This window comes from Prionailurus viverrinus, chromosome C1 (assembly GCF_022837055.1).
Source record: "Prionailurus viverrinus isolate Anna chromosome C1, UM_Priviv_1.0, whole genome shotgun sequence".
Classification (NCBI taxonomy): Eukaryota; Metazoa; Chordata; class Mammalia; order Carnivora; family Felidae; genus Prionailurus; species Prionailurus viverrinus.
Window position 1 is genome coordinate 183,689,963 of NC_062568.1, and position 140,482 is coordinate 183,830,444.

The 140,482-nt window shown below is 50.8% G+C and overlaps 5 protein-coding genes across 7 annotated transcripts; 4 read left to right on the forward strand and 1 right to left on the reverse strand.

Moving 5' to 3' along the window:
- The first annotated feature begins 26,308 nt into the window (after positions 1 to 26,308).
- Positions 26,309 to 55,052, forward strand: BMP8B (bone morphogenetic protein 8b). 2 transcript variants are annotated; one of them, XM_047873623.1, is made up of 7 exons: positions 26,309 to 26,642; positions 42,702 to 42,891; positions 43,315 to 43,463; positions 49,855 to 50,049; positions 50,807 to 50,886; positions 51,448 to 51,558; positions 54,841 to 55,052. In XM_047873623.1, exons 1-7 carry the CDS (start codon positions 26,309 to 26,311, stop codon positions 54,988 to 54,990), a joined length of 1,209 nt encoding a protein of 402 aa, XP_047729579.1. In that variant the 3' UTR covers positions 54,991 to 55,052. The 2 variants fall into 2 exon arrangements, with proteins under 2 accessions (XP_047729579.1, XP_047729578.1); XM_047873622.1 differs by lacking the exon at positions 54,841 to 55,052 and having other exon boundaries at positions 51,448 to 51,750.
- OXCT2 (3-oxoacid CoA-transferase 2) lies at positions 45,948 to 47,547 on the forward strand. The gene is given in 4 exon segments (XM_047871559.1): positions 45,948 to 46,200; positions 46,203 to 46,229; positions 46,232 to 47,214; positions 47,216 to 47,547. Coding segments are annotated over 4 exon segments (1,557 nt in total). The 3' UTR covers positions 47,510 to 47,547.
- Positions 55,053 to 58,143: 3,091 nt separating the features above from the next.
- On the reverse strand, positions 58,144 to 74,659 carry PPIE (peptidylprolyl isomerase E). Of its 2 annotated transcripts, none has more exons than XM_047872280.1 (10): positions 74,611 to 74,659; positions 73,585 to 73,683; positions 72,065 to 72,108; positions 71,589 to 71,615; positions 70,354 to 70,435; positions 69,724 to 69,824; positions 67,038 to 67,161; positions 62,500 to 62,685; positions 61,409 to 61,551; positions 58,144 to 61,227 (listed from the first exon to the last, which is right to left on the reverse strand). In XM_047872280.1, exons 1-10 carry the CDS (start codon positions 74,639 to 74,641, stop codon positions 61,159 to 61,161), a joined length of 906 nt encoding a protein of 301 aa, XP_047728236.1. In that variant the 5' UTR covers positions 74,642 to 74,659; the 3' UTR covers positions 58,144 to 61,158. The 2 variants fall into 2 exon arrangements, with proteins under 2 accessions (XP_047728236.1, XP_047728237.1); XM_047872281.1 differs by having other exon boundaries at positions 74,619 to 74,657.
- A 25,538-nt stretch (positions 74,660 to 100,197) lies between these two features.
- Positions 100,198 to 109,260, forward strand: HPCAL4 (hippocalcin like 4). The gene is made up of 4 exons (XM_047871534.1): positions 100,198 to 100,323; positions 106,252 to 106,421; positions 106,687 to 106,902; positions 108,224 to 109,260. The coding sequence occupies exons 2-4, from the start codon at positions 106,260 to 106,262 to the stop codon at positions 108,419 to 108,421; spliced, it is 576 nt and encodes a 191-aa protein (XP_047727490.1). The 5' UTR covers positions 100,198 to 100,323; positions 106,252 to 106,259; the 3' UTR covers positions 108,422 to 109,260.
- A 7,919-nt stretch (positions 109,261 to 117,179) lies between these two features.
- NT5C1A (5'-nucleotidase, cytosolic IA) lies at positions 117,180 to 130,989 on the forward strand. The gene is made up of 6 exons (XM_047872216.1): positions 117,180 to 117,312; positions 124,003 to 124,170; positions 124,631 to 124,760; positions 125,956 to 126,078; positions 127,982 to 128,166; positions 129,700 to 130,989. Exons 1-6 carry the CDS (start codon positions 117,187 to 117,189, stop codon positions 130,063 to 130,065), a joined length of 1,098 nt encoding a protein of 365 aa, XP_047728172.1. The 5' UTR covers positions 117,180 to 117,186; the 3' UTR covers positions 130,066 to 130,989.
- The last annotated feature ends 9,493 nt before the right edge of the window (positions 130,990 to 140,482 follow it).

The following is a 140,482-nucleotide window of genomic DNA, read 5'->3' on the forward strand; positions in this document are numbered from 1 at the left end:
GGTCTCTGGGGCATAGACGAGCCTCTGGGAGGGCAGCAAACATTGTTGGATTTGTCTCTGTGTCCCTAACACGTGGCTGGTGCTTGGTAGATATCTATTACACCGAAAGAATGAATGAAAATCATAATCTAGTAAAAAGAGACAGATTCATAAACAAATAATCATAACACATCCTCAGTGCTGTGATGCAGGCCTGTAGGAAGCGCTCGGTGAACAGAAGAGAGAAAAGGTACAGAGATGTAGATGATTTTCTGAGGCAACGGCAGGCCTGGTGCACACGTGTTGTGACTCTCACACCCACTCCAGAGCGCCTTTGGAGTAGACAGATGCTCTGTCTGGCCCATGCTGCTGTCTCTGGGCACTGGAATGCCCATAGGACTGGGTCCCTGACATTGCCCTCAGCCATAGCTGATGGACTCTTGGTACATGACCCAAAGAGAGCAATGGGATCAGAGATGCCAGTCCCTTGCTGCTGATCACCTGACCTGGAGACTGACTCCTAGCCATGTTTGGCCATGTGTTTGGAGAAGTGGGCCATGGTGAAGCTAAGAGAGGCAGAGAAGCTTCTGGCTGCTCAATGACTTTTAAGATCGTTGGTTCTCATTGCCGTTGAGGCCTGGTTGCCCCCTACCGTTTGGTTCCAGGTGATGCCTCTGAAGACTCGTATTCAACTCTTTTCTTGCTTAAGCTTGCCTGAGTGGTTTCTGTTCTGTGCAGCCAAGAGCCTTGACTAACATTATGCTCATCGATGTCACTGCCGTGATCACAGCACATACGTGAACAGTGCCTACAATGGCCCGGACTCTATTCTGAGAGCCTAACGTGTAATCATTTGTTAAATCCTCGTAACATTCCTATGAGGTAGGTACAACCATCGTCCTTAGTTTTCGGATGAAGAAACAGGCACAGAGAGGTTCAGCAACTTAGTTCACAGAGCTAGTGAGTGACGGGGCTCTGGGATTCAAACCCAGACAGGGCCTATGTGCAGCCGTGCAGTTTTGTCTTAGTCTGTTGAGCGAAAGTTTGTATCTTTATGTTTTGAACGTGTTGTCCTGGAAGAACGTAGTTCTAAATTCCAAGCACACGAGGAGGCCTGGGCCAGTCCCTTCTCCTGGAGTGAGGCTGGGTGGGCCGAGAGGCCTCTCGCTTGCCGGGCCTGGCAGAGGAAGCGCGGGAAGGAGCCTCTGAGCCAGGTACAGGGCTTGGCGGCAAATCTGCCGGCGGGGCGGGAGGCCAGAGCCGCGCCCTGGCACCTGGCAGGCAGCCCAGCCCCACCGTTGAGAAAATGCCTGGAACAAAGGAGTCCTCCCGCCGCGACTGGCCGCCTCTCCTTGCGCCTGCAGCTCCTCAGCGAGGAATCTGACCTCCGGGCCAGGCCAGGCCAGGCCAGGTCAGGTCCTTACACGGCCTCAGGTGGCTGTGGAGAGGCCTCAGTGCCCAACCCTGGCTGCCCCGGCGTTGGGAAGTGGGCGTCCCAGAAGGTTCCAGTCTGATATCCACCCAGGGGCTCTGCTGGGCTGCCTGAACTTCTCCTTCCTGCCGCCTTCCCCCTTGGTGTCCAGGGCAGGTGACTTCACAGCACTAGGGCCTGGAATCACCCCCCCCACCCCCCACCTCCCCCCGCCGCCAGCCACAGGTCAGTCTCAGCAATGGCTTGCCAGGTGAGGACCGGCAGATGTGTGTCTGGTGAACCAATGGCCCTGAGAGGGAATTTGGGCATAATCGACAGCGGGCATCTGGGGGGATAAATCTGGACCTGGGAGAGGTCTGGGAGAATGAAAAGTGAAAACGGAGACCCCAGAGGGTAGTGGTGTGGTTCTCCCTGGATACTTCTTTTCTTTTTTTTTTTAATGTTTATTTATTTATTTTGAGAGAGAGTGTGAGAGGGAGACAGAGCATGAGTCGGGGGAGGGGCAAAGGGAGAGAAGGAGAAAGAGAATCCCAAGAAGGCTCTGCGCTATCAGCGAGGAGCCCTATGTGGGGTTCGAGCCCACGATCTGCAAGATCATGACCTGAGCCAAAACCAAGAGTCGGATGATCAACACCCTGAGCCACCCAGGCGCCCCTCTTTTTTTTCTTAGGTAAACTCTACACCCGACTTAGGGCTCAGACTCACAACCCTGAGATCGAGAGTCCCATGCTCTACCGACGGAACCAGCCGGGCGCCCTCCTCCCCAGCTCTGTTGACACCTCTTGAGCAAAGCACTAGATGCCCCTCAGAGTCGAGGGCCAGCCTCTCAAAGGGGTGGCCAGCCTATGACCAGCTCCGTCTTCTTCCTTCCCCGCTTCTTGTGGGCAAGACCAGAGGGGTGTGGCTCTGGACAAGAGACTACCTCACTTCAGCTCTTTTGTTCAAAGAGGGACAGGCCCCGGAGCCCCAGGCCTAACTCCCAGCCCCAGGCCAGCTTTAAACCTCCCCTGAAGCTTAGCCTTTCGTGACTGCTGTCATCAGGGCCACTGCCGGCCCATATGGTGCCCTATGATGTTTCAGAAAAAGAGTCTGTTTCCTGTAGGTGGACACCACCCTCCTCCAGGGCCCCTAGCAGTGCTAATTGGAGCTGGACTTCAGCCCCACTTGCCTGGCAATGCTATGAGCTGGTGTAGACCCAACCTGTGCTGTCATACGCAGGGGCAGTGCCTTTTAGGATAATCCCCAAACCATGACCCTGGGCCCCTGATTCCCGGGCTAAATCCTATCCCCCTGGCCTGGATCTTCCTTGGGCTGGACAACAGGAGGTCATTCCAGAGGTGGCTTCTCTTCACTGGCACAAACCAACTTCAGACAACAGGGCAAGGACTCAGGAGGGGTTTCCTAGAAGCAGCTCTCAACAACCATCGGCAGGAGCTGTCCTCCCAGGCACAGCCTCTAGCCTGGGAGTAGTCCCCGGATGAGGGAGCCGTGGGTATAGCCCTGAATGCTGTCCAGCTCATGGTCTGACCCCCAGTGTACGATTCTGGATGCACTCTGAGCCTGGCTTTCTGTCCCCAGGGCCCACACTCAGTGCCCAGACCTGGGGAGCCCAGGGCATGGCACCCCGGGCCCACTACAGGACCAGGCTCAGAGTGCATCCTACACAAATAGTCAGATGACTAAGTAAAAGAATAGTCCAAAGGAAGAGGCCCCCCTGAGGCAAGTGTGGGCGCCAGGCCTGGAGGCCCAGGATCCCCAGCTTCACCACTCATGGGCCGTGGGACTCTCTGAGCCTCACTTCCTCTTCTGGAGAACAGGCTTCAGAGACACCTGCTTCCCCCGGTTGCCCGGCAACTTGCTATTAATAATAAAAGAGCAACAACAGTAACAGAGCCACCACTCCTGGACAACTTCCTCTGTGCTGAGTGCTTGGCATGAATCCTCCCAACAGCCCTGGGAGGGAGGCGCTCTCCCCATTTTACAGGGACCTCAGGAATGACTTAGTGGTGATGGGTCTTGCTCAGGAAGCGGCAGCTGCGTCCTCTCTGTGCGCAGGGCAGCGTGGGCGGTGTGGGGCCACGGCGCGTGTGGAGTTCGCAGCTGGGGTCGGAGTCCAGAATCCATGCCCAACATGTCTCCCCCCAGGTGCTGAGGGTCACCTGAGTCTAGGGCAGGGCTCAGAGCTGCTGGGAGGCTGGAGTCTTGGGCTCTGTTGCCACTTCTGCCCCTGATCACGTCTGCCTCCGGGGTCGGTCCCTATCCGTCCACGGCCTCCGTTTATCCTACTGTCGAGTGAGAAATAGCGGTCGGGTCCTTTGATCCCCAGGGTCCCTGACCACAAAGAAAGGCAAAGGGAAGTTCGGGAAAGCAGGGAGCCTGTTGGCTGGATTCCTGGCTTGTCTCTGCCCCCTGGTGGACACCAGCAGCCTGGCACCCAGGGGAAAAACTGGCTTTGTGACCTCTGCCCAGGAGCCCACCTCTCCTAGCCCCGGTGCCCAGCTGTTAAACGGGGATAATAATAGCACCTACATCATCAGGATGTTGTAACGATTAAGTGTAACAGCAAGTATGAAACACTCGCTACTGAGCTGCATACCCAGAATGTACCCAATACATGTAATCATTATCTTCTCCCTCCTGCTCCACTTCCTCGTGCAATCAGTCACCAGGACTTGCTGATTCTTGCCTCTCTCGCTCCCTGTCACCCCCAGACCAGGCCTCACCATCTCTCTCCTAGATTCCTCCCCACCCACCCTCCAGGCCTCCAGTACCGTGTCGGCCCCCCCCTCAATGCCAGACCTGTGCCTGCCCCATCTAGGACAGCTGTCCGAGACCCTCAGACAAGCCCTCAGAGATCCCGGCCTCCTGTGCAGCCCCAATCACCCTGTGCCCTTCTCCCCGTATTGTGACCACCCAGCTCCCGGCGTCCCTCTGCTCATACCCAGAGGTCCTGCCTCCCAGGTGAGTTCCCTGAAAGGTTATTTCAGCTGTCTTTGCTTCCCCGTCCCCCACCTCTGCTGCAGCCCCAAGCCCTTTCTAGGTTTCAGCTTCCTTATCTCCAAATCGGACTGTTATGAGGATGAAAGAGAGAAAATAGCAAAGGATGTGGCCCGCAGTAGCCACTGGGCGGAAGTCAGGTATCTACAGTAGGGAAGGAGGCTTCTGTCACCAGTGCCAGGCAGTCACATCTGTTTAGAGGGGAGGCACTCCAAGGTCCCACCACACTTCCAAGATCCCATAGGGGCACAGGCTGAGCCGTGAGCGCAGACCTCTGGGTAGAGTAGAGCTTGGGTGGCCCCTCGGCTCGACCCTGCTTCCCCCCAGCCCGCTGCAGGGACCAGGTGCAGAACAGGCCCTCTGGCTCGGTGGCTCCAGCCAGCAGCATTGGGACTGAGGAAGAGGAGGGAGGCACCTGAGATGAGGCAGATCCGGCTGTCAGAGCTGGAGCGGGAGTGGTGGCCCAGGGTCCAGGAGTCTGTATGGAAAGCCAGGGAGCCCATGGGGGGCAGGTCCTCAGCAGTCCTCCAGGCCACTCGGGGAAACTGAGATTGGGATTAGGGAAAATTAATTCCTGAGGGTTCTACTGAGCATTCAAGAACTCAATACATTTTTTTTTTCCTTTTTGTTTTAAAGTAGCCTTCATGCCCAGCGTGGAGCCCAACCTGGGGCCTGAACTCACTACCCTGAGATCAAGCCCTGAGATGAGATCAAGAGTTGAATGCTTAACCGACTGAGCCACCCAGGTGCCCCGACACATTTCTATTCTATTTAATATTTTGGCTAAGTAATATAGTCACAACATCCAAGAAACCATATGTGGAATGATAAGTATTCAATTTGATTAGTTTCTTACTCTTTTCATGTGACTAAATATAACCAAACATGGATATGCATTCTTACTCATTCACACCCCCTTTTTACTCAAAGGAGGGCGTGCAGGGTTTCGCATCTTACCTTTTGTACTTAACAATGTGTTCTGCAGCTTAATCAATCCATCGAGAGCTTCCTTGTTCCTTTTTTCCCCAGCTGTGTAGTATTCCATAGTGGGGACGTATCATCGTTTACTTATTTAGCCAGTTCCTTCCTGGTTAAGGAGCACTTGGGTTGTTGCCAGACTTTTGCTATCACCAGCAATATGTAATGAATAATCTTGCCTTCTCCGAGCCAAGATTAGACAAGAGTATCAAGGCCAATGGCTGTATCAGTGGTTAAAATATTGAAATAGTACAATTACAACCGTAACAGTCAATAAACTTAATTAATGATATGAGTTCTATAAACTTTTGAGTCAAGCTGTAGCTTTGGGATATCAGGACTTGTTCAGTGGGCCTCCTGCCATACCTACACGCATCTGGACTGTTAGAAACATGAGGGCAGCTGGGACTTCAGCCTAAGCTAGATGAGCCATATGACCATGTGACCATACTGAGCATTCTTTACAGAACACTCTGTATCTTAGAAGAATCACTGGTTTATCATTGTCCTCTACTTATCTAATTACTGCTGCCCATAAATATTTTAGTTTCCACTGGGCTGTTTATTGGCTCATTTTCATTCTTGTTAAGTAGGATAAATGCAGTGCTTTCCTATTTGAAAATTTAAGATTTATAGTAAAATATTAGAAACAAACAGAGATGAGAACATTTTGGATGTTCTTAAGGTTTCTTTTAACTATCATTTAAATTTTTTTTAAAAATATTTTTATTTATTTTTGAGACAGAGAGAGACAGACCACAAGCAGGGGAGGGGCAGAGAGAGAGGGAGACACAGATCCGAAGCAGACTCCAGGCTCTGAGCTGTCAGCACAGAGCCCGACTCAGGGCTCAAACTCACAGACTGTGAGATCATGACCTGAGCTGAAGTTGGATGCTCAACTGACTGAGCCACCCAGGCGCCCCTCTTTTAACTATCTTAAACATGAATCTTCCTTTTCTGGAGGAAGAAGAAAGAAAAAACAACAATAATAATCACAGCCTTGAATATTCTTTTATTACTGAATGAAAGCCTGAAGACAGTAGAATATTTACTAGCATGCAAGAATGAGTAAAAATTAGACAAATAATTCATATTTCTAGAATAAAAAACAAATTTATAGACTTGTACTTCAGGTTATGATAAACTGGGTAATTTCATTTTATTTTAAATTTTTAAAAATAACGACTCTTTTTTTTTTAGAGAGAGAGAGAGAGAGAGACAGAGAGTGTGCAAGCTGGGGAGGGGGACAGAGGGAGAGAGAGAGAATCTTAAGCAGGCTCCACACTGACATGGGGCTCAGTCCCATGACCCTGACATCATGATCTGAGCCGAAATCAAGAGTCGGATGCTCGACCAACTGAGGCACAAAGGCACCCTGAACTGGGTAATTTTAATTAACCATATTCCCAAGGACAACTAGGAAACCAGAACAAAATCATTTAAAAATCCTATTTAACAGCTTTGACAGGTTTTTTTTTTTAATTTTTTTTTCAACGTTTATTTATTTTTGGGACAGAGAGAGATAGAGCATGAATGGGCGAGGGGCAGAGAGAGAGGGAGACACAGAATCGGAAACAGGCTCCAGGCTCTGAGCCATCAGCCCAGAGCCTGACGCGGGGCTCAAACTCACGGACCGCGAGATCGTGACCTGGCTGAAGTCGGACGCCTAACCGACTGCGCCACCCAGGCGCCCCAACTTTGACAGGTTTTGAATTTGTCCATTTATTCATCAATACTTTATTTATTTATTTATTTATTTATTTATGAGAGAGAGAGAGAGAGCATGAGTGAGCAAGAGGCAGAGAGAGAATGAGAGAGAAGGAGAGAGAGAAAATCCCACAAGGGGCAGAGAAAGAGGGAGAGAGAGAGGGAGAGACACAATCCCTCACTGTCAGCGTGGAGCCTCATGTGGGGCTCAAACTCGCCTGAAAGGGGCTGGAATTCATGAACTATGAGATCATGACCTGAGCGTAGTCAGATGCTTAACCAACTGAGCCACCCACATGCCTGTCAATACTCCTTTTCAAGAGGTAGAGCCCAATTCCCATTCCCTTGCGTGTGGATTGGACCTCATGACTCATTTCTGATGAACAGAACAAGGTGAAAATGAGAGGAAGGGGCTGGATCATTAAAGAGATCATGGTTTCCACCCTTGCTCTCTCTCTCCTGGATTATTCACTCTGGGAGAAGCCAACTGTCACATCATGAGGACACTCAAGCATCCATATGGACATGTCAACAAGGTGAAGAAGCTGAGGGCTTCTGCCAACAAGCAGCGCTATCTTGCCAGGTATGAGTGCACCATCTTGGAAGTGGGTCCTCCAGCCCCATTCAGGCTTTCAGATGAATGCAGTTCCAGCTGACAGCTTTACTGCAACCTTGTGAGAAACTCTGAGCCAGAACTACCCAGCGAAACCACTCCTGAATCCTGACTCTCAGAAACTGTGTAAGATAATGAATGGTTGTAGTATTTGTTATTCAGCAATAGATAACTAACATAAAGGCAGTGGAGTGCTCACAGGTTGGCGAAGAATTACCAAGTGGGCCAAGACCCTTGGGAGTGCAAAGGCTCTGGGTGGTGAGCCTTACGTTTGGGGTGAGAGCGGGCAGCTGAGAGGCTCAGTAGTACTTCCACACATTTGTGGCACAAGTGGGACAGGATTTAGAGTGAAGGACCATCAAGGAGGGTTCCTTGTGAACTCTCTTGGTTTTGAGTTAGGACCCTAAGAGGCTAAACTGTAGGAGCAAGTAAGGATGAATGGGGAGTAAATAGACCTTCACAAAGAATGCTCCTCAGCTCTGTACCAGTACAATCCTTGTAATTGTATCAAGGAGGTCCCAGACTCCAAGTCCCTCCGGTGCTGGGCAGAGGCTAAAGTGATCCCTCTCTGGACTTACTTTCTGGAGGAAGATAATACCACCCTCAGCCTGAAATTGTTTCTACAAGGAATTTTGCAAATACAGTGCCCAGCACCTTCATGAAACAAGCACATGAAGAGTTAACATGAACAAAACCAAGAGAATCAAGACACAAGAAAAATGGACCTTCAGAGGCTTTAGATACTGGAGTTATAGACACAGACCTTTAAATAACTTTCTACATTAAAAAATATAAAAGAAGGGGTGCCTGGGTGGCTCAGTTGATTAAGAGTCTGACTTCGGCCCAGGTCATGATCTCGCAGTTCGTGAGTTTGAGCCCCACGTCGGGCTCTGTGCTGACAACTCAGAGCCTGGAACCTGCTTCAGATTCTGTGTCTCCCTCTCTCTCTGCCATTCCCCCACTTGCGCTCTGTCTCTGTCGCTGTCTCTCTCTCTCAAAAATAAATAAACATTAAAATATATATATATAAGGCAAGCTTGAACTTCAGCGGAGAACTGAAAACTCTAAAAAGAATCAAAAGGAAAGTGGTATGGGTTGAGTTGTGTCCTCCAAAAAGATATGTTGAAGCCCTAAGCCCCCAGTACCCCAGAATGAGACCTTATTTGGAAATAGGGTCATTGTAGATATAATTAGTTAGTTAAGTTCAGGTGAGGTCATATCGGAGTAGCGTGTGCCCCTAATCCAGCATGACTGGCATCCTTAAAAAAGATGATGTGAGGGACACTGGGTGGCTCATTCAGTTAAACGTCTGACTCTCGGTTTTGGCTCAGGTCATGATCTCACGGTTTGTGAGATTGAGCCCCGCATCAGGCTCTGTGCTGGCAGTGTGGAGCTTGCTTAAGATTCTCTCTCTCTCCCTCTCTCTCTGCCCCTTTCCCACTCTCTCTTGGGCACATGCATTGTCTCTCAAAATACATAAACTAAAAATTTTTCAAAAAAAAAAAGATGATGTGAAACGAATGCCATGTGATGACAGAGGCAGAGATGGGGGGATGCATCCACAAGACAAGGCACACCAAGGTTTGCCCGCAACAACCAGAAGCGAGGCTCTCTCTCAGAGCCTCCAGAAGGAGCCAGCCTTGCTGACAACTTGATTTCGGATTCGAGCCTCCAGAACTGTGAGTACATTTCTGTTGTTTTAAGCCACCCACTTTGTGACACCCTGGGCCTGCAGCCCTGAGAAATGAATCCAGAGAGCACGGAGTTGAAAGATACAATAACCGGAAGCAACGACTCAGTGGATAAGAGTCAGTGATCTAGAAGATTGGCTGGAAAAAAGTACCCAGACTGAAGCCCGGAGAGACAAACGGATGGAGAACACAAAACAGAGGTCAGGGAAGAACTCTAACCTCACAGGAGATGGCAGGCCGTCAACCTTCGCCACTCCATAGATGCTGAACACAGACAACAGAGCCTGGTAGATGCGAGCAAGACGGGTTATTACTCACAGCACAGCCAATGGCAGGAATATCAGCACGGTGGTGTCTGTCCCCTTGCCTCCGAGTCCCATGGGTGTGACCCGATGGAAGCAGCACACGAAACAGGTTGTGCCCCAACCGCAGCTGAGGAACCCAGAGCCAAGGGCCTAGCGCTTTTTGTAGGAAGCGGCAAACCAGGCCCCTCACCTAGAGAGTGGACAGGTGCATGCTGTCACCTGCGGTCTCCTTAGCCACCTTTGTTGATAAGCCACAGAGACTGTTCAACATCGGGTAGTTCAGTTTAGCTCAGCGAGGATATAGCGGGCTCTCAGGGCCCATGGCAGCTTTGCCATGCCAACCATCCGCCTGCGTCCTACATGTTTTTAAATGCATTCAAATTTTCTCATGAACGTGCCATCCTATCAGAAACCCAGATTGGACACACTGACTGGGCCAGGGGAACATATCCCATGCAGTTTGCTTCCTGTAACACTTGATTAGGCTATTATGAATGGAATCCCAGCAGCAGCCTGAGGCAGTGTTGACTTCATTCTTGCCCCTCGGTCTCTGACTCAGCCAAGTGAATGAGGCCCAAGGGGCACTAGCAGGTATTATTACAGATAACCTTTCAGCTTCCTTTCTTGTCGTGTGGATGGACCCCTATGCTTGAACTCTGGTATTAGTCCAAATATAACAGGAGGTGTTGACACGCCCTCACATGCTCTTCCCTGTTTGTTCAGGATGGAGTATAAAGTCAGGCCCTTATCTGTTACAACCACACAAGAGAGTTTAGACTGACCTGCTAATCTGGGACTTGTACCACCTCTTTGGCTGTGGTAGCTAAAGTAAAAGGTTTCTGATTTTTGTGTCTGGAGCATAGTCTCTGTTGGCAAGATACCAAGACTTATGAGGCTATACGGAACCAGGAGTGAGTGTATGCTCCAGGCTGGACTACCCTCTCTACCTGGGGACCCAACAAGAAAAACATGACCCAAGGGGCAGTATAATTGTCAATAATTACCGAGGACGATAGTAAGCCAGAAAGGATCCCCCATCTCTAATGGAAATTCCATGGCCCGCCCTCCCCATCCCCACAAACATATGTCCCTTGAGGTGACACAGCGGGCCCCTCTAGAAGCTATACGGCCAGCAGTTGCACCATAACTCATCTACAGGACTAGCTACAGTAACTGCTCAATGTCAGGAAATACTGAACCTTGAAGTTTGATACCATTGGCAAGGACATCCAGATGCTGAGGGCCCATGGCAGACTGCCTTTCCAACAGAGAGAGATTCTATGAGAAGGTGTAGCCCACACATGCTTGTATCCCCCTGGGGTGGAGAGCAGGAATGGGGCAGATGCAATATTTTGGAGAGAACAGTCGATCATTTTCCAAAACTGCTAAAAACTATCAGGACGCAGTTAAACATCAAGCCACATTCAAGAAGCCTTACAAACTCTGTATTACTTTGCTGCCATAATAGCAATATCACAGACTGGGTGACTTAGACAACAGAAATTTATTTTCTCACAGTTCTGGAGGCTGAAAATCCAAGACCAAGGTGTTAGCAGGCTTCGTTTCTCCTGAGAGCTCTCGTCTTGGCCACCTTCTCACCATGTGCTCGCATCGCCTTTTCTGTCCACGTCTGAGCATCCCTGGTGACTCTCCTCTTATAAGGTCATCAGTCATATTGGATGGGAGCCCCACCCTTATGACCTCATTTAAACTTAATTGCCTCCTTAAAGGCCCTATCTTCAAATAGAGTCACATTGGGGGTTAGGGCTTTAACATAAGGATTTGTTGGAAGGATACAATTCATTCCATAACAAATTTCAAACACTATAAAAAGAAAAGGAAAGGCATACTTACGGACATCGGGGTAAAGCAGATGAAAACTAAAGACAAAATCTTGATTATCCATCTACCTAGTCCTTCCTACATCCTTGATCTTCCATCTGATAAATATATAAGAAGACAAACCAAAAAACAAAAGATATATATATGTATCTTCCAGAGAGAGAGAGAGAGAGAGAGACTGGGAATAAGGCAAATGGGTAATCTGGGTGAAAAGTATTACCCAGTTTCACAACTTTCCTGAGACTTTGAAATTATTTCAGACTAAAATGTTTATACAAAACAAAATGATGGGTGCCTGGGTGGCTCAAGTGGTTGAGTGTCCGACTTCTGCTCAGGTCATGATCTCACGGTTTGTGGGTTCGAGCCCTATGTTGGGCTATGTGCTGACAGCTCAGAGCCTGGAGCCTGCTTCCGATTCTGTGTCTCCCTCTTTCTCTGCCCCTTCCCCGCTCAGGTTCTGTATCTCTCTCTCTCAAAAATAAATAAACATTATTATTATTTTTTTTAATGACTGCTGCCTAGGGGGCTCAGTTGGTTGAGCATCTGACTCTTGATTTCGGCTCGGGTCATGATCTCTTGGTTTGTGAGATTGAACCCCACGTCAGGCGTGGAGCCTGCTTGGGATTCTCTCTCTTTCTCTCTCTCTTCATCTCCCGGCTTGTGCTCTCTCTCTCTCTTTTTCTCAAAATAAATAAATAAATATCAAAAAAATGAAAGGTTGAAGAAAGATCTATCGCTCAAATATCAACCAAAGAAAGCTGTTATGGCTAATTAATATCAGAAAAAGAATTTAAGGCAAAAAGCAGTAATAAAGAGGGACATTTCATAATAAAAAGTTCAATTCATCAGAAAGATAATTCTAAATTTATATTCTCTTATAACATAACTTCAAAATATTTATAGCAAAAACCGACAGAACACGAACAAGAAATAGACAAATTTAAAATTACAGTGGAAAAATTTGACATACTTCTCAGTAATGGATAGAATAAAGCAGACAACTGGGATGCCTGGGTGTCTCAGTGGGTTAAGTGTCTGACTCTGGCTCAGGTCATGATCTCGTGGTCTGTGAGTTCAAGCCCTGCGTTGGGCTCGGTGCTGACAGCTCAGAGCCTGGAGCCTGTTTCAGATTCTCTGTCTCCTTCTCTCTCTGACCCTCCCCTGCTCGTGCTCTATCTGTCTCTCTCTGAAAAATAAATAAACATTAAAAAAAGAGAGAAAAATTTTTAAGAAAAGAATAAAGCAGACAAAAAAATAAAAAATTCTGTATTGAGAGTACAAGTAATATACGGATAATCGATTTAATGGACATGGAATTGGAAGAGGTTAGTGTCAAATCATGACTCAGACAAGGTTAACATTTAGCTAATGATGACTGCACTATACAAATGATATGCCAATAATTTCTAAAAACCAATGTAGGATTTGGAAATCAATAGAATAACTTGGTGAGTAAATTAGCACCTACAATTTCCATCACTTGTTAGACAGTCATAGAAGATATAGCTTAGATAAATTAGAAAATAAAATGGAATATTTAAAATTATTGATATGCATAACTATACATTTTAGTATATGTGCTGCTGAAGCGAGCACTATAACTATACATTTTAACAATCATACTACTTGTTAAGTATTTTGATATATTTATTTTTAATGTTTATTTTCTAGAGAGAGAGAATATATAGGGGAGGGGCAGAGAGAGAGGGAGACAGAGGATCCGAAGCAAGCTCCACACTGACAGCAGAGAGCCTGATGGAGGGCTCCAACTCATGAACCACGAGATCATGACCTGAGCCAAAGTCAGACGCTCAATCAACTGAGCCACCCAGGTGCCCCACTTGTTAGGTATTTTGAATATCACTTTTGGACATATGTCATTTCTTAGTACAGAGATATATCAATACAATAAGTTCTCAGGGGGTGCCTGGGTCTCTCAGTCAGTTAAGCATCTGACTCTTGACTTTGGCTCAGGTCATGATCTCCCGGTTTGTGGGATCGAACCCCAAGTCAGGCTCTGCTTGGGATTCTCTCTCCGTCTCTGCCCCACTCCTCAAAAGAAATATATAAACATTAAAAAATATATACAAATTCTCAGAAGAGGGATTGCTGGATCAGAGTGCAAATGCATTTGAAATTTGGGTAGATATTGCCAAATTGCCCTCCATAGAGACTGTACTATGTTTGTGCTCCCATCAGGAATTTATGAGCACCTGTTTCCTCACACAGCCTCACCATCAGTCTGTGTTGTCACACTTTTTTATTATTTGCTCTTTTGATAGGTGAGAAAATTTAGCTCAGTGTAACTTAAATGTGTACTTTTATTTATTTAAATTTATTTTAGAGATTTTATTTTTAAGTAATCTCTACACCCACCGTGGGGTTCAAACGTACAACCTTGAGATCTAGAGTTGCATGCTCCACCCCCTGAGCCAGCCAGGTGCCCCGCAGATTTGCATTTTAAAACAAACACCTCTGCAACTGCCTTCTGATTTTTCTCCCTCCACCCTGTCTTACTTCCCTGCAGTGAATAGTGGAAGCTCCTGGGAAACCAACAGGGGTAGAATTCGGAGCACAGGAGTGTCCTTGGGTAGGAGGGGAAGACAGGACGATAAGGCAGCTGTGTGATAGTTTCTTTTCTCTCTGTCAGGGAGAACATAAGATCATTTGTTGAGAGTGAGGGGCTAAAAGGGAAGACAGAAGTCTGGGAACAGTGTATCTAAACAACCAAGCATAGAAATGTTTAGCAGCATCGCAGTGGGTGACCGGGAATTACTTATACCCCATAGTTTATGCTCTTCAGCGATGCTTGCTGCCTGGATGCAAACACAAAGAAGATGCATAGTCAAGCTAATCCAGAATTTGGGGTTTTGATAGGTAAGCGTTGAGGGGTAGTGGAAGGCAGTGGAGTTCAGGATGTTTGCAAGGAAGTCATCGAAATGATGGAACATGACATTGAAGTTGGTTGAAGAGCAAAATGAAGACAGACGAGAGTTGGTGGATAGGGAGAAATAGGAGGGTTCCGTGGACTGGAGGTCTTGAGGAGGTCCAAGAAGAGGAGGGGCTTGACGAGTGGAGGAAGCAAGTTGGAAAGACATGAGTCAGTGGACCTACAGTGACACTGGGCTTTGAAAGGGGACACAGGGTTGTCAGACATCAGGGGTGCAGTGAAGTGCAGAAGGAGGTCATTGGTGATGAGGAGATAAGGAACGAGAAGCCAGGGAGAACAGAGTCATGGACCATGATCCTGTCCCTTTCTCTGCAGGTGGGAACTACTCAGAGAGTCCTGGTGGCACCTGTGTGGGGAGTGTATAGAAGAACAGATTTTACATTGTGTTGATATTAGAATCTCTTACAGAAACTATTTGTTTCAAGCAGTTACCATGGAGCACAAATGGAGCATTTACAAAAAAATACAGTATGTAATTTAAGGTCATAAAGGAAGTCACAACAAATTCTAAAGGATTAGTATCATACATGTATCAACCACGGTTAGTATCAACCATGATTCAGTGAAATGACAAATTATAATAGGATTATAGGTTTGGAAACTATCGTATTGACAGCTTTTGGTAGAAAAGGAAATCATAAAGAAATGTGAGAAATATTTAGCGCTGAATAATAATGACAAAACCACATGGCAAAGCTTGTGAGACACAGCTAAATCATCACTTAGAAGTAAATTTATATCTTTAAACACATTTATTAGGAAACAGTACACATATAAAATTAAACAAGCTCCCAAGAAAGCTGAAAACATACATCCACACAAACACTTGTAAGCAAATGTTGGTAGCAACAACTGTTTAAAATAGCCCCCAGATGGAGGCTACACAAATGCTCATCAACATGTGAATGGATAAACAAAATGTGGTATGTCCATACAGGGGAATATTATTTGGCAATAAAAGAAAAGAACGGGGGTGCCTGGGTGGCTCAGTCAGGTAAGTGTCTGACTCTTGGTTTTGGCTCGGGTCATGATGTCACTTTTAAGGGATCGAGCCCTGCACTCCACTCTGTCAGCTCGGAGCCTGCTTGGGATTCTGACTCTCCCTCTCTCTCTGCCTCTCTCACTCCTCACTCTCTCTCAAAACAAACAAACAAATAAACAAACAAACACACACACACACACACACACAAACATTAAAAAAAAACCACAAAGCACTGCTACATGCTACAGCATAGGTGAGTCTCGAAGACATTATGTTAAGTGAGTGAGAAAACTAGACACCAAACACTACATTATATGATTGTATTTTTGCAAAGTGTCCAAGAAAGGCAAATCTATAAAGAAAGAAAGTAGATATTGCTTGCCTAGGGCTGGAATGGAATTTGGGATAAACTGCAAATAGGTATATTTCTTTCTTTTGGTGGTGATGGAAATATTCTAAAACTGTATTGTGGTGATGGCTGCACAACTCCGTAACTATATTCAAGATCATTCAAGTGTGTACTTAAAACAGGTGAATTCTATGGTGTGGAAATTATACCTCAATCAAGTGTTAAAAATAAACAAGGCAAGCATTCAATTTAAGACAGTGAAAAAAAGAGGGTGCTTGGGTGGCTCAGATGGTTGAGCCTCCGACTCTTGATTTGAGCTTAGGTCATGATCCCAGGGCGATGAGATTGAGCCCAGCATCGGGCTCCACACTGAGGGTGGAGCCTGCTTGGGATTCTCTCTCTCTCTCTCTCTCTCTCTCTCTCTCTCTGCCTCTGCCCCTCTCCCCCACTCTCTCTCTCAAATAGAAAATTAAAGATGGTGAAAAAAGAGCAATGAAACAAACCTCTAAAAAACAGGAAGGAAGGAAACAATAAAAAAAAACAGAAACCAAAGCAAGCAAACAAACAAAAGAAGGAAAAATAAAATTGGTATTTTGAAAAAAAATTAATACCGTATATAAGACCAGTGAGTTTATTTATCCAGAGATGGCTTAGTGATCACAGGAACTGTGAATTCACTTACAGATTAAGTAAACGACTTTGGTTTCCAATAATGAACAAGTGTTATAAGCTTGTAGTCATGTTCTTGATGACAGGACTTACCATCTCATTTGTAGGATGTGGCTTCTGTTGACTGACTAGGCTGTACTTGCCTCTGCCCAAGAACTTCTCATGTGCTATCTCTTTGCATCCTCACAGCAGTCCAAAGAGGTAGGTGCTATTATCCCCGTTTAACAGCTGGGCACCGGGGCTAGGAGAGGTGGGCTCCTGGGCAGAGGTCACAAAGCCAGTTTTTCCCCTGGGTGCCAGGCTGCTGGTGTCCACCAGGGGGCAGAGACAAGCCAGGAATCCAGCCAACAGGCTCCCTGCTTTCCCGAACTTCCCTTTGCCTTTCTTTGTGGTCAGGGACCCTGGGGATCAAAGGACCCGACCCCTATTTCTCACTGGACAGTAGGATAAACGGAGGCAGGCCGTGGACGGATAGGGACCGACCCCGGAGGCAGACGTGATCAGGGGCAGAAGTGGCAACAGAGCCCAAGACTCCAGCCTCCCAGCAGCTCTGAGCCCTGCCCTAGACTCAGGTGACCCTCAGCACCTGGGGGGAGACATGCTGGGCATGGATTCTGGACTCCGACCCCAGCTGCGAACTCCACACGCGCCGTGGCCCCACACCGCCCACGCTGCCCTGCGCACAGAGAGGACGCAGCTGCCGCTTCCTGAGCAAGACCCATCACCACTAAGTCATTCCTGAGGTCCCTGTAAAATGGGGAGAGCGCCTCCCTCCCAGGGCTGTTGGGAGGATTCATGCCAAGCACTCAGCACAGAGGAAGTTGTCCAGGAGTGGTGGCTCTGTTACTGTTGTTGCTCTTTTATTATTAATAGCAAGTTGCCGGGCAACCGGGGGAAGCAGGTGTCTCTGAAGCCTGTTCTCCAGAAGAGGAAGTGAGGCTCAGAGAGTCCCACGGCCGTGAGTCGCGGGCCCTCAGGTGGATGAGGGACAGCTGTCGTGCCATTACCACCGTGCTCTCGGTGGGTACATTAATGATCCCATCTTGCACACGAGAAGTCAGAGGTTAAGAGAGGTTGAGTGTCACGTGGCTGGTGCGGAGCTTTGATAGGAACTCCTGTGTGTCTGACTCCAGAGCCTGTGTTCTTAACTGCTACCTTGGCCTCAAGCACTGCCCTCTACTGTGGGAGAGTATAATCAGCACAGGCTTTTTCGTCACTGGGGCGTGTCTGGGCCCAGTCCTCCGACTATAAGATGCCAAAGTACTCTGTACCTGCCTCCTGCACTCTGCTTAATCCATAAAAATGTCTAGATATTTCTTTTCGTCACTTTTTAAATTGCGGTAAAACACATAGGACGTCAAAATTACCATTTTAGTTACTTTTAGGTGTACATACAGTGGCATCAAGTACATTGACATTGTTGTGTAACCATCACCACCGTCTGTCTCCAGAGCTTTCTCATCACCCCCAAATGGAGCTCTGTGCCTATTAAAAAATAACTCTTCAGGCCCCCCTCTCCCAGCCCCTCGCAGCCACGCTTCTACTTCCTGTCTCAGAATTTAACTATGTTAGGTATCTTATTTAAGGGGAGTCATACAATATTTGTCTTCTTGTGTCTGGCTTCTTTGACGTAGCAGAATGTCTTCAAGGTCCATCCATGTTGTAGCCTGTGTCAGACTTTCCTTCCTTTTTAGAGCTGAATAATATTCCATTGTATGTATATCCCACATTTTGTTTATCCATTCATCTGCTAATGGGTATTTGGATTGCTTCCATCTTTTGGCTATTGTGCATAACGCGGCTATGAGCATCGTACAAATATCTATTTAACTCCTTGCTGTCAGTTCTTTTGGATAAACACCCAGTGGTGGAACAGCTGGATCTTATGGTAATTCTGTGTTTCACTCTTTGGGGAGCCACCATACTGTTCCATATCAGCTGCACGAGTTTACATTCCCACGGGCAATGCACAAGGGCTCCGATTTCTCCACATTCTCACCACCGCTTATTATTTTCTGTTTTGTTTTGTTTGTTTCATAATAGCCATCTTTTGTTTTGTTTTTGCTTTCACACTAAACATCCTAATGGATGTAAAGTATCTCTTTATGGCGTTGATTTGCATTTCCCTAATGATTAGTAATATGGAACATCTTTTTTTTCAACGACCCATTTTATTTATTTATTTATTTATTTATCTTTAAGTAAGCTCTACACTGAATGTGGGGCTTGAACTCATAACCCCGAGATCAAGAGTCACACGCTCCATTGACTGAGCCTGCCAGGCACCTGTGAACATCTTTTCATGTGCTTCTTGGCCACCTTTACATCTTTTCTTTCTTAATGTTTATTTATTTATTTTTAAGAGAGAGAGAGCAAACACAAGTGGGGAGGGGCAGAGAGAGAGAAACACAGAATCTGAAGCAGGCTCCAGGCTCTGTGCTGTCAGCACAGAGCCCGACACGGGGCTTGAACCCACAAACTGCGAGATCATGACCTGAGCCAAAGTTGGACTCTTAACCGACTGAGCCACACAGGTGCCCCGATAGCTTTTTTTTTTTTTTAAGTTTTTATTTATTTATTTTGAGAGAGAGAGCGTGAGCAGGGGAGGGGCAGAGAGAGAGGAAGAGAGAGAAGCCACACAGGCTCTGTGCTCCCCAGATGCCCTGATCTTGATAACTTTTAACTGTATTTCGAACCAGCCCAGCATGGAGGGCCCTGTCTCTGTAGAGTGCAAGCAGTGTTCCCTTCAGCAGTCAGAACTGTGAGCCAGTCAAAGAAAAGGGATCCCCCAAAACTGTGAGGTTTGTGTGCTTCTCTCAGGCAGCACAAGTTGGAGGAGGCCCTGCTGTTTTCAGGTCAGTTCATGGATGCTCTGCAGCCAAGGATGCTGATCAAGGATGTACAGCCTTGGTCGACTGGCTGTACAAGGTGGAGCCGCAGCTGGCTGAGGACCAGCCCGTGCACGGGGACCTCGACCTGGTCATGAACCTCATGGACGCCCATAAGGTGAGGGGCGGGAGCTGCGCTGCGTGGAGGCAGAGCCCTGGGTTCCTCCGCCTAAGCAGGCCTCCTGCTCTGACTCACCATCCAGGGGAGAAAGGAAGTCTGGAAGAGCCTGTGTCTCTGCTTGTCAGAGAGACCACTCCTCGCTCCGTGTGTATCACTGGGATTCTGCATCAGTCACAAAGGATTCACCAACATTGCTTTGATTTGGATTTGGTGATGTGTACAATTCACCTCGAGAGGCTCCCCCCACACCCCTCCATCCTGACTCCTTTCATCCATTGGGTCACATCTCTCATTTGGGTCACAAAATGGATTTCATTTCAGGTGGAAATTTCAAACATACCCATTTCCCGTGACTCCCAAAATCCATGGGAGAACTTTTGAATGACTTTTGAACTGTCCGTGTCAGTATTTAGTGTAGCCTGAACCTGACAGGTTGAGCTGCATAAGGTCCTCCTGTTCCAGCAGAATGGATTCTGAGGAAGGCACAGTTTTATCACCATCTCTGTTAATATTCTTTAAATAATCTCTACACCTAACACGGGGCTCGAACTCACAACCCTGAGATCAAGAGTCACATGCTCCACCCTCTGAGCCAGCCAGTTGCCCCAAGATTCCTTATCTTGAGACTAGTTTTCCTGATATTAATAAGCCACTCCACCTTCTCTTTTATTTGCATGATATATTGTTTTTCCATCCATTTACTTTCAACCTGTATTGTTATATTTACAGCGCATCTCTTAGAGACAGCTTGTCCTTTGCTCTTGCTTTTTTTTTTTTTCTTCCTTAAGTCACCTGACAATCTCTGACTTATAATTGGAGCATTTAGTCCATTAATAGGAGGTGACCTGACCCATTGGCTGGAGATTCCCCATGAAGACAGGAACTGTGTCATTATGTTTGTTTCTTCTTGGCATGTAAGCATACCTTGGGAACATGACGAGCTGGATTTTCCCAGCCTCCTAGATGCAGCCAGCTACGAAGGCGAGTGAGACACCCTGTGGGCCCCTGAGCAGTCATTTAACGAGGCAGGATAGTGCACCTACCCCATGGCAGCCTCTGGGTCTGACACAATCATGACACAGGAGCTCTGGATAGGATCCTGTGACTGAATTACATAGGTCCTCAGATCACAAAAGGCAAAGGTTAAATATGTCAGTGGGAACATTGGATAATCTCCATTCCTATGGTATCTTTCTTACGGAAAACTGTTCTCTCTGCTCTTTTAAATTGCTGTTTCTTGTTCGTATTCCATATAGAGTAAGTCTTGCTATCATGAATTTGATCTTGTGGTTTCAGCAATGGAAACTCACGGATTTGCATTTGTGGCTGGTGTGCAAGCAAACCCCTCACACAACCAGAGAGTGAGCTTTGCTGGTCACCGACCCCCACACTCCAACACAGCTTTGTGCTTCTGTTCGTCGCCTCCCATGCAATGATGGACAATTCTGCATGGAAGGGTTTGTGAAGGCTGGAGGCCACTCCTTTCTTAGAGACTAGTAAACGCAGCAAATATTTACTGACACCCTACGCATGAGCCTGACACTGGGATGTGAAGGTAAATCGGGATGACAATCTCCGCTTCGAGAAGTTCACAGTGGAGAGGGAGGGAGTGGACAGCAAGTGTAGGAACAAATAGATGTCATTCAGTTTGATAAAATGAGCGAGCTGGGGGAGCAGAGGACCATCTGCCTATGAAGGTGGAGAAGACATTGGGAAGAGGTGATGTTTTTTTAGCTTTATCTTAAACAGGGGTAATACTTGACCAGACAGGCAAAGGGGATCTGGACATTCTTGGTAAAGGGAACCACATGTGCAGGTGAACAGAAATGTCAACAACAGAACAGGTGAGGGAACAACAGGTAGTCCAGTGTGACTGCAGCAAAGTATACACCATGGGTGGCTAGAGAAGACTGTAAAGAGGGGACAGCAGCAGGGACCAACTGAGTGCTGGGCACTTGCTCATGTGATCACATAGTGCCCTCCTGGTCCCCAAGGAGCCCCCTCACGAACCTCAGTTTGGAAAATTCTGCTTTGAGAAGTGAAAGTCCATGGAAAGATTTTGAGCCATTTACAGATATCAGATTTTCATTTAGAAATTCATTCTGGGGAATGAGGAGTGTGGGAGGGATAGGGAATGAGAATCAAGGACACCAGTTGGAAGGAAGCCTGTTACAGCCATCCAGGGTGGAGGAGATGCTCCATGAACCACACAGGAGGAGGGCGTGGAGAGATGGGGGATTCGAGAAACGTTGGAAGGTGGAATCAACAGACTGAGCTGCCTTTGGAGGGAGGAACACACATCAGTTCCCCGGCTTCTGGCTTCGACCATGTCTAATCACTCTTTAGATATGACTTCTGGTGTTCAGGAGAGGGTCCGTGCAGGGGATACCTTTGGTGTGAGGAATGACTGTATGAAGGCAATGACGTCTCAGGTGGGTGAGCTCATCATCACCAGGTTCAAAGTCTAAGAGGGAGAACAGGACTGCAGACAGAAGCAGGGAACATCATGTTTAAGAATGGGCGGGAAGGGGTAGTCGGGAGGAAGGAGTGAAACAGGAGAGCAGGTGTTCTGGGAGCCAAAAGGGGAGAGGGTTTCAAGACAGCAGTCAGTAATCCCTCTACATGCAAATTATGACAACAGAGAGGTGGTTTTACCTGTCAGATCAGCAGAGATTTATTTATTCATGTGTTTAACAATAATACCTAGTGTTGGCAAGGGTGAAACAAAATGGGCACCTTCACACTATTTGGTTAACAGATAATATGTAGCAAAAACCTTATAAACTGTGTATGCCCTGTGATCCAGGTACTCTACCTCCAGAAACTAATCCTAAAGAAATTACCAAGCAGGGCGCCTGGGTGGCTCAGTGGGTTAAGCGTCCGACTTCGGCTCAGGTCATGATCTCGAAGTTCGTGAGTTCAAGCCCCGCGTCGGGCTCTGTGCTGACAGCTCAGAGCCTGGAGCCTGTTTCAGATTCTGTGTCTCCCTCTCTCTCTCTGACCCTCCCCCATTCATGCTCTGTCTCTCTCTGTCTCAAAAATAAATAAACGTTAAAAAAAATTAAAAAAAAAATTACCAAGCATTGGATATAATATTAAAAATATTAATAAAATATTTTTAAAATTAACATATTTGGGGCACCTGGGTGGCTCAGTAAGTTAAGCGTCTGACTTTGGCCCAGGTCATGGTCTCACAGTTTGTGAGTTTGAGCCCCACATTGGGCTCTCAGCACAGAGCCGCTTTGGATTCCCTGTCCCCATCTCTCTCTACCCCTCCCCCGCTCACATTCTCTCCCTCTCTCTGTCTCTCTTTAGCTCTCTTTCTCTTCCCAAAATAAAAAAAAAACATTAAAAAATAATAAAATAAAAATTACATATTATTCAATTACATGGGCCTGGCTAAATACATTATGATAGTCATATGATGAAAAAAAATACCATGAAACCAGTAAAAAACTCTATGTGACATAAATAATGGCATGGTGAAATGCCATTTATGAAATCATTTAGGCCATTTGTGAAATCAATAAAGCAAGCAAGATCCTATTTTTTTGTACTAAAAATATACACATGTATATAAGAAAAAGAAATACCAAATATTGCCAGTGTTTACTTCTAGAATATGAGTTTGGGTGATTTTTGTTTTCTTTTTACTTTTCTATATTTTCAAAAGTTTCTGCAATTAAGCAAGTTATTTTAGTAATCAGGAAAAGGCATTTTTTAGTACTTTGAATAGTGTAATTATATTTTAATAATAACAATAGCTAATGTTTATTGACTGCTTGTGATAGGCTACTGTGCTAAGTGCTCTATGCACAAACCCAACATCGTGACCCCATTCACGGATGAGAAACAGCCTGAGAGGTTCAGTAATGTGCCCAAGGTCACAGCATTACCAGGCGGCTGGGAAAGCCCTTGACACTATCTCTCCAGAAATCTTCCCCCCCTCAGTTCCCTTCCAGGGCCGGAGTTCCAGGATTCCACTCACATCCCCACCCCCACTTCCCAGCTCCTTGTCCTCCACCCATCCAGGCACTTTACCAGGCCCTCGGTGGGAGCACAGCCTTCCTTCTGCGTCCCGTTAAGACTGTATATTCATCAGACTGTCGCCCCTGTTGTGGGGGGCCCTTGGAGGCAGGGAACCGTCGGCTTCATCTCTGGCTCAGGCCAGAGCACAGAGCAGCCCACAGCGGTTGCCGCTGAACTGAATTTCAGGGAGACGCCATTTGGAATGACTGAAACCTGATGTTTAGGTTTATGGGAATTTGAGGCCTGTTGTTTAAAGAACACAGCTATCTCTGCTCACCCTTAATTGAGATCAGTGATTTCTGTTATAAGAATCCACCCAGCCCTGGACTGCTTACAGTCTAGCTGGAAGCCCAGTGTTGCACAATACACTACCTGAGGACTCCAGGCTAGATCTGAGGACCCGGAGGATGTGGTGTGAACTCAAAGGGGAGTGCAGAGGGCTGGCCAGAGAAGGACAGTGAGGAGGACAGGAGATTCAGAGACCCTGAACTAGCCTGACACAGGGATACCCCCTTGACCCTGCCCCTACCCCAGTATGCACTCACCAAGCCCTGGGGATGCAGCCTGCTAAACAGCTTCTCCTCTGCCCTCTACCCCGTCACCAGAAAGGATCATAGTCATTGCCCACCCCATTACTGTACTTGCCTCCATCTGTGGGCCCTGACTCTAATCTTCATCCCTGCAATCCATGTTCCCCTCTGCAGCGGACTCTGCCTTGGGCACTTTCAGTGGTGAAGCTGCCGCATCCTTATGGGGCTTATAAGCAGTGTGGAAATTTACCGTTGGAAAAAAGGCAGACTAGGCATGGGCTTAAAGCACCAACAAATGATTGGTTCGATTTAGAATGTGAGAGAAAAGTCTTGATTTTTTTTAAAGTTTGAAGTGATGATGGGAATTTTTAAAGTTCGGTGGACTTCTTAGTTTCTTTTGAAGTTTCGTAGAGTCCACACTGGGGCCACCATAACCATCTGTTGTCCGGAGCCCTCATCTAGTCTCCCCGCAAGGTCCTTTGGGTCCGTATCTTGCCAGCCGCTCAAGCCTCACCCTCACCCTGGCCATTTGTTTCCCAGGCTTTCCAGGCTCCACTGAACAGCTCACCTGCAGGGGAAGTCCCTTAACTTCCGTGTGCCTCAGTTTCCTCATCTGTTAAAAGAGGGGGTTGAAACGGCATTTACTCTATATGTGCAAGCATTCAAGAAGTGACGCAGACCTTGCCTGGCACATGGTAAGTGCTAAGTGTTACCTGCATTATGCTCCCTGGAGTCCTGTGGCCTCGACACCAGCTGTTTCCTCTGCCTGGAAACTACTCTCCAGTTCTCCCTCTGCCCTTTCCTGTCATCCCAGGCCGATTCCTTCCAGCCTTCCGAACTCAGTCTAGGTGTCACTTCCTCCCAGCTCACCACCGCCTTAGCCATAAATGAATCAATGTAGTGAGAGGGAGCCCAGGAGGAGCAGAGTGTGCAGAAAGGGGCTGAGACAATAACGAGTTTCCATGTAGAGTCTTCTTTCTCTTGCAAGCCTCTGAAAGCCGCGACAATTAAGACGCGTAAAGGGCGGCTCCCGGGCGCTCTGAAAGGGCCCCAGAGCTCCCTGGCCCAGTTGGAGGCGGATGCGCGGCTCCCTCCTCCGGGAGGCGGGATCAGCACTGGGGGATCCCCAGGGCGCACAGCGAGAGCTGGCGGTGACAGTGCGGTCGCCGGAACATGGGGGAATGGGGGGTCTCGCCTGGGGCGCTAGCCAGGAGCACGCGGGAACCAGGTGGGTGGCACGCACGCTGGGAGCAGAGACTGAGCAGGTGTCGCGAAAGAAGCCTCCAATAGCGCGTGCAAAGGGACAGCGGGCAAGGAGCCAGGTGGCCAGCGAGGAACTGAGGTGGCGGCTGATGGCAAAGGAACGCGTCTCACTCTCCGGGCACGACTGGCACCTCGGGGCCTCTCTACCTCTAGACCCTACTGAGGCTTTTCTTCGTGTCGCGTGGAGCGACATTCCGCGCACTAAGGCGGGACTGCGGGGTCACTCCAATGGTGGGACGCAGGCCCCGGATCCCGCCCGGTCGAGAGTGCTGGAGGGCACGCCCTGCGGGAGCGCAGGGCCTCATTTCTCCCGACTGCCCCGCTACCCTCGTGTCCCCAGGCCGAGGCCCCCCGCCCGCCCGACGGTGCCGGCTGGGAGGGGAGTCCAGCACGACCCCGACGACCCGGCAGCTGGACAGGGGACCCCTCGCCGGACCCGGCCACCAACGAACAGCGGACGGCATCTCGGCGTCACCACCACCTGCTGCACCACCCACGCCCCACCGCCCCTTCCCCCTGGCTTCGGTCCGGCGGCATTGGCCCCGCCCCGAGCCCCCATTGGTCGGGAGCGGAGGGGGCGTGGCCCGACGGCGGCACGCGGGACCCACGGGCGGCGGAGGCGGGCGCGCGGCGCAGACAGCAGCTCCAGCTGGAGAGGCGCCGTCGGATCTGCGTCGTCCCGAGCGCAGACCGGAGCTCGCCCGCCGCCCCTGCGGCTGAGCGGGCCTCGGCAGCAGCCGACTGACGGCTCGCCGCCACAGACAGATTGGCCGCCAGCCCCCAGCTCCCGGAGGAGCCCCTGCCGCGTCCACGCCGCCCGAGCCCATTAGGTGCTGGGAAACCGCAGGCGAGCGCCCCGTGCGGCCGACCCCGAGCCCCGCCCGCGGTTCTCCGTCCGCCGTCGGGGCGGCCGCGGCCCCGGTCCCCGCCCGGCCGCGGAGCGGATGCGCGCCCGCTGAGCGCCCCCACCCCCCGGCCCGGCCATGGCCGCGCGCCCCGGGCCGCTGTGGCTCGTGGGCCTGGCGCTGTGCGCGCTGAGCGGCGGCGGCCCCGGCCCGCGCGCCCCGGCCGGCTGTCCGGCCCGCCGCCTGGGCCCGCGCGAGCGCCGCGACATGCAGCGCGAGATCCTGGCGGTGCTCGGGCTGCCCGGGCGGCCCCGGCCCCGCGCGCCGTCCGCCGCCGCCCGGCTGCCCGCGTCGGCGCCGCTCTTCATGCTGGACCTGTACCACGCCATGGCCCGCGACGACGACGAGGACGGCGGCCCCCCCGAGCGGCGCCCGGGCCGCGCCGACCTGGTCATGAGCTTCGTCAACATGGGTGAGTGAGGCCGTCGGGGTGGGCGTCCGGGGCCCCGGTGACCATACGACCAGACCACCGGGTGGACGCGCGGGTGCGGACGGGTCCAGGGGACCGCCTTGGCCGGTGCGCGCCCCTTTGATCGCGGCCACGCCCCCACAGAGGGCTGGGAATGCGGAGCTCAGGGCGGCCGAGTCCAAGGGCTGTGGGCCCCGCTCACTCCGACAGACGCGAATGTGAGTCCCATCGATGTGCGCGTTTGTCCCGCCCCTGGAAACACCCAAGGGTAGGAATCATCTCATGTCGGGTGGACCGGGCAGTGCCAGGAAGACAGTGTGGTCCTGGGGAGACGGATGAGTAAACAGGCCGGGATGCTGCCACAGTGATAAGGGCAGTACTGGAGAAAGGGACAAAGTTCAGCGTGGAAAGCCCCGGTGACATCATCAGAGTGCCCAGAGCTGAGATGAGAGCCCAAGATGTCATGAGTCCACAGCAGCCCGTTCCCTGGCCAGAGCCCCAGCCCCTGTAGGTGAGGGTGTGGCTGTCAGGGCAGCGGGTGAGGAAGGAGTGGACTCTGAGCTCAGTGGGGCCGTCGGCGGTCTTGTCACCCTGAGCGCAGCACCTGGGACGTGGCTTGGCATGCTGTGAAGGTCCAGGCTGTGGAAGGACATGGTGGGCAGCTCGGACGCCCCTCCTTCTCCCACACAAAGCCCAGCCCTTCCTCTCTGCAGAAACTCTGTACAAGTCGTGGAGCCATTTATGGTTAGTTTTCAAAGATGTCTTTCCTATTATTAAATGCTCTTTAGTCTGCAGTCCTGACTGTCTGTCCCCTATCCGCTTTGCCTCCTGTCTGTGGGGTCAGGGCTGGAGCAGACACCAGACTGGATCTGGGGGCACAGGGACTACAGCTCAGGCTTAGATGGGAGAAGACCTTTGCCAAGGCCAACAGTCTCCCTTCACCCACAGCGTCACTCTTGACCTTCCCGACAGCCCTGTTACCAGACATGATCTTCATCCCCATCTCCCCGATGAGGACTTTGAGGCTCAGAGAGACAATGTTATGCCTAGCATAGCACAGCCTCTCTGTGGCCCAGTCAGGACAGCAGGTAGCCCTACATCCACCTCCTCAAGGAGCTGATATTTCTTTCTCCTGTCAGGAGGGCAGGCTTTCAGGTTGTAGAGAGCTTCCAGAGGGGTTTAGGCAGAGAAACCCAGGGGATGGAGCAGCGGCAGGTCTTGTGGGGTCTTTAGCCATTTGCTTCCTGCACTGGGGCAGGCAGAGGGGACAGCCAAGGAGGCCTCTGTCCCCCCCCAGCCTCGAGCTGTTGGGTGCCTGAGGTGAGGGAACAGCAGGAAGCGGCTGTTAACCTCTGCTGAGAGCCCGGTGCCAGGCACAGGACTTGGGCCAGTGAATGCCACCTTCCTGGTTAGAGGGCAGGGTGGGGGACGTGGGATAACAGAGACCATGTGCAAAACTGAGGCCTGTCCTCAGAACAAGCTGACCTGGGGCTCAGAACCAAGAGGGGCTGTAGATACAGTTATGTTGAGAATGTCCCCAAGGGAGCCATCCGTTAGTGAGTCACTGCCCGGCCAATGTCCTGCTTCCCCAGCATCCCATGGTCAAGGCGCACACGGCCTTGGTAGGAGCTGCTGTTGTGAATCAAGCATCACCCTTAGTTCAGACACATCTGATTCCTCTTGTGCCTCTGCTGTGTGGTCTTAGGCACGTCCCTTGTCCTCTTGGAGCCACAGATCCCTCCTTGTAAAGTGGGGCTCCTAGAGTTCAACGCATCGTCAGGGTTGTTGTGTGTTCAGTTGATAGATGGGAGGAACAGAAAATCATGCCTCTGGTCGGTGAGCCTGGGCCTGGTTGCTCCTGACTCCGGTCCCTCCCAGCTGCTGGCCAGCCTTGGTTGGATGTGTGGGAATGTCCCACACTTCTTTTTTTAACCTTTATTTATTTGTTTTGAGAGGGGGGGGGGAGAAGAGGGAGGGGCAGAGAGAGAGGGAGACAGAATCTCAGGCAGGTTCTGAGCTGTCAGCACAGAGCCTGATGCGGGGCTCGAACTCACGAACCATGAGATCGTGACCTGAACCAAAATCAAGAGTTGATGCTTAACTGACTGAGCCACCCCAAGCCCTTTTCATGGGCTCAGAGAGGTTAAATGGCCAGTCCAGGGCCACACAGCGCATCCATGACATCATCCAGGGGCTGTGGATTCCAGATGCCAGCCTCTTCCCACGCCATGTCTGTGTGTTTCACGAAGATCGAAGGCCTCTGACGCTGTGGGATTAACAAGCAGATCTTTGTTCAGTGGAAGCCCGGTCTGTGGGCGGGCCCAGCCAGCTGTCAGAGGGCCTCCTTTATTTTGATGTGCTAATTGCACTAGTACAACTCCTTCAATTTGAGTAGTTTTAACTGGTAATTACCTGGGCTGTGGGGGCGGGGGGATTAGACACCTACCAGGATTCTTTCCTTGTTTGGAGGCCCAGGCCCCAGGCCCCTGAACCACCACCGAGACTAATAGCAGAGTCGCTATGGTGTCAGCACCCACGCCCAGGCTCCCACACCTGTTGCCTCCAGCTCTACCTCCTGTTGGTCTCATCCGGGTCCTGAGAAGCCAGACCTGCTGCCTGCTGGGCCCCTGACCGTCCATGGCAGCCTGTGGGACCCAGAGACCTCTAGCCTCCCACAGGCCTCTGGCCCGTGGGTCAGGCCTCTGTGCCCAGGCAGGTGCTGTAGGAAGCCCGTGTCATGGCTGACAGTGTCTCTGTAGGGAGGCCAGGACTACGGTCAGAGCTGGGGCCCCTGCCTGGCCTGTCAGTGAGTCTCCACCTGTATGCTCTTGGCTGCCCTTGGTCAGGACACGGTAATGGGGGCCGATACCTGTCCTGGGTGTCCCCTGTGCTCACGGAGAGGAGAGGCCTGAGCTGGGAGGCAACACCCAGGTTCTTGTACCGCCTGGGCTCGCCACCGAGTCCTTCCTGTCCCAGGTCACCTCCCTTCCCTCTCTGGGCCTCTTTTCTCATCCAGTCCACAGCGATGGTGTCAGAAAACACGGGGCCTCCCGGCCCTGACCCCGTGGCTCCGTGTTGGAGGCACCTCCTCATGGCACCACCCCGTCCCCTGGGCTGGAGCGTGGGTCTGACTGGCTGCTCCCTGGGCACCTCAGGCTGGCCCAGCCCGCGGGGAGGGAGGAATGAGGCCAGAAAGACCAACTCCGCACGTTGGTCCTGGTCCTTCTCCACCTCGAGCCACTGGGCCAGCAGGTGCCGTGTTCCAGGTTGAGAAACTGAGGCACAAACAGCCCTAAAGGCAGAGGTCTAGCCAGAAATGCATCAAGCCATCTTCACTTTTGTGGAGACCCTTCTCTGACCAGACTAATTTATTCCCGTGCCTCAGGCAGCCGAGGACAGGGGGTGTTGACCTGAGGCGCTGGATTTGGGAGAGGCAGGGCTGAGTGGGAATGAGGGACCTGGCCCACGTCCTGCTCAGCCCTGTGACCTTGAAGGTACTTCCTTTGGTTCTTTACTAGGGAACTCTCATTTCTCACGAATTCACTCAACAGATAGTCATGTGGTACCTGCTCTGTGCCAGACATAGTTCTTTCTAGTTCCTGGGATAGGACAGTGAGCGAAACAAAGTCCCTCCCCTTGCGGAGCTGGCCTCCTAGTGGGGAGCAAGGAATAAATACTTAAGCCACAAAGATGGTTGTCTAGACCACTGGTCTAGACAGTGACCCCACCCCCAGGGGGGCTCTGGAGCCCAGGAGCAGATGGACAGTGGGAGGTCAGACAGGACCTGGGTGGGGGGCTCTAACCTGTGCATCTTGATGCCACCACCGAGTCTCAGTGTGATCTGGGCTCTCCAGGCCACCTCTCAGAGCCTCAGTTTCGTCCTCTATAAAATGGGAGACACTCGTGTAAAATAGCCCACCCTGAAGGCTGTTCGGGGAGTGTGTAAGATGGCCCCTGGTGAGGACCCTGTGCTCAGAACCTCTGAGTCTGTCTCTTCATCTGCATCACACTTAAGGTCACGTCTTTGTTTTGAAAAGAGGAGAGTGAGGCTCAGAGAAGTTAGGTGGTTTTCCCAAGGCCACCCAGCAGGTCAGCTTCCTGTCTCCTCTGCTCTTCTCCTACATAGACACTGCCTCTCCGCCCAGACCTGGGCCTGGCCCACCATTAGGTGTAGTAAGTGTTGCCGAATTGGACTATATTGAATATATATTGGAAACTGAGAATCTTATTTTTAAAATTTCCTTGTTTCAGGATTTATAGAAATAATGCAAAAATTCATACCATATAAATTCATTGTAGAATTTCATTATACAAAATTAGACCATACGTTCAAAAATATACAATATGGAAGCCCCTAGTAATTCTCTCTCCACTTCAGAGAAAACCAGCGTTCTAATTCTTTGGTGTAGAGTTCCCAACCTGCCCTGACATTTTATCAATACAGATTCTAACATTTTATTATTATTATTTTTTACAAAGTATGACATAAATGTCCAGTCTTGCTACTTTGTCTTTCATTTAACAGTAAATCCTTTGTCCATCTTTAAAGCTATTAATGTGACCATATGCCCAAAGGTAGCATCTCTTATTAAAAAGTAATTAATCTAGTTTTTCTGATATATAATTGATATATAAAATTCTTTAAAAAAATTTTTTTTAACATTTATTTATTTTTGAGACACAGAGAGACAGAACATGAACAGGGGAGGGGCAGAGAGAGAGGGAGACACAGAATCTGAAACAGGCTCCAGGCTCTGAGCGGTCAGCACAGAGCCCGACGTGGGGCTCGAACTCACGGACCGTGAGATCATGACCTGAGCCGAAGTTGGATGCTTAACCGACCGAGCCACCCAGGCGCCCCAGATATATAAAATTCTAAGATATCAAAAGTATACTACACGGTGATTTGATACACATAGACATTGTTCATGGATTCTCCTCTCTAGTTAATTAACACGTCCATCACCTTACAGATTTCAATTTCCCAATACTGTGTTATCAACTATAGTCCCTATATTTTACATTAGGTCCTCAGACCTTATTCATCTTATAGCTGAAAGTTTGTACCCTTTTACCAATCTCTTCCTATTTGCCCCACCCCACCCAGCCCCTGGAAACCACTTTTCTACTATCTATTTCTGTGATTTTGACGACTTCTTCTTCTTCTTCTTCTTCTTCTTCTTCTTCTTCTTCTTTTAAGATTTCACTTAGAAGTGGTAACATGTAGTATCTGTTTTTCTCTGTCTGGCTTATTTCACTTAGCATAATGCCCTCAAAGTGCAGCTCGTGTTGTCACAAATGGCGGGATCTCCTTTTTCATGGCTGAACAATATGCCATTACATCTACATACCACATCTTTTTTGTCCACTCATCTGTTGATGGGCGCTTAGGTTGTTTCCATATGTTGGCTGTTGTGAATAATGTGCAGTGAACACGGGGGTGCAGATATCTCTTTGGGGTCTTGTTTTCATTTCCTTTGGATGTATTCTCAGAAGTATGACTGCTGGGTCATATGGTAGTCTTATTTTCAATTTTTGGAGGAACCTCCGTGATAATTTCCATAGTGGCTGCACCAATTTACATTCCCAGCAACAGTGCCAGAGGGTTCTCTTTTCTCCACATCCTCAACAAGAGATTGTTATCGCTTGTCTTCTTGATGACAGCCATTCTAACAGGTGTGAGGTGGTATCTCGTGGTTTGATTTGCATTTCCCTGATGCGAGTGATGCTGAGCACCTTTTTGAGTACCCATTGGCCATTTGTATGTCTTCTTTGGAAGTATATCTATTCAGTTTCTTTGCCCATTTTTAAATTGGATTTTTTTTTTTTGCTCTTGAGTTGTATGAAATCCTTGTATATTTTAGATATTAGCTCATTATCAGATATGTGGTTTGCAAATATTGTCTTTCATTTCACAGGTCACCTTCGCATTTTGTTGATGGTTTCCAAAGGTTTCTCTTTCCAAGCGTTGAAGGTGGGTCCCTTTTCTCTAAAACCCTGTCTGTCCACCAGGCTGGTGTCCCCTGTGGATCCCTGACAACTGACTCCTTACGTCCATCTCCTCAGTGTTTTCTTACCCTTCTGGGGTAAATGACTACTACCTCCCCCAGTTGACAGAGGAGGAAATTGAGTCTCAAGGAGTATTAGTGACTGGCCCAGTTCCTGGGTACCCAGATCCACAGGGGCGGATGTGAAGAGTGGATCACAGCAGTGAGGAGGGTCAGCCCTGCAGGTGGGAGGCCAGAGTGGTGGGTTACTTTGGAGGAGGACACACGGGGCTTCAACCCTGGCTCTGCCGCTTGAGAGCTGTGAGACATTGAACAGGTTATTTAGAGTCTGTGTGTCTCAGTTTCCTCACCTTTAACATTGGGATCATCTACCTGTGTCCATAGTGCAACACTTAAATAGGTTAAGCACTTAAAAACTTAGCAAGTGCCTGGCAGTGCTCGGTACTAACAGCCAGCGTTATGGGGGAAGGGCCTGCCATGTTTCTCTGCACCCTACCTCGCGCCCCCCCCTCAAACCCAGCCCGACCATTTACTTAGGGACCTGCAGCCCAGTGGTCAGCTCAGGCTGCCTGGGTTTGGATCCCCATTCCACCACTTGCAGTTTGTAGTGGGTGTCGTGATGTTTCGCACATCTTCTCTTCAGGAGCAAGTCACCCATTGCCCAGCTGCCTGGAGGGTGGGCTGCTGGCAACCGAGTCCTTCTGTAGGCATCCATCAGCTAGGCCCCCAGGAGCTTTTTATCTGATGTTAGCCACCCTCCGTGGCGGCACCCCACATTTAATGGCTGGTTTATGGGGGCGTACATGTCCAGTCCCTTGTCTCCGGGAAGCCACCAGCAACCAGCCCCAGGGCTCCCAGTGCAGGTGGAATGGGCTGAGCCTTTGTGTGGTCAAATCACTGTTCGGCCATGCTTGGTGCTGCTCCCTCTGTTCCCTACAGAGAACACTCTCTCACTGAACGTCTTGACTCAGTCTTTTGCCCAGAAGCCTGATACTGTTTATATGATTTTTGTGTAAGTTAGTTAATGCTCTTTGCCTCAGTTTTCCTCATCTTCAAAATGGGAGACATAATAAATAGTTCCTGCCTCACAGGATTGCTGTATCACATGAGGTAATCTGTGTAAAATGTTGAAACAGTACCTGTTAAATGCTCAATAAGTGTTAGCTTTGTCTGTTGGCTTTTAGCCCAAGGGCAGCTAGTTGGTAATAAGACCAGAAGTAAAACCCAATTATTTCCTTTAACTGCTGCCTCTATACCCTGAGCAAGCAGCCATTTATTCCCAGCAGCCTTGGGCTCTGAATACAGTAAGGGTTGGGGGGAAGTTGAAGGCTGGGAGACCTGGGGATGGAGAAAGTTGGGTTGTTCAGTCTGTGGCCATTCCTTAACGAACACTACTATGAACCTACTGTGTGCTGTTCCCTTTCTTGGTTATCCTGGGGCCTCCTCCAAAGTACAGCCCCAGCCTGAGGTCTGCTCATTAGAGTGGGAAAGGTGGGCCCAGAGACAAGTCCATATAAATTATGGCAAAATGGGAGGAATGGCCATTCACCTACTCAACAGACAGGAGCATGGAGGTTCAGTACAGCACAAGAGAGACACGGTGTTTTGTGGGAGACGAACAAGGCCCAAAAAAGAGGAAGAATGGTGTCCTGGCTGGGGGACAGAGAGGGCTTGGCAGGAAGTGTCATTTTGCTGGACCTTGAGGGAGGGTAGAACTTAGAAAGAGGTGGGAGGAGAAGGTGCGAGGGGAGGCAGGGAGGTGAAAAAGCTCTTGGTGTTTTGGAACCCCAGTTCCTTAAGTGAAAATCCACTCCTAGCTTTCCCTGCTCAGAATCCTTCTGTGTGTTCCTTCGTGTCACAATTGAATTCAGGTTCCCCGAGTCTGCCACTCAGTGTCCAGTGTTCTGGCCCAGCTGAGCCACACAGTGTTCCCTTGACATGTCTCCAACTTGGTGAGGCTGTGGATGAAGGGAAAATACAGACTTTGGAATCAGACAGACCTAGACTCTCACCCCACCTTGGGTGCTCCTGGTTGTGAACTCATGCAAATCAGTTACCTTCCCTGATCATCAGTGTCCTCATCTATAAAATGGGGTGAATAATATCTCTTTCACTGAGTTGCCGTGGCCTCCAGTCAGGTTCTCAGTGATCACGCCTCCTAGTGTTCATGTTCTTGTGTAGGCCCCTTTCACACTCTGCCATTGCTGGTCTGTGTGACCAATAGAATATGACAGTAGTGATGATGTGTCCCTTCCGAGATTGGGTTATAAAAGACTGCCCCTTCCATCTTGGGTCCTATACCCCACCACTCCTCCGCGCCCCAGATTGTGGAGTCTGGGGAAGTCATGCCCGGAATGCCGTGAGCAGTCCCACGGAGAGGCCCACATGGTGAGGAACAGAACCCTGCCACCAACAGCCACATTAGTGAGCTTAGAAGTGATGTGTTCATCCCAGTCAGTTCTTCTGAGACCGCAGCCCCAGCCAACAACTTGACTGTCACCCCATAAGGGACCCTGAGAGGGACCCACCCAGCTAAGTGCCTAGATTCTTGACCCTCAGAAATATGTGAAATAATAAATGTTTCTTGTTTTGAGCTGCTACATTTGGGTTACTGTGTTACATAGCAATAGATAGCTAATACAATTATGTATTAACAGAAATGGCATGTGTGACATGCCCAGTATGATGCCTGACACAGTTCAGTGCTAAAAAAAATGGGAGCTGAGGGAAGCCTGGCTCAGTCAGCTGAGTGTCCAACTCTTGATTTTGGTTCAGGTCAGGATCCCAGGGTCGTGAGATGGAGCCCTGCATGGGGCTCCACACTGAGAGTGGAGCCTGCTCAGAATTCTCTCTTGCTCTCCCTCTGCCCCACTCCCCCACTCGTGCTTGCTTGCTCTCTCTTTCTCTCTCTATCAAATTAAAAAAATAAATAAAAAGGGAGGTGGCACATTATTTCCTGCCTCTGCGCCTTTGCCTAAAATACTCTCCTCCATTTCTGTTTGTCAAAATTCTTCCACCACTTTCAAATACGTTTTCTAGAAAAGTGTTCTCTGACCCCTGCTCCCCAAGGCACCCTCCATGATTAGAGCCTTCATCCCCATCGTGTGTATTTCTCTTAGGATTTGAGTCACTTTCTGCCAGTCTCATTCAAGGCCATGTCTCGCCCCTATTTTACTTCCTGGGAAACCATGAACGACCTGAGAACAGGGACAGATCTGAGTCTTTGGGGCACCCCCACCCCGTGCACCCCACCCCCTGCATGGCAGGCACTCAGGGCAGACTGGCAAGGTTGAGGGAGGACGATCACAGCTGGAGGCAGGGAGCTGAGAGCAGGGGCGGGAGCCTGGGCCTGGTCGGTGCAGCAGAGCAGGGCCGTCCTCACTGTCTTTGTGGAGGCCGACAGCGGGTCCGGCATCTCCCTGGGCGCTTCCTGGGACCTCCAGTGCCCCCAGGGCCCTGCCTGGAAGAAGGTGGCTTCAGCAGGCATTCTCGGGGGGGGGGGCCCATTGACAGGAGAACCTCATTGACAGGTGACCCCCCCATCGCAGTATCACCACCTGGAGGGAAGCTAGGGCCACTCATTTTACCTCAGCTGCAGGTCTGAAAGTCCACACGAAGGGCCCTCACCTGACGTGCGACCCCTGGCAAGTCTTTGCCCCTCTGGGCCTCAGTTTCCCCATGTCTGCAGGGTTGCCCTGGAGGCCTTTCCAGCTCTGACCAAAGAATGTGCCCACCCCTGCCCACTGATGGGGCTCCTCCAGGGGTGAGGCCCAGGGCAGGGAGGTACACCCAATCCATCTCCTTACGGAAATCCATTCCCTACGGGAGAGAGGGATGTGTCACTGTGACCGCATCTTTCCGGAAAAGTCCCACAGTTCAGTTCTTCCCCCGGGTTTGCACTGGGGAATCGTATCCTTGCTCAATCTCCTCGGATCTATTTTTGGCCTTGACAGACTTGATGTGGGGGAGTGTGCGGGTGTTCCCTTTTAATTTGGGGTCTGAAGCCGTCGGAGGCCTGGACCAGCAATCATGAGTGCAGAACCATTTATGGAAACAGCTCTTGAAAAAAGCCGGTAATGAAAACTGACTAAAAATACCTTAGAAATGGAGCCTTGGCCTCCTCTGGGAAGCACCGAGATTTCTGGGTGGGAGGAAGAAGCCCTTCAGATGCAGACTTGGTAGGTGGTCCATTCTGCAGCCCCTTGGTGGGCCTGCACCAGCCATGGAGACCTGGGTCTTGTTTTAGGCCTGAAGGGGTGGGGGGCCCTCACCCTTGCCACGAGCAGGACCAGCCAGACAGGACCCACACACCTGCCTCTGGGACCCTGGGGAGCCTGCGCTCCCCCTTAGCAGCCTGGCCATGCAAAGGGGGGCCAGTCCCAAGGCAAAGTGACAACGTGAGTGGCTTCTGATGGAGGCACACCGTGACACGGAGGCCACTCCAGACCGGCAGCACGGCCAACCCAAGGGGCAGCGGCTGCTGGATGCTGAGCCGCTGTCCCGGGGACCTTGGGAAGAACCAGCAGACACATCCCCTGTCTGGGCCCCCAGAACACAAGGAGCTCAGTGGAAGTTCACTGAGAGCTTCCCGTTTGCACCCCACATTGTGCAGTCCTGCCCTCAATTGTGCACCATCCAAAAGGGCACATGGAGCAGAGATGGGGACCCCTGGGACTGGGGAAAGGGAGAGGCTGGCAGGCTGATCTGTGTGGGGTCGGAGCAGGACGAGAGGAGAGTGGCCTTTGGACCAGGCGGGATGGGGGCAACTCAGGAGAGAGCGCTCTGGGGAGGGTGTCCAGGGAGGGTGTTTGCAGCCCGAAGGCCGAGGAGGCCATGAGGTTGGGCCAGGTCAGCTCAGGGGGTCCTGGAACCAGAGCTTGGGCTCCTCCCAGGGGCCCTGTGGGGCTGGGGAAGGGTTTGAGGGCAGACCGGTCAGATTTTCTTTTCTTAACAGCCACTCTGGGTGGCTTACTTATGGTCAGAAACAAGACAGATTTAGGTCTTCTGGATGACTCTAAATTTTGTCCAGGGCACAAAAATAGCCAAAGTTTTTGTTGGTGTAGGACTGGTAGACTCAGGGTGTGGCATCTGGAGACCTGGCCCATGAGTGGTGCAGGGCCTCAGATGCAGATTGTGGGTGGCAGTCATGGAGGGCGGAGGCCACAACCTCCCCACAGAAAGGGCCTTTCCCAAACATGGGATCTGGAGGTTGGTTTATCAGAGACTGAGGGAGAAGGCTGAGAGTCCTATCAACACATGTTGGTGATTCATGATTGTTTCTTATTCTGGAAGCCACATTAAGGTGAATCAGAAAGTAAATTCATTTGCGGTTCCCCAGACAGAAGATGGTCCAACGTTTGATCATTTTTGGCAGTTTTTATAATTATGTAGAAAATAAACATTTAGAAGTGCCAGGTGTCGCTCTGTGTGTTCCCTATGCCCAGTAAATACTTGGTGCGTGGCCTTTCATGTTTTTGCCAGTGCGACAAAGCGTTGTGTTGTTAAAGGGTAAATTCATATGTAATTTTGCCATGGTCCTGCAAAAGGATATTGCCAAATTCCTCTCCAATGCATTCCTTTTTTTTTTTTTTTAATGTGTGTTTATTTTTGAGGTAGAGCGAGCAATAGGGAGGGGCAGAGAGAGAATCCCAAGCAGCCAGCACAGAGCCTGATGCAGGGCTTGAACTTACAAACTGTGAGATCATGACCTGAGCTGAAATCAAAAGCCAGATGCTTAACCAACTGAGCCACCCAGGTGGGCATCTCTATCCAATGCCTTCCTACCAGCAACGTGTGAGAATATTCATGTTTGCTCTCACCTACCTCGCAAAGGCTGTACTGAGCACCCTATGAAAAGTACCCTCTCCCTGTTGCCATTACTTTTGAGCCTATAACCCTCTATATTTCACTCACAATGTAAACAGCATCCCCTATCTTACTTGTTTTGTTGTTCATATTGTGTCTTCCCCCTTAGATCGTAAACTCCATCAGTACAGAGACCCAGTTTACCTGTCTTATTCACTGTATTCCCAGTGCTCAGAACAGTCTTTTTTTTTTTTTTTTTTTTTTGGCTTAAACAGAAAAACATTTATTTCTCACAGTTCTGGAGGCTGCAAGTTTGAGATCAGGGTGCCAGCATGCTCAGGATCCAGCTGAAGGCCATCTTCTAGGTTTTTTTTTGGTTTTGTTTTGTTTTTTTTTGTTTTTGGTTTTGTTTTGTTTTGTTTTTAATTTTTAAATTTATATCCAAGTTAGTATATATTGCAACAATGATTTCAGGAGTAGATTCCTTAAAGCCCCTTACCCATTTAGCCCATCTCCCCTTATACTACACCCCCAGCAACCCTCTGTTTGTTCTCCATATTTAAGAGTCTCTTATGTCTTGTCCCCCTCCCTGGTTTTATATTATTTTTGCTTCCCTTCCCTTATGTTCATCTGTTCTGTGTCTTAAAGTCCTCATGAGTGAAGTCATGATATTTGTTTTTCTCTGACTAATTTCGCTTAGCATAATACCCTCTAGTTCTATCCATGTAGTTGTAAATGGCAAGATTTCATTCTTTTTGATTGCCGAGTAATACTCCATTGTATATATATACCACATCTTCTTTATCCATTCATCATTGATGGACATTTGGGCTCTTTCCTTACTTTGGCTATTATTGGTAGTGCAGCTATAAATGTTGGGGTGCATGTATCCCTTTGAAATAGCACACCTGTATCCCTTGGATAAATACCTAGTAGTACAATTGCTGGGTCGTAGGGTGGTTCTAGTTTTAATTTTTTGAGGGACCTCCATACTGTTTTCCCAAGTGGCTGCACCAGTTTGCATTCCCACCAGCAGTGCAAAAGAGATCCTCTTTCTCTACATCCTTGCCAACATCTGTTGTTGCCTGAGTTGTTCATGTTAGCCATTCTGGCAGGAATGAGATGGTATCTCATTGTAGTTTTGATTTGTATTTCCCTGATGATGAGTGATCTTGAGCATTTTTTCATGTGTCGGTTGGCCATCTGGATGTCTTCTTTGGAGAAGTGTCTGTTCATGTCTTTTGCCCAATTCTTCACTGGGTTATCAGAACAATCTTACATATAGTAAGAACTTAATAAATTTGTTTATAAATTGAACTTGATAAACTAAGGAAAACTAAATGGGCAGATTAACACATTTATTTGGGAAAAGATCATTCCACTTCTTCCTTCCCTCTCCTCCCCCCAGCTTTGAAATTTCTGACATGGCCTCCTGAGGGTACGACATCTTAGCACAATGTAGGGAGATTGCAGGTCAGGCTCCTCAAGAACTCTTGTTGAATGGCCACCCCTCCCAGTCCATTGTCTGACTGTTTATAAAGTGAGGAAAGCTGGGCAGTACCCTTATTCTCAGTTCACAGAGGAGACGAGGCCAAGTACGTACCTGGTTGGTGCAGGGTCAGGCCTGCAGTGAATGTCCTGACCACTGGTCAGAGCTCCCTGTGCTGCCCTAAGCTGCCTCTTTGGCTAAAGCAGGCTTGGTTTGCACTGTTAACAAAAGGGTCATAGAGGTCCCCGAAAATGCTTTCCCAGAGCACCAGCTTTTGGAAAATCTCTCTACTGACTCAAAGCAACAGCCACAGAAAAAGAGGCAAATCCATAGGTTATCTCTCCGCATCCTCTCAACTGTCAGACGAAGGAGTGTTCTTTACCCAGTTCCACACTTCAGGAAATACTACTAATTACTGATGAAGAGCATTACTTTCCTAAAAATGTCCCTTCTAGTGCTCACCTGGAACAGCCAGGGTGGGGAGTTTCCTGTGCCGAACTACTGGGTGCCTCATCGATTTCACAAACCCACAATGGAAGCTGGGAACTGGGGTCAATGCAGGTACATGAGGCTCTCTCGACCCAGCGCACCTGGCCCCCCAGGTCAGCACGGGAGGGAGGCCGCAGGATGTGGTGCTCCTGAGGAGCTGGCGGGCTCACGGGTTGTGCCCCGAGTCCCCAGATCCAGCATGAAATCAGCGTCGGGCCTGCACACGGAGATTCCCAGTGGCCCCAGGACCCGCCCGTCAGCCACCACTGGGCCTTGGGAGCAGATACATTTATGATGCTCTGAGAGGACACAGGTGAAGGGTGTGAATGAGCCACCCTCCTTCACTCTCCGTGCCGCACCCTGTGACAGCCAGCAGCCTAGACTTACGTCATCCTGCACGACCGGGATTACACAGCCACATAACAGGGGTGGTCTGTGCAGTCCTCAAGTGGATGGAAATTGTCACCAAAGCTGTGCGTGTGTGTGAGTGTGAGTGTGAGTGTGTCTGTAGGGGGGAGGGGACATGCGTGTCCATATTCTTGGCGTGCATCGCTCGGTAAGGGTCCAGAACCCTGCCCTCCGCGCTCTCTGCCTGTGTGGGAGGACCCGCATCCGCTCCGGGTCATGCTGCCTCCGCAACAGCCTGGGCCACGGGTGGGCATTTGCCGTGTGTCCGGCACGCTGTCAGAGGATGGACGTTCTGTTTCTTCTCCTCCTTGGCTGGGGATGAGAAGCCCGTCTCCTCCTGTCCAAATGTGCGTCCACGGGCCCCACCCAACCCAGCTGTTTGTCCATCACCAGATCAGGTCCTCACCGTGAGGACGGGAAGTGCTCCCCACATCCGCCTCCGCCACCGGCCCGGTGACTTGTGGTCACTGAGCCCAGTAGCCAGAGAGAGAGAGTTTTTAAAAGACTCACAGACATGTAATTAAAATCTCAGTGTTGGGTTTTGAGGACGGCGCTGGGCGGCTCCCACCCCTGCTTTCCGGAAACACAGATTTGTGGTGTTTGAAAGTGACAAGAGGCTAAAGTAAGACGGTACTAAATATACTGTCCTGGGCACTTCCGGGCAGCTGGGGAGATGTGGGATTGACTCGCCACCCACAGCCTCCTGCCCAGACAGTCCAGCCTCGCCACCAGGCCGCCCTGGCTCCCCCTCCAGCCTGCGCTTCACCTGCCCCTCCACACATACCTTCCTCCCCACCCCAAACCACACTGCGCCCCTGCTGCCCAGAGCCCTGAACCCCAGCGGCCAGAGGCACAGCCCACGCTCCTGGGCCAGAATTCCAGCCCTCCGCAGTCAGGCCACAGCCACTCAGGGCCCGTCCCCCACACTGCTGCTCTGTGGACGCCCCAGCACCCCACACCGGTGCCTCTGGGGTCCCCTCTGCCTAGGATGCCTTCCCTGCCACCTTCTCCACCCGACAAGACTCTGTCCCATCCTTCAAGGCCAGTTCAGATGTCCCCTCCTCCGGGAAGCCTGCTCAGATCCCACCACTCCATGGGACTGTCCAGCTTCCCCAGGCCCTGACCAGGTCTCTCCAGGAGCTGTCACTCCTACCTTGCTACTCCTTGTTCCTTTCTGAGTCTCCCTCCGGCACTCCTCCTTCCTTCCCCTTGTCCCCAAACGGGGCCTGCCATCATTTCACCCTTTGCTGTGTTTTATGGCTGTTGTTTCCCCTGCTGGCACAATCTGTTCCTCAGCCCTGGAGCCCTAGGCCTTTGCTCAGGCTGGCCCCTTTCTTGTGCAGTGTCCTTCTCTCTCGACATATCCGCTCTCACCCCTCAAGCCCCAGCCTGTGTCAGCTGCAAAGGCTCCCCCTCCCCAGGCTTCCATGCATGTACATCGGCAGATTCTGGGCAGCCCCTGCCTCCGAAATGCACTGTTATGTCTCTGCACCCTTGCGTGGCCCTTTTCTGCCTTGGCTCTGATGTCCGTCTTCCCAGAGGAGGGACCTGACGTCTACTTCACCCTCGGGTCCCAGCGCCAGCAGGGAATGGGGATGGCAGGCCGGGTTTGGGGCTCAGGGGCCAGAAGTGAAGGCTGCTCTCGTTGAGCTGGTGTATGCTGGGTCCTCTGCAGACGCCTCACCGTGTAGCCCCACTGAGCCTTCTCAGCACCCAGCGGGCGGAGCCTGGGAGCAAGCCCCTTTGCAGAGGAGGGGGCCGTCACCACCCAGGCTGCCTCGGCCCCCAGCTCCCTCCCAACTCCGCCCACCCCCAGCCCGAGCCCAGAACACGAGTGACCGCCGGTCCCGCTCTGTCTTGCAGTGGAGCGTGACCGTACCCTGGGCCACCAGGAGCCCCACTGGAAGGAGTTCCGCTTTGACCTGACCCAGATCCCAGAGGGGGAGATGGTCACAGCCGCTGAGTTCCGGATTTACAAGATGGCCAGCACCCACCTGCTCAACGGGACCCTGCACGTCAGCATGTTCGAGGTGGTCAGAGAGCAGTCCAACAGGTGCCCGCCCCATGCCCCGCCTCCCGGTCGAGCCTCTGTCGGTGTATCGGGCCCAGCCCCGGAGGGGACATGTCCCAGAGGCCAGAAGGGGAGCTCCCTGGAGAGCACACCCCCAGAGACAGAAAGATACTTGACCCCAGGCCTCGTGTCACTGTGGGGAGTGACCCAGAACCAGTCCTGCTGCAAGTCCGTGCCCCGCTGTCCTGGGGCAGGACCTTGGGCAGGTCACTGAGCTCCTGGGCCTCAGTTTCCACATCGCTGCGTGGGCGCAGTAACACCTTTGTGGGGTAGATGCAGTGAGATGAGGAGAGTGAGGCACCCGGCCCAAGCCAGGCAGGCGCCCACTCGTGGTCCACAGGAGGGCCCTAGAAACACAGAGGCAGCTGTGCCAGCCCTCGGTTAATTGTTCTTTCGTGTCCACAGGGAGTCTGACTTGTTCTTTTTGGATCTTCAGACGCTCCGAGCTGGGGACGAGGGCTGGCTGGTGTTGGACGTGACAGCAGCCAGTGACCGCTGGTTGTTGAGCCGGAACAAGGACCTGGGGCTCCGCCTCTATGTGGAAACGGACGATGGTGAGGCCCAGGGTTGGGCGGCAGACCTTCTCCCGGGGGGCTCCTCTGGCGCTGCTGGCAGCCGAGAGGGCTGCAGCCCCCTCCCTGGGCCCTGGAGGCCTGGCCTTTCTCAGCCCTGAGTCTGGGGTGACGATCCCTGCCCCACCGTGGGGGTCAGCAGGGTGCAGGGGCCAGGTTCCCGCAGCAGGGGCCCCCTACCCCAGTGCTCTCCCTCCTCTCCTTTGCGGAACCCACGCTTGAGCTGCTAAGAGAGAGTCTGTGTTTTCCCTCTCCAGGAGCAACCGTGTAGGCTGGGAGGTCCCCTACTGGGCAGGGCAGGAGGGGAAGCGGTTACACCCTCAGACTTGATCAGAGAGGCCTGGGCTTGAATCCCAGCCCTGCAGTGCTCTCACTCGATGACCTTGCAGGATACTTACCTGCTAAGCCTCCGTTTCCTCATCTGTAGAATGAGGATCACACCTTCATTCGTTCCATAGGTATCTGGGGAAGAGCCTCCGTTATGGCAGGAGGTGGGATGGAGAGGCCGAAGGTGGGCACAAGATTGGCGTATCTGAGCTGCAGGAAGGGGCGGCCGTGGCTGGAGCAGGGGGGGCCAGGGCAGATGGGAGAGGAGACTGAGAGCTGGCACGGCGCATTCTTTCTTTTTAAGATTATATTATTTTTTAACGTTTATTTATTTTTGAGAGAGAGAGTGTGAGCCAGGGAGAGGCACAGGGGGACAGAGGATCCAAAGCAGGCTCTGCACTGATGACAGAGAGCTGATGTGGGGCTCAGACTCATGAACTGAGAGATCATGACCTGAGCCAGAGTCGGACGCTTAACCAACTGAACCAGCCGGGGAGGGCCCCCAAGATTTTATTTGTAAGTAACGTCTGCACCCAAAGTGGGGCTCGAACTCACAACCCTGAGGTTAAGCGTCGCATGCTTTACCAATTGAGCCCGCCAGGCGCTCCGGGCCCTCTGTGGGTAAACCAGGGCCTGGTGTTGGAGCGTGGGGGGTAGCTCACTGTATTTTATAGCAGTGGAGGATGGCAGGATCTGAAAAGAGCCCCCTGAAAACACCCCCCCTGCCCCCCCAAGGAGGACATCACTCCACCCCTCAGTGTGACAATGCTTAGCGACCTGCTTCCCAAAGTACAGTCGGGACGGGGTGGGGGAAGTAAGTTCACAGAGGAGAAAGCTGAGCGTGCTGCCTCGGCAGGTGATCAGGGTTCACGTGAATGTCACGTACCTCCCGTGTCCCCTTGACATGAAGGGATGGGAAGGGCCCTTCATCTCATGGCCTTCCCCCCAAAACCCACACCCCGTCTAACCGTGAGAAAAACCCAGACAAACGGAAACTGAAGGACGTACTGCAGAGTGCCCGTCAGGTCCTTCTCCAAACCGTCATAATTACAAAGCAAGTCTGAGCTCGTGTGAGAGCCTAGAGGCGCCTGAGCAGTTGTAGCAGCTGACGACCATGTGGGATCTGGGCAGGAACCCTGGAAGAGAGAGAGGACATGGGGAAGACCGGCGAGATCCGAATATATCGTGTTAATTTATCATATTGGTTCATCAGTTGTGACAAATCCACGGCCCTAACGTAAATGTTAACATTTCCCAGGGGAAACCGGCTCTGGGTATCCGGGGACTCTGGGCTGTCGGTGCGATTTTTCTGTAAATCTCAACTAGGATAAAATAAAACCTTTCTCCGTATGTATCCAGAACGGCCCGCCCCTGACGTGAGCAAGGAGGGTGGTGTGTGGGGGACAAGAGCGCCGTCACAGAGGCTCAGGAGCCACCCAGCGTGCAGGTGGAGTGGGGAGGAGCTTGTTGGTAGCGGCAGAAATGGAGAAAAGTGGGCAGCGGAGGAATCACGGAAAATGTGGAGTGAGCCAGGGGCCCATTTTTAATAGCTTTGTGTCTGAGTGAAAGAAGAGGAGGGGGCAGGTCTGAGGCAGCAACCCCAGAGCACTTTCTTTGGCGGTGAGGTCATTGGGAGCCCTGGTAGACGTCCAGATGGCCGGTCACCCAGGACAGGTGAGCGCGGGGGCGGGCGGCGCAGGTGTGGGAAGCGCGGCAGTCTGCGTGGCTGAGAGCCAGGGGACTGGAGCAGGTCACCCGGGAAGGGGGTGGTGACGGAGAAGGAAGGGGACCACCCAGAGTTGGGGGTGTCCGACAGGGAGAGGTGTGCCTGGAAGGGGCCCCGCAAAGGACCTCCCTTGCCCCTGGGGCTTTGGGCTGGACACAGGCGGCCTTGCTGCCAATCCCGAGGACTCAGGGTCGCGTCTTCCCCTCAGGAACGTTGCTGCCTCCGCAGCGGGGGATGCAGGGTCCGGAATCCCCTTGGGGGAGGGGCGCCTCGTTGTGGGCAGGGGCGCCGGGGCCACCCGGTGTGAGCGTCACCGCCCCACGCGCCCTCCCTGCTCTGTGATGTGGTGGTGGCGGCCGGCGTTGGCCTGTCCCCCGCCAGTCTCAGTCCGGGGCCCGGAGCCGGAGCGCACGATGACCGTCCTCCAGAGGCTCGCGCGGGCACTCGGGCACCACGTCCCCGCCAGCCGCTGGGGGCCCACGCTGGTTGAGGCCGAGGGCGGTGTGCGCGGCCTGGCCACCAGCGCTCGCGCCCGCGCCAAATTCTACGCGGATCCCGTGGAGGCCGTCAAAGACATCGCGGACAGGGCCAAGATCATGGTCAGCGGCTTCGGGCTCTGCGGGATTCCAGAGAACCTGATTCAGGCGCTGCTCCGCACGTGCGTCAAGGCTTGACCGTGGTCAGCAGCAACGTGGGTTGGACGATTTCGGGCCGGGCCTGTTACTGGAGGCCAAGCAGATCGCCCACCTCATCTCCTACGTGGGGCAGAACACGCTGTGCGAGCGCCGGTACCTGGCGGGCGAGCTGGAGCTGGAGCTGGAGCTGACGCCCCAGGGCACCCTGGCCGAGCGCATCCGTGCCGGGGGCGCCGGGGTGCCCGCCTTCTACACGCCAATGGCCTACAGGACCCTGGTTCAGGAGGGAGGCGCCCCCATCAGGTCCGTGCCCGACGGCCACATCGCCATCATGAGCCAGCCCCGAGAGGTGAGGGAGTTCCACGGGCACCACTATCTTCTGGAGTAGGCCATCACTGCTGATTTTGCTTTGGTGAAGGGGTGGAAGGCCGACCGCGCTGGGAACGTCATCTTCAGAAAAAGACCCAGGAATTTCAACGTGCCCATGTACAAAGCTGTGGAAACCTCCGTGGTGGAGGTGGAAGAAATCGTGGATGTGGGGACCTTTGCCCTCGAAGACATCCACGTTCCTAACATTTATGTCGACCGCGTGATTCAGGGAGAAAAACACGAGAAAAGAATTGAGCATCTAGCCCTCAGGAAGGAGCACGATGAAAAAGCCGAGTTTGCAGATGACCCCGGCGCCCGAATTGTCAAGCGGGCAGCTCTTGAATTTGAGGATGGCATGTATGCCAATCTGGGCATAGGAATCCCGCTCCTGGCCAGCAACTACATCAGCCCAGACATGACTGTTCATCTTCACAGTGAACATGGCATCCTGGGCTTGGGGCCGTTCCCACCCAAAGATGAGGTGGATGCAGATCTCATCAACGCGGGCAAGCAGACGGTGAGCATTTTCCCCAGGGGCTGTTTCTTCTCCAGCGATGACTCATTCGCCATGATTCCAGGCGGGCACCTCGACCTCACCATGCTGGGAGCCATGCAGGTCTCCAAATACGGTGACCTGGCTAACTGGATGATACCCGGGAAGAAGGTGAAAGGCATGGGGGGGGGGGGGCATGGACTTGGTGTCCAGTCCCAAGACCAGAGTGGTGGTCACCATGGCGCACTGCACCAAGGCCAACGAACCCAAAATCTCGGAGAAGCATACCATGCCGCTGACTGGGAAGCGCTGTGTGGACCGGATCATCACTGACAAGGCCGTGTTCGACGTGCACAAGAAGAAAGGCCTGACGCTGATTGAGCTCTGGGACGGGCTGACCGTGGACGTCGTCACAGAGGACGGGCAGCCCTTCGCCGTGTCACCGAACCTCAGACCCATGCAGCAGGTGGCTGCCTGACCCAGGGAAGGAAGCCCTGGTCAGAGGGTGTGTTTCATTTTCGCCACTGCCTCTCACCCAGAGGGGGTGTCATCACTCCTGTCCGTTCGTCTGACCGGTTCTCCTGGCGTCTCAGACTCGGCTACCGCCAGACAGACTATTCTCTCAAGAGGAATATGGCTTTAATTAAAAACAAAAGGAGATCTTTGGTGTTGCTCTTGCATGTTCTGTGAGTCCTGAGTTAGGTCTGGTTCCGTCGTCGGGCACTCGGACGCCCTCCTCACTGTGATGTTTACGTTAAATTCCTGCAGCTCAGATGATCCCCAGGAAGGAAGGCTTTCACCGAGGAGCCTTCTCTCGGGAATGAGCCACGAAATGTGGGGGGAAGTGATGAGGGAGGAGTAACCACCCCCGTATCCCCAAGGCTCCTTCCAGTGTCAGCCCCTGCAGCTGACCCCCCTCCCGTCCCAGCAGGGTCGTTCCTGAGCGGTGCCTCTAACGTGTCCGGTGCATTTGTTTGTGGGAGGTGATGTCATAGATCAAAGTTTAGTCTCTGGACTGATTAGTTCAACCAACTTGGCCCGGGGCCCCAGGTCTAGAGCCCGGCTGTTTAAGGGCTGACCTTTGCCAGCTGAGCAGGACTGGGATGGTTTCACAGTGAATCAGACACCCGCTAATGGAATAGACACGTAGCATCGTGTACGTGTATGTCTGTATCCTGTATGAGAAGTGCACGTGTGTTCCATACGTACGAATGTACAGGTGCCTGTGTGTGTGTGTGTGTGTGTGTGTGTGTGTGTCAGGGTGGCAACACTGAGGTGATGTACAGGAAGTAGAGCAGTTGGCACTGTGTTTTAAGGAGCATAAAAGTCAGTAATCACCTCCTGTCATTTAGTTTGAGAAAATACCGTGGGAGGGGCTCTTCGGTGGCTGAGTTGGTTGAGCATCCGACTCCTGCTCCGGTCATGATCTCACAGTTTCAGTTTGTAAGTTTGAGCCCCACGACTGGCTCGCTGCTGTCAGCACAGAGCCCACTGCAGAGCCTCTGTTCCCCTCTCTCTCCGCCCCTCCCCCACTCACGTTTCCTCTCTCTCTCTCTCTCTCTCTCTCTCTCTCTCTGAAAAATAGAAACATTCAAACAAAGAAAAAGGAAAATTCCACAGGAAATGAGAATGAAGAGATCTACCCCTTTCTCGTCTTTTAATGAAAGCCGGCAAATAACCTAAATGTCTAAAGTTAAGCTAATCTTTAAACGTTGTGGTACATTTTCTCAAAGGAATATTATACATTTGAAACGTTCATAGTGGAGACATTTTAACAGCAGTGAACATGTTTATGTGAAAAAGTTGGAAAACATACAGATTTCTTTGTTAAGATGGCCATTGTGTAAAAGTTCAGGTGACATGAAAATATTCCAGAAAGATGAAAATGATGTGTTGGGGTGGGCAGAGGTTTCTGAGTGATATTTCTTCCCCAGAGGTTACCTTACAGTTGCCCTTGTGTTACTTTGACAGTTAAGAAATCAAGAGGTCATTTGGAAATACAAAAAGGTACAGGAAGTTGGTTTCATTGGTGGAGTCGACATTTCCAGGGATCGTGAGTGTGTTTCTCAGGGCATCCTCATCTCTTAAGCAGCTGCGGGGTCAAATCCCATTTTCAGGGGTGTCCCTCTTCCAAGCCAGAAGCCCCCATCATGTCCAGCCCACAGCCTTTTCTCTCTGTTTTAACCCACAAACCCGGGAGTAAGACCTTCAGTGGGTAAGAACTTGGGATCTGACTGAACCGCGGCTCCAGGACTTTGGCCAGATGTCTCTGCCCCACTGAACCCAGGGTCTCGTTTGTGGATGTCAGGGCACAGTTAGTGTCCTGCTCTTGGCAGTGCTGGGCAGAGCAAGCCCTGGCTACGTCCTGGTGGCTGCTCTAATCTGCTGGGTCACAAATCCATCCACACGCCCAGAACGTATGGGGTGGAAGGGAGAATTCGGGCCTCGGAGCGCTCAGATGGACATGGGAACCGTGGTTCTGCGAGCCCCCGGCAGAGTGGCTCTGACGTTTCTCAGCGAAGCATGAGGTCCAGGGGGACTGTGGAGACACATGAAGGTCACGTGTGTGAACTAACTCGAAACCTATAAAGTGCTTCACAGATGGCATTGTTCACCGTTATCGCGAGTAATGACCCTGTGTTCGCGAGGCCCCCCTCCCTCCATCTCCCTCGGACCTGGGACTCCTGTTTCCAGAGGAGCAAACTGAGGCCCTCTGCCTCTGCGCTCCTGGGCCCGAGCAGGCCCTGGCAGGAGGGTCCCCGCTGTCCCACGTGCACAGCCCCTGCCCGTGAGTGATCGCCCTCTCTCCTCTCTCCGTCTCAGGGCACAGCGTGGATCCTGGCCTGGCTGGCCTGCTGGGGCGACGGGCGCCGGGCTCCAAACAGCCTTTCCTGGTCACTTTTTTCAGGGCGAGCCCTGGTCCCGTCCGAGCCCCTCGGGCAGCGAGGCCCCTGAAGAGGAGGCCGCCCAAGAAAACCAACGAGCTGCCACACCCGAACAAACTCCCGGGGATCTTTGGTGAGGTCTGGGAGGGGCCTGGGGCAGGGCCCGGGAGCCACCTGGAGGGGACAGAACCCTCTGGGTCCTCAGTAGGTTCAGGCCGGGGGTCACCCTCCAGCACTGTTCTGTGGACCAGCCTCTGCCCTCTCCGTCTCTGCCACCCAGAAGTGCTTTCTCTGCCCTCCCCTGGCTCCCAGGGCTTTTTCCAGAAGTCTCCATCAGAATCAGGTGCCCCATCCTCCGGGCAGCACAGCCCCTGGGGTCCCTGCAGGATGTACAACTGTTTATGTGGAGGTCTCCCCCGCAGACTGAGCCCCTCAGGATCAGGAGTGGGCCTGCCCTGCCCTCCTGCCCCCCTCTCCTCCACGGGGAGTCCGCCCTTTGGCCTCCGTGAGCCACTCGATCCTGTGGAATGGGGGCGGCAGGAGAGGTGGGATGAGGTCAGTACAGAAAAGGAGCCACTGATGGCCCAGGGTCCCCTGGGCTGTTTACTGAAGCATCGGGAGGGCCCACAGGTTGGAACTCAGGGGAGGCTGGGGTGAGTGCAGGGTTCCTCTGTAGCTATTGGACCCACCTGGAGCCATCGAAGTTTCTTGAGCTGGGTCGTGACACCAGCAGAGCTGCAGGATGGGCTTAATGAGATCAAATGCATCTGTTTCACTGCATTCATTTATTCACCAAGTGTGCCCGGTGGGGTGTCCCCCGCCCTGGGAGCTCCTTGTGGAAGCTGCCCAGAGCAGGAACCCCAGAACAGACCTGGCTTCTGTCCCTGCAGATGACGTTCACGGCACCGACGGCCGGCAGGTTTGCCGGCGGCACGAGCTCTACGTCAGCTTCCAGGACCTCGGCTGGCTGGTAATTTCTGACTCCCCTCCTTCTTACATGACGGTCCCCACCCGGAAATGATAGGTGTATCTCCAGGGGCAGCTAGAATTATGGGTGACTTTAATTTTCTCATGCATTAGGTTCTTCAGTGTTTTCTGAAGGGAATATGTCTTTCTTTTATAGTGAGAAGGTGTTTTTTGGTGAAAACCATGGAAATGGGGATAGTCTGAATCCTCAGCCAGAACATGTCAGGGCTGCAACAGGGAAACCGAGGCTGGGAGGGCAGTGTGTGTGCACATCTGCTGGGACAGCAGCTCTAGAAGATGCAGTGGGGCGGGTGGGGAGGAATCCGATGCCCAGTGCATGTGAAGGGGACAGAGCTGTGTCCAGCCCTGCCTGCCGAGGGCCTCCCAGTGGACGACAGGCCTCTTGGGGGAGCCTGCCTGCAGGGACCCTAGGCTTGGCTGATGGGGCTGGGGCTGCAGGTGGGTAAGGGGCAGCCCTGAGTCGTCTTGTGCCGTGTGCTGGATTCAGGGGCTCAGTGTGGGGGGGCACCTGGATGGCACTCACTTTCTCCTCTTTCCCCCCCAGGATTGGGTCATTGCTCCCCAAGGCTACTCGGCCTATTACTGTGAGGGGGAGTGCTCCTTCCCGCTGGACTCGTGCATGAACGCCACCAACCACGCCATCCTGCAGTCCCTGGTCAGTACCGCGTCCATCCTGTCCCCACCCATGGGGAGAGGGCTCGTGCAGCCAGGTGGATGGAAGCGCCTGCTCGGGTCTCAGGGAGCTCTCCCCACCCTTCACTGTAGGCACACGCAGTTAACTTCCCATGTCTGTACAGGAACTGGTCCCTATGTGGCCACGTTCACATGTAGACCCCTAGGCATCTGAATCCACACACACCTGACTTACCCTGACTGCTTGTGCCCACCCAGATCCGTGCCTTGCACATGCACGTGTAAGGCATTCACGTACATATGTGGGCACCCAGATTTACAAGACATGCTTGCTTCTGGTCACACATCACACCACAACACACACATAACATGTGCATCCCACCTGTGTACCTGTGTGCTCTAAACACACATCACCATGTCCCCTGGCATCCTCGGCCTCCCGTCACACAGATGCCTGTGGGGTGAGTAACGGGCATGTGCATTCAGCCACCTGCTGCACGGTGTATGAGGAGAGCGTTGCAGGTGTGGCCTGGGTGATGGGCTGGGCTTTGCTCCCCCCTTCTGTTCACCTCCCCATTGTCTTTTTCCTGGTTCCTTAGTTCTTTGTGTCTCCCACAGGTAGTAAATGCTTTTGATGCTGTCTGGGGTACCTTTAAATGCCGAATAATAGTTTCTGTGAGGAGCTTTGTTGCTGCTGTTTATTGCTAAGTGTTTTAAAAGTTTGTTGATAATAGGATTGAGATTTCTTTCTAGAACGTTTACCTAGAAGCCTACTTCCTGGTGTCCCTGCCCCTATGTTAATCTAGTAAGAGATTAAGTGATGCCCCTGAGTGAGAGTAAACATCACTGACAGTGGCTTTGACCCTGTGGTCACACTGCCTTTCTCACATCAAGTGGGAGTTGCTGCCCTCAGGGACTGCTTTCCTGGGAAAAGCTTGGTTGTGATGAGACACACATGGTTCTCCTGGCCCACAAGGGTGTGCAGCTCCCAAGTCAGGATAGCTGGGTGGGCTCGGGCTGCAGGGAGGCATGGGGGGCCGGGAAGGTGAGGTCAGAGGTGGGCCCGGGAGGGAAGCGGGACCTGCAGGTCTGAGGAGGGGCTGGGCTGAAGCTCTGGATGTCAGAGTGGCATGGGGCCGTCCCTCCAGTCCTGAGAACAGGTGAGCTTCTCTGGGGAGACGGCAGATGCAGGAGCGGAGGTGAGGACTGGCCTCCTCCATGGGGAGGCCGGGCAGTGATGGGGGACCTGGGGTATCGTGAAGGCAAGAGAAGGAAGCATTTCCCTCTAGGCTCATCCTCTTAGCCCTTCTCCACACAGCAGCTGGGGATCCCACTAAAGCACAACCTAGCACCTCGTTCTCAGTTGAGAAACTTGGTCTCGCTTCCTACCATTCCCAGGAGGAAGGTTGAGCCCTTGGCCTGGGACGCAGGACCCCTCGTGAGCCACCCTGCCGACCTCGCCAGTGTCCCCACATGTTCTAGTGCCCTCATCTCCCTGCATAGGCTGTTTCTCACCTTCCTGCCTTTGCACCTGCTGTGCCCTCCACTTGCAGGGCCTCCTCCCCTGCCCTGGGCCCAGCCACCCCCTGCTCCCCTTGCACACCTCATGTCTGTGGCCCTTCCCTGCCAGGGGTCGTCACCACGCTCATGCTCCCAGTGCTGAAGGCCTGCTTTGTTGTGCCGCTCCGGTGGGTCCTGGTTGTCTGCTGGAATATTCCCCGTCTCCCTTTCCCTCCCCACTGAGTCTGTGAAAGCAGGGACCATGTCTGGGACATTTCTGTGCCCCATGCTGGCAGAGCTGGCACAAGGCACATGTCCTAGATACATTTGTGTTGGAAATGAGAAAAGTACCATTCTACCCATTTGGCAGAGGAGAAAACGAGGCCCACAGATGCGCGATTTGTACCCAAAGATGCACAGCCAGTAAGTGACAGACCCTTGGATTTGGTCTCCCGGTGGCTCAAAAATGAGCTGGGTGGAATGGCACATTAGCTTCCCCAAGTCATCCTGTTTGGTGCCAGATGGAATAAAAGACCTTCTTTCTGTCACTCATCTGACAAAGCTCTCATCTGGGGCGTGGGGGAGGTCTCAGAAAGGCCGTACCCCCGCGGTGCCCAACTTCTCTCCAGCACCCCGACTCGGGCAAGACCCTCCCCTGTTCCCAGTCATTCAGAGCCCATGGCTGGGGCAGGCAGGCAGTGTCGCCTAGTTTTTCACGTGGGCCCATGAAGGCCAAGCCGGGCCACCGCATTTGGAGGTGGTGAAGTTGGTAGCAGTGGCACCCAGGTCCTGTCTGGCTGGACATCCCCACAGCGGCCTCAGCCTCCCCCTGGGCCCCTGAGAGGCTGTTGGGCCCTGAGCCAGCTGGTGTCCTCCCGGCAGGCTGGCTCAGAGCTGGGCACAGGGGAGTGGGGGCCAGACAGATTCCCCCACCAGACAGCTTCATCCGGGTCCTGCTTGGCTGCGTCCGAGAGGGTGGGGGGCCCTGGGATGCATGACACAGGGATGGAGCAGGTGTCCTCTTCTCTCCTGCCTCCCCACAGCCTTGGGCCGCCTTCGGGCCTGCAAGTGGGGGGCCCTGACCCGGAATTCTGTGTAAACTGCGGCTCGTCCTGCCAGTGCTTGGGAGAAATATTTTTAGGAAGCTGAAAATGGGCCGTTCCTCAGGCAGGCTCTCTCCTGGCAGTAAGGCTGTTCAGAGGGCAGCAGGTCAGCACACCCCGTCCAAGTTCTGCCACATCTGAGAGCCATGCGACTCTGGGCACCACGCGGGGCCTCCGTGCCCTCCGTCTTGGTCGGCCCAGAACAGTAGTTGCCTTAGAAGTTGTTATCAGGGGTGGCAAGTGCCTTGAGGAGTAACAGCACTGAACACGAGGATGGACCTAGGATTCTAGGTCTCTCCTGTTCTGTGATCGTTCACTGGCTCACAGCTGGGAGGGGAGACAGATGGCAAACAGCTAACGGGGACAAGATATGATCAGGGATGTTACAGGAGCACATGGGAGGAGCGGAGGGGACCCCAGAGGGGTGGTGCGGCAGAGGGACTGGGCACACCATGTGCTGGAGACCAGTGAGCGGGTCGTGGCCTCTGAGGGGAGTGAATGTGGAGGGAGGGAGCCAGCTGGTGCGGGGAAGAGGTGAAGGGGGGCGGGGTGGGGAACATCTACAGGTTAGCGCCAGCCCGGGCTGCAGAGGATGGAGCCGGGGAGGGTGAGCAGCTGGAGACTCCGGGGTCGGTGGGACCTGGGAGTCGTGGGAGAAGGCCGCGGTACTCACACCTGACTGCCGTCCCTCCCCTGGCCAGGTGCACCTGATGAAGCCGGATGCGGTCCCCAAGGCGTGCTGCGCCCCCACGAAGCTGAGCGCCACCTCCGTGCTCTACTATGACAGCAGCAACAATGTCATCCTGCGCAAGCACCGCAACATGGTGGTCAGGGCCTGTGGCTGCCACTGAGGCCCGGCCCCGCTGCTGCAGAGCCTCCCGCCTGGATCAGGCCCCTCTCCAGATGCAGAAAACTCTCAGACCCAGCCCGACCTGGGGGGGGGGGGGGTGCTGGAGATGGAGGGGTGGGCCCCCAGAGATCAGCATATCTATGCCCTTTTTTTCTTCCTGCCAGGGCTGGATCTTCTCCAGGCCTCTCTGCCCCTTCCCTGCCTGAGGTTTGTGAAAATCTTTTGGCCTCCAGGCCTGGTGGTCTGAGTCACTGAGCAGGTTTTTTCCCAGCCTCCTCCCCGAGAAGCACGTGCTGACCAGCATTTGGGGGTTGACACAAAAGTCCTATCTGAGGACCTATCCGTGTCCATTGCTGGTCCAGGCTTGTGGTGATTTGGGGTGAACTGAGGGGCACCTAGAACCCAAAATGGCTACCTCGGGCTCTTTACTATCCATCACAGAGCTTGGATGTGTGTAGACAGTCTAGTCTACCTCCAGTTGCCTGCCCCTCCCAGGTATTTCTGGGCACTTTTGTTAGAGTGTGGACTTGCCCTCATTGCTGTGTAGTTGTGGCTCTGAATCATCAAACTGCTAGCCATAGGTAGGCACGTGTGCCAACTCAAGAGCTGAATGAACCACATGACGTAGGGCTCAGGCCAATGGCATTTGTCTCTCCCGATCTTACTGCGTTGATCTGCCTCTGCTATCCGGGGAAGAGCTGCGGTGCATGGATTTTGGCCTTTGTAGAAACAAAAAACTGGGGAGGTTTCATTCACCTATCTATCTGTCACCATGCTGAGCTCAGCTCCATGGAAAAGTTCTCTTTTTATTGAGCCCAGGATAGTAGAGAAATTGGGTGGCTCAGGATGACGATGCTGAGAACAGATGACGACTACCCTTTCCCTTTGGCATGGCAAACATCAATAATCTTGATTTTTTTTGCTTCCAAATCTGGATAGAATTTCAAAATGATTGGTATTAGAACTCCACTGTTTGCCATCTTCTGCCATAAGGAGCAATCCATTTCACCCACTGCAGTGCATCTTGGACACTGGGCAGCCTGGGGCCAGGTGTGGGGCAAGGGCAGGGTTTTCTCAGCACCTGCTTATGTCCAGTTGTCAAAATCAGGCTGGTCACCATAATCTGCATCACCCTGTGTGCCCAGGAGTGCCGTCCTGTCTCTCTAGGCCTGTGGACAAAAGAAAAGGTCCCTGTCCCACGGGAGTGACAGGCAGTAATTAGGCTGACCTGGGTGAAGGTTCCCGGAAACCACTGTTCTCCTTGGAGCAGCCGCCACAGGCAGTTGGAGTGTTTATTTGATTTCTGACTTGCTAAGCCTGTAATTTACCTGCTGGAGCAGACAGAGTCCAGCTGCCCGAGCTCTGAAATACTGTCATTAAAAGCAGATCCTGGGCCCGCCCAACCCACAGGCACAGCCCAGCCGAGGCGGAACCACCCCTGTGCCCAAAGACGCGCATCTCTGCCATCACTCTGCAGCCTGAGGAGGGGCCCCGGACATCAGGCCTGGCAGCAGGTGTGGAGGCCAGGGGCCCAGCTGCAGGACAGCAGCCCCTCCACGGGGACCTGGAAGGGACTGTGGAGCAAGTACAGAGAAAGAGACCCTGAGATAGAGAGCAGGTCCAGACTGTCTGCAAGGTGGAAAGTTCCCCATCAGTTAAGGATCTAAACTCTGGCCTAGATGTTAAGAGAGCTGACCGGGTAGATGGTTTCCTCCTCTGGGTCTCATTTTCCCATGTGTACATGAAGGCATTCGGCTTTCTGGTCTCCAAAGGGCCTTCGGCTGGAAATCTTGTCTGCCAACCCTTTCTCAAGCTGAGCCCAGATGCTGCCTCACAACCTTGAACTGGGGGCTCAGGTGGTGGTCACAGATCAGAGCTGGTATAAAATATAGAACTGTTTGCCATTCTAGTCCTTATCTAACACTTCCATCTTCCTAACATCAAAGATGACCTTTTAGGCAAATGTAAGTTTAAAATTAGCCAATTATTTTGACAATTCTTTACTTCACCCTCGCATCTTTTGTGCCCAGCCAATAGCCCAACACAATTAGGGGTACACCAGGAATGTCTATCAAATCACCCAAAGATTTATAGACAGGGATATATATACCTCACCTGTCAGGTTGGGCACAGCAGGAATGACTGGAGGTTGTAATCTTCCTTTTTCATGCACAACTGAAAAACAGGAAGCCTCTGCCTGCCTTCCTGGGTCAGACTTCCAGCAACTTCTACCATTCAGGCAAATGAGATCAAATGGAGAAAGCCCTGAGCAGTGAAACCATTGTGAATGGACACAAAGTTCCTGCATTTTATGCCCTGTTTATTGCATGATACTGCATGCATTTATCGCATGTGTTAGATTTCCAGTTATCCATTTGCTGAGCCAAGCACGGCAACTGCAGGGGGTGGCCCAGGCTGGCAGATACACAGCACAAATGCCACCATTTCCCTTTCTCTTGCTCAGGGCATGGCTGGTTTATCTGGTTGCACGGGACCCGAAGGATACATATGGGTGGTTGGTCAGGCCCACTGACAACGAGGAATCAAGGACTGTTGCCAGAAGGGAGGGCATGTGGGAAAAGGCTGAGGACACATGCAGAGCAGTCTCGGCTTTGGCAGTGCAATGCTGGCCTGGAGGCCAAGTTATTACAACATCTGTGTTCATGGTTTTCTCAGGTGGGGAGGTAACCTGTCCTGGAAAATTCCCAAAGGAACAGAGGCAGCATAGCAAGAGTACAGCATTTTGGAGCCAAATGGATGTGAATCTTGGGTCCTTTTCTATGGTATGATAGGCTATTGGTTCTTTCCTTCCAAGGCTATTGGAAAGATCAGGTATGTACATACACATTTAGGACAATGCCATAAAAACACTTAGCAACTGGTACCCGCTGACCTTACAAAAGGATCTGCTGAGCCCTTTCTGTGCTTGTCCAGAACGTGTTCTGCAGGTGATGGTGTACTTATTTCAAAGCTGTGCTTTCTCCTGAAAATCTACACCCTGCAGTCTCTGGAGGGGGTACTTTGTGTTCCCACTTGCTTTCAAGGCCTGAGGAAAGTGCCTGGTTACGGCCAAGGCTGTGGACCTTTTTCCCATGTTCCCAGGGGCAAGGGGATCCCACCAGCCTGCTTAAAGGTACAAAGCACTCAACCCACCTTTTAAAAAACAGGTTTTTCATTTATTACAAAAATAATGCAGTTTTGGAGGACAAATTGGAAAAAAAAAATCTGAAATTGTCACAGTTGTATGATTCATAAACAGTATTTTAGTGAATTTGTTTCTAGGCTTTTTCCTTAGGATACACATGTTTAGATGTTTACATGTTATAGATAGGTATTTTTACAAAATTGGGATCACACCATATCATATAAATTGCTTTGAAATATGCTTTTCCCACTTTATTATGTAGTAGAAATTTTCCTGTTAATATTTTTTGAAAACATGGCTTTCTTGGTTTTTAACACCCGCAGCCTATAAGACTGTGTTCACAACTAAAAAGTAGGTCCCAAATCCCTTCTTGGAGTGCTGCTGCAGGCTTTTGGGACTGTGACATCACGGCCAGCCACATCCGAGGGCTGAGGTGCTGTCAAAGAGGAAACTCCAGCAGCCACGGGACCAACCCTGGGGCCACAACCTGAAGGAGTCAGTGCACTGGCAAAACCCAGCCCTGTTTGAGGTGCTGGGGCTGAGGCAATGCATGTGCAGACCAGGAAGCTACCTCAGACACCCTTGGGTACACTTCCGAAGGACCAGAGCCTTCCCAAGTAACAGGTTTGGTAGTATGCTGTGAGGAGCTGATCAGGTAGCCAGGCCACTGCTCCCCAGGCTCTGGGGCACCTCCTGTCTGGCAGGGAAGAACCCTGTTTCCTTAGGTCTCCCCAAAGGGTCCAGGCCAACTATAGGGACTATGTGTCTCCCTGAGGGCCTTGGGCCCCCTGCCATAGGCCGAGGCTAGAGCCCAATAAATCTCCCAGGACCCCACTTAACTAGGAGGAGGCAGGCTGAGCTTCCTATCCTGCTCTACCATGTTCTGGGACTTTGTAGCCATGTCACTCAGGCCTTGGTTTACCTCTGCTGTGGGTTCTGCTGTGGATACAGGGATAACACCTGCAGATGGTCCGTAGCACACTGGGAGGGGCACTGGCACCCAGTGGGTGCTACCAAGGAACAAGAGAAAGCAACAAGGTCATCATAGGAGTCAGTCCCCTCTTGGGAGGTGGCTGTGCTATACCCTTTTATACACATCCTTTCCTGGTGGCTGACCTGTGATGGCCATAGTTTGCCCTCAGAGTGGGGGCCTGTGCTTCGAGGGAAGGTCTCTTTTGGGAGCTCTGTAGGGTCAAGGGTAACCATGTGGTACATCCTAGCCACAAGGAAGACAGAAACCCCCAGTAGGAGCTCAGCCAACATCCCTCACAGGAGCTATCCTGGGGTCACCAGAGCCAGGAGGCACCAGGCTTGTCCAGATCTTAACATCAAAAAGCCCAGCCCCATGGATTCTGAATGGTCCTAGCAACCCAACCAGAGAGGTGCCTAGTGGCCACAGGGCTCGTCTCTGCTCAGGCCTTCAGCAGGTGAGGGATGCTTGAAAGCCACCTGGCTGAGCACGGAGAGAGAAGCTTGAGCTCCAAGCAGTGGCTGCATTAGGAGGACCAGACTGTGAGCTGAGCATGGGGTGGGACCATTTGTTTAAGCCATCAGCAAACTTTCTGCAAAGGTTCATGTCATAAATATTTTAGGCTTTGAGGCTGTGTTGGTTAGTTTTGCGTGTCAACCTGGCTGGGCCACCACGGCCAGTTTTTGGTCAAACACCAGTCCAGATGCTGCTGTGAAGGTACTTTTCAGATGTGATTAACATTTAAAGCAACAGGCTGGAAGTAGAGCACATTACTCTCCAAAATGTGGGTGGGCCTCATCCAATCAGTCGAAGGCCTTTAAGAGAGAAAAGACTGAGCTTGCCAGAGGGAGGAAGAATTCTGCCTCTAGACAGCCCTTCAGACTTGACCTGCAACATCAACTCTTCCCTGGGTCCCAGCCTGCTTGCCTGCCTGGCAGAGTTCTGACTTGCAAGCTCCACGATCACGGAGCCAAGTCCTTAAAATAAATCTCTCTCTCTCTATATATACACATGTCCACACACATCCTATTGGTTCTGTTTCTCTGGAGAGCTTTAACATGGGGACCATATAGTATCTGTCACCAACTACTCAGCTCTGTCACTGTGATAAGGAAGCAGCCATAGAGAATATGTAAACAGATGGATGTGGCTGTGTTCCAATAACTTTATTCACAAAAAAGGCAGCAGGTTGGTTAGACCCAGGTAGCTGGGTGACAGCTTGTCTCCGGACAAATAAGCATAGTACGTGGCACACAGAAGGCATTTTGAGTTATAAAATATTGTGTGAAAAATTCTGTAGAATGGGAGCACCTGGCTGGCTCAGTCAGTACAGCATGTGGCTCCTGACCTCTGGGTTGTGAGTTCAAGCCCTACGCTGGGCACAGAGCTTACTTAATATCTGTAGAGTGAATATGAAGAAATAAACACATGAATCGCTGAGAGTTGTAACTACGCTTGCTGCCTACAAGACTAGCCAGCATGAGTTTAGGAGCACAGGCAGCAGAAGACAAATTTCTCCACTATCTTTGATTTCCACCGTCCTGACAATGATCTGACAAGGGAACCTGGCTTGAGGATCTATTACTTGGCATCTCAGGGAACTATCCAAGGGAGTAGAGAAAAGCTATACCCCATCCCTTTGCCAGCCTAATTCAGCAGGACAGCTTAGCCACAGACATAATCTCTGACAACTGCTAGGAACTAGCTGGACTCGGCAGTTCAGGAACTAGGATTTATTTTACTAGAAGAAACGTCCAGGAGCCACACTGGCGGGCCAAGGAGAAGCCGTGGCAGCAAAGGCCGGAAAAGACCACGCACAGCCTGTCCACAGTGGGGAAGGCGGCCCCTATGCTGGCTCCCAGGCCCACGGCCACGCCTGGGAAAGAGCAAGAGGGAGCCCAGGCCGTACCTGCAGAAGAGTTGCTCCGAGCTGAGTCCAAGAAGGGCCACGACACAAACCCCTGCTTGCCACAAAGGGGACAGACACCCTCAGGTGCTGGTTCCCAGGCTGACAGCTCCTGGATATGCAGGGGCAGTGCCGAGACTTTGTGGACTCACACGTACTCCCCACAGTCGGCAATGATTACCTTCTGCTTTGGCTTCCCATCCTTGCTGCCCTGGGCCTTTGTGGGGACAGAAAAGGGGGAGAAACACGGGAGGGTGGAGAGTAAGGACTGGCTTAGGGATACCCTCCCCATCTGCCCACCCCTGCCTGAGCAGAAGCAGCCCTCCCTGGGAGCAGCCGTGGCCCCTCTCCAGCTCTCCCGCAGGGCTATGCACCCAGGGCCCGGGGAAGCCACCCACCTCAATCTGCCGCAAGACATCCAGGCCTTCTGTGACCTCCCCGAACACCACGTGCTTGCCATCCAGCCAATCCGTCTTGTCACACGTCAGGAAGAACTGGGAGCCGTTGGTGTTTGGGCCGGAGTTGGCCATGGAGAGCAGGCCTGGGGGAGAGAGAACAAGCACGTGAGCTCCTTCTCCCCTGGCTCCTGGCCGTCGGAGAGATGTCTGTAGATGGCGCAGTGTAAATGCTGCCGGGAGGTGGCACGAGCTGGCTACTGGCAAGATGGATGCTCTTGGCATCGTGGGAAGGGTGGTTTCAGTAAAGGTGGGGCTAGAAGTCTGGCTGAAGGGGCAGAGAGAGAACAAAAGGCAGGGAGTCTACACAACTTTTTCAAGAAGTTTTACTCAAGGGGATTGAGAGGCATGGAAGATAGCTAACAGGGACACAAGTCAAAGGAGTTTTTTAAAACACAGATACCATATGCTTTTACACAGATGGGCTGATCCAGCGGGGCAGAGGGTGTGGGTTACACAAGGCAGCAGAGGGACAACCACAGAAGCCAGGTTCCCAGGTAGGGGAGCAAGGATGGGGTCTGGACCACAGCTCGTGCCCTGCCCTGAGGGAAGGCAGAGCGGGCCCGTGTCAGGAGACGCAGGAGGTCATGCTTGGAGGGTGACATGGAGGTTTCGGGAGCGAAGGGAGGAACCGTCACCTCTGACTGGGACTGAGCATTAGTAACTAGGGGACTCTAGTAATGCTGCCAAGGACCCCTGAGGAAGTGTGGTCGTAAGTTTCAAGATGACCATTCAGTATAGTAGTTTTTCTCCAGTTGCTGGAGGACCAACCACTAAGAGAGAGAGGAACACCTAACAGAGACGGGGCAGCCAGGCTCAGGGACTAAGAGAGCTCACATGGCAGACCCCAGGGAGGATGGGCAGTGTATGAATGGAAGCCGCTTCCCTGACACCAGCCAGGCCACATGCAGGTGCTGGATCATCGACCAGTTCGCCTGCAGACCTGAGCCCTCCGCCCGAACCACAGCCCGCTGCTCCATCCACAAAGCCACTGGCCTGGCCCCACACGCCACCACGCCCCGATCGGGTCCCACCTGGTCCCGTGTGTTTGAGGATAAAGTTCTCATCATCGAATTTCTTCCCGTAGATGGACTTGCCCCCAGTGCCATTGTGGTTCGTGAAATCACCGCCCTGGCACATGAACTGGGGGATGATGCGGTGAAAGCTACTTCCCTTAAAGCCAAAGCCCTTCTCATGGGTGCACAGGCATCGGAAATTCTCTGGTGGGGAGAAAGGAAAGGATGCTGAGGTTAAAAACTAGAGCAGTTCCTCAGGCTTTGGGCACACCTCGCCTTGCATTCCACGTGAGACGCAGAAGTGAGTGACCGAAGCCAAGAATGAAATGCAGGTGGCCATAGAGCCCTATAGACAGTCCCAGCTGAGCTGCTTTGACCACATGAAGATGTGCTTTGTGATGGGCTGTGCAGTGGGCATGGTGGCCGGGGAGCTCCGCGCCACCTTCTCCTGTCTCAGGATTGGAATGCGGGGTCAGGAGCTGGTGGGCGGCATTGGGAAAACCATGATGCTGAGCATGGGGCCTGCTTAAGATTCTCTGTCTTCTCTCTGTCTGCCCCTCTCCCCTGCTTGCACGTTCTCTCTCTCAAAAAAAGAAAAATAAACAAAACAGATGAACACAGGGGAAGGGGAAAAAAAAGAGTGAGGCAAACCCTAAGCGATGAATCCCTAAGTTCTCCTGAAACTAATATTATATGTTAATTAACTAGAATTTAAATAAAAATTTGAAACATTCAAAAAAAAGGAAAAAAAAAAAAAAAAAAAGGAAAGCTGGATCTTAAGTCAGAAGAGCCAAGAAGCAACTCGCTTTATGTTGCAGAAATGCCAAAAGCTCAGGTACAGGGTAAAGGTGGTTCTGAAAACAGGAAAGCTGGCTGAAAGCCTGTTTAAGAAAGTAGCTAACCACTTCCTCCCCAGTAGCTGGCTGGAGGTCTACTCTCTCTGGTAGGTTAAGGCAGAGGGTCTCTGGACTGGCTATACTACATGTAGCCGAGAGCAGAGGTACTGTGATGACAAATGGAGATTAAGTGAAAGTTTACATACTGCCCCCGTCTCTCCCAACCAAGATGGCAAACAGCTGGATGTAAGAGCCTCTAGCAGGAGACTAGACTCTTCTCAGAGGACTCTGTGCTGTCAAAGAGAACAGAAGTCAGGGAACAAACATCCAGGGTCTGACAGAGAAAGACCCCAACCGACTCATCCCACAGGTGGAAAGCCTCAGCCGGCATGCCTTACTGATGCCTAGGAAGTTTCCGGGCAGATTGTTAGGGCCCCATTCTTAAAGATGAGGAAGGCATCTAACGTGAAAAGCAAAGACCAAAACAAACAGACCAAAAAGAAAGCAACACATAACAACTCAGGAAAAAGGGACTTGAAACATAAGCCACAGGAAGACAAAACTTTAGTAATATCCCCAGAAAGATGAATTATCACCTCTGTGAAATAAGCACAGAACGCCATTAAAAAAAAAAAAAAAAAAAAAAAGACACTTAGGAAGGTTCCTGAAGGAGAGAAGAGAGAAATCAGAGGGGACAAAAGTGAAGAAGTAATTGAAAGAAATTTCCCCAACCAGAGGATAAAACACTGTCCTGTGGGTGTGGTACACAGGAGAAACATCTCTCTAAAGACATCCATACCAGTCCCTGGAACCTGAGAACGTGATATAGCAACAGAGCCTTTGCAGATGTGATTAGGGTTATGGATGGACCTCGAGTGGGGAAAGCAGCCCCAATTATCCAGAGGGGCCTAACAGAATCATGAACCTGTAACAGGGGAACCTTTCCTGGCTAAGAGATTCAAAATGTGAGAGGGACTGGATCACCACTGTTGGCTCTGAAGATGGAGGAAGGGAAGTGGCGAGCTTTCAGAAACTGGGAATAGCTTTCAGTTGACAGCAGCAAGGATGGGATACCTCAGTCCTACACATGCAGGAAACTGAATTCTGCTGACCTGAATGCCCCTGGAAACATACTCCTGTAGGGCTTCCAGTAAGGGAGTGACCTGGCCTCCAGATGGGAGATAATAAATTTGTGTTGCTGAAAGCCACTAAGTTTGTGGTAATCAGTGACAAAAGCAATAGAAAACTAATATAGTAGGTCCCCCACTGAACATCTAGCATGATGGATGTAAGATCTATCCAAAGGCACATGGTTTTAGAACACAGCACAGACACCCTAAGGGCCTCTAGGCCAGGGCTATCTAACAGCTCTTAAGCACTTGGCTAGTGTAGGGGCACTCGGGTGGCTCAGTCGGTTAAGCATCTGACTTTGGCTCAGGTCATGATCTCTCGTTTTATGAGTTCGAGCCCCGTGTTGGGCTCTGTGCTGAAAGCTCAGAACCTGGAGCCTGCTTTGGATTCTGTGTCTCCACTCTCTCTGCTCCTCCCTCGCTCATACTCTGTCTCTCTTTCTCAAAAACAAATAAACATTAAAAAAACAATTAAAAAAAAAAAAAGCACTTGGAGGGCACCTGGGTGGCTCAGTTGGTTAAGCGTCCGACTTCAGCTCAGATCTCACGGTTTGTGGGTTCAAGCCCTGCGTCAGGCTCTGTGCTGACAGCCTGGAGCCTGCTTCTGATTCTGTGTCTCCCTCTCTCTCTGCCCACCTCCTCAGCTGACACTGTCTCCCTCTCTCTCAGAAATAAACAAATATTAAAAAAATATTAACAAATATTTAAAAAAAATTAACAAATATTAAAACAAATATTAAAAAAAAGAAAGGGAAAAGAAAAGCACTTGACTAGTGTAACTGAGGAAATTAATTTTAATCTTATTTAATTTAAACAGTGACATGTGCCTAGTGGCTACTGTATTGGAAAGCTCAGCACTAGAGAGAAAGAAAGGGCTTTATATAAAGGACCAAGAATCAGAATGACCTTAGACTCCTCTAGAATTCTGTACCCTATCAGTCAAGTGAGAAGGTACTTATGTTTAGATTTCAGTCTCAAAAAACTTACCTCCCAAGCTCTTTCCTGCAGATGCTACAGAAGCATGTCTTCTACTAAAATGAGGGAATACACCAAAAAAGAAGACAGCAGAGAACACAGGAGACCCCGTGACACTAGCTGTGCAGCAGGCTGGGAAAGCAATGGTCCAGGCTAAAGAGAGTTAGAAGGCTCTAAGGAGGACTTCTACAGGAGAGGGAAACCGACAGAATATCTGGTGTGTGTGAACATGAGAGATTTACGCAGGCAGCAGAATTTGGGAGAGCATCAGGAATAAATGCATAGACTGAGCTTGCATGAAAACAAGACAATTACAGATCCCAGGAAAACAAAATGCTGTGTGTGAATGGCAATTACTATAGTATGATGTTAAATAGTTAAAATAACCTCCAACTAGGGGCGCCTGGGTGGCGCAGTCGGTTAAGCGTCCGACTTCAGCCAGGTCACGATCTCGCGGTCCGTGAGTTCGAGCCCCGCGTCGGGCTCTGGGCTGATGGCTCAGAGCCTGGAGCCTGTTTCCGATTCTGTGTCTCCCTCTCTCTCTGCCCCTCCCCCGTTCATGCTCTGTCTCTCTCTGTCCCAAAAATAAATAAAAAACGTTGAAAAAAAAATAACCTCCAACTTAACCAAGCTTATGGCAACTAGATATGTCAGGAAGATAACGGGGCAGGGAAAGGGATTTAAAAAGCTGATTCCTTATCTCCTGAAGTGGAAGAGCCAACAGATGTCTAAAATGAAAAAACCAGGGAGCAGAAATATAAATCTCTCATCTACTGGGGCACCTGGGTAGCTCAGCCGGGTAAGCGTCCGACTTCGGCTCAGGTCATGATCTCCAGTCCGTGAGTTCAAGCCCTGCGTCGGGCTCTGTGCGGACATCTCAGAGCCTGGAGCCTGCTTCAGATTCTGTCTCCCTCTCCTCTCTCTGCCCCTCCCCTGCTCACGCTTTCTCTGTCTCAAAAATAAATAAAAACATTAAAAAAAAAAAAATCTCTCATTTACTAATACAAAAAACCAAAAGAACCAGCTAAGAGTTGAAACTGGCTGCCTCTGGGGAGCAGCAGATGTTGGGGGGAGGGGGGGCGGAGAGGTGCCCAGGGCAGGGGCACAGTACCAGGGGAGTGAGGTTTTTCATGACAAACTTTGTGAAACTGACGCCTACATAATGAAACTAGATATAAAAAAAGAATAAATAGAAGTCAATATTTACACGAGAAACTCAAGAAACTGTTCGTTAACAGTAGTTAGTTCTGGAGAGTAAAACTGGATGTGGAGAGAGGGAAAAAGATTTAAGTTTTCAACTTACTGACTTCAGTATTGTTGCAGTATGTGTGTATGGTACTTGTTTTTTGTTTTGTTTTGAGCATGGATACATGTTTACTTGTGTTAAAAACAAAATAAAACAAAACAAAACAATTATTGTTAAAAAATAGTAAACCAGCACCTATAAAGCTTCAAAAGTGCTTGCTTCGACTCTTTTGTTCCTAGATCCCAGGATCTGAGATGCCTCAAGTCAACTCAGGTCAGAGACAGTGTCAAGGGCACAAGAACTGTGGCAGTGAGGACCTTGGGAAGGCCACTGCTCAGCCACTGGCATCCTGCCCGAAGTCCCACTCACCTGCCGTCATGGGGACAACGTCTGAACGCAGGAGCATCTGGATGCGACCGGCTGGCTTGTTCCCAATCTTGATGTCCATGTACACCTGAGGATTTGATCGGGCCTTTTTCGCAGCAGGCTCTCCCTGGGTGCAGGAGAAATCATTAAGTTGGGGAGAACTCTAACCCCCAAGTAGGAGAGCAAGTATTCTGAATATGCACCAAGAACCCAACAGCTGCGAGCGGGCTGCAGCAAGATGCTGGCAGGGAAGGCCCTGGGCCGTGAAAGGGAAGGCCACGGCCGCAGCCCCCGGCCGGACACCCAGTGACAGGACACCTCAGCACCAGCTAACCTGAGCCCCACCCCGCAGGCTCATTACCTTATCACACTTACCCTCAGACACGCCAGCTCGCTTCACCCTGCCCTGTGGTCACAGAACACTTTTTTGGCCCACAGAAGGTAGCTCTCAACACGTTCAAACCCACCTCACTCCAATTAAATAAGACGCCACCTCCTCCCTTCTATGCTCAGTCCTGCGCACCCACAGGCTGGCTACAACGGAAGCCGGGAGGGCAGCCCTCTGGTGTGCTCAGAAGACAATGGGGGAGGCAGGGGCCTTGATTTACACTCCAAGGAGACAAGGCTAAGAAGAGGATAAGGAGACATTTGCTGGGGTCACATGTGTTCCAAAGAGAAAAGTCAAGCAGTACGCTGAGGTCGCCCGCTGGCACTGAGGATACTATTACTATTACTTGCCACTAGCAACAACAGCGGCAAACGTTCACACAGCACTTGCCAAGTACGGGGTACTATTCTCTGAAGGATACATATACTAGCTCATCAAGTCTTTACAACCACCCTAAAGATCAATCAGTACTGCTATTTATCCCCATTTTAGAGGTGGGGAAACTGAGGTACAATGAAGTTCAGTAACTTGCCCAAGGTCAGAGAAGTGGTTAAATGGTGAAGCCGGAATTCAGGCCTAAATCATCCCACCCCACCCCACCCCCGATCCCGCGCTCTTAACCACATTCACCCACCTCACTTTTTAATTAATAAGATACTTAATACAAGGCCCCTACACTCACAGAATTACTGCCTAGAAAGGGACAGGCAAGAAACACCGGAGTAGCCTGCACAAAAGCAAAGACGTACAGCGAAACAGAGACTGGTTTTCCTGAGCTTGAAGTGGGGACCGGAGCGGGAGAGTGGAAGGGAGACAGATGGTGAGGTGGGAGGACAGGAACTGGGGAGCACACCCCAACTTTCTTCCTCGGGACAGGCAATGGGAGCCACTAAAGAATTCTTAGCAGGAATCAGGGGCTCAGTCTGTGCTTTATTTATTGATTTTTTATAATTTTTTTTTAATGTTTATTTATTTCTTGAGAGGCAGAGCATGAGCGGGGGAGCGGCAGAGAGGGAGTCACAGATTCCGACTCAGTCTGTGCTTTAAACAGGTCATTCCGTCTGTCTCAATGAAGGACTAGAGAGAGGTCAGCAGCCAGAAGACTAGTTAGGGAGCTTCTGCAATTATCTGCACAAGGAGAGGCTAACTGGGGCAATGGGATAAACCAAGGAGGGGGACTCAGGAAAGTCTGAGAACACTTGGCAGCATTTGATGATGTGCTGGCCGTTCTAAAGAGGGGGGGTCTAAGGTTACTCCTTGGACTGTGAAGGCCATGTGTGTTCTGCTTTGCAACCAAATTTCTGGCTTGGGTCGGTGTGTGTGTGGCTGGATGGTGGCAAATTGACAAGATGGAGAGCAAGATTAGAGAGAGGAGGGCACTCGTGCTGGGCAACTCTAAGCTGCCTGTGAGACTTGCAGCCGAAAGATCTGAAAGCTGGACACTAGAAACAGAGGCCAGGAAAGGTAACAGCATGGGAGAGGCTGCAAAAAAAATCAGTGACTGCTGGGGTGCCTGGGGGGCTCAGTCAGTTAAGCGTCTGACTTTAGCTCAGGTCATGATCTCGTGATCTATGAGTTCGAGCCCTGCGTTGGGCTTTGCGTTGACAGCTGAGAGCCTGGAGCCTGCTTCGGATTCTGTGTCTCCCCCTCTCTCTGCTCCTCCCCGGCTTGTGCTCTGTCTCTCTCTCTCTCTTTCAAAAAATAAACATTAAAAACAAAAAATTTCAACCAAGGAGAGGAGGGGAGATGGAGAGAGGGAGACAGACACCATGAGCCAAGAATGAAATCCAGAGAACAACAGTCACAAGGAAGAAAGGGGAAGCCCGGGGAGCCAGCCAGGGAGGGATGCTCAGAGTCAGGAGGGAGTGCTGGCAGGCTCCTCCTGGGAAGGGAGAGCCTCGAACCTGTGTACAGACTGAGGGAAGGTGGCACCACTCTGGCCTGCCTCCTCTGAATCAGGGCAGCGACAGGGAGACAGTGAGCCTCTGTAAAGCACTTCAGTGAAGGAGGGACTGGGCAGGAGGGGTGAAGAGGACCACTCGTTCACTTTCCTCACCTCAGGCTTCCTCCTCGTCAGTAGACAATCCCAACACGGGACTAGGCAGACCAGAGCAGCTCATTATGACACAGGGCACAAGGCTAAAAGAACTAGAGCCTCTCACTCACTCACTCAATACCACCTTCATCACAACACTAAGAGTCTGCTTTTCATTCTCTCTGCTTTTGTGTATATATTTGCAAATTTCCATAAAAACTTAAAAAAAAAAAGTTTTCTATAGAAGCGCACGCCTTTGCTCTCACCTCCTGGGTCTCCACTTTGGGAGGCTCTGACCCTTCTTCCTCTTTATTCTCTTCGAGAGTCTTCCCAGAGAACTTCTTCAACCAGTCATCATCTGACCACACTGAAAGGAGAAGAATCGAACAAATGCTAAGAAATTCAAGCTAACGGCCAGCTGCTCACTAGCTGTTTTGGTCGGCAAAGTGGAACATACTCCATGGCCCTCGGAGCCAGACACTTCTGCCGAGGAACTCCCAAGGGTAAGGAAAGTTCCCAACGGGAATGTCCGCCCTGAAGTCCAGCTTGTACGAAGCTAAGTAAAAAAAAAACGACATCAAGAATTAAGTAAAAAAAAACCATCAAGGGTGAAGGCACAGCCTTGCCAGTTCCAGCCTTGATGAGCGAAGTGCCAAGAAACTGGGGAAGAGAAGAGATCGGGCAGGGTTTCTCTTATAATACAGACAATCACTCTGAGAAGCTCAAACTCTTTTCATTCCCCACAAAGGCGGCACATGCCCTTTGCCAACGTGAACCATCCTCTACTATCCATCTGGAGCGGCATTCAGTGCCTACTTCCAAGCAAACAGGAATAAAAATGTGACTAAGGCTACACTGGAGGATGTGATGTGGAATCTGTGGTTGTCCCCGCTCACCTGGTCTGGAAGAGCCTTCCTTGATCCTCATTGGTTTTGCCAAATTGACACGAATTGTCCGTCCAAAGAGCTCAGATTCATTCTGAAAAGATCGAAAATCCAGCTGCTTAAACTCTTGTCAGGTTAAAAGAGAGTCAGACAGCTTTGCATTTGCTTCTAATACATCTGAGACATGCTCATGCTTTATTCTCCCTGAATCCCTGACCGCTAACAACAAGCTGCGTGCCTACCACACAGCAGCCCAGGGGCTGCAATTCCCACCCCCCCCCCCCACCCCGGGGGTGCTCCTGAAAGTAACTCCAGAATGCTCTGGAATTACACGGGTAATTGCAGTTTCCAGGTACTTGGGTTCACCTTCAAAAGTCAAGATCTGCTTTGAAATGGTGAGAAATGATCTCTGAGGGCTAAGGAATATGTTCTGTGAATGGGTATCAGAACAGGAGTAAAGGAGAACTTTATCATCCAAAGATAACTAGTACTGGGAAAGGTCACTTATCATAAATCCATTTAGAGCAGTGAAGACAAATTCAGAGTAAAAAGAGAAGGGGGGTAAAAAAAAAAAAAAAAAAAAAAAAAGGACCAGGACTTTGTTGTGGTGAAACTAAAAGTAAGGGAAATAAATTTCTTATAAATTTCAGGTTTAACTATGTACTAATTTGTAGAGCAAAGACGTAACGGGTGCTGATGAGTTTGTAGTGGTTTTCCAACAAAATTCTGTCAACAGTATATGACATTATTGCACGTCACATCTGATATGAAAATCACAAAGACGCCACAAATACTCTAGAGATCCATCATTATTCCCAAAGTCTTCTCCAGGGTATTCAAATCTTCCACAGCAGTAACACACCCTGCCATTACCCTTACTGAACTTCTCTTCTTACTTGTCACTGGTCCGATGTTTCATGAAATTCTGCCTCTCTTGCAAAACGTGTGATTTCACCGTGCAACCAACTTACATAGTGTTTGCGATTATCCTAGACATGGGGCAGTCAGTGAGAGACTGGCCAATAGGGATGATTAGAATTTATATCACTGGTAAATGGGGAAGGCCGTTTGAGTAAGGACCAATCTTACAAGTGATCAGTTCACAGCGAATATTTGCACACGATGACAATTTTTACTTCCCCGTGCAACCCTGTAACTCTGGAGGTTAGGCAAACCAATCTAGGCATAAGGACTCTCTGTACCACCAAAAAGCAACTTCAGTTAGGAATGAAGATTCTCAGCCATACCATGTTGTCAATAGCTGCCGCGGCATCCTGCCGAGAAAAGACAAGGTACAAGTTTAACTTCTATGGTGTCTAAACGCATACTTGGCAGCAGAAAAACAAAATTAAAACAAAATAGCAAAAAGTCACATCTTATACCTCCTGCCTTGGTTGTATGTGTGTCTAACAAAGAGCACTTCAGCAATTTGCCATCTAGAGGAAGACCTAAGAAATGATCACCAGTGTGGCCAGGCAGGAATGCTCAGTGAGCAGGGCTGCAGGAGCTGTGCAGAGCAAGAAGGGCAGGTCTGTGTTGTTAACTCTCTAAATGTTATTAACGGATGGGAAGCTTTCCATTAAGCAGCACTTCGTGTCTCTATGGAAGCCTCAGCAAGAGGCCTAGACACCTAACCAAATGGAGACTGGTTCCCTTTGTAACCAGTAACAACATTAACACAAAACAAAGACTAATAAACAGAAGTAACACAGAATTTTCTCACCTCTGCCAACTCAAATTCAACAAAAGCAAATCCTCGGTGCTTTTCTGAAAGGAAAAAAAAAAGGGAAAACAAAAACAAGTAATTAGCACTGGGGGCAATGGGAAGAAATATGGTCACAAGGACAGGGAAGTCAATCACATGCCATATCCCGACATTGGAAATTCTACCCAATCACTATTTTGTAAGAAAGAATCTCCTTCTTTGATTCTTCCCGGTTTGAACAATATTTCCAGTAATATTGAACTCTGTCTTTTAGAAAACATGGCTAAAGAATGAACTGTACTTTTAATCTTTAAGGCATTCAATTCTTACCAAAGCCAAATTAAAGCCTTAACCTCTGCATACAAGGCAAGTAGAAAAATTAAGTTACTTAACTTATCAATTATTGGTCCCAAATACACATTTTGAGCATCAACTGTGCATAAAGCATGAATCTTAAAACCTGGATTAGCATGCTCACTCTTTACCCTCAGAAAAATGTTGACCTAACTTAAAAGGCCAAGCACAACAGTGCTAACTTAATTAAACCAACTAACTTTAGAGAACCACTATAACCTTACAGGTATACCTGGTTTTATTACACTTTGCTTTGTTGTGTCTCATAGATACAATCTTTTACAAACTGAGAAGGGAACCCTGCACCAAGCAATTCTGTCAGCACCAGTTTCCCAACAGTATTTGCTCATTTTGTGTCTGTGTCGCATTTTGGTAATTCTCACAGTATTTCAAGCTTTTTTGTCATTATTATATTTGTTATAGTGATCTGTGATTAGTGATTACAACTCTCTGAAAGTTCATGTGATGGCTAGCATTTTTCAGCAATAAAGTATGTTTTAATTAAGGTGGTACATTGCTTTTTTAGACATGTTATTGCACACTTAATAACTATAGTATAGATTAATGTAACTTTTATATGGAAAAGCAAAAAATTAACTTGACGCATCTTATTGCGATACTGGTTTGATTGTAGTGGTCTGGAACCAAACCTGCAATATCTCCAAAGTATGCCCATATTGATTTTTACAGATAAAGATCCCAGACCCAGAGTGTTTAAAGACCTTGCTAATAATGGTGCAGGGTCGATGACTGATCTAGGCCTAAAACTCCAATCTTAAAAAAGACAAGAAAGGGAAAGTAGAAAAACTGCACTGTACCTGTGATAGCAATTGAAGGAAAACTCCCCCAGGTAAGCAGGGGCCAAAGTCCCTCAGTTGGGGCTGAGCTTCCCTGGTGCCCTGATTAACAGTACAGCTGCCAAGAAAGGAGCAGAGGTCCAGCAGGTAGTTTGAAAGAAGTCTGATCTCCCTGTAGCTCAAAATCTATCTTCCTACTGGGCTACTGAAAATTTTGTTATCTCACACTCAACAGATGGGACTCTGCAAGTTATGTTACAGCTTACAACCAAGATCACTCTCATGCTGCCCTACTGAGGCACCCTCTTGAACTTTTCTACATATCAACCATATTTAGAATTTTTTCCTCTTAGTATTCTGAACATGAAAGACATGAAAAGGACTCACCTGTTTCATAATCCAGGGGAATCTGAATATCTGTGATGTCTCCAAATGGGATAAAAGCAGCATGAAGAACTTTGTCGTCCACTTCCTCTGCCAGCCCACCTGCAAAGAAGCCAAGTGCCTTCTGAACCACTGTCTTCCATTCTCTTGAGAAGTCCCTGCAGCCCAGTTAGCATGCGACAGCCAAGGAGAGGGGTTGTTCCATCCAGTCCTTTGGGTACCTCCCTTCTCATTTGCTCCCTCATCCATCCTTAAGGAAACACACCTCTTGACCCTTCTCACAGACGCCCACCTTAGCGCCAGGATTACTGCAATAGCTTCTTAACTGCCCTCCCTCTCCTCCACACAGCCAACTGGAGCGATCCTGGATCATGCAGATTTTAACCCATTACTTCACCGCTTAAACTCCTTCAAAGATTTCCCACTGTCCTCAGGATAAAATACAAACTCCTTAGCAGCGTACACAAAAGGCTCTTGATAACCTGAGCCCCGCCAACTTTCCCTTTGCTTACTCAATTCCCTGGGTTTCTCCCAAGATGACCCCTTTGTCCCACGTATAAGTCTCTTTCACATCTTCGGGGTTTTGCTCTTGCTGCTCCCTTTCGGTAAACACAACTGACCCTACTTGGGCTACAAAGCGCTCATCAAACTTTGCTACTGAGGTTATTCTCACTGCTACCGGTTAGTCAGGGAACCCCTTCCTTTAGGGCAGGGGCCGGGACTGAGCCAGAGCTGCAGTGAGTGTCTATAAAATGAATGAGCGCGAGGATCTGGAGCCCCATAATATCCCTCTACCAATCCTCCGGGTCCAGTGGGTGAAGGGGTTCCTGTTAGAGCTCAGCCGTCCCGGAAGGGAGCGGGAAAGACTGTTACGTCTCGGGCTAACTCCCTGAAGCAAAGCAGTACCGCCATCGATCCCGCCTAGACAGCTGCTCGCTGCCCTCCGCGTTCGTAGATGCGTCCTGCCCTACGCCAGGACCCACTCCCTGCGGGTTCGCCCCGATTCCACCTAACTCCGGGCCTGCTCACCCACGTACAGCACACGCTTGGTGGTGGCCATCTTGCTCCCGCGCGCACCCACCGGAAGCCGGAGTTCAGCCCGCCCCCTTCCGCAAGGCCCCGCCCCTCCGGGCCCGCCCCCGCCTCTAGGCGCTCACAGACCTCGCCGGGGCGGTGGGAGGTGCCCTGCCGTGAGTGAGCTGCAGCGCCCCGGCGCGGTAGGTGTTCGGTACTGGGGCAAACCGAGCTCGGCGGAATCTTCCGGCTCCGCGAATAAAAAACCGCCAGTAAACGATGGGCTACCCTCGCCTGCGTGCTCTTGGACAACCTGCTACAGACACGAGAGAAACCCATTTTTAAAAAATCTTTGTTTGGGGGCGCCTGGGCGGCTCAGTCGGTTGAGCGTCCGACTTCGGCTCAGGTCATGATCTCATGGTCTGTGAGTTCGAGCCCCGCGTCGGGCTCTGTGCTGACAGCTCAGAGCCTGGAGACTGCTTCAGATTCTGTGTCTCCCTCTCTCTCTGACCCTCCCCCGTTCATGCTCTGTCTCTCTCTGTCTCAAAAATAAATAATAAAACATTAAAAAAATTTTTTTTAATCTTTGTTTAATATTTATTTATTTGTTTATTTATTTATTGAGAGAGAGAGAGAGAGAGAGAGAGAGAATCCCAAGCAGGCTCCCTGCCACAAGCACAGAGTCCACAGTTGGGGGCGGGGGGCTCTCAGGGCTGGAACTCACTAACGGTGAGATCATGACCTGAGCCGAAGTCCACTGCTTAACCGATTGAGCCACCCAGGTGCCCCAGAGTTGGTGGCTTTTTACCTCCACTCCATCCTCCAGCTTTTTCCTAGGGTGATCTTTCTTCAAAATAAATCTAAACTCTCCAGAGCTCCTTCTTAAACCCTGCTGCCGATAGTTAACAAGGCCCCTAGAGCCCTTGACAAGGGGCCTTGGACGTAAGTCAACACCAACCTCCATACCAGTTCTGGCCCTTACTACATGCCCTTTTCCCCCGCCTCTGCCTCTGCTCTTCTGGTTCTCTCTTTCCTCCATCTGGAGGCATCCACCAGTCCCTGTTAAGCTTCACACCCACCCCCGCCCCTTTAGACAGAAGCCATAGCTGCCAAATTCAGAAGCCAACTGGACCACACCCTGTAACTGTGGTCAGGTGTGTCTGTCTCTCCCACTTTGACACCAAGGCCTATGCCCATTGGCCTCACCAGTCTCAGGCCAAACCAGGGAGGTGATCGTAGAAATGAGGCTGTGAGATCTGATTATGGGATCTCCTCGGGTACCTGTCACTATTCCAGACCAACAAGGTCACTCTCAAGAAGAATCTGACCAGGCATCCTTTAAGTGGGTGTGATATAATTAGAAAAAAACAAAACAAAACAAAACTATATAGGGGTGCCTGGGTGGCTCAGTCGGTTGAGCATCCGACTTCGGCTCAGGTCATAATCTCGCAGTTTGTGAGTTCGAGCCCCATGTCGGGCTCTGTGCTGACAGCTCAGAGCCTGGAGCCTGCTTCGGATTCTGCGTCTCCTTCTCTCTCTGCCCCTCCCCAACTTGTGCTCTGTCTCTCTATGTCTCTCAAAAAATAAATAAATGGTAAAAAAAAACTATATGTATACACACACACACACACACACATATATATATGTATATATATTTGATCTTTGTCTCTAATACCTGGCACAGTTGGTCTTGCACCCCTGTGCCTCAGCTACATAACAAATTGAGAAGTGTTTATTCGTGAAAAACTGGTGAATTTCAGGTAAGAGCAGTGAGAGCCCGTGGTGTTTAGCGTGGGGCTTGCTCTCACATCTCCCTGTCTCCCCTCCCGTTCAAGGAACTCCAAGGCCATTGTGGCTCAAGTGGTGTGAGCTGAGGGAGAGCAGCAGGAGGTGAGGCCAGAAAGACCGCCGCCGGGAGGTCAGATCACGTGGGCGCTTTGGAGGTGATTGTAAGAATCTTGACTTTCATCCTGAATAAAGTGGGAAGACACCCCAGGTTTGCTTGGAGGAGTGACAAGACCTGATGTGTTTCACTGGCACCGTTCTGGCTTCTGTGGCGAGTGAGGTCAGGTAGCAGGCTGTTACAGAAATGCAGTTGAGAGATGATGGCATGGACCAGGGGGAATAGCCGTGGAGGCGGTGAAAAGTGGTGGGATTCTGGATATATTTTGAAAGTAGATGTCAAGGAATGTGAGAGAAAAGACTCATGCTATATGCTTGTTTGTTTGTTTTATACACTGCTGGATTCTATATCCTAGCATTTTACTTCAGGAGTTTTGCAAATATATTAACAAGTTTGGGCTAAATTTTCTTTCCTCATACTAGCATCCCAGGTTTGTTTGGCATCCATTCCTTAGTAGGCCCACGATCTTTACCTGCAATTCTAAAATTCAAAGAGTTCTGAGAACTAACAAGAGGTGTCTTTTTTGGGAGAGCACTTTTTCAGCAAACTCAGTTGGTAGCAAAGCCGGATCTGAATTGATGCAAGCCAATTTATAGCATTTATTTACCCCACTTAGTATGTTATACCGCAAAAATATTAACATATTTGATTGTGGGAGCTGGTTCAGACTTTGCTGGGGTGTTATACACAACTTACATATTACACTATCTTTCTAAGCTCCCCGGCCCCAAAGAATTTAAGATAAAGGATTGTGGACTTAGTTTAACCTAATAAAATGAATTGGTCAGCTTTCTTCTCTTTCTTTCTTTCTTTCTTTTTCAGTTTATTTATTTTGAAAGAGAGTGTGAGCGAGTGTATGTGGGAAGGGCAGAGAGAGAGAGAAAATCCCAAGCAGGCTCTGCACTGTTAGGACGGAGCCCAACTCATGAACCATGAGATGGGCTCGAACTCACGAACCACGAGATGATGACCTGAGCCGAAACCAAGAGTTGCCACTTAATACAATGAGCCATCCAGGTGTCTTTTCCTTCCTTCCTCCCTCCCTTCGCCCCTCCCTCCTTTCCTCCTTTCCTCCTTTCCTTCCTTCCTTTTATTGTTATTCGAAGTAGTTTGTGTATGGTGGGGATAATTTCCTTTTCTTTGAAATGTCGGAAACTCATTTGTAAAGATATCTGGGTTTGCCTCATGTCTTGTGTGTGCTGTTGTTACTGTTGATAGTGAGTAACTGACTTTTCGTGGGAGTCACACTTCTCTGGTGCCTTGGTGCCCTGCAGTACCCAACTTGGCCAAGCTTTGCTGCTTCCGTTTTGTTTTGTTTTGTTTATGTATTTATTTTGAGAGAGACAGAGGCAGCGTGAGCAGGGGAGGGGCAGAGAGAAGGGAGAAACAGAATCCCAAGCAGGCTCCACACTGCCAGCACAGAGCCAGACACGGGGTTTGAACTCATGAAACTAAGATCATGACTTGAGTCTAAACCTAGAGTCAGACGCTTAACCGACTGAGCCCCCCAGGTGCCCCAACAAGCCTTGCTGATTACATTTGGAGAAGCCTGATATTGCAATTCAAGGAGATCAGAGACACCACAAACCAGTGGTTATTGGACCATTTGATTTGCAGACACTACTGGCTTTTTTGCTGGACAGTTTGGGAAGAAAAGAGCTTTCCAGGAATTGTATTTAGCATAATTGTAGAGTGCAAATTTTTAATTTTACCTCTAGGGGGCAGTCATGGATCATAAATTGGTATGCTTAAAAAAATTACCTGAAAGAGATTAAACTGAGGGCCATTTTAGGTATGTATTGTTTTTCCCATTTTATAGATGAGAAAACCGAGCCTTAAAAAAGCTAAGTAACTTAATTAGTTCATGAAAGTTGTAAGTGGTGTAAGTCAAATCTGGGATTTTAACGTAGATCTATTTAGCACTAGAGTCCATGCTCTTAACAATACTATATTCTTGGTTTCTTTCTTCCTCTCTCCCACTCTTTCCCTCTCTCTCCTCCTTAAAAGCAGTAGAACAAAGTGGTTAAATGTATCAATTTTGAGGTCAACCTGCCTGACCAGGAAGGCTTGGTCCACATGAGCACCTGCAGGGGAAAATGGCATCAGGAAATTGATTCCTGTGAAAAATAAGCCACCGACTTACCTACCAATGTCTGGCTCTCTCACTGACTAGCTGCGTGACCAAGGGGAGGCTACTTAACTGCTCTGTAGCTCGGGTTCCTCGTAGAAATGAGATGATAAGGAAATGTTTGCTAAGTCTTGAGCGTCTGCAGATAGGCTTACCTGCTGCATGTCTCTGAGACTATATTGCTAGTAAAAGGCAAGAAGGCATTGGTCAGGGCTCAAAGCAACTGCTTCTGGGAGAAGTAATCAGAATCAGCAAAACGAAGAGCCTGGTGATGAGCCTGCCATACGTGTGATCTGTGTCTCAACTGTCCTATTTGGACTCAACCCGATGACTTTTGGGGTCAGTAAAGTTCCAACAAGTCACAAATAGAATGGGGGCTCAGGTCCATTCCACACCAAACAATCTTGTGCTGACAAGCTGAAGACTTACTTGAACCAACCAATCACTTTTCCTTCTGAAACTGGGGCTGTTGCCCTTAGAAGCTCACCTTTGCCTTTGAATGGAGTCAGTTTTCACAGGGCCTGTTCAGCCCTTGTACATTGTCTACCTCAAAGTAAACCTTTCCTGCTTCCTGAGTTGTTTGCTAACACTTCATCTGAAGATACAATCTCACATGGCCTAACTTCTTTTGTTTGTTTGTTTGTTTGTTTGTTTGTTTTGAGAGAGAGAGAGAGAGAGAGAGAGAGAGAGAGTGCACTCGAGCAGGGGAGGGGCAGAGAGAGAGGGGAAGAGAGAATCCCAAGCAGGCTCCACACTGTCAGTGCAGAGCCCAACATGGGGCTGGACCCTACCAACTGTGAGACCATGACCTGAGCCAAAATTAAGAGTTGGGCGTTTCACCAGCTGAGCCACCCAGGTGCCCCTCCCATGGCCTAACTTCCGTATTGGATCAAGTGGCCCTGCTTTACCTGGCAGTACATTACATTTAATACTAACTACGTATCAGTATTGATTTTTCCTTTTATTAGGGCTAATAGTTCCTATCTATAAGATTACTTTGATGATGAAATGAGATAATGCCTGTAGGGCACTTAGAACAAAGCCTGAGGTCGTAAGAACCCAATAAGTGTTATTGCTAGTCAACAAATTTTTTTTCAGTGCTACATTCTAAGGTATGTGTATTGGGAAGGGTCTGATCAGGATACAGAAACCACACTCTTTGAGCAGAGAGAATTTCATCTAAAGGACTGTCACCGAGGTATGAAGTTATTAACCGTTTAGCTGACAGGGCCCGAACAGAAGAAGGTATCTGGGAGGAAGCAATTATTGGAAGCAATACCACCATTGGGGCTAGGAGAGCAAAGGGAAGGTTTAAAACTCAAGCTTAGTGGAGAGGCCGGGCAGAGCTGAAACTCAGATCTCTGAGTAGGGGTACTGGTCAGCTGTGGTTGGGGTTTCTGAGTGAAACACAATGAGGCTAGTGTCCAAATGTTGGGAAAACCAAAAACTGGATTCACAAGCCCCACGGGATCTGCTGTTGCTGTGGTGAAGAAGTTTGCTGGATAATAAAGGTTGGGCCATGCAGGAGAAGAAGCCAGTTCCTTCTTCCTTCAACCTTGCTATCCCTCCTATTGCCTACTGACAAAGCCCATAGGGAGCCTGCTTTCGACAAAGCAGAGATGTGGTTGGCAGGGTCCCTGCCCCAGCATTGCAGGGCAGAGTATGGAAGGGTGAGTTGGAGTTAATAGACAACAGCTTAATGAATGACGCCATCCCTCCCTTTGGCTATTCAGCATCCCTACACACACATCTTCATGTATTTGAGCTTCCTATAAGACAATGAAAACAACTCTTTCTACCTAACAAAATAAAACCGTCCTTCATACAAATGGAGACATCTAATCTTCTCCCCCAAATGAGGAGATGCAAAGTTGCAGGAATGGTTGTATCCATTTTTGAGACATTCACACATCCATTTTTAAGATATGTTAATTACTCCTTAAATGCAGTCATAATTCCAGCTGAAGATTCATGTGAGCTCATCATCTTCTTTCTATAAGCACTCTGGTGCATTCAAAAGAATTCTTCTGCAACGCCCGGGTGACTCAGTTAGTTGGGAATCTGACTTAGGCTTGGGCCATGATCTCACAGCTCATGAGTTCGAGCCTGGTGTCAGGCTCTGTGCTGACAGCTTGGAGCCTGGAGCTTGCTTCAGATTCTGTCTCTCCCTCCCTCTCTGCCCCTCCCCAGCTTATGATCTGTCTCTCTCTCTCTGCCCCTCCCCAGCTCATGATCTGTCTCTCTCTCTCTGCCCCTCCCCAGCTCATGATCTGTCTCTCTCTCTCTGCCCCTCCCCAGCTCATGATCTGTCTCTCTCTCTCTGCCCCTCCCCAGCTCATGATCTGTCTCTCTCTCTCTGCCCCTCCCCAGCTCATGATCTGTCTCTCTCTCTCTGCCCCTCCCCAGCTCATGATCTGTCTCTCTCTCTCTGCCCCTCCCCAGCTCATGATCTGTCTCTCTCTCTCTGCCCCTCCCCAGCTCATGATCTGTCTCTCTCTCTCTGCCCCTCCCCAGCTCATGATCTGTCTCTCTCTCTCTGCCCCTCCCCAGCTCATGATCTGTCTGTCTCTTTCAAGAATAAACAAAAAAAATATTCTTCCTATACCATGGTCCTTGTGGTTGTCATTACTACTGTAATGACCAAGTGAAACAGCCACTTTGTCCCCTGGTATTTTCTCTTTTTTTAAAGTTTGTTTGTTTATTGAGAGAGAGAGAGAGAGAGAGAGAGGGAGTGGGTGAGGGAGGGGCAGAGAGAGGATCCCAGGCAGGCTCCACACTGTCAGCGCAGAGCCCAAGCTGGGCTTGAACTCATGAACCGTGAAATCATGACCTGAGCCAGAGTCAGACACTTAACCAACGGAGCCACCCAGGTGCCCCACTGGCATTTTCAACAGTCATTTGACTATAGTGAATAGTCAATAGTCAGTTGACTGTGGGTCATAGTTTGTTGAATTGTGAAGTCTTCGCATGCCACAGATTGCTATCATGCCATTGTCTGTGGGTAAGGTTAGCACTGAGTTCTATCCAAAAACACAACCAAAGTAATGCCAAAAAAAAAAAAAAAAATCCCCTTCTGGCACATTTTCTCAGTCAGCCAGAGTCCAGTCCGGAGACAGAACCCACCAATTATTTGAACAGAGAGAACTGAATATAAATCATGGCTAACTAAGTATAAAGTTGTTAATGAAGTCACTAAAGGAACAGTTAAAAAACCATCAAGGTACCGAGAGGTAGCAATTGCAGGAAGCAGCTACCACCCCCAGGGCTGAAGGAGCTCGGAGAAGAGGTGTGAGTAATCGAACCTCATGGAAGTTTGGAGGAAAGCACAGCAGAGCTGGAACGCAGGCCTCCAAAGGTCGGGCGCTACTTGGAGGATGCTGGTGTCTCTGAATCGGGAAGAGGGTTCCATGGGGCTGAGACCCAGACCTCTTGGGGACAGGGCACTGACTCCCTGGTGCTGGTATCTTTGAGACAGCACAATGGGGCTGGTTCTGCAAGTGACAGGAAATTGTAAACTGGACTCAGCTGCTGCTGCGGGGAGGCCCTGCTGTTACCAGGGAGTCAAAGCGTTGCTGGAGTGATACAGAGAGTGGAAGCCATCAGGAGAGCCCGTGGGAAGTTCACAGGGCAACAATGCAGGGGAGTTTCTTCTTCCACCCCCGTCCTTGCACACTCCCTCCCTGTACAGGCACACCTTGGGCCCGGTGCTGACTCGGTTCCAGACCACTGCAATAAAGCAAATAGCATAATAAAACGAGTGAAAGGACTTTTTTGGCTTCCCAGTGTATATAAAAGTTAGTTTAGGGGCACCGGAGTGGCTCAGTAGGTTGTGTCCTACTTCAGCTCAGGTCATGATCTCACAGTTTGTAGGTTCGAGGCCCGCATAGGGCTTTGCACTGACAGCGTGGAACCTGTTTCAGATCCTCTGTCTCCCCCTCTCTCTGCCCCTCCCCTGGTCCTGCTCTATCAAAAATATATAAACATTAAAAAAAATTTTTTTTAAACAATTATTTTACACTGTACTGTAGTCTAAAAACAAAGTATATGCCTTAATTAAAAAATACTTAATTGCTGGGGCACCTGGGTGACTCAGTGGGTTAAGCGTCCAGCTCTTGACTTTGGCTCGGGTCATGATCTCACAGTTCACGGGCTCAAGCTCCACACTGACAGTTTGGAGCCTGCTTGGGATTCTCACTCTCTCTCCTCTCTCTCTGCCCCTCCCCTGCTTGTGTGTGTGCATGCTCTCTCTCTCTGTCTCTCAAAATAAACTGAAAAAAAAAAAACCTCATTGCTAAAATATGCTAACCATCATTTACCTTTCAGGGAGTCATAATCACTGATCACAGATCACCACCACAAATATAATAATAATATGTCACAAATACATCACAAATATAATAATGAAAATTTTGAGATATTGTGAGAATGACCCAAATATGACATAGAGATGCTAAGTGAGCAAATGCTGTTGGAAAAATGGGGCAAACAGATTTCGTTGATGCAGCATTGCCACATTTGTAAAATAAAAAACAAACAAAACAAAAACAAAAACAAAAACAAAAACCCACAATATCTGTGAAGCACAACAAAGCAAAGTACAATAAAATGAGATATGCCTATATTAATCATGCGTTTTTATTTTCTTTTATTTGATGCTTTGGTGTCTTGGGGCCTTACTGCCTCTGGAGGGACTGCCCCTCTCCAGGCTAGCTTACCCGCCTTTAGAAATAGCACACAATTTGCCCTAGACCATGCCTTTCATATGCAAACCAACCATGAGTCTGGAGCCTTGAACGCCAACCACATCCTCTAGTGGGCTCTCACACTCTGGGCCACTATTCACTATCCACCTGCTCTAATTGCCTCAGGGCCAACTGAAGGACAACTAAGGACAGCCCCAATACCCCAGAGCCCACTGAAATTATTCACACTAGCCAATTCTAGACCCACTTACCCTGCCTTGCCCATCCCTTCCAATGAAAACTGCAATCAATCAATACTCCTCCCACATTTTCCCCTTACTCCCTCTCCCTCCTGACCCACCCTGGTGCTTCCCCCACATGGCCCTGCATGGTGTGCCTTGTCTTCCTGTTTCTAGGGACCGTGACTAAGCATCCTCCTTCATGACAGTCATTTCTGTGTGTGCACGTCCCACCTCATCTGATTAAACAAACCCCAGGTCCCCTTAGGGCAGTCTGTAGTGGCCTCGTTGGCAGACCCCAACAGGGAGCCAGCTAGCAAAGCAGAACGTGGGCCTCAGAGTCCCAGCTCCAGCCTCACAAAGCCCAGTATAGAAGAAGGGTGGGGTTTGAAGCAGAGAGATTACAGCCAAAGCACTGGCCACTGTCCAAGTTAGATAAGATCCTTTTATTAAGGAGTTTCTAGTCCAGAGCAACAAAATTGTTCACAGTGAGGTTGTACTAGTAGAAAGCTATGCCTTAGAGACAAGCCTCACCTGAGACCTCCATACAGGGAAGCCAGCACAGGAGCCTGGGAGCACTGGGCTGTCAGAGGAGGTGTCACTAAATGACATCCAGCAAAACCCATAGAAAAGGAGGGAGGAACTTCTGGATATCCAGGAGTCATGGTGGATATCCTGGAGCAGAACATTCGGGCAGAGAGAAGAGTGAGGGTGAAGGTCCCGAGACAGGAAGGTGCCTGCCTTCAAAGAATGGCAGAGTCACCGTGATGTTAATTTTATGTGTCAACTTGGCTAGGCCGTGGTGCCCAGTTCTTTGGTCAAACACCTTCTCGCGGTTGCTGTGAAGGCACTTTCTGGCTGTGATCGCTATTTCAGTCGGCGGACTTTGAGTAAAGCAGGTTACCCTCTGTGATGTGGGTGGGCCTCATGCAATCAGTAGAGGTCTTAAGAACAAAGACTGAGGTCCTCCTGAGGGAGAAGGCCGTTCTGCCCCCACACTGTAACACAGAAATTCTGCGCAAGTCTCCAGCCTTCGGACTCCAGACTACATGAACTCTTGCCTGAATTTCCATCCTGCTGGCCTGCCCTGTAGATTTCAGAGTTCCTGCCCCCATGCGATCGGAGCCAATTCCTTAAAATGAATCTCTCTCCAAATACATAATGTGCATCCTATTGGTTCTGTTTCTCTGAAATAATCAGATTAATGCAGGCCAGGGTAGCACAAGAGGGCGGTGACAGGGAGAGTTCTGTGCAATGGGCCTGGGGTGAGGCGTGGGGTGGGGAGCTGACGATATGGGGCTGTGTGGCCGTGGGGAGGGCTGTGGGCTTTCGTGGGGGAGTAAGCCACAGAGGGTGCTGAGCAAAAGGGTGGCCTCATCCTTGCATGTTCAAAGCTGCTGGGGCTGCTGTAAGGAGAATGGGCTGTGGGGCAAGGGCAAAGCAGGGGGATGGTGAGGAGGTGAAAGCTTGGGGGACCTAATGGAGAGAGTGGACATGTGCCTCTTAGAGATTTGGCTGTTGGGTGCCTGCCTCTGGACTTCAGGGGCTTGGGCTGAGAAGCTCAGAGCCTGGAGCCGCCTGGCCCTTGACCACACAGGGAGGCCAGCAGTGCTCTGCCTGGGACTCGGGCCTGTGTGCTCCCCTCAGCACCTCACCGTGGGCTGTGTCCTGGAGCCTGCTGTAGCTCCCCACGCCGGTCCCACCCGGGGCAGGCGGGTAATACCCACACCTATTCCAAGCTGTTCTCTGCACCGGGTCCTCACATTGCAGATCACCGTTTCCACAGAAAACAGGAACGAGCCCGGAAAACCCCAAACCCGGTTACCCATTAACCCAGCCCTGAGCGAGGGCCAAGGGGACGGGCCTCGTTTTCCCACCAGAGCTGGTTACAGTTAGTCCAGGGGAGGCACACGGGTTTCATCTTGTGGGCCAGTCTTGATTAGTTAAGTTCTGGGTGGAGTGTCTTAACGAGGGGGAAGTGGGCAGTAAGCTATCAGTGATGTTTCCAGTAATCAGTAAAGGGGCAGGGGAAAGGAAAAGCTGTTCTTTAAATTCCTGTAACATGGGCCTAATATTTAGGGAGTTTGAGGATCGGCACAAGGGTGGTATATACAGCTGAAGCAGTCGTACAAGTAGCTTGTGTGGAGTCCATTCATTTATTCAGGAAATAATTTTCCCGTGCCTACCATGTACCAGTCACTAAGCTCAGTGTGAGCGATAAAAAAATGGAAACAAACAGGTTCTTTAACCCTCCTGTCCTATTCAGCTGGGGCCGCCATAACAAAACACCACAGACTGGGTGGCTTCAACAGAAATGTATTTTCTCACAGTTCTGGAGCCTGGAAATCTAAGATTAAAGGTCCAGCCGATTCAGTTCCCAGCGATGGCCCTCTTCCTGGCTTGTAGACAGTCACCTTCTCACTATGTCCTTCCATGGCCTTTTCTCTGTAGGTATGCTTGGTGTGGAGGAAGCGGGGAGAAAGCTGTCAGCACAGACCCCAATGCAGAGCTTGAACTTACAAGGCATGAGATCATGACCTGAGCCGAAGTCAGACGTTTAGCCGACTGAGCCATCCAGATGTCCTGAGAGAGACAGAGATTGACAGAGAGAGATCTTTCCCTTCTAACGCCATCAATCCTATTAGATTTGCACCCCATCCTTCATTTAATCTTAATTACCTCCTAAAGACTATATATCTCCAAATACATTGGGGGTTAGAGCAACTTATGAATTTTGGTGGGAGGGGACACAATTCAGTCCGTAGCACATGCCCTTATGGAGATTATCACCTCATGAAGGTTGACGATTCAACAGTATAAACATGTAAATAGAAATATAGTTACGAGTCCTACTGAAAGATAAACAGGGTGCTGTGACAGAGCACAGCAAGAGGGAGAACTTAATTCATACAGGGTGATAAGTGCTCTCTGGGGATATGACATGCAGTTTTGGACCTGAAGCATAAGAAATAGCCATTCAATGAGAAGGATGTTCCTGGAAAAGAGACCCACAAGTGCAAAGGCCCTGAGGTAGGAAAGAATTTAGTATGTTTAAGGAATTGAAAGGATGCCTTTTGCTTCTAAAGATCTTTCTGGTTTCTTTGTGGAGAATAAACAATGTGGAAAGAAGGGTGGAGGAGGTAAACCAATTCCAAGGCTTTTCTGTCTTCCAGGCAAAAGATGCCGGTGGTTGGAAGTAGAATAGTAAAAGCAGAAACGGTGAGAAGTCGATTGATCCTGGTGTATATCTCTTGAAGCTGGAGTTGGTAGGATTTGTTGATTGATTAGAGTTTGGGGGTGTGAGAAGGAGGCAAAAAGCATGATTCCTGGGTGACCAGCCTGACCACTAGGTGCAGGGTGGTGCTATGGATTGACATGTGGATGCGTGTGGGCGCCCTGGATCTGGAGGGGTTAATCAAGAGTTTCTAATTGGGCTTGTTTGATTTCAGATGCCTATTAGTATGCCACTGAAGAGCCTGCAGAAGGAGCCGTGGTGAAGCCAGCAAGTTATAGGAAAGGTGTGTTATAGGAGGCAAATGAAGAAAGTGTTTCAAGGAGGGGTTTGTTCAACTGCCTTATTGAGGGGATTAAGAGGGGTAACACCATAGAATTACTGTTGGATTCGGTAAGGAGGAAGACATTTGTACCCTGGACTGCCTTTAGATGGGAGGTGAACACTTCTCCATGTTCATGGGCGCAAAAGAGATCCAGATATCAGCTGATATCTGATCCAGATATCAGCTCTTTTATAAACTTAGCGATGGAAGACAATGGAGATTGCCCTTTTCCCTAACAAAGCACCAACAAAACAAACTCATGAGTTGTGACCATTGTCAGAAAGAGGCATATGAGATCATCAAAATTCCTTCAAACACGTGTTAGCTGATAGGAGTTACGAGACCATCCCTTGACACGGTGACCGTGCCAAGGGCTCTTGAAATAGTGGGGATGCCGACCTCAACCACTAGAGATGTTTACAGCTCACCGGATCTCACCAGATGAAAGCCTCTGGTCGTCTGTAACTAGTAAATGAACAGAGATGGTTATTAGTCAGGGTAATGAATGTTAGCTGCTGTAACACACAGCTCCTAACTGTAGATGGCTTAATAGGAAGTAATCTCTCATTCATGTCACAGTCTGGTTCAGGGCTTTGAGGGCTTTGCTCTACACAGTCCCTCAGAATCCCAGACTTCTTTCGCCTTTGGGTTTACCTTCTTCTAGGTCTTTGAAGTCCTGTGCATTCAGCTGACAGATGGAAAAGAGAAAGGATCATACGAGAAGTTTGTATGGGCCAGACCTAGAAGAGATAGTATCACTTCCACTCATATTTCGTTGGCCAGATCTCAGTCTCATGTCTACACAACAACAGCCCCAGCTGAGGTCCCCACTGACACCAGGATCAAGCACCTGATGTATGTGTGAAGATGGTTCCAGATGATGTTAGCCCTCAGTGTCAGATTTTCCCAGACATTGAGGAACTGAGAGAAGCCACCCCCCTCAACCTTAAGGTTGAGGTTCCTCAACCTTAAGGAAACCCTACAGTTGCATAAACTCTAATCCCTTGATGAATTCCTTTTTCTATATTATTCATACTGTTTCTGCTTATTTGTTCCAACCCTGACTGATACAAACCGTGAACTTTGGCTGAACATGCTTGCCATTCTGAATGGTACAAGGGCCACAGAAGGTGGGTGCCTTTAGCTTCTAATAAAATTGGGGTGATTTTTAATTCAACATTTATATTACTAGTAATTATTAATATGTTAAAAAAATTTCTCCCTCAGATTCAGAAGACTTTTCTTTCTGATATTTAAAAGAAACATTTACCCTTGGTGCGCCTGGGTAGCTCAGTCAGTTAAGCATCTGACTTCAGCTCAGGTCACGATCTCATGGTTCATGAGTTCGAGCTCCGCATCAGGCTTTCTGTTGTCAGCACAGAGCCCTCTTTGGATCCTCTGTCTCCCTCTCTCTCTCTGTGCCTCCCCTGCTCTCTCTCTCTCTCTCTCTCAAAAATAAGTAAATAAGCATTAAAAAATAAATAAATAAAAGAAACATTTACCCAAACACCACTGTCTCTTTCTTCTGGATGTTCATCTTTAAAATTTTTCTGTGGGGTGCCTGGGTGCCTTAGTCGGTTAAATGCCTGACTCTTGATTTTGGCTCAGGTCATGATCTCAGTTTGTGAGTTCAAGTCCTGCATCAGGCTCTGTGTTGGTAGTGCAGAGCCTACTTAAGATTCTCTCTCTCCTTCCCTCTTTCTGCCCCTCCCCTTCTTGTGCTGTCTCTCTCTCTCTCAAAATAAATAAAAATTAAAATTAAAAAAATTTTTTTTTCTGTAAGTTCTGGATCTTCTAAGAAAATGTTAAAACCCTCCCCACTTACTAGTTATACAAGTATAATGCACCAAGAAGAAAGCCAGCGGAAAGGGTAAACTATTTAGAAGCTCTAACATGTGAGTAATTTGAGGATAAAGATAAACTGATGATTCCTCTAGAGCACAGAGCGCTTCATAAAGAATGAGCAACGCAGCGTGTGCTGTCGGCAGAGACGTGGGCGAAGTAGCAGAGAGAGCCATGGGGGTTTCTCAGAAGTGACTATTTTAGGAGGACCATTGACCGATGTTCATGATGGTACCCAATGAACTAACGAATCTGTATTATAACTTATGTTTATAAATAATTTACTATTTAGTGCAGTTACCGTGTACCTTTGGCCAACTAGGGCGTTCAGTTGGCAACATTTCATCAGCTGTCCCAGTTGTAAGGGTGCACACCTGCTCAGCAGCCCTGTGTAGCACAGTGCCTGCCATCATGGGGGCTGTAGGTGGGGCAGAACTGGGCGATTTACTTAGAAATCTCTCCCCACTTGCAAACTTTCCTTTCAGAATTCAAATGACAAAAGTGTTTTGTTTGTTCTTTTTAAACGAAGGGGAAAAACAGTTCCCATTGCAGTCAAAACCTGGGACCCCACCCTTTGTACATCTAATTTATTGCGGGGGGCCTTTCTTTCCCATCCAGTGCTCCTCACCCAAGCGCACGCACTTCTGCTTTTTGCTTCTCCTCCTTTGGCCTGAGTCTTTCAGAACCGAAAATAGATAAGATAGACAAGTCAGTAGTCCGCGAACTTCAGTGTACAGAAAATGCCGATTCCCATGAGTCACCCCAGAGTTTCCAATTTTGAGACAGTGTGATATTTTCCGGATCACTTCAAAATCTGCCTTTTTCTGCTCTCCCCCACCCTCCACTGCTACCTCCCCATTTTCCAGATCTGGAGCCAGATTCTCCACCCCATGGAACCAGGCTCTGTCTGCAGATAGGGGGTGAATTAGGCCGCAGAGCCTCCCAGGTCATACAACCTGGTCCCAGATGGGGCACCTCTAGTCTCAGCTGGAAACTGGAGCTTTCTCTAAGGCACAGGGAAGCAGCTTCCATTTGTTGAATCCCTGCTATGTGCCTGACACTGAGCGATGTATTTTTTCATGCTTTGCCTCATTTAATGCTGACAACAAATCCTATGAGCCCGGGACCATTATTAATCCTACTTCAGAGAGGAGGAGACCAAGCATCAGTGAAGGAGAAGTCCCAGCAGGGAGTACAGGGCAGAGTTGGGATTCAAATCAGATTTGTCTTGAGCCCTGCTCTTTCTCTTCCTACATAATCACCCAAGAGCAGAAGCTAGAACTCAGATCTGGAATTGACCCCAGAATTCAATCTAGCTAGCCATTGTCTGCCAGGAGGAGAGGAATACGTTTAGTGCTTCCCTCTCAGTGGGTTGGCTACTGTTAGGGTTTCCCCCCCCCCCGCCCCCACCAAGTACCCTGATACAAAGGCACCTTCCCACCCAGCACCCAAGAGGCTCCCAATATCCAGAACGGGGAGTCAAGCTCCCAGTTACCTTCCATGTTATTGGTATGGAAGGCCATGGGAGCAGGTCTGCAGACCCCTGTCCCAAGTTTTACTTGTCATCCCTCTCCAACAGGCTGCTGGCTCTGTAGCCCAGATTCCAGCCCTCTACCACTCCCATTCTCCCACCTCTACTTGCAGCACCCCCACCCCCCGCCCCTGCCCCAGTCTCTAGCTAAAAGCCTGAGTAACCCTGAACAATGGAATTCGGGATGTGTAGCCCATCCCCAGCTACAAAACAGTCTGATGGTACTTAGGATAAAATCCAGTGAACTCACTTCTCTCAGCAAACTCATTTCTTTTTCTGCCACAAAGGTCTTCTCTGAGCTCACACTTCCCTGAGCCTCACTCCCTCACCAGAATATTCTTCCTCTTCTTTCCCCTGGCTGTCCACTTCCAATCCTCAACATGGCATCTTCTTGGAGATGCTCCCCCGAACCTCCAATCTGCATTCCATTTGGGACCCGCTTATTTGATCACAGACCCTGTTCATTTGTCTCAGTCATTGTTTTACTTGTTGTGTCTGGTGCTCCTGTCTGACCATAAACTGCATGAAAGGAGTTGCCATGTTGGTCTTTACGATGGTTAATTTCACACGTCAGCTTGACTGGACGATGAGGTGCCCAGACATTATTCTGGGTGTGCCTGTGAGGGTGTTTCTGAGGGAGATTAGCATTTGGATCAGTGGCCTCAGTAAAGCAGACTGCCCTCCCCAGTGTGGGTGGGCAGCATCCAATCCATTCAGGCCTACATAGAACAAAAAGCTGAGGGAGAATTTGCTCTCTCTGCCTGACTATCTCTGAGTTAGGACACTGGTCTCCTGTCTTCAGATGTGGACAAAGACCAGACCGTAGGACATAGGCTCTCCTGAATCCCCAGCTGGCTGACTGCAGATCTTGGGATTTCTCAGCATTCATAGCTGCATAAGCCATTTCTTCTTCTTATCTATCTATCTACTTATTATCTTCTTTCGGTTCTGTTGAGAACCCAGACTAATAGAGACTCTTTTATATTTCCAGAGCTTAGTACTTAATAGGCATCCAATAAATATGTGATCAATGGATGAATGGTAAAAACTAAAAGAAGACAAAGTAGGACTCACATGACAAAAAAGGCCCAGGCTTGTGAGGGTGGAGAAAGCTGAGCCTCCTCAGCCACCCCCACCACCCCAACTAAGTGCATGGCATACTTCCCGAAGACTAGAGGCCTAAGGGGAGGAAGCCTCTTGACTTCCACATCTGTCCCCAGTTTTTCCAGTGTTTCTCCTGATTTCCTTTCCTCTCACCTCAAAGGGGTAAGTGTCCCCATTTCCCTTTTTCAGATCATTCCACCAACCTTTGCCCTCAGAATTGTCCTTCCATCCCTTCTCTTCCTCTTCCTCTGCACCGAGGACCTCCTGATAACATTCCCGTTCTCTGGAATCATCTGGAGTCTGTGACTACTGTCCAGTAGCCTTTTTTGTGTGCGCCCCTTGTCATTTTCTGGCTCTATCTCTGGCCCTTTGATTATGTGCTCGGTGAGATGAGAGTAACAATAATAGCTAAAATGTATTAACAGTGTATAGGCCAGACAGTGTTCTAAGCACTGAAGAGGCATTGTTCTATTTAATCCTCACAACAACCTCATCAAGCAGGTTCAAGTCTTATCCCAGTTTTACAAATGGGGAAACCAAAGAGGTTACATGACTTGTCCAAGGTCACACAGTGAGATGAATGACATAGATACAATTGCAGCAAAGATCCCGACTTTCCATCTCATCATCGTCTCCTTGTGTGTCCTCCCTACACTTGCTAGGATAAAATACTGCAAGGAAGAGCCTTCCCCCCACTGCCTGGCTCCTCCACCCATCTTCCCTTCAAAGGCCTCCAGAACCTTTGGGGCCTCTCTAAGTGAGCGCACAGTGCCCTCTGCTGGCATCTGCCTCTCACTGCACCTCCCGTCTCTGACCTTAAATGGCCTTTTATTAGTTGAGCCATTTGGCTGAAAGCCATAGAAACCAGCTCTGGCTAACTTAAAAAGGTGTATGTGTGGGTGGGGGGGGGGGGAGGGAGGGTGAGTGAGGAGAGCATGGGATGAACATTAGAAGGGTCACGGAGTAGCGCATGGATTCCAAGACAGGGTTGAACAACCAAGGCGATTCACAGAAGGGCAGACCTAGAGCGCCCCCCGCAGGAAACCAGAGGACTTTTCTCCCAGAGCACTTCGATCAATGTGCTTCTGCTGTAAAGACACTGAGGTTTCTGTGCCTCTCCATTCAAAATTCCAGATTCCCGGGAGACAACATCTCACTGGTCTAACTTGAGCCAAATGTCTTCCACGAGTACAGACTGAGGCTATGGGGCCTCTATGGTGGGTCTACCTCCTCTAATGGCCAGGCTGGCCCGTGAATGCCTTGATCTGCTCCTGTACTCCCAAAGGCCCTTGGAAGTCTTAAGAGCTGGCCAGGACTGCTGGGGTGTGTGTATGCAGGTTGCCAAAGGACCAGGCATTCCCTGGGCTCAGTGGCTAAGCAAACCAGAGCCAGGGTAAGGAAGGAGCTGTGCCAGGGATTGGCAATGGCAGACAGGAGAAGGAGGTCACTAAGAAGATCAGCACCGGGGCGCCTGGGTGGCGCAGTCGGTTAAACGTCCGACTTCAGCCAGGTCACGATCTCGCAGTCCGGGAGTTCGAGCCCCGCATCAGGCTCTGGGCTGATGGCTCGGAGCCTGGAGCCTGTTTCCGATTCTGTGTCTGCCTCTCTCTCTGCCCCTCCCCCGTTCATGCTCTGTCTCTCTCTGTCCCCAAAATAAATAAACGTTGAAAAAAAAAAATTAAAAAAAAAAAAAAAAAAAAAAAGAAGATCAGCACCGGACCAAGGGAGCTGATTCCTCTCACCCTCTCACTCATCCCTACCCCAATCCTGAGCCCATCATCTCAGTCGCTTTTGGTTCTTGAATTTCAATTAAAGTTTCCCGTTTCACATTTGACTCAAAGCTCTTTCTCAGCCCCACCCCGTGAAGGGCAGACTTAAGGCTCCAGCGGCTGAAGGCAGTTAGGGAGCTCTTAGGCACTCACCCCCTTCCTTGTGATTGCTTCTCTGGTGTGGGCTTTCGGGTGGAGGGAGAAAGGAAAAAATAGGTTCTCATGTGACTGCCCATAGTGAGTTGGAGTAGGCTTCTTCCTGTGGGTCATAACCGCCATTCCCTGCACGAGTAACCACACGTTGGTTGCTGTGCTTTCAGTGTCCAACAGCAACAGCAAGTGACTTCAGACTTCCAGACTGTAGCATCAGCCAAGAGGGTGAGTTCCTGGCTTCCTTCAGGGCAGCAGCAGTGTTGGCTCTGGTGATGGCAGCAGCAGGTGCAGTGAGCATGGGCTCTGGCTGACTTCATTTTCCCTTCTGTCCCTCCAGCCTAGGTGGGGGTAGTGGCTTCCTCCAATTAGAACTCTCTGGGCACCCTCACCGTCTGCTTCCTCCACTCTCTCTTTCCCTTTGCACTGGCTGGAGATCCCAGGGAATGGTGGGACCACACGGTAGATGGAGCCCCAGTCCCAAATCCCTGCAAGAAGGAGAGCCACCCATCCACCTGACAGCGACCCTAGACTCTATGTAAACAAGAAATAAACTTCTCTTTGAGTTATTGTATGTTGGGGTGTATTTGTTACAGCAGCTTAGCCTTTGCTCCAACAAATACAGCACTTTCACAGCCATGGTTCATATGTTTATGTGAATGACTGGCACTTCAGTAAAGACTCTATCTTCACTGGACCCTCACACAACAAGTAGTTCTTTTTATTATTCCCATTTACAGACTAGGAAACTGAACTGCAGAGGGGTCAAGTGACTTGTCCAAGAGCTGTCTAACTTGAAAGCCTAAGCACTCGGATAGATATATAGATACTTTACATACAAATACATAATGTGTGTATACAGAGAGATATAGGTATAGGCATCATCTATTCCTATTAGGTTTGTTTTCTGCTTGCCTCCACTCTCTGCCCTCTGTGTGCCGCTCCAGGAGGCTGCTGTGGGGACTGCATCAGTGGGGCTTTTTTGCCCTCTGGCTTCCAGTTGGGTTTGGCCAACGGGAGACATAAGTAGGAGACTTCTGGGATGTGGGAATAGAAGGAGATCAAGGTTGGGGCGCCTGGGTGGCTCAGTTAGTTGGGTGACCAACTTCGGCTCAGGTCATGATCTCACAGCTTGTGAGATCGAGCCCTGCGTCCGGCTCTATGCTGACAGCTCAGAGCCTGGAGCCTGCTTCGGATTCTGTGTCTCCCTCTCTCTGTCCCTCTCCTGCTGGCACTCTGTCTCTCCTCTCTCTCTCTTTCAAAAATAAACATTAAAAAGAAAAAAAACGAAGGAGGTCAAGGTGCTTATTCTACCCACCCTCAGTCTCTCCCTATCAGGCTATGTGCTGGCAGTGCTGTGTTTCCTTACCAAAGACCATAGCTTCCCTTGAAGACTCCCTTCTACAACAACAGCTCTGCTCCCTCTCCTTGCCCCTTGGGGTCTGGAGGTGGTAATGGCTCTCCAAGGGTGCTAGCCCCAGTGTTGGATAATACCTTGTTGATTTCTCTCAACCCTGCCCATATCTGTGCAAATAGTTCCCTCACTGACCTATCTTCAGTCATCTCTTTGAGTGCCGCCATCTGTTTCCTGTCAGTACCCTGATAGTAGAGCTTGGATGTGTTTTTTATAATTTGGCAATTTCTGCTGTCCTTGGTAAGAACACCCACCTTTCCCTACTCTGGGTACACACCCTTTGGGAGGAGTTGACCTTATCTAGGGGTAAGCAAGTGACTCAGCCTTGGCCAATCAGTGCACTGTATCCCCTGTTTTCAGTGACTGTTCTGAGCTTAGCATGGATCCCAAACCAGGCCAGCGAAAACCATCCCAGAATGCTGGCTACCTGCACTGGGGGAAGAGAAGCTCTCTTTTTTTCTGTGGCACTCCAACCTGAGAGTGTGTTGGCCCAGAGATGTTGGCAGATATCTTGCCTTTATGTGGATCTCAAGAATGAAGTCAACATGGGAGAGCAAAGCCAAGCCCTGGAAAGGGGTCGGATATTAATCACACTGTATAAACCCCTGAATCAAGCCATCCCCAAAGTCCAATCTCCTCCTGGGTTTTCTCTTACTACAGTTCTTTTTGCTTAATCCATTGTGAATTTTGTTCTGTGTCACTTGCAAGCAAGAGTCGTAACAGAGAGAAATATGCCAAGCTCATGTTTTCTGCAGGCAAGTAGAAATATCCTCTAGATAATGAAAGAAAGAAAGAAAGAAAGAAAGAAAGAAAGAAAGAAAGAAAGAAGAAAAGAAAAAAGAAAAGAAAAGAAAAGAAATTTTGGGGAGGGATGTAGGTGGTTCATAGAACCAAAGGAAAAGCCAAAGTAGGTCTTGTATGTGGACGTGTACTAGAGTCACTCCCGAGGATTCAGATAGCAGGAATGAGTGGACAGTCATCAGAGCACTGCCCTGGCATAAACCAACGGTAGCCATCTAGTGTCCTTGAGTCACTTTACTCAAGATTCAGATTCGCTTGGGCAGGGTGGGGGGTGGGGGTAGCCATTTAACCCTACTGGGGTCTCATGCCCAATGCTGTCCACAGGAAGGCAGGGCACTCGGATTGATAATTCCACCAAGACTGTACACAATATGGGCTGTGTAATTCCCCAAAGCAAAATCTGTTCTAAGCACTTTGCATATACTAACTCATTTTAATACTGAGTAGCCCTTTGACATAGGTACTGTTATTATTATCCCTTTTTTACAGATAAGGAAATTGACACACAGAGAGGCTAAGTAATTTGCCTGTGGTCACACAGCTGGTGAGTGATAGAGCTGGGATGAAAACCTGGAAAGCCTGGCTCCAGAGTCTGCACATCTAACCCACTATGCTATAGGGCTTCTCCAGAAGAAGGGGAATGAAGGGCAGACAAAAACGCAAGGTCCCCTGCATGGAAATGCTCAAGGGAGGAATCCGGTGGGGGGGGGGGGCAGGAATTTCCACTCTCTGTATCATTTGTTTAGCCATCATGTATTAACAGGAAAAGAAAAAAGATAATAGATTTCTATTTTGGAAAAGAAAAAAAAAAATGTCCCGCTTAGCCAATAAGGGAGAGGAAGGAGCCCAAAGCTGGTGATCTCACTCTCTCCCAGCCACAAAAAAAACTGAAATATCTAAGACCCAGGGGAATTCTAGCTGTCACCAGACTGCAGGAGCCAACTCTGAGGAAACCCAGGGAGTGAGGAAGGTGTTATCCATCATAAAGGCATCCTTGTTGATGTCGGTACCTGATGTGAGGAATGCTAGCACTCTGGTGAAGCAAATTGAAGTGTCCGCTGCCTGCAGACCTCTGTCCTCATCAAAACCCTACTGAGGTTTCCCTCTGTGTCCGCTCTTGGGGTCTCCCACACATGCACGCTGTCCCATACAGCCTGCCCTCCTCACTCTGCAGGGGCACGGCCTGCTCTTTTCAACAACATGGAACAGGTGTTGCCAAGGCTCCAAGCCTGAGAATAGTAAGGCCACAACAAAGTCCCAGAAGTTAAACCACATTCCCCTGGTTCAGCCTTTAGCTGCAGAAAGTGGAAACCCCAGCTCTCTATTCCTAGGAACACAGGTCAGTCAGTACTAAGAGTGTGGGTTCTGGAGTCAGACCTAGATTGGAGTCCTCTCTGTCACTAATGAGCTGTGTTACAATGGGCAAATTGTCTAAGCTCTCTGAGCCTCCATCTACTGCCATGAAATAAAGTATGCTAGGGCTGAAGTTCAGTCCCCATGCCTGGTACAGCTGAACTGGTTGTTAAAACACCAAAATACTTCCAAATTGATTGGTAAATAGGTAATCTTAGGCCTTGGGCGCCACCACCCGCCCCTCCCCCCCCCATCCCTAAGCTTCTCTCCTGACTATTCCCCTTGATCCAATAACTAAAGTGTTAACTCTTGGCAGAACGAAGACCTACTAAGTCTTTGGTCTAGCACTAAGGTCAGCATCCACTTTGATTGGTGATGCTCATGTTTGAATGGATTGTTAGATATCTTTAATGTCAGGGGTCATCCGTGGGATTATGTGAGATGATGCAGATAAAGGACTTGGCAGGGAATTTAATACATAGAGAAGCAACTCGGTAACAGCCACCATTATTGTTTTAAACACCAAACCTAAAGGCAGAGACAGGATCAAGATCAGGATCTCAAGTGTTATAAGCAGGGGAAGATGGGTTATGACCGGCAGGTCAGGAACAGTCACAGGGCCCGGGATGATTCATGGGCGAGGCTGCATGAGTGGTCCTGCCTGGTTTAAACAGCCAGAGAAGGACCAGTATATCCTGTTTCACCGACTGCCTTTGCCTTCCTTTCTCCGCTTACCTGGGATTCCTGGATCCCATGCTGATTCCAGGGTGGGGGATGGGGGAGTCAGGTGCAGCCACATTCTGGCCCTCTTGCAGTCCAGGAGAGCTTGGAACCCTATGTCTCAACCACTTCAGAGTTCCAGAAGCTGCTCCCAGGAGGCTGGGCTTTGTTTGCCTTTCTCATGCCTTGGAGGATCAGATAAAGAATATTCCAATCCAAGGTCCCTGCCATTAAGGACTTGAAAGATCTTAAAGAGAGGCAGTATTTTTTCTGTCTAAGAGTGTATTCTGGAGCCAGCCTGCTTGGGTTCAAATCCCAGCCCTGCAGCTTTACTAGCTTTGTGAGCTTGGGCTAGTCACTTAAGGGCTCTGAGCCTCAATTTCCTCATCTGTTACGTGGAGTCATAATAGTACCTGCCTCATAGAGTTCTTGTGAGGAACAAATTAGGTAATACATATAAAGTGTTAGGATACAAAATGTACATCATATTTACATAGTGCCAATGCCTAGCACAAAGTAAGCTCTCATCAGTATATGTTAGTTGTTGTTAAGGAGCTCACAAGTGTAGTGAAACAGAGTCATGCCCACACAATTCTGTCCAGGGTTGCAAACAGTCTGTCTTCACTCTTCTACTTGAAATTCTTCCCCTGCTCCCCTGGACCTCTGGCACCAGCTCTCACAACTTCCCCGTAGACTGGGAAGCCCAGAGAGAGAATGGTCTTGACTTTGGTAATACGTAGCATCATTGGCAAAGGTAGGGCCCCATTTTAGAGTTTCAGATACCACTTCCAGCAACCCATGCTGCTGCTTCCCACTTCCTCATGCTTTGGATTATGGTTATCTGTGAGCAGGGATGAGTTCTTGCCTGTCTCCGTGTCCCCAGGGCAGGTGAAGGTGCTCAGGAAGTGATAGTGTCAGGACTTTCAAACACCTGTCCCTGTGAATCATCAATCAAGGGGCCAGGGATGTGCCAGCTAACTGGAGGCCCAGGTAGTGCTGTCATCCTGTTAGGGCCCCAGAGAGAAGACAGTCCGCAGCCGTAAGAAAGGGACAGCAAAACGGGGGTTCCACAGGAATGGGTCGGGTTCCCACAAAGAGACGTCCATGGGTTCCTTCCGCCGGGAGCTTGGCCCGGGAATTTTGGGGACCAGTCGTTGAAGCCTCGCCTCCATTCTTGGCTGGCCTGTCCTCATCCCCTATAGCCGGCGCACCTCAACTTTTGCTCTTTCGGCAGAAGCCTCACCTCTTCCCCCCCTCCCCCGCTGCTCTTCAGCATCCCCGCTCCCATTCGGCCAATCTCCAGACGCCCCGCCCCATTTCTGACAGATGCCTAGAAGTCCCTCCTCCGCACGTGGCCCAGCGGGAGAGATACCTGCTCCCCTCCCGGCCAGCGCCCTCCCAGTTTGGAATAAAAAGCTTCCTTCCCACCCCCTTGGGTGGGGAGCTTTCAGCTGCCAGGGCAGCCAGGGCAGCCCGTCCGGGCTTTGGGGAGACCCCTAAGTGCGGGGAAGAGGTGTTCCCGGGGCCCTGAAACCTTCCAGACTCACTCAGTGTAAACCACCTCGGGTTTGTGTCAACATCCGAGGCCGGAGACTGGGAGACTGGCGGCGGCTGGGGACCGGCTCCGTCTGCGGGACGGGAAGATGGGAGGGTGGAGACTGGAAGGTGCATGGGGTAGGCAGGGGGACCTTCTGGGGGAGATCCCGAGAGGCCTCTTGGGGGTCCGTGAGCAACAAGGAAGGCCTGTCTGGAGAGGATCGGAATTAGGGGCTGTAGGGAGCCCAGGACTAGCGTGGGTCCAGATAGAGGTTGGGCGCTTTGCCATCGGCGCTGCGTTCTCCGCGCCCGCCCACCCTCCTCTCAGTGCCCCGCCGGCAGCGCAGGGCGTGTGTTGAGGGGGCGAAGCGAAGGCGTGGGCGGGCGACCACCCCAGCTCTTCCCTCCACCAGTCAGCTTCTCTGCAGCTCCCCGTCGCCCTCCTCCAATTTCGGGTGGGACTTGGAGGGGGTCGCATCTTGTGACTCATCCCCTCTTCCATCCCCACCCCCGGCTGGGGCCCTGGAAGGGAAGGCTTAGAGACTCGGCTGTGGCTCTCCCGTTTCCACAGCAACCGTGCGGTTGTTTGCGCGAATCCACTTCAATCATCACCTTTGGCCGCAGACTGAGGCCCGGAGTCTGAACCCTAGGGCGGGGTACAGTCGGGGGCACAGCCCTTCCCCCTTCCTCGCGACTACGAGAAGGTCAGCGCGGGCGGGCGGGGCGCGCTCCGGCAGCCGGGCCTCACTGGCCATCCAGTCCCCACCTGAAACCCCGCCTGCCACTCCGCCCCAGCGGAGCCAATCAACGCCCGATCTGCCCGGGATGAGGCGGGGCTTATGCAAATCGTGTCGCCTCCGAGAGACATAGTGATACAAGAGCTGGGAGGCGGCTCCGGTGCAGACCTCGGAGAGCCTGGCCTCCAGCCCGCGAGCCAGTCTCGGTCCCCGCGGCCCGCCGAGGCTCAGAGCCATCCAGCGACCCGGCGAGCGGCCTCAGGTAACGCGGGCGGGGCCGGGCAGAGGCCCTTGTCCCCTCCCCCTCCACTCTCCATTCCCATTCTCCTCTCCTGTTCCCCTCATTCATCTCCTTGACCCCTGGTTCCTCCATAGGCGGCAGCATCTGCCCCCGGGCAGGGACTCCCACCCTAATCCAGGCCCCATGGGTCCCAGGGAAGGAGGCAGAGCCGCCTTCTTACTCCCAGCTCAGGTAAGAACACCCACTGCTCTGGCCCCCAACACACACACCGCACACCCACACCCACACCCACCCACGCTGGGGGTGTGGTGTTGCTGGTGCTCGAGGAGGCAGTAATCACCCTTCCCCTTTGCCTATGGGTAGTTAGTTGCCCAGCACCATGGCAACCTCCCACCTCCACAGATAGCCCCCACCCATGCCACCCGGCCCCACCAGCAGCTAGCTCTGCACTTCACATCACAAGGTCCCTGTCCCCAAAGACAGCCCCCACCTCCATGGAGAGCCTACTCCCACCTCACGTTGTCCCCTCAGACTGTCCCCATCTCCCACCCCTCAAGGTGATAGACCTCACAGCATACCTGGGGGAGGGAAGAACACCTCCCCCCCCCCACCCCCCAGTTCTTCTCACACTTCCTCAACAGCACTGCCACCTCCCATGGTCCCAGGGCTTGGCAGTGGTCCCATGTTTGGCCTCTTTCATCCTGGCTGGAGGATGAGCCAGGGGCACCACCCCCAGCAGGCTACCCATACCTGACTGTCACTGCTGTCAAGGTCCCAGCCTTCTCCTTTCCCCTCACCCTTCACAGGTGCTGAGTCCTGCCTCTCAAACATCTCTAATTTGGATCCTTTCTGGCCTTCTTGCACTCAGTCGCTCTCTCTCCTATCTTCCTGCTGCCCCACAAGGATCTGCCAAAGCTCCATGTGGCCTGTGTCACTCCTTTCCCTAAGGTGGCCTGAATCTGGAGGGCAGAAGAGCTGGGTTAAATCTTCCCTTTGCCCCACCTGCTGTTTGCCTTTGACCAAGTTACTTCCCTTTCTGACCCTTCTTGAAATGGGGAAGGGGGCTGGACAGAGGGTGGACTTGATGAGATGGTCTTGAACGGCCTTCCAACCCTGACACGTTCTGGTTCTGTGGCTAATTATGGGCAGATGGGACCATTTCACTCTTGCCCTGAGCCATTAGGCATTTCAGAGAGGAGGCCTGGGGGGGCGTTAGTCCTCACCAAGGGGGCATTGCTTCTTACTCAGGCCTCCCCCTCCCACACACTCTCTAAGCCAAGGCCTGGTCTCAGCTGTCCGGAGTCCCCTCCCAGACCACCAGCCCACGTGGCATGGACAGTTCCAAAGTGGAGGTGGTCACTAGGGCCCACGTTTTGTTTGTAATGCCCTGCCCCTCGTTAAGGAGGAGAGGGAGAAGACGTGCCGCTATGGCAGCTGCTTGGAGAGGAGCAAAGGGAGGAGAGGAAGGAGAAAAATCTCCTGACCAGGGAGCTGTTGTCACCATGGCAACCGTCTCAGCACCAGCTCCTTTGAAGCTGGGTGAGGGTGTGGGATTATTGCCTCCCTCAATCCCTCCTACCCTCACTGCCACTTCCCCATTTGAAGCCCACAACCTGGAGCTCTGCCCTCTGGAAGAAGCCTGTGAGCACAGAGGGGCAGCAGCTTTGTGTACGGGGCAGTGCCAGCTCCTTCACAGCTGGAGGGCAACCCTCAAGAGGTAGGCAGGGGAGCCTGCAGATGTTCAGCGGGGCCACAGTCCCAAAAGAACATGCCCCCAGGGCCTTTGCCTTGCTACTGGTGGGCTGTAGTTGGCCTTCAGTGAACCCTTCCTTTCCCCGGGTCTGGGTTCCACTGTCTCTGAAGTGGGTGCCATGGCAGGAGAACACAGATAAACAAAAGAGACTGACGCCATTCCAAGGAGGAAGACGAGGTTTCTGCCCCTCATGTGTAATCCACCAAGGGGCATTCATTGAACTACTCTGTGCCAGACATGGCCTTTGGGTCTCTGCCGGCGGTTCTGCACAGCCACAGAGGGCAGAGCGGGACTGGTGTGAGGCAGCTACCAGAGGGCAGAACTCGGAATGATGGGAAAAGTGTTTTTCTCACTCTCCGATCTGCCCCAAAGTGGACTTGGTTATATGGTGGAGGGGGATAAATACTTTGCCATTGAGCAAAAAACTTAAGAATATTTTTTGGCTTGGGCCAGGGCTTAATACGAAGATCTCTCCCAAATCAGGTTCCATTCTGGAATTCTAGAGCACAAGGTGAGGGTCAGAGAGTTCTGGAGTCCACACACTTGTGGAGCTCAGTTCCACAGCCCTCAAAGGCTGGGTGCGTGCTGCTGACTGTCCACTGTCCAGGCTGGGAAGTAGGCTTCAGCCAGGCCTGAGTGCTGAGGATAGCTGCATCAGCCCAGAGGGGAAGAAAGGATATTAGGGGAGGGGAAAGCCACTATGCAATAGGGAAATAGGTCCTGGCTGTGTGAAAACTAACTGAAAAGCATGTAGTTATGAGGGGAGCAGTGGGAAGTAAGGCTAGACAGGTGGGCACCTTGATGCCAGATTCTAGAAGATTCTAGAGTACAAGGGGGCCCATGGGCATGTCCACCTCTAGCCTGTATCATATACTTATGGGCAAAACCAGAGATGAAGCTGCCTCAGAACGGAGAAATCAGAAGAAAGACACTTCCTCTGAGGCAGCTGAGCCCATGGGCATGGCTTCGCATGCAGTGCTTCAGCTGGATCTCAGCCCCTTTAGCTGTGCCCCTGGCCTTGATGATGGGGGGCAGGGGGAGAGAGGACATGGTGAAGTTTCCAGGAGAGCATCAAAAGAAAGAACAGCAGGGCTTGATTGCAAGTTGGACCTAGGGAAAAGGAAGAGGGGAAAGTAAAGGTAATTAACATTGCACTTCCACTCTGGGATGGAGGAGGAAAGGAAGGAAGGGCCGATGGAGAGAGAAGATGGCCACAGGTTGAGGGTGTCTGGTTGTAGATGAGGGGAGTCAGAGGAGCTGTTGGGCCACCCTGAGGGGTGGATATTTCCTAGATGTCAGATACAGTGGGCTGGAGCACAGTAAGATGGACCCACTGAGGCCAAGAGGGAGATCAGAGCTGAAGTTTTCCCAGAAGGCAGGCAGGAGTGGGGAAGGTCTGTACTGGACAAGAGTAGTCATAAATTGGAGAGAGTAGTCCAGGCAGGTGGCATGGATTCAGCCTGGGTGTTCACCTGGACCCTTCCACTGACCTGCTGTGTAACTCTGAGCCAGTTGTCTCCTTTCTCTGGGTTCCAGTTTTCACTAAAATAAGGGATATCTTTTTTTTTCAGGTTTATTTATTTATTTTGAGAGAGAGATACAGAGAGAGAGAGAGAGAGAGAGAGAGAGAGAGAGCGCTAGTACAAGCAGAGGAGGGGCAGAGAGAAGGAGAGACAGAATCCCAAGCAGGCTTTGTACCCTCAGCACAGAGCCCGAAGCGGGGCTTGAACTCACAAACTGTGAGATCATGACCTGAGCCGAGATCAAGAGTCTGATGCTTAACTGACTGCACCACCCAGGCGCCCCCAAATAAGGCGATATCTTAAAGGGACTGCCAGCTTTGACTGGCAATCCAAGAACAATAGAGGAAATGAAGAGAAATGAAGGAAGAGGCATAATCCTCAGTGGGCCTGGGACCAAATTGGGGCTGGGAACAGGTGTGACCCCAAGAGATAGAGAATTGTGGGAAGGGAGCACAAGGCAGGAAGGAGTCAAGGGACGGAAGGCCAGAGCCACACAGACATCATGACGCACACACGCAGACATGTGTGCTCTGACAGATTTGCGGTCTCATTCACTGACATGCTCCCGCCCACACCCAGCCCCTCACACAGACGCTCAGGCACATCCCCCAGAAGAACGCGGTAAAGGCTCCACCTCCCCTATTGGACACCTCTCCCTCTGGGTTCTCTAGATCGCTTGGCTACACCCTGAGCCTGCAGTGTGCTTTGGACTTGGCGAGGGGTCAGCAGGGGATGTTGCCTCCTTCTTCTGCCCATAGGTGTTCCAGAGGCATCCTTGTGCCCAGTGCAGCTGTTTTGGACCCCACGTTCGGGGTTCCTGAGGATGGCATGCCTCCCCCTCCCTGGCTTCTCCTGGGAGCATAGAGGATTCCTCATCCTCTGGGGGTGGTAGGCGGGGGAGGATGTTGCTACCCCCACTCCTGCTTGATCTTTCTCATGGCACACTGGAGGCATGTGCGGCCCAGAGATATCTTGTAACTAACTTGAAGCCACATAGCAAAGGAGGGGACATGGAACAGACCAATCTCAGATCTGGTTGTTCAGGGCACCCCTAGCAGTAAGGATTAGAAGCCACACTGGCATGCAGAGGGCTATGGAAGAGGAATTTCTTCTGCTAGCCTGACAACTTCCTCTTCCAGAGTATCTTCATGATAGGCTACCCTGGGGTCGGAGTCTGGTGCCTTCCCAAAGAGACTCCAGGCAGGTCAAACTCACCTCCAGGGCCAGGTCCTGGAAACAGTTCCTGGAGGGATATTCCTCCCATGGAAGTCAGCCAAGAATGTCTACCTGGCCTTCAGGGCCTGTCAAGGCCTCACTCCTGATACATCCTGGGGAGGGCCTGTACCTCCCTCTGCAGAAACTCCTCTGTCACAGGCTACATGAGGGGCTCCTGTTCCAGTGGGGGAATGACTCTTCATCCTCCCCAAACCCGCTTCTCAGCAACACCACCTCCACTCATTCAGCCCCAAATCTGAGCCTCTGCCTCAACTTCTGTGTTGCTCTCATCCCCACATTCAGTCACCCGAGTCCTGCCAGCGCCTCCTCCTAACATGGCTCGGTCCATCCATGTCACTCCGCGGCCTCTGCTCAGTGTCACCATCTCTCACCTGAACCATGCAGCAGGCCCCTCTCTTCTCTGTACCTTCCCCCACTCAGGTCATCTTGCACGCTGTAGCCAAAGGAAAAATTCTAAAACACATTCCTACTTTCTCATCCCAGCGCCTAGCTCAGGACCTACCATTTGTAAGCATTCTGTGTTGATGGACTGAATGCTATCTTCTCAGCCCTTGCTTTAAAATCCCTGTGGGTAAAGGCCAAACTCCTTGGCATGGATTGAAGGCCCTTGACAATCAGCCAGCTACCTCTTTGGCCCAATTATGAGCTATTGAGGGTTGGCCCGTATCTACTTTATCCCCATCACTGGCATGGGACCTAACACAGCCAGCCTCAATAAATGCTCAGGGAATGAGTGACTAATGAAAAACAGGATTAGTCAGGGTCATCAATGCTATCAGCTAGGACTTCTATTTGTACAGAGGAGGGGAGGGACAAGCTTCCTGCTGGGGTGGCCCAGAAAGCCTTGAGGAAGAACTTGGGAGATGGTGCCGGGGGCGGGACATATGAGGAACCTTCCTCAGGTCCTTGAGCAGAAAAAAGCCTGCAGAGGCGGGTAGGGGCCAAGCGTGGAAAGCTCTAAATAGCAAGGAGAAGGGATTAAGACTCTAGGGGTGTGGGGGGCTATGCCAGGTGTAAACGGGAGAGGGGAGGATGCAGGCTGTGGCATCAGCGCCAGTCAGCCAGAAGGCCAGGAGCCGAGACCTGGGGGTGGTGATCCTGGGTGCCAGGAGGGAAAACCTGCTGCCAGGAGGGGGGAGGGGCCGCTATGGGAGAAAAATGAATGATGAGGGGAAGGGGGTGGGGGAGGCAGGGCGTCCTGTGGGAAAGTGTGTGAAGGATAGAGCCTAGCTGTAGGAAGTGGGGGAGGCTGTGGAGGGTGGAGGTGAGAGCAGGAGACCCATCCTGCTGTGGAAGGAGGAATCCTGGCTGTGAGAATGTGGGACTTGTTATGGGAGGGGTTGTTTTGGAGAAAGAGAACCTGTCCTATGGGGACCTGGGGACCGCTGGTGAGGCGGCCTTGCCCTGAACCAAACTGAGGGAGCCCCTGTCCTCTAGGCCCTGCCATGGGGAAGACCAACAGCAAACTGGCCCCAGAGGTGCTGGAGGACCTGGTTCAGAACACCGAATTCAGCGAGCAGGAGCTGAAGCAGTGGTACAAAGGCTTCCTGAAGGACTGCCCCAGCGGCATCCTCAACCTGGAGGAATTCCAGCAGCTCTACATCAAGGTGGGCGGGGCCAGGCCATCCCAGGAGGCGGGCTGACGGCCAGGGGCGGGGCCAATCAACCCCAGGGGGCGGGCCGGATGGCCGGGGGCAGGGCTAGGCAACCCTAGGAGGCGGGCTGACGGCCAGGGGCGGGGCCAATCAACCCCAGGGGGCGGGCCGGATGGCCGGGGCGGGGCTAGGCAACCCCAGGGGGCGGGCCGGACAGCCGCGGGCGGGCAGAGACATCAAGACTGCGGCTTCACCACTGCCCGCGTCCGCGCCTCAGTTCTTTCCCTACGGCGACGCCTCCAAGTTTGCGCAGCACGCATTCCGCACCTTTGACAAGAACGGCGACGGCACCATCGATTTCCGGGAGTTCATCTGTGCCCTTTCCGTCACCTCCCGCGGCAGCTTTGAGCAGAAACTCAACTGGGCCTTTGAGATGTACGACCTGGACGGCGACGGGCGCATCACGCGCCTGGAGATGCTGGAGATCATCGAGGTGCGCTGGGGCAGATCCGGGAGGCCAGGGTGTGCTGGGGTGACGCGCTCCTGGCTTCAGGGCACGTCCTCTCCAGCCATCTCCAGTCACCTTACTGTCGAGCCTCAGGAACATCCCTGCTGCACCCCACCTGCCCCCGCCTCCCGCCTCCCAGGACCCAGTGGCTAACTAGCATTGGTTGGGCGTGCAGTGTAAGGACTGGCCTTATGCTAAGTGCTTCATCCAATAACCCTATGGAGTAGGTACTGGCAGAAACTCCATTTTACAGATGTGGAAACAGCAAATAGTGGTTCATGATTCAAATCTAGGAAATCTGACTTCAGAGCCTATGTTTCTAACTCATTATTTTTTCAACAAGTATGTATTGAGTGCTACCATGTGCCAGGCACTGTTCAAAGTTACTGCTTTTTGCGGGGGGGGGGGGGACATTCCTTACAGTGAGAATATTTTGAAACAACAAGAAAAAAACCCTGTGCATGTGAAGCAGTAAATGTTAGGACATAAGAAAAACAAAGTAAGGGGAGCTAACGCGATGGAGGAGGTGTGTATAGGGTGAAATGTGAGAAGCAACCTGAATAAGGTGAGGGAGTTAATCATGTAGATTAATCTGGGGGTGGGGGAGAGTATTCTGTGCAGAGGGAACAGTAAATGCAAAGACTCTGAGGTGAGACCGTGTTTGCAGCGTTCAAGGAGTAGCCAGGAGAGCAGGGTGGTACGAGAGAAGTGAGAGAGGGGAGAGTGGAAGTGGTCAGGTAGGCAGCCAGGATCCCGGTCTCACAGTCTGGGGTAGAGACTTAACTTTATTCTGAGCAAGAGGGAAACCATTTAGAGCTCTCTGTTCTCCGTGTGGAGAATGGACGAAGGGCATGGGAAGGCAGCAGAAGCAGGGAGACCAGTTAGGAGGTTTCCACTGCGGGCCAGTCAGGAGCAGTGCAAGTGGTTGGATATGGGACCTAATGCAAAATCTGGGCTGACGAGTTTTGCTGAAGGATTGGACTTGAGGGAGAGTCAAGAACGTCAAGGTTTTTGGTCTGAACAACTAAAAGAATGAATTTGCTCTTTAATGAGAAAGGGAATGCTGGGGGGAGAGCAAGTTGGAGGAGAAGACTTGGGTTTTAGACATCTTTGGTTATGAGATAACCATTAAATATTCAGTCTTAGTGACCATACATCACCTTCCAGTATCCTTGCCATCTCCCAGTGTTCTCTCTGCCCACCCCTGACTTCCTTCATTCACCGCACTGCCCCCCCCCCCCACCGCCATTGTCTATGTTCACTGTGGGTGTTCACAGTTCCCCTCTTTCCCCTCCACCCCTGCCAGGCTATCTACAAGATGGTGGGCACTGTGATCATGATGCGTATGAACCAGGATGGTCTCACGCCCCAGCAGCGTGTGGACAAGATCTTCAAGAAGATGGACCAGGATAAGGACGACCAGATTACACTGGAGGAGTTCAAGGAGGCTGCCAAGAGTGACCCATCCATTGTGCTACTGCTTCAGTGCGACATGCAGAAGTAGAGGGTGGTGAGGGGCAGGGCCCCTGGCCAGGAGGAGCGTGGCCACCTCCCAACCCGATGACCTCTCAGGGGGAGGGGTACTCTAGCCTCACTCTCTGGCTCACCCACCCCTCTGCCCAAGCCCTTGCTCCCCTCAGTCAAGATCCTTGAGGGACCACCTCACCCTGGAAAAGAGACAGATCCTCAGGTATTCTGTGGTCTAGCCCCACCCCCCAGTCATGGCCCTGAACATGGGCATAGAGAGTTGGCTTTTACCCCAAGAGACAGGGTTGAGGACGGGGGGCTGTGGGTCTGCTTTGAAAGCCTATTCTTCCTGGGATTATGCTTTACAGGATGTGGTCCCACAGATCCCAATTAAAGGGCCAAAGTGGACCTGTCCTTTGCTGAGGATGTAAATTCCTTAAAGGTGGTCTCTGCCCTGCCCCCTTGACTCTACCTGGCCCCTCCAGCCCCAGCCTTTGGAGCGTTCATTCAATCCTTTCTTCACCTAACGTTTATTGAGCACCCGTTCAATGCCAGGCACCTCTAGGTGCTAAGGTTATGGTATTTTACAGAACACATTCCATGCCCTCTGGAAGCTCATAAAGGAGGGTGAGGCAGTGGTCAGAGTCTCAGATGGAAACGTCACACACAGCTGAGCAGAGGGCATGGAAAGGCTAGTTAGTTCGAAAGGAACTATGAAATCTTTCAGCTCAGCTCCACCCAGAGCTGCAGAGAGATGAAACAAAAAGTGTTTGGAAGTCTAGGAACCATGTGAATGGAAGTTTTAAGAAACACTGATATTTATGTAATACTTATTTTTTTAGAACCCTTTGAAAGAGCTAAAGTCATTTTATTAGTTTAGGATATTAAAACATACTTTATATTACTTGGTTTCTTGTAAAATGATTAAATGAATATAGAAAATGCTAATTTTGCAGGGGGGGGGAGGGAGAGCTGAGAAAAAAGAGGGAAAATACCAGCAAACTTACCAAATAACACTTTTTCTTATCAGATCAAGTCCTGAAGTGTCACTGTCAGCAGCTTCTGCTGCTTCCTTTTTAATGACCATTTTCAATTCAGTGAGCAACTCTCTATTATGCGCTTGCTCTGGTTGGATGCCGACTTCAGAAACAGAAAAGACAGGTTTGCTGAGAGTGAGACTAGTGTATCTTCCACATGTTGGTAGTTCCTTTCCGGATTTGGTCTAGTTTCAAAGAGGGGCTTTTTCTTTCACTGCCACAGAAACAGAAGGACCTAGAAGAAGAGGACCACCTGGCCACTGTTCAGGTTGCCAGACTATACTTATGGACCAAAATGCCTAAAAAGTGTTGGGGATGTGCTCCATTTGAAAGGCTTTTTCTAACCCCAGATCCTCAGTCTGCCAGGTAATTCATCATCTTCCAGGTGCACTGGCTTTGCTTTCCAATGTCTGCTTTCTGATTTTGGATCCGTGAGCTATACAGCTGCATGCTTTGACTGCCAGAAAATTAATCTTGCTCCTTCAGCCTTTCACTTTATTTTCTACTGTACTTGTGATCAGAAATTAGCTTTGATATGCAGTGACAGATTTCCTCTTAAGCTGTTGGTGACAACAATCTCGTATACAGGTGCTGTCAGCCCAGGGTAGGAGCAGGGAGTGATTGCCGAGTCAGGAGTACGGGATTGTATCTCCAGGAAAGAGATGCGGCATGCCTCTTCTGAGTGCTCACCTGTCCTCCCTTCTTTGCAGGTTGCTTGAGGATGCTGACCTTTGGTCCCAAACTCTATTGGACCTTCCTTCTTGCTGCCCTTGGAGGTAGCAAGGCCACTTAGCTGCCACACTCTTTCTGTCTTCTGCCTATGACCAGCCCTGTGGTAAGGCTGGGAATTCACATCCTCAGGCAGTAACCAGCAAGTTTTTATCCAATAATGCCTCAAGGAATGTTCCATTGCTCTGAGGAGCTGGTCGTTAGGTGTATCTTGTGCTACCACTCAGCACGGAAGATGCATAGATATTCAACAGCCTGGCTTAGCTGAGACTTCCAGTGGAAGGCTTTTTACAAACTGGGGTTCCCATCCCCCAAATATTGAATCTAACCTAACTCACGATCGCAAAACTTCGTGACTTTCAAAGGCTTGCCATCTACTCCATCTCTTTCTATTCTCCAGCCTAGGAAATAGAGATTTTCATTCTCTTTCTCCAGACTTGGGAAGTGAGACACAGAAAGGGGGGGAATCCCTTGTGCAAGAGCACACGGTCAGGGAGTGTCACAGTGCTAAGGCTCGAACCCAAGGCTCTAAGAGGGTTTCTTCCCTCAGAGTCTCTCCCTCCTCCTCTGTCTGCATCTGAGTCATATGAAGTTGCCTGTAGGGCAGGCTAAGTTAGTTTTGGTCTTGTACATGCTTCCTGCTAAGAAGTTTCTGAGGTGGTGGTCTTCCAAAAATAAGTAGGAGCTTGGTTGAACTCCTGACATTTTTAAGTATCTTGTTGTCTGCTTCTGGGCAGCTCTGTTAACAGGTCAATGCTGTCCTGGGAAGCCCCTGACTCAGATCCCTGGAAGCACCCTGCACTTTCTTTGCACTGTCTTTACTATCCTATTCCTCCTTACGAGAACTGTTTTTGTCTTTCTCCAGTTGGTGGGTAAGTCCTACCCGTGAGAGCATGTTTGATCACTCCAAGCTTCTCAACGTATCCTGTGGGTGATATTTGCCAGTCTGGCCAAACATTGTCAGATAGCCCAGTGATGTGAACACATAAAACCAGGCTGGGAACTGGGAACACCATCTTGCTGATAGGAGGAGCCCAGGCAGGCCACGTCTTGCTCCTACATGCTCCTGGATGTCCTACAGGCTGCATGCTCAGGAGTTCCTGTGGTAGAGCACTGACCCTGCCCTGAGAAGAGAGGCAGGCCTCCAATCCCTGTGCCAGTATGAGGGACTTGCCATAAAGCTCAAGGTTAGTGGAGATTGAAGTATGACTTGTAGAGACACAAAAATATATAGACAGTGAAAACAATACATAGAGTATATTCAAACTCTCCTTTTGAAGTTTTGTCTCTTTTTGCAGCAAGTCTGATTTACAAGGTTTCAGAATCTACCTTCTAACTGCATTCTGTCCTCGTTCATCCTTTGGGGCTGATTGATGAGCCCCTTATTTCTTATCTCTAAAAATCATCAGCAAGGTCTACTTCACATGGCCACTCCAGTCCTTTGAGCTATAATCAGGATTATATAACTTACCTTCAAATCAAAAGTTAAGAAAAAGGAAGCCCATAAGCTAAGGCACTGAATCTTTTCCTGACAATTTCTAGAGGTAGAATTTCATCATGCTGCAGAGAGAGAGAGAGAGAGAGAGAGAGAGAGAGAGAGAGAGAGAAGGAGGGGAGGGAAGAGAAAGGAAAGAGAAAGAATGAGAGAATAATGTGGTGTTTCTACACAGGGTAGTAAGCTGACACTGTAAATGTTTTTACACAAAAATTTACAAAATCAACACATTTTCCTGAAGATCCACCCTGGGTGAGGTTTTGTTCTGACTTTAGAGATCACTGTGGAAGCAAGAATATATTTCTTATGTATTTTATTTATCATTTTCGGGAAAAAAAAGTCAAATTCTGCAATTGAAAAGTCTCAGAAAAACGTGGAATTTTCTTTCTGAAATTTTCAAGGTTTTCTTTTACCTTTGCCAGAAGGTGGGGCAGGACCAGGCCTCCCAAGGTGTATGGCCCTTCCTGCTTTGTGGAGGCTGTGGGCATGTGGAGACCTGGGGAAATAGGGGAGCTGGGTGGCAGAGGGGGGCATCCCAAATCATTTTCTAGTGTGGCTCCCTGTCCTCTCCACATGTGCTGCTCCCGACTGTGCCCGCAGTGACTGTCCTCACTATTCAACCCTGTGCTGTATGGTGTGTTTTTTCACTGACGGTGAATAAAAGGTGTGACCATGCTGAGGTCTCTTATTCTTCCCTAAGCTAAGATAGGGTTGGGGTTAGGGACAGGGGAGAAGAGGCCCCGGGGAGGGGGGTGGGGAGCTCATCGTTGGGGGTGCCTCAACGACTCCCTTGGGGCTGAGGTCCTTATTCTAGCAACGACTCTGCTTATGTGGAACAGAGACCCACTGGAGTTAGTTCAAAGAAAGGAGGAGCAGATTACAAGGGACCCTGAAGATGAAAAATCAAGAATGGCTGGGCCTCAAAAGAACTGGCCACAAGGTGTCTCCCTTCTCCTCTCTGGGCCTCACAGGCTCTCTTCCTCTTGGCAATATTTGTATCTGTGTTCTTTTCCTCGGTTTCTCTTCAGATTTCCTTGGTTTCCCTGCAAAAGTGGCTGCAGCCCCAACACTGTATCAAGACTCACCAATAGCTGACAATACTCTGCATCTCTTTAGTTCCAGTTTTCAAGCAAAAGGGTCTGATTGGCTCAGCTTGGCTTACAGAGGGAGGCCTTGGTCCATTCATCAATAGCCAGACCAGGTACTGATATGTGGGCCTGTGAGCAGAGCAGTTTCCCCAGAAGGGAGCTAATGGCAGCCAACAATGGACTTTGTTTCTCCCTCTGTCCAATGGAAAGCAGCGCAGAGCCCAAATGAGTGGATAGTGGGGAGTGAAGAGAAAAGCCAAGAGCCAAGATTATAATTAGGCCATATGGTGCCCTTTTGAGCAAATTAGGAAAAGCCACCCCTTCTGAGTGTAAACAGCCTCCTAAGTATACAGCTGGGCCAGTGGATGGCACCTTTGGCCTAATGAGAAAAGTATACCCCTTCTTCTGAACAAATACAGCCTTGTCATGCCATGGTACACAGCTTGGCAAGTGGAACAAATCCTGGATTTCTGTCTCACCTGCCCTGCTGGTCAAGGATGTTGTGTAGTGTGTAACCTGCTCCACCATCCACAGGAGCTCAGCCCAGGCCCTGAGACCTCCCTGGGATGCAGTTAGTGTTGACGTGTTTTTCTTAGAATTTTCCCTCTCGTCCTCCTTCCCCTGCCCTGTAATGGCCAGAGAGGCACTGTTTGTTGTTGCAGGTAGTTGGGGGCAGTGGCAGCTGGAGGTGCCTGCTTTGTCCTGAAACGCTCAATTGCATTAACAAGGATTTTCTCAAGGACGCTTGGAGGGGGCCAGCTTCCTTGGCAGGAAGCAATTAGGACAGAGGAAGGAGGTTGACCTGGCCTCAGGGCAGCCATGAACCCAGAAGGTGACTCAGGAGCCTGAGAACTTGGGGCTGCTATTCCCAGCTGAAGCCTCACTGGGGGGATGGGGAGTTTTAGTCCCTGCCTACCTTGGGGTGCACAAGTCCTGGGTTCCCATCTCTTAAGAACTTCCCCCTCTGGCCTTCATCACCTCTGACCCAAGTTGATCTACCTCCTGCTTTCAGGCTTACCCGCTGTGCCATCCAGCTGTCCCTAAGAAACCAGAATGTTTTCCCTAAAGTGCAAGTCTGGACCATGTCAATTCTTCAAAATCTCCCCTCTTTTCTCAGTGTGATAAGCTCCTTAAAAGTCCCTCAAGGCCCGGCATGATCTGCCTGCCACCTGCTGACCTCTGAAGGCTGTTTTTCCCCCACCCCCCTCCTTCCCCCTGCATTTGAGTCATCCTGTATTGTCCTCCATTTTCCTTAAGGCCTCTCTCATGTTTCTGTGGTTGTACACAAGCCATTGCCTCTGCCTGGGCCACCCATTCCCTGTCTCAATGATGTCTCTCTCAGTGAAGCCCTCCCAAGCCTCAAACAGTTGACCCCTCATGTGGACACAGTCCATCATAGTTACTAAACAGCTTTCTGTTTGATTCCGGGTCAGCTGAGCCAAGCACATGTTTAAGTTTCCTTTTGTTTTTTTTTTTTAAAAGGCAAGGAAATGAAAGTTCAGGGAATGGTAAGGCTGCAACGTGAACTCAGGTCTTCTAACGTCAAGGTTACTGTTTATTGTGCTTTCTGTGTGTGTGTGTGGGGGGGGTCGTGGGGTCAGGAGAAGGGTGAAGGGGGGCTTCATGGAGTAGGTGGCTTCTTGCCCCAGGTCTCGCTAAAGACCAGCCAACAGGACCAGGCATGCTGGGTTAAGGCTGCTCAGGAGAGCAGTTCAAGTGCAGGGATCCTGGATTTACGTGCAAAGGGGTGTGTTCCCAGTTTATTCATCTGCAGAAGAGCTGGACCCTGAGGGGAAGTGCTGGCCAAAGTGCAGGAATGCAGAGAGCCAGGGAATCCCTGCATGAAGCCAGTGGTCAAGGTGTGACAAAGAAGACAGAGACGATGGCCAGAAGTCAAAAAGGGTGGAAAGAAGAATCTAGGATTGAGTTCCAACCCTTCCAAAGAGGGATCTAGGGAAAGTTCTTAAAGGAACTGAAGCCGGAGTCAGACAGAATCCTTAGAGGCCTACTCGTGTCAGTATGAGTAAGAGGACTGGATTAGTTGAGGCTTTTGGTTTGGGGGGAACAAAAGCCAATTCAAACAAGCTCAGGTGTAAAGGGAGGCTTGTTGGCTCCTGTAACTGGGAATTCCAGCACTGATGGATCCAGAGGCTCCATGTTGCAGCCTCTCTCCCTCTCTGCTTCTGCTTTCTGTCTCTGTGACCTCACTGTCCACTCCAGATGGGCTCCTCTCATGTGCTTTAACCTGCCACGGGGAAAGATGGGTTCCTAGCTCACATTGTCCCAAATTAATAATCCCAGAGAAGAAAAAGCCAAATTCCCAGCAACCCTATATAATAAGAATGCAGGAGAGTGGCGCAGCTGTGGTCGCATGCCCATTCTTTGTTCAATCACTGTGTCCAGGGAAATAGGGTTTTCCAATTGGTCAGGTCTAGCTCACATGCTTACTCCTGTGACCGAGGAGGCAGGGAGGTAGGGCCCATTAGTACAATTGACCCTTGAACAATGCGGGGCTTAAAGGCACTGACCACCCTCTACCAACAAGCATTCGACAATACACGTATAAATTTTGACTCCTCCAAAACTTAACTACTAATAGCCTACTGTTGGCTGGAAACCTCAATAACATAAACAGTCAAATAACACATATTTTGTATGTTATATGCGTTACAGTATTCTTACAGTAGAGTAAGCTAGAGAAACATGGCTTTAAAGAATCATAAAGAAAACACATTTACACTACTCTCTCTATATTTATTGAAAAAAATCTGCATTTAGGTGAACTCATGTACTTCGTACCCATGTCTTACAAGTGTCAACTGTAGAAGAAGAAGGTGGGAAAGGTTGCTAGACAAAATCAATAGCCGCCAACTTTTGAGGGGCATTTGTTGATGGGGTGTGGAGCATCTCATGGAGACTGAGAGATGGACAGTATCGTCTGGCCTCATTTGGGGCTTGGGAAACCATCTGGACCAGTGGCAGCTCCCTATCAGGGTAGCATGGTTTCTCTTTCATGGGGTCCCTGCTGCCCTCTGCACATCTTTCCCCATCTTTATCTGCTGATCGGCTCATTCTGCTTAGAGTTTCTAACCCCATTTAGCTTTATGTGGCACACAGCTGCAGCTTGCTAAGGCTCATCTAGGTCTCTGTGTCAAAGCCACACTGCCAAAGGGCAGTCAGACTGGAGAGAGTTTGGGGCCATCCGTGGAAACAATCTATCAAGTCTGGAGAAGGGCAGTCTAAAGTACTTACCCCAATCCTAAAAGCTTTGATTATTTTCCCCTTCCTCCCACACAGGTTTGGTTGGTTCCCCCCAGGACCTGGGAATATCCTTTTATTTTGTGCCCCCTTCCAGCCAGACACCCTCCAGGCTAAGCCAGTGTGTTCTCCTCCTGCTCCCACACACCTGTGCTGACTTCTAGGCTCACACAGAGATGCCCCTTGTCTGCTTCCTGACCTGTGCCTTGGGATAGGTGGCACAAGTGGCTGCACCCTAGGCTCTGCACCAAGGGAAGACAGTGCCCTGGAACTCCAGGGTGGTGGTCCAATCGTCTTTGGTTCCCAAACTCCTTTTCTACTCTTCCTCCTTTCGGTCACTCCATAGCCTGTGACTAACCACCTCAAGCTCTGCAGGTGGAACCTGTGAACCCGCGCCCTCTGCTGGCCCTCAAGGGGCCAGAAAGAACTTGGGTTCAGAGTCCCCGGGTGTCTCCCGTGCCTGAGTCCCCCGCCAGGCTGAGGGGACCTGGTCTTACCAGGGACTTTAAAGACCCTTTCGCCTTGGTTGAGAATAGCTGCCCAGCTGGGCCCTCTATTGTGTGCCCGGCTAGGAGCAGAGTCCTGCTCCTGGACGGAGCTGTCCATCCACCACCACCCCCTCTCCCTCCTCAGAATAGACTAGGGTCTGGGAGAAGGGGACGCCAATCGGATCCCCAGGGCCCTGGCACCAGAGGGGAAAGAGGCGGGTTAGCTTTTGGCAGGGTGGACGGGGGTGGGGTGGAATCTAGCTTTTCATTTTCTTCTTTGGGGATCACCATCCTGGGAAAAAAGTTGTGAGGCCTCTCCTTTCTGGGTGCCCTTGAGCACCAGTGAAGAACACGATCCCCGAAATCCGGAATCCGCAGCAGCCCGCAAGCCCAGCTTTAGGGCCCCTCCCCCTGGGAGTCCCAGAGGCCAAACCCTCCCTAGAGCCCCCTCCCCGCCGCCATTCATTCCTGGACTCCGCTGCCACCCAGTACACATCCCGCAAAGAGCAACGCGAGGGCAGCGAGGAGGGCGAATTTAGCCACCCTCCCTCCGGCCCCCCGCCTCCCCGCGGGCTAGCGCGCGCACACTCCCCGCCGCGGCCCGCCCCCTTCTCACGCCCGGGACGCGCCTCCCTGCTGCAGCCCAGCCCCGCCAGCGCCGCGTCCCCGCCGCCGCCTGCTCCCGCCGGCCGGGTCGCAGCCGGATCATGGAACTCGGGGACCCCCGCGAGCCCCGCGAGCCCAGGCCAGGGGCAGAGACCGCGGCGGCCCCGCGATGGGAGGAAACCAAGACTTTCTACGACAACCTCGCGCCCAAGAAGAAACCCAAATCGGTAACATCAGGGCCTGGGTACGGAGGAGGGCTGGGGAAGGGTCACCGGGGGAGGGTCGTAAGCCCCCTAGAGAGGGGCCCGTGGCGGCCCTCCGGGAGGGGAGGCGGCTCCTCAGCACCAGAATGCGCCGGGCAGTTGGCGCTGGCTCACGTTTATTTTGGGAGCTCCGCGCGGGTGTTGATGTTGTTGTTTTAACCGGCGCTCGGGTTCCACGCCAGGACCCCCTCCCCCATGCTGTCATCAGGGCCCAGCTCCTTAGACAGAGGGCGGCCAGGGGCGCGCGGACAGCAGCACTTGTTGGCAAAACGGGTCTGCGGCGCCTACGGAAGCGCCCCGGGCTCGGGTAACCTGACACTGGAAACCCGGCTCCTCGCTGTGCGCTCAGGTCCCTGCGATCTGGGCACCGGGCCCCGGACCCGAGCGCCTGCGTTCGGACTCTGGCTCAAGGCCCTGCGCCCTGGGCTCAGGGTGCTGCGCTGCCCGCGTCCTAAGCTGCACTGGGATCTTCGCTCTGTGTTCAGGGCTCCCGACGCTGGACTCCGCCGCACAGCTCCGGACTCTGCTCCCATCGCAGTAGTCACCAACATCCCCGTGCCCCCCATGGTGGTCCCAGCCCTCTGATACTCACACAGAGGAGAGAGCTCCTCTCCCCATAGGACAGATTCGCCTTGGCGTTGCTCATCCCTGCTTCCCAGATCTCACAGCTTGGAAAGGGGACTGAACGGAGGTTGGCCCAGAGGCATCCTCTAAACAGCACCTGCCTGACCTTAAAGCATCCTGCTGCTTCCCTCCGGCCTTCCCCAGGAGGCCCACCCTGTCAACAGTCATTTCCTGCAGCACCTCTAGGCCCTCCCAGCTCAGCAGTGGGGATTGAGAGATGAACTGGGTTGAGTCTCTGCCTCAGGAGCTCACAGTGCACTGAGGGAGACCCTGGACATAGTGAGAGCTCAGATAAAAGACCCTACAAGGTGCCTGGGATGGGGGGAGAGGGAGCATAGGGGAGCAAGTGACGGCCCACGAAGGAAGGCTTTGTAGAGGTGGTATCTGAGCTCACCTTAAAGCCTGAGTAGACAGCAGTTCCCAGGCAGACAGGAAAACAGGACGGGCAAAAGGCTTGGGGATGTCTTTGAGTGGGAGAATGCAGGATCTTTGGGAGATACATCAGAGCGATGCCAGAGACCCACATGGGGCCTTGAGTGCCATATTAAGGAGCCTGGGTATTCAGTGGGTTAGGGGTTTTAAAACTAGGTTCCATTGGGGCCCCATGTTTCTGGGGGTCTGCTTATATGCAGATCAAATTTATTTTCATTTTCCTTCCAACTTCCTTTTAAACAATTAAAATGTGTAATAAAGCTCAGTTCCCTCAAATGTGTTATGTGGACGTCTTAGCACCTTGGATACCACCAACATATTAACTTATGCTACAGGTTCTTTTTTTTTTTTCTTTTTTAGCAAAATTCAGAATAAAGCTTTCCCTGTGAACTGCTTAATAGAAGATTATCTTGAAATTGCTGGCAATTACTATTGCTGAGTATCTTGAGACTTGTAGTTTAAAACAATACAATTTTTTTTTTTTTTTTTACCATTTGCAACTGCTTATTGGTGTGACTGAGGACTTTCTCAATACTGTGCAAAAACCAACAAACACAGAAACAAATAACTAGATGATGAAGCGTAAGTCTGCATTGGCAGCCTAACCCCCAGTTTCAAATTTATCACCTATACAACTGTGCCGTTCCCATTGGTTGACATTATAATATATCATGTGCATGTAATACATTTGAATCAAATAGTAAATTAGTAAAATAAATTTATACTCATAAGCTACAGTAATATCTGATTTACATATTGGGGTTCTGCCCAGGAGTTCATTGAAATAAAAGTTTAATCTTCTTTTTAAAAAGTATGACAACGATTAGGGTGCTATTGCAGGATTTTTCAGCAAGGGATTAACTTGGTCCCATTTCATTTTAGCAAGATCATTCTGGGGCTGTGTGGGAGACGGCTGGGAGAGGGTGAGTCTGGCAGCAGGCAGACCAGTGAGGAGGCTGGTCCCTGCCTGAAGAGGAAGTTTGACTAATGTCATGGCATGGCCCAGGGGATGGAGACTGGGACTGGGGTCGTGTGTGGAGCTCACCAATGTATCTCCTCCGTGGAACCAGGGAGCTCAGGTCCAGTTGTCAGTCATGACCCCTGATGCCTCATGGTCCTCTGGGAGGCCAGGACCTGGCGGCCTCCCAGCCCCCCGCTCCTTCCTGTAGCAGCCTCCCCTCCTAAAGGCTATTTTGGGGGCTTTAGGCCTCCTGGGCCCCATTAGAGCTTATTCTCATTCCCGGGGGCTTGAGTGAAATATTTAAGCCCTGAAAGCCCATAGGAGCCCCTCACCTCATGGGGTCAGAGAACTCCTCAGTCCAGACCTAGCTTGTCACTCTCTCTTCCAGCAGCTCGTCTCCCAGCATGACTTTTTAGAAATAACAGCTTTTGGCTACGTTCCTCTCTTGGGCCCAACAGGCAGAATCTTGTCAGTCTAAATGAGAGCTCCTCTGGCAGGCTGGGCGAGGCCGCCTTTCCTGCATTATCCCCCCCTCACCGGCCCCCCAGCGCCCGTGGAAGGCAGAGAGAACTGGCAGGACTGTGGCTCCCTGGAGCCCAGTGTTCTCGGGCTGAATCCCTGGTCTGGGAGAAGGGTTGCTCTGACCCAATTCCCGGTCTGGAATCTGGACTTCCTTCTGCATTCTGGAGGAACTGTTCCCAGGTATGCCTGACAACACGTGAAGGGGTGGCCTTCCTCTGCAACCGGGTCCAGGGGCCTCTCCAAGTGCTTGGCTTCTCCCCAGCTCTGGTCAGCCCTTCACCTGTCCCTTCAGCTCTGCCTAAAGCCTGGAGAGGCCACTCTCTCTGTATCTCTCACAGCAGTTCATGCCCTCTGGGCCCTAAGAACCTATCCCACTTGTACAGTGTCAAAGCAGATGGGGCTGGCAGAAGGGTCCTGCCCTGGGGACCTCCATTCTGAGGAGAAAGAGAGCCCTGCCCTTAGGAACCTCCACCTTAGGGCATGATGTTCCCTCATCATTTCTCTCAAATCTGTAAGGGGAAGTCTGTGTGGGCCAAGGGTCCCAAGGAAGTGGCTGACATGGAAGGGGTTGGGGTCATCTGGGAGCAATCAAGGAGGGGTTTATGGGGGGAGGTGCTGCTGTGTGGACAGAGGCCAAGTTAGAGACCAGAGACTTGGGATCTTCCATACCTGCCTCTGCCTTGACTTTGCTGTGTGACCTAGAGTAATACTCTGCCCCTCTCTGAGTCTACTCCCCCATTTATAAGAGAAGAAAGGCAACTGGGATGTTTTTCCTGGGATGGGATGGGGTCTGAATAGCTCAGCCAGAGGGGACCCAGAATGCAGTAGTCTGGCAGGGACTGTGGGACAGCAAGTGAGGAGCGAGACCTTGGCTGGCTGCCTGGTTTGGAGCGGCTGACTTGGGAACCTGCCTGAAGGGGCTGAGAGGGCAGCTGGCTGTCTGTCCTTGAAGGGGTGATGGGCCTGTCCCTGGGGGCAGGAAGCCCAGGGGGTGGAGCAAGCTCAGGCCCTGTCCTGAAGCCCAGCAGGTTTCCTGGGTTTGTAAGAGTGGTCTCCCCACTCCCCCGATCCCACCCTCACCATCCCTGGCCAGGCCTCTATCACCGCTTTCCTGTTGGTCTTTTAACTTTACCTTTTTTCCTTGAAAGCTCACAGTTGCCAAGGAGATTGGGAGGTACACAACCCATGATCAGGGGGTGCTTGGCAACTGGGAGAGGCACTTGGGTTGAGTCCCAGAGAAGAGGCACCTGTCTTGTCACTGCCTTTCCCTGGCCCTGCTGGCCACAGACACCATCTTGGTTGGGGTAAAAGTCAAATGCAAACTGAGGTTTACCACATGAGCTTGGGGAACTCTTTGGTCTTCTGTTACTACTTTGAGGTTTAGAGCTCCATTAGCCACTAGCCATTCATAGCCACTGAGATTTACATTGATTAAAATTCAATGCAATTAAAAATCCAGTTCCCCAGTCTCACTAGTCACATTTCAAGTTGCTCCGTAGCCACACGTATCCACACAGACAGCACTGAACGTGTCTATTATCACAGAAAGTTCTACTGGACAATGCTGTTCTAAAGGATGGCACAGATCTCTGCCTTGGGGGTAGATCATAAGCTCCATGGGAGCGAGGATCATGCCTGTATTGTTTCCTGCCATGTCTCCAGCACGGTGCCTGTCACATGGTAATCGCTCAATGTTGTCAACTGATTGGGACCCAGGCTTGACTCCAGAGGGAAGCAATGGGGTTGAGCACATGGCCCACAGTGCTGGCAGCAGCAGGTCAGAATTTGAGGCCCATTTATGAGTGTTACTCTCACCTTGCACCTGTGTTTCCTCATCTATAAAGTGGGAATCACAGTTCCAGGAATGCTCAGGCCACACAGATGTGCTGGGACTCTGGGTGCGTGTGCACCCACAGGCAAGCACCCACATTCTAATCCTCCCCGCGGATTATAAAGGGTCCAGCTGCTGTCTGTGGTGGCGCCCCTTTCCCCATTCCATTGCAGGTGGTGAGGGAGCTCTGAGGCCCTCCCAGGCCCCGACAGAGGCCTTCTAGCACCTGCCCCGTCTTCTGGGCTCATCTCCACCCACACCTGCCCTGGTCTCTGCTCACCTTTGTGAATGCACTGTGCACGTGTTCACCTCCTATGCCTCCCTTCACCTGACTCCTCCTTCCGGGCTCCATGCAAATACCTCCTCTCCTGTGGCAGCCTACTGTGAACCCCTGTCATCAAAACTCTGCTTTCACCTGTGTTCTATTACTCATTCTAACCCCCTCTTGTGTCTCTGTTTACCTGCTTTTCTTCCCTACTAGCCCGTGACTCTGAGGGTAGGAGCCAAGTCACTACCAGGGCCACTCCCAGGCAGAGCCCAGGGTCCTGGCACAAAGGACCAGTTAATGGTTGTAAAATTTGCATCAACCAAAAAAGTATTCTCTGAGCACCTACCATATGTCAAGCAATCTGAGCAGATCGAGGTACTGCGCTGGAATGTCCAGTTCGCATTAAGTTTGTCGTGGCAAATACTGTTTCTCGTTGAAACAGATTACTTGAGCATTGCAAATTTACCGAGCACCTGCTGTGTGCTAGGCACAGTTTTAAGCACTCTAGATACAGTAAATAAACAAGATAGTCCTGGTTCTTGCTCCCTCAGAATTTAAGCATGGTTCCTGCTTCCTCCCCAGATCTGTCTAGAAATGGAAATCGTTAAATGAAGGCTGCACTAAATTTTATTAAAAAAGGAAATCTATGGGAGGGGTAGCAAGCCCAGGACTAGGAGCAAGGAGTGACTTCCTGCAGGCAACATGCAGTTTGAGATCTGCAGGCTGGGTAGAAATTGGCCACATGGAGGGGCGCTTGGGTGGTTCAGTAGGTTAAGCATTTGACTTTGGCTGAGGTCATGATCGCTTGGTTTGTGCGTCGGGCTCTGTGCTGACAGCTTGGAGCCTGGAGCCTGCTTTGGATTCTGTGTCTCCCTCTCTCTGCCCCTCCCCCTCTCATGTTCTCTCTCTCTCTCTCTCTCTCTCTCAAAAATAAATAAACACTAAAAAAGAAGTTAGCTAGATGGAGTCAAGGAAAGAGCAGATCAGGCAGAGGGGACATCACATGCAAAGGCTCAGAGACAGACAGAAGGGTATGTTCGGACATGAGAAAGGTCACACTGAACAAAGTGGGATAACAGGAAGGTGACAGTGGAGAGAGATAGGGGTCTGTCTCAAAGGGCTTTCTACTCCATACTCAAGGCTATGGAACAGAACTTAAGAAGAGTGGGTACCACTGAAAGGGGGAGGGGCATCATCAGATGTGAACTTGAGAAACATCCCCTGACAACAATATGGATGACCTGGGGTGGGAGATGGTGATGGGCTCGACTTTGGCAGGGAAGACGCAAAGAAGTAGATGGATTCTATACAGTTGACGGGTTTTGGTGATTGATTAATTGATTGATTGATTGATTGATTGGTGGGGGAGGGGGAATTGAGGAACAGGGAGGAGCTGAGGTTGACATCTCAGCTCTGACCTTAGTGTTGAGTCCATGATGGTGCTGAGAATGAGATGAGGAGGTGGGTGGGGGATCAGGTTTGGAGGTGCAAGGGGTGGTGGGAATTCAGCTTTGGGCACGTTGAGTTTGAGTGTCTGTTGGTCAACTGGGCAGTTAGATGTAGAAGTCTGGAGCTCGGGAGAAAGATCCGGGCTGGAGATAAATTTTCTTATGGAACTGCTACGTTTCTGGGCACCATTTCTTCCTAAGGGGCATATAGCTCTCATTTGGTAATGGAACCCATCAGGAGACCATCTTGGGCATCAATACTCTGGCTACATACACTGTATTCATTTTTCCGTTGTGTCCAGATAGCTGACTAGATTGCAGACTGCCCGAGGGCATATCCCTCCCACCAGATCATGCTCCTTGGTGGGGAGCCACCATCTCCCTCAGTTCCTGGCTGGGTCCCGCATGGAGGGGGTCCTGACCCAGGTCTGCCCCCGCCCAAGGCAGAGGCTTCTTAGGGCAGAGACGGGGCCTGGGTCTTCTCCCTGTCCCCAGTACCCAGGGAAGCTGGCATGTGCGACCTGCCTCAGGGAGTGTGAGTAACAGCCCTCCTCCTGCACCTGCACAGCCCAAGCCTCAGAATGCCGTCACCATTGCTGTGTCCTCCCGAGCCTTGTTCCGCATGGACGAGGAGCAGCGCATCTACACGGAGCAGGGCGTGGAGGAGTATGTGCGCTACCAGCTGGAACATGAGAACGAGCCTTTCAGTCCCGGACCGGCCTTCCCCTTCGTGAAGGTGGGTGCCATGTAGTGCTTTTGTGGGGATCAGAAAAAGCACTCCTAGGTGTTTGAGTAAGGAAAGCCACCCCCCTCCCCACCACCCCCGGGCAGATGCCAGCCCACGGGAACTTGGCTTGGCAAGGGGACAGAGCCATTGTGGGAAGAAGCCTCCCCATCCTCTGCGCTAATGCAGCCCCGCTCCAGGTAACTAGCTTGGTGAGTGGAAATGGACTGGATTTTAGCCTCCACTCATCCTTTTAGTGAGGCGCCCCTGTGCAGCCATCAACCAGCATGATGTGAGGTTAGGATGAGACAGTCCAAGTCCACTGTTCTCACCCCTGGCCAGTCCCTGACCTCCCCTCTCCCACTCTCCCACCATTAGATCCCAGCTGACCCCCCTCCTCCCCAGCCCTGGCTACCAACTCCAGATATCAGTCCCCGGGGCTCTGAGCAAGAGGGTCCTCTCTCCCATCCAGGCTCTGGAGGCTGTGAACAGGCGGCTGCGGGAGCTGTACCCCGATAGTGAGGACATCTTTGACATTGTCCTCGTGACCAACAACCACGCTCAAGTGGGCGTCCGTCTCATCAACAGTATCAACCACTACGGTGAGCATCAGGGGCTTGGCCATGGGACACCCTTACTAAAGGCTTGGGGATAGGGCCACACTTCTGCAGGAGGGAGGTGATACCAACTGGAACCTGAGCCCAGGGGTATGCTGGTAAGCTGGGTCTTTAAGAAAACAAAACAAACAAACAAACAAAAACTCTGATTGCCATCTTAGGGCATAAATATTCCCACCATGACTGATTTCAAGTTGTCAACAGTTGAACAATCTAACTGGCTCAAAAAAAAAAAAAAAAAATCCCTGAATGCTTAACATTAGGCTCTCGCAAGCTGGTACAAGCCAGCTCCGGTACACCACTGCACAGGCCACCCTACCTATGCATTGGGCAGGGCACTTGCTGCCTCCGTGCCTCAGTTTCTCTGTTTGCAGTGGGGCTCACAGGCCTCACAGGCTGCTAGGTGAAGTAGGTGCAGTTGTCAGAGAGAAGGGACTTTGTGTCTTAGTCCAAACTCTTGATTGGAAGTAATAGATCCTCCAGAGCTAGCTTTATAAGTTTACAAGTTCTTGTTTTAAGCAACCAACAGAACTTCGATGGCATTTTTAAAATCCTAACTTCAAATCGCTGGGAGCGATGATCTTCAAAATATTTAAGTGCCCTAGGACATAAGCACCTAGTAAACAGGAGACACCATCTACAGTACTGGAGCATGGCCTTCAAGGGCTCCTGCTGCACCAGGCATTAGCCCTTCCATTGTGGATTGTCCCTCATGGGGGCTAGGGTAGCGATGGAATAACTCAGTGGGCTCAGACAGCCTCTTAACCAACCACCAAATCTTTTACAGCCTCCGCACACAGGGGCAGGGAGTCACTATCAGCCCAGGCTTGGAGAGGATCTGATTGGCCCAGCTTGGGTCAGGTGTCTGCCCCTATCCAATCAGCTATGGCCAGGAGGGCCAGGCTTGGCTGGGGACCCACCTTTTGTAGTACTGTGACTACCTGGCAAGAAGATATTACCCTGAGCCAGGCAGTCACTCCTGGTTGCCCATCCATGTTACATGAATGAAGGATGGAGGGGCTCAGAGAGAGGAATGGTGATGTAAAATCATTCAGAGAATCCCTCTGCTGCCCCACCACCACTCAGAACCAATATGGCACCCACTGGACACCAAGGGACCACTCTGAGGCCCTGAGGGTTGACTCGGGCATCACCTGGGTGTTTTCTACCTCCTCCCCAGACCTGTTCATTGAGCGGTTCTGCATGACAGGTGGGAATAGCCCCATCTGCTACCTCAAGGCCTATCACACCAACCTCTACCTGTCAGCTGATGCGGAAAAAGTGCGGGAAGCCATTGATGAAGGTGAGTCAAACTGGGAAGGGAGAATATGGGGGAGTCTGACAGAGGGGTTTCGGGGGGTGCGGGGCTTGGTCCTAAAGCTCTGAGCAGGTGCTAAGGGTTACCATGGTAACTGGAAAGGAAGTACCTTCCTTAATTCCTATGACCTGTACTCTCTTCTAAGAACCCTCCGGGTCAGTAGTTCTGATTCCTGTGTGACCATGAGCAGCCTCCGCCCCTCGCAGGGCCAGTGGGGAAGAAGGTCAGTATCTAGAACATCCTGAGCACTGCGGTCTGGGAAATGGCTGGCATTGCAGCAGCTGGCCTGGCCGTGCCGAGGTGAAGTTAGGAGACACAGCTGCAGGTACTGACGAAGAGAATTTCCCAGAGTCCATGTGTCTCTCTCAAGTGGCAGTTTGGGGTGGCATCCACAGTCTCGACCCTCCTGACAGGGTGCATATCCCTCTTGCTCGTGGAAGAAAACGGGCCCACAGGGGAGGAAGGACTGTCCTCCTGCCTGAGACGGCTCCTCAGGCTGAACACTACTGGTGGGTTTCTCTATCAACCAACAATATATCCACTTTCCTCTTCTTTCATGCTGTCTCCTGCCTAGAAGCCTGGCCTCTTTCCCACTGATGCCTCACTCTTTTGAGCTGCTTTGGGCTCCAAGAGGCTTTCTTTAACCAGAAACCGGAAGTGATTTCCCTAGGCAGATGTCACACCCTCTGGTTGGGGCCTTGGCACTGGCCTGCATGTGTGTCTCTATATGTCTGTAATTTGAGCTCAGGCTAGCAAGCAGGGGATGGTCAGGAGGGAGGCCCTGCCCAGAGTCGGGTGGTCCTGGTTCATCTTGGCTCCAGTGTTGCAGGTGCTGAGAAGGTGCCTGGCCTGATGCCCAGGACCTGGTCCTACTTAGAGCATCCTCAGGCTGCTGAAGGGAGCCTGGCGCTGCTCTCTCCTCGCAGAGCTCTGCCCTAGTCCAACCTCTGTGAGCCTAGATTCCCAAGAGCAGGGCTGAAGCAGCCTTTGGAGAGATGGCAGCTAGAGAACAGATCCCCAGGCCTCCAGCCTCTTAGCGCTGGCTCTCTGCTGTCCAGTGCTGCTCTGGTCTGGGGCCAGGGCTCCCACAGGCATCCCTGACCCCTGGAGAAGCCCAGGCTTACAGAGATTCTATGTACACAGTCACATAGCATTGGGACTGCCCTTGATGGTCGCCCATGTTGCTTTAAGGAGGCCTGAGTGGGGCATACCTGGTGGTCACTGTGGCAGTGGACTGGGGGTGCCTATAGGCTTCAGCCTGGAATCTCAGCTCCAGACAGAGCTCAGACACCCTTAACTCCACCTTGGTCCAGAGAAGGTGAGAGACTTTGCCAGAATCAACAGGAGAGGGTAACTGAGGCCAAACCCAGGTTAGGGCTCCTTCCCAGCCCCTAGCGAGTCAACATCAGGTGCCTGTAAGTAGCTCCTAGAAGGACAAAAGTGACCTGGGGGGCCCTTCCTTCTGGTCAGGACTGACATTTAGCTGGTCCATACCAGCATGACCTTACTAGATATTAAAGAACTGAAATTTCTCCCTACTGATTGATAAACAGCTGCTTCCCTGCGTTCTCTGAATGACCCCTGTTTCCTGCTGCCCCCACCCCAGACCTTCCCACACAGCAGCAACTAAAAGGAAACCCTGACCTGGGCCAGCGCCCTCAAAGTCCTACTCAGAGCAAAAGCCACTGTCCATTTTTATTGGCCAGTTTTTAAATATTCTGAAAATGAGCCCTCATTAGCCTTGCTCTGAGTCCTGGGTGAGGCCAGTGGGACATGAAAAGCCTGAGATAGTGGTCTCCTGGCCCCAGGCAGCTGAGGCAGGTGTCAGGGCACCCTTCCCCCCCATTGCCTAGATGAAAGCAGACAACGCTTGCCTCTCTCTGCCCAGGAATTGCAGCCGCCACCATCTTCAGCCCCAGCAGGGACGTGGCTGTATCCCAGAGTCAGCTGCGCGTGGCCTTCGATGGGGATGCTGTGCTCTTCTCCGATGAGTCGGAGCGCATCGTCAAGGCCCATGGGCTGGACAGGTTCTTCGAGCATGAGAAGGCCCACGAGAACAAACCTTTGGCTCAGGTGCTCCACACACTCCCCAGAACCCCTGAGAGGGGCAAGGAGGGTCCCCAGAACTTGCCCTTGGCTGGAACTTTGAGCCCAGAACCAAACCCCAAGCTCAGCCCAGAATCCAACTGGGTCCCCTCAACCAGGCCTCCAGCCCTCATCCCTCTCACCTGACCCCTGGCTCCCCTCAATTAACCCCATCTACCTCAGTGCAATCCCACCCCCCTTTTGAAGCCCCCATTCTCTAAGTTCCCCTGCCCTCTCCGAAGCTTCCCTCCTCTCTTCAAAGGCCTCACCCTCTCCCCAGAGCTGCCATCTTCTCTCTGGAGCCTTTGTTCCTTCTCTGAAATTCCCTCACCCCTCTGAGTAGTCTCCCAGGTCCTCAGGAAGCTCCCATTTACCTCACTGGAGAAAAGGAAACGCTGGACGGCTCCTCAGGGGGCAGGAGATCCAGACGAGGGTGGGGTCTGCAGCAGCCTACCTGCTTTGGGCCACACCGGCCCTCCCACCTCCTGCCATCTATCCCTTGGCCGGGAGGCTCAGGGGCCCTCCCATGGCTTGGAGTCTCCCCGAGACTGTGCCCTGGAGCCTGTGAAAACCCCCTGGGGTTAGAGGTGTTGGGATTCTCAGACCCCCTGGGAGCTCCTATTTGAGCTTTTAACAAAAATCTCGTTACTCAATAACCCCAGAACCTCTTTCTCCAGAGCTCAGCAGGCTTTCTGTAGTTGTGGCCCCCGGATAGTCATCCAACTTGCATTCTTTTGGGATTCCTCTGAAATCCCCGGGAATCCAGGGCAGGACAGTTTTACCACTAAGTGGTAGGCAGAGTCCCAGGAGAACACTGCTTGCCAGTGACCCCTGTTTCACTGGCTCACCCAGCCAGTGAGGGGTCTCCTAGATTAGAAGCCCACAGGCCCTCATCTCCAGCTGCTGTTGAGATTTCCCTCTTCATCAGCATCTGGTTCTTTATTCACACATCCTCATTAAGCTTTGTTGTTCTAGGCACAGTAGAGAGTAAATCCTTTCCCTGACCCTAGAGAGCTGGAACACGACACCCTGAGCCACCTGTGCCCAATGGGTAGGGTCGATATTCAGCAGGTACCCATTGGTCTGTCTGTCCCAGTTATTTGCAGCTGGAGTCCATTCTGACTGGAGGGTGCCCATGCCATAGTTACTAAGTATTTTTAATATCCTCCCTGCTGATGAGCACAGAAGGCCACACTTACACAGCTGCAGGACAGACACCCATGTACCTGGTGGGCACATGGATGGACATACAGAGTAACAGTTGCTCTGGTATGGTTATTCTGACACAGACATCCCCAATCACAGCAGTGTGGAGACCAGACCAGTATAGGTACCTACAGTCCCCTTGATGCACACAGTGGCCCTAGCAGGCATAGGAGAAGTGGGAGATTTGGGGATCCCGAGAAGCTTTCCTGTCCCAAACAAGACACTCGTGCTTTAGGAAGGAGCCCAGCTGGAGGGGGGAGGGGGCAAATGTTTGGGAGACGGACGAGCTCACAGTGTTCCCTTGCCTTCTTGTAGGGCCCCTTGAAGGGCTTTCTAGAGGCACTGGGTAGGCTGCAGAAGAAGTTCTACTCCAAGGGCCTGCGGCTGGAGTGTCCAATCCGCACCTACTTGGTGACGGCACGCAGCGCGGCCAGTTCTGGGGCCCGGGCTCTCAAGACCCTGCGCAGCTGGGGCCTGGAGACAGACGAAGCCCTGTTCCTTGCAGGAGCGCCCAAGGGCCCCCTCCTTGAGAAGATCCGCCCACACATCTTCTTCGACGACCAGATGTTCCATGTGGCTGGGGCTCAGGAGATGGGCACAGTGGCCGCCCATGTGCCTTATGGCGTGGCACAGACACCCCAGCAGGCTGCACCTGCGAAGCAGGCCCCGTCTGCACAGTAGCTGAGCCGCCAGCTCCAGGCACAGCCCCCTGTCATATACTTCACCATGTCGTCCAGTGGACCCTTCTAGTTCCTCACCACTCTGTCCTACATGACTGCTCCCATCCCCACGAGTGAGGGACTGGTGGGGAATTATGCGGACTGAGCCAGAATTCTCACCAGCCCCTCTTTCGGGCAAACACTGTGCCATGATTCCAGCAAGGAGAGGAAGACTGCAGAGTAGCTGGGTTGCAGAGAAAGTTGAGGGAACGAGGGTGGCAGGTCAGAGGAGCCAGGGTGGGGCCTGGTCAGAGGAGCCAGGTAAGAAGGGAAGGGGCCTGGGATGAAAACCAGCTCAGTGGGATGCAAGGAACATGGCTTTGAGAGCGAAGGCATCCGGCTTCTAAGCTCCATCCTGGCATTAGCTGTCTGACTTCGGGTAAGTCCCTCCCTTTCATGGCCCTCAGTTCCCCCATCTTGTAGGTGGTTTTCAAAGTCTCCTTCAGCTCAAGAAGCTTGGTTTAATAAGATTGCCCTGTGATAGGGCCGCTGCTAGTCCGTATGGTACATTTGTTCAATTAGAGAAGAGCACTGTCTCTAGAATGAATTTCAAAAAGACGGCCCTTCCTGGGGGCTGGCCCAGACCCACACTGGGGTCCTTGCCTTGCTCGGCAGCATGTAGCCTGTTTTTCAGCCCCCACTGGCTCCTCAGGCCAGAGGCCTTTGTCAGATGGGCAAAATGCACAATTGTCTGCAGCAACCCTACCTCTAATGCCACACGTTTGGAAACCACTGGACAAGATGACCCATCTGCTCCCTGTGATCCTCTACTCTGAGTCATGCACCAGGGGTCAGCTGCCAGGGGCAGGGTTTGCGGAAGGAGAGAGGAGCCAATTTAACCTGCGCGCAAGCTCTCCTTCCACCAGCAGGGGGCACTGCAAGCTCTCCCAGGGAGGAGCGGTGGTGGCAGCCTGCCCAGTGCTCCCTTTGCTTTTGCTTTCAGCCAAATTTCCTTTTGTTCCTGCCTCCCAACCCCCTCAGCTCAGCCCCCCCTCCTCCCTCAATGATCGCATCCTGCTGTGCTGCCAAGCAGCTCCGCCAGTGGGAGAAGAGGTGGGGTTTTGGGTTCACTGTTGTGGACCCAAATGCAGAGGAAGAAAGCTCAGGGGCTAAAGGGGGAGGTAGTCCTGCCTGCGTGGGAGGGAAGGCCCACCCCGGGTGACGTGGGAAGGTCGGATCTGAGACAGTGACCAGCTAGAGAGCAAGGAGCTGAAGTGTGTGCACTAGCAAGATTCTCCAGCTATGGGACTGCGAGCGGAAGTACTGAGCTCTCTGTCACTGGGATGCTGTGCAAGGGACTCCAGGATGAAGTGACCTCCCCCTGCAGTGCCCCAGTGGATCCTCCACCCTTGCAGGAGCCTCTGCAGCCCCTTTGTCACCACTTCCCGCGGAGAACTCTCACTCCTTGATGAGTCAGCCTCCTCCTTTGCGGACGAGCCTGGCTCCCTATGAAGGGAGGGTGGGGACACTGAGAACTTGTCCCTCAGGAAGATCCAGAAAGGGTGAGCAGCTGTCTGTGTGAGCAACTGATTGCCTGGCTCCGAGAAGAATCCCAGCGTGAGCAAGCACTCCGTGAAGCAAGCCACAGGAACCATCATAGGGACAGGAGCCTGGAGGTGTGTGCAGGAGGGTTGGACGGCTTATGAGGGCTGGAAAAGGGGATGAAGGGCCATGTGGGGCCTGACCTTCTGACCTTTGTCATTTTGAGGACTCGGCTCAGAGTCCGAATGGGTAATGGTTCTGGGCAGTGTAGGGCAGGGTAGTAGTTGCAGAAAGATAATCCAGGATGGAGAAAAAAGTGGGAAGACAGAGGTGGTTCTTAAAATGTGCAACAGTTGGGGCCAGAAGAGAAGTGCTGGGTCTGATTTTCACTCTGTGTCGGGGGCTGCAGGGAAACTGGGGGGTGGGGGGTAGGTCTAGACCTTGCTAAGTGCTTGGGGCAGACCCCGCCAATGACTGCCTTATCACAGGAGGCGCAGGATTCTTCCGGCCAACAGAGGACGCCTCAGGGCAGAGGGTCTGGTTTTTGAGCTCCTCCCTCTGCTCCAAGCCCGGAGATAGTGAGACCTAAGAACAGCCTGCAGGAAAGACAGTGAGAGAGGGAGTTATCTTTGATCTTGACTAGACCACAAAAGGGCCTCTGTCCTCCCCCCATCAGAATCACCCCCTTGGATGAGCCTCTAGGGCTCACAGAGCCAGCCACAGCCATAAGCAGCCTGCAAAGCTGGGCACAGCCGAGGTTCATGGAATAGTATCAGGCTGGATGACCAGGGCAGACGTGTATATTAGGTAGCAGATGGCGCCTAATTAAGATAAACCCCAGGGCTTCTGGGAACCAAGAGGTCCTGCTTCCAGAACCTAGTGATAAACAGCCCTGATTCTTCTAAGTCTCTCAGGAAGCAGAAAAATATGCTGGAAGCAGAAAGATAAGGTGTAGTAAAAGTCGCGATTTCACTGGAGCCACCAGTAATAGACATGGATAGCCCCGGGCAGTGAGCAACACTGGGGTCCAATTCTATTATTAAAACCCTAAATGAGCATCTCAGGCCTGGAAGACAGCCTTCAGTGGCTACAGTCAAAGGCCAGAATCCTGGAGGCAGGCGAGGCAGCAGCCAGACACACGTTCTGATTGTTTCCAGTGGCGAGGAGGAGCTCCGGGGCAAGGGACATCCTTGATTGTCTCACCAGGCAAATTAAAAAGACAGCTGAGCACCAAAGCCCCCACTGGACTGCAGCACTGGGGCAGAGGGGCCACAGCTCCTGAAATGCTGGACCCCTGTAAGCCAACAGTCCCGCTCCCTGACAAGTCCTGTGGAACACTTCCCAGGAAGTGCTTGCCAACATAAGTCCCAGACCCAGTGGAAACTGCCACTGAACAGAACAACAAGCCCTGTTCTATGCACTGAGGCTGTTAAGATCAATGCAGAACTCCTCCCTCCTTTTCCTGAGTGCCCAATCAGAATGGTGGGGATGGTGGCAGAAGATGCCAGAAGAAATCAAAACCAGCAAGAAGTTCAAACCCGCGGTGGATCTGGCATTACAATGATATTCAACTGGTGTAACTGGTGTGCACCAGTACACCAAACTGGTGATAAAGGTATTGAAATACCTCCATAACAGTAAATAGCACTGGCCCGAGCCCGAGTGACCTTCCATGGCCTCAGCTGCCCTGGCCATCTTCCACTGTGACAACGCCATCTTCCCACAGTTCAGCCAGAGGGGCGTCCAGGAGGCTGCACCAGCACGATGGCCATCATCCACTCGACTTAGAGACAGTAACCTGCCCAAAGTCACGCAGCTAGTAAGTGGCCGCACTGGTCCTCAAGCGCATGTCTGTTTATTGGGACCCAGGCTTTTAGCCATTCTGCCATCCAGCCCAGACAGCATAGAGGTGGCCAGAGAAGCTTCATGACAAAGTGGGTACATGTTTGTTGCAGTTTCCTAAATAGCTAAGAGGGATTTAAATTAGAGCCAAACATTTGTAGAACTCCTGAAGCACCTCCAGACATCCCCACCGCCCCCCCGCCCCCCGCCGCCGCCCTTCCCTGGAACCCAGCTTGAAGACCTTTGTATTGGGCTAATGAAGGGTTTGGCAAATTATGGGCCACACCTAGCTCACCACCTATTCTTGTAAAGAAACTTCTATTGGAACACAGCCATGCCCGTTGGTTCACATATGTCTATGGCTGCGTTTGCACACAACAGCAGAGTTGACTTCTTTCAACAGAGAACAAGGAGCTGAAAATATTTATCTGACCCTGGGCTAAGGCAAACATCTCCAGTTTGCCCCATACTGGGAGAGACCAGCTCACATCCACCTAAGCAGTGGAGTTAGATGCTGGTTTTACTGCCAGAAAGGGGAGCATGGGGGTGGGGGTTCCATGTCCATCAATGAGCATCATTAGGGTTGCAGAAAATTTCAGGCCCCACCCAGCTAAGTGCCTTGACGTTGACTGCAACCGACTCTTGGCATTTGAGGATTTTAGATTTCAAGTTTTGACTATTTTCAAGTGACCCATGGCCTGTTGTAATTTGAAGTGTTGTTGATGCGCAAATTTGACTTGAACGTGCCCTCCTAAACGGACGGGTGAGGAGCAGGGAGCGGGACCCCTGGCGAGGGCTGAGCCCAGATGGCTGTCCAACACCTGACCGACATGGCTTTGTAAGTTTGTCATTGCCCTCATGGGGCCTCTCGGGAAGTGACAAGTGCTGGTAGATGGATGGGTTTCGCTAAATATTAGTTTTGGATAAAGCAAAGTGCCCAATGTTGACTTCAGCACTCTGATCTGACAGGTCACTTGCAAGCTTTCTGTGGAAGCAAGAACAAGTTCTTCATGAAGAGTTTCAGTGAGGGCTTTAGCTGGCGCAGATGTTACTGATCAAGCAAGAGATAAAACTCCAGCAAAAGTCAGAGTGGCAATTGTCTTGTGCTATGCGGGTGTGAGCGACAAACACGCATACCCTCGTGGTGGAATTGTGCATCACGAGAAATCTAGGACCCTGCAGGTTTAGGAACTTACCACGGTTGCAGAATCCACTGCAAGAATGGCAAGTGTGGAAGTGGTCCCACCTGTAGACATCACTGTTCCATCGTGATACTCTTCTCCCATATGCCCAGACTTGGCCTCAGAAGCCTTCTCAATCCAGCCTTCCAGGCGGCCCCTACCAGTGAGTTAAAGTTGGCATGAAAGATGAAACCCTATTTTGACATCCCTGTTGGTGTTGGGCATTGCTTTCCAGAGGGCATTCAAGGCCCTGAATGTTCATTCTCTGATGCCGTGGTACAACTCAGGATGCCGGGGTCTCACCCCACTAGGGCAGAACACAAGGAGGAGGGGGGATGGCATCCTGGGGCTGGTGGCTTCCCTGGATCCCGTGCCTGGGAAACTACTGGGTTTCACCATTTTGAGGCAAAGTACAATACCCCGTCCCACCAGAAGATGGCACTACAGGCCAGAGTTGGTGGTTTTATTCAGGGGTTGATTTTTGTCTCCTGTGTTAGTTGGTGCTGTGCTAGATTCCTGCAGGAAAGGACTGAAAATTTCCTGTGTGACAAGCTGATTGCTCTTACCAGCAACCACTGTGATTGTGTGTTTGGACACATTCATCTGAGTGTGTACAACAGGATAAAAACTGCATGTATGTTTGTTTATGTGAGCGTGTAATGGGTCAGATATATCTGCTGACAACTGTGTGTGTGTGTGTGTGTATGTGTGTGTGTGTGTGTGTGTGTGTGTGTGTGTGGACAGTGGACAGGATGGTTATCTCTGTTAACTAAGGATCCTGGGCCCCCCATACTATGGCCAGCCCTGTTTCCTGGGACTGCTTCTGGCCATTCCCATCATCTCATGGGCATTTGCACATGTGCAGCATGGGGGCCACTTATCTTTCTTGCCAGCTTCCAGACTCTGGCCAACAAGATCTTGACTTATAATCCTCTACCTCCCAGTCCTACACCCTGCAGTCTTGGGAAAGAAGTGGTAGAATCTGTGCTAGGACACCCCTTTGGACTGCATTTGCCTCACCATTTCCACTTATTTCTTTTTTCCCCCTAATAGTCCCAGGGTTAACATGTACAGTTGGGCAGATTGTATACTGCATGAATCCAAATGGTGTCATTCACACTATGACATGAGTGGAGCTTTCTTAACACCTGCAAAACCTGCCAACCTCACGCAGCTGTCCTGGTCATCTCATGGTCATGGCCAGAAAAGCTACCTTCTTCCCTGCTCCCCTGGCCCAGCCCGATCTAGTCTGGGATTCCTTTCTCTGCTTGGGTGTTCTAGTCTGGCCCAGAAATGACTAACTCTTGGCCTTGATCAGGAAGTATCTCCCCAAAGCCTTTGGGATTGAATTTATGAAAGTGAAATATGGCTGGCAACTTTTCAGTTATTCATCTTCTTAGGATTAGAGGTCCCTGTCAGACAAATGAAAGTTCTACAGACTGGGGTTACTGCCTCCCATACTCCTGGATTGTGGGTGAAAATGCCTCCGTGGGTCCACTGTTAAGATGGGTCCACCATGGAATTAGGATAAAGGCCTCAAGGCTAAGCTTGTAGCTTCCACCAGGTAGAAAATCATGAGGTCACCATGGACTGGGTGTCTGGGCCTGGTCACAAGGGCCTCCATGGACCAGGCAGGAAACATAAATGAGAGAACAGAGGCAGAGTCTTTAGTGAAAGGGAGCGTGCATATGCTGTTGTCTGACACGGTTTCTGCCACATGGGAATGTGTGCTGGTGTGGCCAGATATCCCCACCCCATTTTTCAAGAGAAGCTAAAAATCTGGACTTTTAAATGTTGGCAACTCTTTTGAATTTGGAAAGCACTGCACAAGCCAAACAAAACACATCCTGCAGGCTCAAGCCAGCCCTGGAGTCGCCTGTCTGCACCTTCTGGCCCAGGCCCAGTGAACTGGGTTCTTCAGAACCGACTAACTGAGCATGTAAGGGTATTTCACTCAGGCTCCCAGAGTTTAGGATCTTTAAGAGACCTCAGAGATAACCTAGTTCATCCCTGTGTGTTTTAAACTGTGTGCATATCAAGTACTTTATTAGCATGTGTATCTTTAGCTTCTGGTTTCTACTTAAAAAGCATCTCAGTCCCCTCCCCCCCCTCAATATAGAACAAGATTTAAAGTGAAGCCTTATACATAGTATGCTTGTATCTACCTGACTGAAGCCCTATTTATATCTTTATAGGTCTATTTATATCTTTGGCAAACATGGGCTGCCCTGGTCTTCCTTACAACCTAACCTCCTTGGGTTGTTTTTTATGGTAAATCTCCTAAGTGCCTCCTTAAATGGTTGGAGCATGCGCTTTGTTATCTATGTGAGTTCCCTTGTCTGAGGAGGGGGTGAGACAGCTCATACGTTTTCAGCTCAGCCCCTCTATGGTCTGCCATCAGCCCTCCCCGGGCCCCAGCTCTGTCGGGCTCACAGAATTTACCCAGTCACGTGATACAGGGTGCTGTGTGCTTGTCAGTGTGGATCCCTCTCATTCCTCATGCTGGTCCTATACCTGAATTTTACAACATGAGCTTCTGCCTCATAAAAGCCATTCAAATAAATAGATGACTTTTAAGATAAATTTCTATTGTCTTCTTTTCCTTCCTCACAATTATATTTACTAACTGGTCCTCTCAAGAAATGCCAGTGGCATTTCATGTAGTGAGCAGGCCTGAGATCAGTTGCATCCAGGTCCAGTGTCTCTCTGTAGACCTTCCCCCACATGAAGACCACCCTGAGGGGAGATTCTACAGCCTGAACCCATCAGAAGGCACGCTTTTCCTGATAGTGCTCTTGGCTCAATGGACTCAGTGTTCCCATCTGGAACTACCAAGGGAGGGTGGAATGGGGTGGGAGAAGAAGAGGAGATAAGAGAGGGTGTGAGATGGAGGAGGAAGGGCATGACTCAGACTCTTGCCTCAGCCTTCACATTTCTTTCCCCCTACTCCTCAGCCCCCTCCACAGCCCCCTTGACACGGGGCCAATACCTCTCCACCATTCTGTCCACCGCCCTCATTTCTGCTGCTACTCGACTTCCCCTCTGCTGAGGTCCTGTCAAGACTCATCCCAAATACAACTTCCTCAACTAGGCTCTCTCAAAACCCAGGATATCATAAGGGATAGATCACTTTCTCCCTTGCATCCTAGATAGGCCCATAGTTCTTTCTTCCATATCCCAAAGGAGAATCTCCCGCTTCATTTTGGGGTCCCCCAGCCCTAAGTGGGTGTCAATAAATGTGCCTATAATTGAACAGTCAAATTCAGGTCTGTTAGGACTGGGCCAGCTGTTTGCAGCCAATGTCATTTCGGAACTGGTTGTAAAATATTTTGAATATCCTTCCTAAAAAGATCACCAAAGGATCACCCATCTGGGTAGGAAACCAAAGGCATGGAAGCCTTATGGCACATTAGTTATCTATTGCTTTGTAACAAATTATGCCAATTAATTTAGCAGATTAGAGCAACAAACAATTATTATCTCACGGTCTCTTTGGGGCCGGAATCTAGGATCAGCTTAGCTGGGTGGTTCTTGCTTAGAGTGTCTCAGGAGGTTGTGGTCATGCTGTTGGCTGGGACTGAAGTCACCTGAAGACTTGTCAAGGGCTGGACGATCTGCTTCCAAGGTGGATCACTCACATGGCTGTAGGCAGGTAGTCTTAGTTCCTTGCCATGGGATTGCCCAGGTGTCCTCATGATATAGCTATGGCTTCTTCCAGAGTAATCCAAGAGAGAGCAAGGCAAATTTACTTTAAAAGACTGTCTTTTAAGACCCAGCCTCAGAAGTGACATATCATCACTTCTACCATGTGCTATTGATCACCCAGACCAACCTGATACAGTGTGGGAGGGAACTACACAAGGGTGTCAACACCAGGAAGTGGAGATAATCGGGGGCCATCCTGGAGGTTGAGTCCCACATACCATTACACCCATCAGCCTGGTATAACTGGGGACCTCCAAGTTTATCTTAGCCATTTCACTGCCTCCAAGCAAGACTAGGCCCAACTGTACCTCCTTGATTCTCCAGCCTGAAGTTCTCCACCTTCCCACCTGACCAGGGATAAGGAGAAATGTGACTCCTCATCCACTTCCTTCCTCACACCTCCCATCCAGCAGATTCCTTGAGGGGTCCTGAGGTCACCTACTTGGGAACGTCATGGAAATTTTGTGTTCTGAGATGTCTCCGTCTCATTGTGAAGTTTTTATAATGCCCATAAGGCCAGCGGTACCGGAGTTGTTTATCCTGGTTGTCGCTGATGGGCCATGTCTAAGGTGAGGGAAAGGGCAGGGTGCAGAGGGGTGGTGGGAGAGCTGGTGGTCCAACATCTCCACCTGCCCAGGCCTTGAGCAAACAGACTGAACTCTCTGGTGCCCTAACTGAATCCTCCACTTTCTGACAGGATCTTGGGCTGGATTTGGGAGCAAAATCCCTACAACATGGAAGAAGTGTGACTGTGCCTTGGAACAATGGCATGGAGAAATCAGGCACATAATTCTATCTCCTCTGTTGTGCCCTCACTTTTCAACCTGCAAAGCTGAAAGACCTGAGGGCTGAGACCTGAGAACTAACTGTTCTACTTCTTTGCCTTTCTTTCCTTTTCCTTATTGGTGGTCAGTTTTATTTGCCAATAAGTCATTAAAAAATTTTTTTTATGAACAAGTAACTCGAGGAATAAATGACAAATTCACATCATAACAGTAAATATAATAGATTTTCTATGCACTTCATATAAATCAATTAATTTGATCTTCACAATAGCCTTATGGAGTAGGTACTAGCTATTATCTTGTTTTACAAAGGAGGAAACTGAGATTCAGAGAGGTAAAGTAACTCACCCAGAGTCCATAGTCAGTAATTCACAGAGCTTGATTTAAACTCAAGTTGTCCGTATCTTAAGTGCTACTCTATACTAACTCTCTCCTGTATATTTTTAAGATGAAACACACACCAGAAAATTTGAGCTTTGGGGGTGCCTGGGTGACTCAGTTGGTTAAATGTCTGACTCTTGATTTCGGATCAGGTCACGACCTCACGGTTTGTGGGACGGAGCCCCACATCAGGCTCTGTACTGACAGCGTGGAGCCTGCTTGGGATTCTCTCTCTCCCTCTCTCTCTCTGCCCTCCCCTGCTCGTGCTGTTTCTCTCTCTCAAAAATAAATAAACATTTAAAAAATTTTTTGAGCTTTCATTGTTAGTTTGAGCTATGTCCCCTTGAACCTCAGAGATCGTACAAATGATATTCTGCCACTTGGGTTACTCCAAGGGGAAAGTTTGAGGAGTGGCCTTTAATGGGCACCTGTGTAAGAAGAAGAGCCATCTTTACAGAGATACAAATACTTGTTCCTTTTGCCCGACTGTTTTGGATCTGGGCAGGGGAAGCATGAATGAGATATTCTCCTCCATATCTTGCAAGGGTGAAAGCCAAGTGTTAGAGAGGAGAAGGAACTTGTCTGAGGACACACACTAGTAGTTGCGGAAAGGACATTTCATGCCAGGCCGTTGCTCTAGATTCAGTGCTATTCCCTTTGAAACACCATGTTTTCACCTGACTTCCTCTGAATCGTCATTCTTTCATTCCTCTGGCAAAGCATCCCCTGGAAGCCCTGCGAAGATCCAAGTGGTTTAAAGCTCACCCCCATGTTAGGACAGTGCAGCCACATCCCAGGAGTGTGAACTTGTCACCTGCTTGCTGGGCTGGGTGACCTTGCAAAGCACGGACCCTCTGCAGCTGCCGGGAGGGTACCTCACTCGTTTGTGCCTTCAAGAGAAGCGGCGGCAAGGGCTGTCATTAGCGAACAGTCTCCAGCGGCTGTAACTTCAGATCCACCGTGACTTTCAGGAAGTAGACAGCATGGTCTCCTGGGGCTGCCC

Coding starts and splice junctions, on each gene's coding strand:
- BMP8B (XM_047873622.1), top strand. CDS start 26,309: ATGGCCGCGCGCCCCGGGCCGCTGTGGCTCGTGGGCCTGGCGCTGTGC. Junction 26,643..42,701: donor CATGAGCTTCGTCAACATGG/GTGAGTGAGGCC, acceptor TCTGTCTTGCAG/TGGAGCGTGACCGTACCCTG. Junction 43,464..49,854: donor CTATGTGGAAACGGACGATG/GTGAGGCCCAGG, acceptor TCTCCGTCTCAG/GGCACAGCGTGGATCCTGGC.
- NT5C1A (XM_047872216.1), top strand. CDS start 117,187: ATGGAACTCGGGGACCCCCGCGAGCCCCGCGAGCCCAGGCCAGGGGCA. Junction 117,313..124,002: donor CCAAGAAGAAACCCAAATCG/GTAACATCAGGG, acceptor GCACCTGCACAG/CCCAAGCCTCAGAATGCCGT. Junction 124,761..125,955: donor CAACAGTATCAACCACTACG/GTGAGCATCAGG, acceptor CCTCCTCCCCAG/ACCTGTTCATTGAGCGGTTC.
- PPIE (XM_047872280.1), bottom strand. CDS start 74,641: ATGGCCACCACCAAGCGTGTGCTGTACGTGG. Junction 73,684..74,610: donor CAAGCGTGTGCTGTACGTGG/GTGAGCAGGCCC, acceptor GCTTCTTTGCAG/GTGGGCTGGCAGAGGAAGTG. Junction 61,552..62,499: donor CCTCAAACACACGGGACCAG/GTGGGACCCGAT, acceptor TCTCTCCCCCAG/GCCTGCTCTCCATGGCCAAC.
- HPCAL4 (XM_047871534.1), top strand. CDS start 106,260: ATGGGGAAGACCAACAGCAAACTGGCCCCAGAGGTGCTGGAGGACCTG. Junction 106,422..106,686: donor TCCAGCAGCTCTACATCAAG/GTGGGCGGGGCC, acceptor TCCGCGCCTCAG/TTCTTTCCCTACGGCGACGC. Junction 106,903..108,223: donor AGATGCTGGAGATCATCGAG/GTGCGCTGGGGC, acceptor CACCCCTGCCAG/GCTATCTACAAGATGGTGGG.